Source organism: Botryllus schlosseri, chromosome 3, assembly GCF_051294905.1.
Source record: "Botryllus schlosseri isolate E-star chromosome 3, Bs_hap1, whole genome shotgun sequence".
Classification (NCBI taxonomy): Eukaryota; Metazoa; Chordata; class Ascidiacea; order Stolidobranchia; family Styelidae; genus Botryllus; species Botryllus schlosseri.
In genome coordinates, this window is record NC_137238.1 from 36,035,118 (window position 1) to 36,165,971 (window position 130,854).

The 130,854-nt window shown below is 40.7% G+C and overlaps 10 protein-coding genes, 1 long non-coding RNA gene and 11 other non-coding genes across 22 annotated transcripts; 15 read left to right on the forward strand and 7 right to left on the reverse strand.

The window, feature by feature from the left end:
- Window positions 1-11,783: 11,783 nt before the first annotated feature.
- On the reverse strand, window positions 11,784-13,141 carry LOC145436424 (uncharacterized). The gene is made up of 2 exons (XR_013914311.1): window positions 12,899-13,141; window positions 11,784-12,049 (listed from the first exon to the last, which is right to left on the reverse strand). It is a non-coding gene; the product is annotated as an uncharacterized LOC145436424 (long non-coding RNA).
- A 10,869-nt stretch (window positions 13,142-24,010) lies between these two features.
- Window positions 24,011-29,148, forward strand: LOC145436425 (methionine synthase-like). Its single transcript, XM_080313771.1, has one exon. It carries the CDS (start codon window positions 24,602-24,604, stop codon window positions 28,370-28,372), a length of 3,771 nt encoding a protein of 1,256 aa, XP_080169897.1. The 5' UTR covers window positions 24,011-24,601; the 3' UTR covers window positions 28,373-29,148.
- A 2-nt stretch (window positions 29,149-29,150) lies between these two features.
- On the forward strand, window positions 29,151-31,733 carry LOC145436427 (large ribosomal subunit protein mL41-like). Its single transcript, XM_080313772.1, has 3 exons — window positions 29,151-29,314; window positions 30,519-30,645; window positions 31,476-31,733. Exons 1-3 carry the CDS (start codon window positions 29,176-29,178, stop codon window positions 31,681-31,683), a joined length of 474 nt encoding a protein of 157 aa, XP_080169898.1. The 5' UTR covers window positions 29,151-29,175; the 3' UTR covers window positions 31,684-31,733.
- Window positions 31,734-32,783: 1,050 nt separating this feature from the next.
- LOC145436429 (eEF1A lysine and N-terminal methyltransferase-like) lies at window positions 32,784-59,985 on the forward strand. Its single transcript, XM_080313774.1, has 15 exons — window positions 32,784-33,003; window positions 39,698-39,807; window positions 41,325-41,426; window positions 42,730-42,915; window positions 43,666-43,791; window positions 44,452-44,578; window positions 45,492-45,620; window positions 47,387-47,541; window positions 48,730-48,919; window positions 51,596-51,695; window positions 52,832-52,932; window positions 54,924-55,073; window positions 55,723-55,848; window positions 57,344-57,631; window positions 58,551-59,985. The coding sequence occupies exons 1-15, from the start codon at window positions 32,844-32,846 to the stop codon at window positions 58,775-58,777; spliced, it is 2,277 nt and encodes a 758-aa protein (XP_080169900.1). The 5' UTR covers window positions 32,784-32,843; the 3' UTR covers window positions 58,778-59,985.
- Window positions 59,986-62,660: 2,675 nt separating this feature from the next.
- LOC145436430 (U2 small nuclear ribonucleoprotein A'-like) lies at window positions 62,661-65,111 on the reverse strand. The gene has a single exon (XM_080313776.1). The coding sequence runs from the start codon at window positions 65,109-65,111 to the stop codon at window positions 64,251-64,253; it is 861 nt and encodes a 286-aa protein (XP_080169902.1). The 3' UTR covers window positions 62,661-64,250.
- Window positions 65,071-70,206, reverse strand: LOC145436428 (uncharacterized). The gene has a single exon (XM_080313773.1). The coding sequence runs from the start codon at window positions 69,585-69,587 to the stop codon at window positions 66,108-66,110; it is 3,480 nt and encodes a 1,159-aa protein (XP_080169899.1). The 5' UTR covers window positions 69,588-70,206; the 3' UTR covers window positions 65,071-66,107.
- A 3,600-nt stretch (window positions 70,207-73,806) lies between these two features.
- LOC145436431 (uncharacterized) lies at window positions 73,807-75,586 on the forward strand. The gene has a single exon (XM_080313777.1). It carries the CDS (start codon window positions 73,887-73,889, stop codon window positions 75,336-75,338), a length of 1,452 nt encoding a protein of 483 aa, XP_080169903.1. The 5' UTR covers window positions 73,807-73,886; the 3' UTR covers window positions 75,339-75,586.
- Window positions 75,587-79,327: 3,741 nt separating this feature from the next.
- LOC145435340 (uncharacterized) lies at window positions 79,328-80,859 on the reverse strand. Its single transcript, XM_080312626.1, has one exon. The coding sequence runs from the start codon at window positions 80,642-80,644 to the stop codon at window positions 79,700-79,702; it is 945 nt and encodes a 314-aa protein (XP_080168752.1). The 5' UTR covers window positions 80,645-80,859; the 3' UTR covers window positions 79,328-79,699.
- A 1,316-nt stretch (window positions 80,860-82,175) lies between these two features.
- Window positions 82,176-82,258, forward strand: Trnal-cag (transfer RNA leucine (anticodon CAG)). Its single transcript has one exon. It is a non-coding gene; the product is annotated as a tRNA-Leu (tRNA).
- Window positions 82,259-82,484: 226 nt separating this feature from the next.
- Trnal-cag (transfer RNA leucine (anticodon CAG)) lies at window positions 82,485-82,567 on the forward strand. Its single transcript has one exon. It is a non-coding gene; the product is annotated as a tRNA-Leu (tRNA).
- Window positions 82,568-86,724: 4,157 nt separating this feature from the next.
- Window positions 86,725-86,807, forward strand: Trnal-cag (transfer RNA leucine (anticodon CAG)). Its single transcript has one exon. It is a non-coding gene; the product is annotated as a tRNA-Leu (tRNA).
- Window positions 86,808-96,742: 9,935 nt separating this feature from the next.
- On the forward strand, window positions 96,743-96,825 carry Trnal-cag (transfer RNA leucine (anticodon CAG)). The gene has a single exon. It is a non-coding gene; the product is annotated as a tRNA-Leu (tRNA).
- Window positions 96,826-97,148: 323 nt separating this feature from the next.
- Window positions 97,149-97,231, forward strand: Trnal-cag (transfer RNA leucine (anticodon CAG)). Its single transcript has one exon. It is a non-coding gene; the product is annotated as a tRNA-Leu (tRNA).
- A 5,978-nt stretch (window positions 97,232-103,209) lies between these two features.
- On the forward strand, window positions 103,210-103,292 carry Trnal-cag (transfer RNA leucine (anticodon CAG)). Its single transcript has one exon. It is a non-coding gene; the product is annotated as a tRNA-Leu (tRNA).
- Window positions 103,293-104,288: 996 nt separating this feature from the next.
- On the forward strand, window positions 104,289-104,371 carry Trnal-cag (transfer RNA leucine (anticodon CAG)). The gene has a single exon. It is a non-coding gene; the product is annotated as a tRNA-Leu (tRNA).
- A 693-nt stretch (window positions 104,372-105,064) lies between these two features.
- On the reverse strand, window positions 105,065-108,462 carry LOC145436432 (uncharacterized). Its single transcript, XM_080313778.1, has one exon. It carries the CDS (start codon window positions 107,342-107,344, stop codon window positions 106,127-106,129), a length of 1,218 nt encoding a protein of 405 aa, XP_080169904.1. The 5' UTR covers window positions 107,345-108,462; the 3' UTR covers window positions 105,065-106,126.
- A 641-nt stretch (window positions 108,463-109,103) lies between these two features.
- Window positions 109,104-109,802, reverse strand: LOC145436567 (uncharacterized). Its single transcript, XM_080313930.1, has one exon. The coding sequence runs from the start codon at window positions 109,800-109,802 to the stop codon at window positions 109,104-109,106; it is 699 nt and encodes a 232-aa protein (XP_080170056.1).
- Window positions 109,803-109,807: 5 nt separating this feature from the next.
- Window positions 109,808-114,517, reverse strand: LOC145436568 (uncharacterized). The gene has a single exon (XM_080313931.1). It carries the CDS (start codon window positions 114,515-114,517, stop codon window positions 109,808-109,810), a length of 4,710 nt encoding a protein of 1,569 aa, XP_080170057.1.
- A 6,874-nt stretch (window positions 114,518-121,391) lies between these two features.
- On the forward strand, window positions 121,392-121,474 carry Trnal-cag (transfer RNA leucine (anticodon CAG)). Its single transcript has one exon. It is a non-coding gene; the product is annotated as a tRNA-Leu (tRNA).
- Window positions 121,475-122,003: 529 nt separating this feature from the next.
- Trnal-cag (transfer RNA leucine (anticodon CAG)) lies at window positions 122,004-122,086 on the forward strand. The gene has a single exon. It is a non-coding gene; the product is annotated as a tRNA-Leu (tRNA).
- Window positions 122,087-124,125: 2,039 nt separating this feature from the next.
- On the forward strand, window positions 124,126-124,208 carry Trnal-cag (transfer RNA leucine (anticodon CAG)). Its single transcript has one exon. It is a non-coding gene; the product is annotated as a tRNA-Leu (tRNA).
- Window positions 124,209-127,830: 3,622 nt separating this feature from the next.
- Window positions 127,831-127,913, forward strand: Trnal-cag (transfer RNA leucine (anticodon CAG)). The gene has a single exon. It is a non-coding gene; the product is annotated as a tRNA-Leu (tRNA).
- The last annotated feature ends 2,941 nt before the right edge of the window (window positions 127,914-130,854 follow it).

Here is a 130,854-nt window from a genome sequence, read left to right on the forward strand (position 1 = left end):
TCTTGAAATGGGCGAGGTGCATGCTCGTTTATGGTGCAGAATTTCCATTCATGCTGCCAGCCCCATGCGGAGATTGGTCCGAAGTTGAAATGCAAAGAATTTTAACCAAAGACGTTATAATGACATGTAAAATTGTAATGCATGAAAAACGTTGACTTTGCAAAGCGTACTAAGGTTCGTCTGTGAACGCTAACTGAGAACGAGAACGTGAACCTCACGTTCACCACATCCCTAACTAATACGAATAACAGAAACCAAACCAGCATTTAAAGAGCATCATCATCATTGGTTTATTAGCAATTTTATCAGTTCAATACACCACAAAAATGCGATACAATGAAAAGACATGTTGTAGGTACTGAACTACAAAATGCAATCGAATAGTATTTAGCATATTGAAATGTCACCGAATGTACACGGTAATCGTCGGCAACTAGTAGAGAATTGGAAAGAACATATTATATCAACTTAACATCCGTCTCACTACATCACAGTGATGAGCGGATAGTGCTTTTCGAGACTCCGAATCCCTCCGACAACTTTCGTGTCTGAGGAAAACTCCCTCCGACTCCGAAGAGCTCAATCCCAGACTCCGAGATACTCCGATGAATCTCGTCAAGTATCCGAAACATACTTCACTACAAACAATGCTCAACGAAAATGCCTTGCTAGATCACTAGGTTAAGATAGCTCGTGGCCAATCATACCATTTTAACCATATCATTAGAGTGTCAAGCATGGTACACTTGGTAATGTATTTTACTAAATAAATGTGATAATATGGTTGGCCTCAAATATTATTATCTACTCTCCAGTTCCCAATTGCAGTGCAGTTGGCTGATTTTTATGCACTTGGGAATCATTTTTGCATGTTACCCATCATATTACAACTTTACAAGATGTCAACTGTCTGTGTTTTGGTTTGTTATCATAATCAATAGTGTATTCCTGTTAGAGCTATCCAAAGATCGGAGACAAAAGTTACAATACTCCGAAAAAATATCTGTAGTAAACTCCGACTCCGCTCCGACTATATCACAAAATCGGCAAAACTCCGCTCCGAATCCACTCCGACTCAGCTCCGATGCTCATCACTGCTACATCAGCTGGAACTGTGCCGTCTCTTCTGTAAGTGATTCATTCACAAATCATATACTCAGCGCAATATTACGATGCAATTATATCTCATACATGACGCGCGTTACGATATTGATCAACAGCACGAACAAAACAACCCACACAGTCAGACAGGCACTGTATATTCATGGAATGAATATTCAATGTAAAACCAGCGCGTGAACTGTAGGCCTACTGTACAATCGTACGGTGGTGCGTGTATTGATTAGGAATCAAATCCACCTGTCGTTAGCCTCCGCAATTAGCCTACTGGAGAAATTTGAGTCCATAGACTATTTTAAATTCGAATTTCATCTTTCAGGTGTAATTATCGTGAGTCTAACGTCCAGAGATGGTCAAGGTATTCATCGTTGGTACTTAAGTAGAAGAAGGAGTAGCAATTTCTAGGTATATGTGGACATGGACAAGTAATTATAGGAACAGTTTGGCCTGAAAAATCATAATTCAGTTAAGTAAAAGAGGAGGTATAGTACAAAAACAGAAGCACTTGAGTTTGTGTACTGTAAGAAGGCAAATCCTGCTAGAGTACTCCGAAAGAATAGACGTACCCTGTTAATAATCAGTGACCGCCTCCGCTAACGTTTGACAGGACAACTTTTATCACAAGGCTACTCAAATCTGAGCTTTAGTAAAGAAATATCCTACACTCTCTGGCATTCCATCGGACAAAATCCTACCCTCTCATCTTGAAAAAGACATGCATATCATCATATCCGCCTGCCTGCTTAAAGCTGTCGTAAGACAGAGAAATATGATCTGATATACGCTTTAAGCAATCTGCTAAAGTCACATATCGATTAAACAAAGATTGTCTGATGCGAGAGCAAAAGTGAAACATGACATCATCAGCGAGTGATCACATACATATTCAGTTATTCACAGATCATGCCACTTCACTGCTTCGATAATCTCAACGGCGACTGACTGCAAACTCGTGTCTAATCTGTACTACACCCAGCATCAAGTATTTTGGTTTGACCGACCTGAGACATAGCATGTACCGTACCATACCACAGGCTTTTCACACGCGCTCAGTTGTTATATTATCGCAGTTAATTAGAACATTGTGCGACACTACAGAATGTGTATTTGAAGAGCTGGTTTGATCGCCTGCACGTGAAAGTAAATAAAGCGTGCAAGCTAGCAAGCGCGGTTTTGTGTGAACGGTAGAACAAATTTACAGACATAATGGAAATCATACCGGTTCTACCATTCGAATGGTTGTAAAATGTGGATGATCAATTTGGAGCTGGAAAAGTAATAGATCCACGCGATATTCTACAATTTTTATTTATGCTTGAAGCATGTGTATAGTATGTTTGTCTAGTACAGAGGTGGACAACCCTTTTGCTAATCACGGCCGCATTTCGATTAGTTATGTATAGCCTAGGACGAAAACTACCTGTGGCAAACCGTCCGTGTTAATTTCCGGTGAACTCCTGGCTATTCTAGCTTTCATATCGGCATATTATATACGCACCGAAATCTCGAGTGGTAATATTACGTATAGTTACCAGAGATGAGCATGGATTAGGATTAGGTTTTGAAAAAACAGGATTTGTGAAATTTTGTCGGATTAGGATTGGATTTACCTATTACCTGGGAGATTGAAATGTCGTGTGGCGAATTTTTCTTAATCTAAGGGCGAACGGCGACAAACTTTATTCAGATCAGTTATTAATGTACTTATGGTTACTAAGTTATCTTGAATTAAGTGAATCGTTGGTTGTGAAAGAAAATTTTCGAATCCCTCCATTGCATAAATTAGTATTTTTTCTGAATTTCCAGTTGGAATCGGATTAGGATTGGACATGGACTTGAATAAGAAAAAATGATGGATTAGGATTTGGATTTCAAGGTTCGGATTTGGATTGGATAAGGACATAGAAATTTCAAATCCGCTCATCTCTGATTGTTACTGAGTTTGGTCATGGTCGCGCGAAACGGGAAAATTTCTCAGATTCGAAAATGGATTCGTTCATTAAAGGGGCACTGCACTCAAAAAATGATGTGGGCTCAAATTGAAGGGCAAAACGAAAAAAATGTTGGCCGCAGCCGTTTTCTTCAGAACGCCACCGTAATGGAGCTGCAATTTATTACTATCAAATATTTATCCTTTCTCGGCCCATGTGATCAGATTCATTGGTAGAGTTGGGTAGACAGAGGGAGTGCTTTGGAAAACTTAGAGCAAGTTATAAATGATAATGCATTTATAGTGGGCCAATTGTAATTAGTCACTTTGTTGCATGCTGGTATTTCTTCACCTCTCATCAGGATTGTCGGTACAGTAGAAATATATTGGAATCGCCCAAAAATACCAGAAACAAATTTCTTTCGTGAGGAGCACACGATTCCGACTCCGATTCCGGCTCAGATTGCAAAAGTGAAGTGGCATTGAATCGCGCGGAGCGGCCGTAAACACATAATATATGAATTAAGTGTCGACGGCAGCACAAATTTCCTACCAGGTTCCCCTCCCCCCCCCTGGTCTAGTAATATACGCTGTCAATCCACGTGTGGTAAAATAGGTGTATTTATAAGATTTACACTATCGCGTGGGGTGTAAATCTATAAATCGTACTTCCAGGTACCAAATTATGCCTTCACACCCATTCCAGTAGGCGCATGTGAGTCAGATACACCAATTCTTATGGAAGGGTGTACCGCACCAAAATAACTTAATCGGTGGTGCATGCGAACAGTCCATCCCTGGGATAGATCTTCATGAGGATTGGGGCAGTTAACTCATTTCCACCCATTGGAAAGGGCGTGAAAGCACAATTTGATACCTAAAAGTGTCGTTCATTATATTTACACCCCACGCTATGGTGCAGATCTCAAAAATACAGCTATCTTTCCACCCATGGATTTACAGTGAGGGTGTATTCCAGGATATAGTTCTATAGAATGTCTCTATGGGTGAATCGTATAGCCTCATATAGATTTGGTTCACCGACCGAGATAGCGTAATCGTGATGCGTCGGTTTCTTCATCGGTAGGTCGTGAGTTCAATCCCGGTCCGATCAGACCAAAGACTAGAAAACTGGTATTCGCGGCTATTTGATGCATTTGTGACATTCAATTGCGAATTTTTGTATCTTTCTAGAGGTGTCGCTATTTTATTATTCCGATTGAGGTGCGGAAATCACACATAAACAAAAGAAAATCCGGGCTCCAGCTTTATTCAACCGAATAGGAGATGGATTGTATTTTTGATTGATTCATATTATGGTCTCAAAGAGCGAATGGTGGGACAATATTTTTCGCGTGTTTCTCGTCGAAGGCGCAATTACACTCATAAAATAATTTCGCCATTATTCCAAACCAGACCATTGCCGTTTTCGGTCATAAAATTTGATAAAAGCGAATGATGGTCTGACGATATCGCTCAACTCGTATATGTTTGTCACTCATTGTTATTATTATATTCTTTATTCACAGTAAAACCGGTAAATACACACATAATCCCGGAGCAACCAGCCGCCAAGGGAAAATGGCGAGATTGGAGTAAATATTTCAGTGATACAGTCAAATTGTTATTCCTATGAAGAGGTCAGATTACAGAATTGCGGTAGATGAAGAATTGGCAAGGGAATAGAGAGAGATATGGTATTCTTTTTTCGCCTGCACCATCGAGATGCTTTGACGACGGAGATGCGATACGGCCTTTACAGTAAGGTCATCTAGTCTGCACTAGGGCTGGGCAAAATCGAGTACCTGAGTGATTCGATTCTGAATCACGTAATATGCTTCGAGTCGAGTCGAGTAATCGAGTACCACTCATTATGACGTCATAACAGAATGTAATACGTCAAAGTTCAAATGTGTACCGTTTATGCCACTATAGAGATTATGTATCTCTATAATGCCACCACGAAGAATATAATGCCAGTTATCCATCTCATAAAAGATACTTGGATATTTTTTCGACGCGACCGATTTCATTCCACTTGGTGACAGTTGTGGGATAATCGTGACATCGGAAATGTGCTACGTCCAGTAACCTGCGTAGCTTTGTACCATATGTTTCGTATGCTACGATACCGCCAATTAAGGTTTCAAAGCTTCATCAGTGAAAATTAGTATCGAAAAATATATTTCTCGTTGATAAATTAACTTTCAGTGGAGAGGCGTATAATTTTAGTACTCGAAAAATTCGTCTTTTACTACTCGACTCGAATCATTAAAATAAATACTCGATTCAGATTCGAGTACTCGAATCATTATGCCCAGCCCTAGTCTGCACCCCCGGTTTTTCTCCTCCATGCTATCCGTGATTGCTGAGCGCGTAGCAGTATAGCCGCGGACACCAGTTTTCGAGTCTTTGGTCTGACCCGGCCAGGGATCGAACCCACGACCTACCGACCGAGAAGCCGGACGCACACGGCGTTAAATATTTCTCTTTGATGTTTATGCGGCATATAAACACCGACTACCATGCGTGCATGATACGCATATGCCGCTGGACAAGGAAGGTGCCGAATAGCCTAGTAAGGCTTCCGAAGTGTTGCACCACCCCTCCATGCTGCCCCACAATGCTGTGCTCCAAACTGGTAAGCCACTGTTACCAGAGGTCTGATCAGGTCTTTGTTTCTACTCGGCCCGGGGAATTGAATCCACGACCTACTGGATCAAGAAGCCGTACGCTACATCATTACGCTATCTTGTCGGTATAGTAATAATAATGCAGTGGTTCCCTAACTTTTTTGCTATAGTGGCACACTCGAAAAAGTATGAAACGCTCGCGAAAATTTGCTTCAAAAATTACATTTCGAGCCAACGTATGATGTTATGGTTGCATTTAAAACAAAAATCAATTTAAACCAAACACATTTAAAACAAGGCCCTTAGTTTAAAACATATTTTTATCGTTTTGTTTTTGTTTTGTTTTTCAAGTCGTGACGTCACGAATATTCAATTGGAGTGGCATTGACAATTGAAAATATAGCTCGTTTGACGAAATATATGTACTATTGCTGTTGAACCGGCTATTTTGAGGTGTCCAACCATCCCATATCGATATACGTCTTCTACATCGGATGGTAATTGTCCATAGGCTCACACAACCTGTTTGGATAAGTATTTACACAATTATGGCATAATTTTACAACTTAAAAACTAAAATTATGTTTGTTAAAGGCCTTTGTTCAAAACACTGTTTACAACATGTTTTAAATGGAACCGCATATATTTTTCCTCGTATAAGTTCTTGCCTGATTGACATCAAATGTATTGTAACGAAAGTTTTGCCTCAGTTGTGTTTATTTGGATAATGAATTAGTCACTTAAATAACCTTTGAGATGCAAACGGCCAAGTCATTTTAATGCCGATCGAAGTTGGACCTGGAAGCGGACAGCCACGCTCAACCAATATTATTTTATGGAAGCAATCAGGCATCAAATCAATGAGATGTTATTCTTCTTCTGCAGAAATATCGCTTGATTTTCATCATCATCATCATTGGTTTATTAGCAATTTTATCAGTTCAATACACCACAAAAAAATGCGATACAATGAAAAGAAAGGAAGATGTCGAAGCGACTAGGAGTTGTCTATGGAATCGGACACCCACCTTGGCCTAGGCGCTGTAAAGAGGAGGCATGCACACTGAATGAAAGTAAAGAAGATAGCATAGAAAAAAGAAGCGACAAGAAATAGGGCGGCATGTCATGGGAAACGAGATCGATAGGTCAGTCGTGGTCCAGTAATCTTGAGGATGGACTGTATTTATTTAGTAGTAATTGCTTGTATTTCGACTTGTGCGCCAAAATGAATTAACGACCCATCCGAAGTTGTTAACAACAAATTCTGGGAAGTTATGTTGTAGCGCTCTAGACATTGTGCATGATTTGCGTACCGATACTGTTCGTGAGTTGATTCATTGCGAACTGGAGACGAATCAAAGACTTTCTAGGACGCTTTTGTTTTCCACGGCGTTATATAGCTTTTGGTCCAATGATCGTAATTTGGATGCTGCTGCAATAATATTTTCAGATGAACCTTCGGGACTAAAAGATTTCAAACTGTTCATTATATCGAACAATACAGAATGAAACTGAGTCCAACCACCCGCCAGCTTGACCGCATCCCTTACTCCCTTATCCCTTCTTGTGATCGAGTTTTGACATTATGACGCAACAACTCCAGGAAAAGCGAGAGTGAAACTAAGAAGAAAGAGCCAGACAGCCTTGTATCGTCACAATTCAAAAGTCGATCAAAATCCAAAATTCGAGGCTGGGGGGTTCCAGGACCATGAGCATAATAAAATATATATTTTCGTAATCAGTACAGCAACAGCTGATACCCGTTTAACGAATTTAGCTCTCTGCAAGCCGGTCAAAAATGGCCGTAAATTTGCATTTGACCAACTGTGACGTAGAACAATTTCATTGAGCCGTGACATTTGCTTGTGTCCACACCATATAGGACACTATGGTGTAATGGTGATGCGCGTCCGGCTTCTCGGTCGGTAGGCTGTGGGTTCGATTCCCGACCAGGTGATTACAAAAACTTGAAAACTGGTATCCGCAGCTATCCTGCTAGGCGCTCAGCATCCACGGATAGTATGGAGGAGAAAAACGGGGGTGCAGTGCAGACTAGGTCGTATAGCATCTCCGTCGTCAAGGCATCTCGATGGTGCAGGCGAAAAAGAACGTATCATATCTTTCACTCTATATTTATACAAGTTGTTTTCCAAAATTCCCAAACGATTCGCGGTCCACCATTGATGTGGTAGTATACTGCCACCACGCGACGAACAAAGTCAACTGACGCAGGGCTACGAGCCTACGACTAGGGCTGGCATTCGAGGTAATTTGAATATCTGGCGCTACTCACATACCGCAACACGCCATTGGCTATCGGCTACTCGACGGCAGAATTGAGCATGGGCCGCAAACTAAGAACAAGAGTACCGTGTCATCCAGACGATCTTCTGCCCAAGTCTGTCGACCGAACCGCCGTGAAGAAAGCTGAAGCAGATTACCGACGCAGAGTTACTCGTGATTACAACAAAAGACACAGAGTAGTACCTGGAGATGAGTTCAAGGTGGGAGATCGCGTCTGGATTCCGGACTGCAAATCGCAAGGTGTTGTGGAAAAACTTGACACTGACACTCAACCCAGATCCTTGGTTATCAGAACTGGGCGTGGCACCTTCAGAAGAAATCGCCGAATGGTGCGGAGATACCAGACGGAGAATGCCCCGCAAGAAGGCGTCGACATTACCGCCAGTGAGGCAGCTGAATTCTTCAAATTTCCCGATCAGGGAGGAGATAGCAGTTCGAGCGCTACTAGTGTCGATCGTGATGACCATCATGAGGCGGCGATAGTCCGACGGTCGGATCGGAACAGAACCGCACCTCGCAGATACATCGAGGAGTACTGATGTAGTTATAGGAGTAGTGTGTGTAAATATGTTGTGTTCTTCATTCACCTCTTGCCTGCCAATTGCTTCATACCTTTGTACCGCTAACTGCCTCAATTCGGATTGTTTATTGTCTTCATTCTGTGCTTGCGTTGTATATGTTTGTGCTGCTTATAAGCATTTGTGCTTGTCCCGAGAAGGGAGATGTAGTGGTAGCTCTATGGCGCCACTAGGGTGTGACGACATCGCAGGTGCTTCGGTGCTTGGTCGTCACTGAATACATGGCTGCTTGAGAACTCACGTCTCGTATATTAGACAGACCGTCAGTCACGTTACTACAAGCCCCCCCCCCCAAAAAAAAAAAACTTTGGTCTTGGGCCCCCATAGGGTTATAGATCGAACATCTGGGGGGATTCGCCCCCAGACCCCCATCCGGCGATACACTTTTACCGCTATTCATCATATTCATTGGGAGTTTGTTTAGTGAATCAGCTTTTGTCGCCTAAGCGCGCGAAGCGCGGAAAATTTCTAGAATTCATGATTTCATCGGTCAGTATGATCGGGAATTGCATATATTGTTATCAATTTTTATCTTCTCTCTGCTCACGTAATCAGATTTGCCGATAGAGCTGAGTGAGGTGTGTTTGAAAAGGTACGACCACTCAATAATAATTAAAGATCTTCGGGCGTTTACCCGTTGGCAGGAACGATACAGCACCTTGTCAGGCCCTAAAAAACGTGGGTCTTGGGTTCTCATAGGGTGATAAAACGACCCCCCCCCCCATCACGTTGTTCGCGTTTGTCACGAAATAATCTGTACTGTATTGTGAGCCAGCGCGAAAGAGGACACTTTTTCAATCTTTTCAGACTTGCAAAACCGGAGGAAAATTCTGAAAAAGTGGTAATTTTTTCCCACTCTATGGTCGGTTGACTGAAAAAAAATCAAACCCCGAATTTCAGTTTTACTTTCACACTGTCCGTTGGTTGACTAAAAAAGCTAAGCTTTCCGTCTCGATCAGCTCCCGAAATCGGCGCCGAGGGTTACTTCAGTGTTGATTTACTGTATCTCAGTCGAATTTGACCCTATTTTAACCAAAATTTTCAAAAAAGAGGCAATTAATCTATCAATCAGGTTTATTAATACTTTCATCGTTTCAAAAACATCACAAGACTGCGATACAATGAAAAGATAGGAAGGTGTCGAAACAACTTGGAGTAGCCTTAAAGGTCAACTGCATCTTCAAAATGACTTCACCTTATTTCGTACATTATGAGGTTAGGAATATGAATAAAATAATGAAAATTGAAATTACCTGATAGTTTTCAAGTAATTTGAATTACAAATCGAAATTCCGGAAAACGGAAACGAAATCACCCAGCCGTGAAATGACGTCAAGTAGTTGACACAACAAAAGTCCTTGTTATTTCTGTTGGCTGTTAGGTGGGATTATAGACACTTACGTGACCTTTGACACGAACCAATCAGGTTGCAGCAGGATGTAAACAAAGAACAAGCCCGGGCAAGCTTACTACGAGTTCTTATGGAAAAAGGTTGAAAAATGAAGGTTTTAAGCAAGATTACGTTGAATTGGGGATGACTGGCCCTAATGAATAGTAATAGCGTAGAGCTAGTATGTAGTTGCAGCTTTTAATCTAGGATGAACATGAATGGTGGCAAGTACGCACCAGCGTGCTGTGTCCAAATACACGGGTTTTTGACAACTTTTCGGATTAAGCGACGATTGTTGTATACTATACTATAGGATTGTGGTAATGCATATTTTGACGATTTCATAGGCTCCAGGTCTCGAGCAAAATTTTCAAGCATATCTCATGTTCAGAGATATATATACTATGAAATATAGCTGCTTCCACACATCACAATTTTTGTGTATTTATTATGAAACTTGAAAGCTATGGAGATTCTATCGAATTTATGGATTTGAGTGGAACAGCATCTTCTTCTAACACCGCGGAGAAAGCTTCGAAGTCTTTCATGGAGCGCTACGCACACGATTTAGGGATAAAGATTGAGGAGACAATCCACTCTTTTTGGAAGCAATATTCTAGTGAACAGCCAATGTTATCGCAACTTGCGGAAAAGTGAGATAACACACTCAATGGAAATACACGTTCTCCGAAAATCCATTATTGATTCGTGTTGCACTTGTAAGACAGGGTAAGTAAGGAAAAAGACATTTTTTCAGAGACTCCTGCAATAGATATTTTAACCATGATTTATTTTCATATTAGGTTCTGATATATGCTCTCATGCATATGCATTGATTAAGACAATCCAGCACCTGAAGCTAAAAGGACTACATTGTGATTTGCATCAGCATCAGTGAGCTCCATTGTGATTGACAAGCAATCTCTCCACCGTACTCGCAACCGATCAACTCCTGCCTCAAGGTAGATTTTGGTGTATCTGGTGTCTTCAGTTTTATAACATTCCACCAAACACAAATAATCCTAGAACATTTTCTTCTGGAGAATTGTTCATTCAACAAATTGGGCATCTAAATAAGCTTCAATGCACACCACTGGAATATCTAGACATGCACTGTTGGTACAGACTGACCTTGGCACCGCGCAAATACGATCCGTAGCATGCTATTAGGCATTACGATATTCACAATGGAACTGAATTTGCACAATTGCCGAGTATGTTGCGTCATTCATTTTTAATTTTCAATCTTGAATTAGAGTATGCAATTAGTCCGTATTTGGTTAGTTGTGATACACAATGCTGCATAGTATGACACCGAACAAAATTTTATACTCCTTGATTCTTCCGATCAGCTGTTCAATATGAATACGTTCTCTCGCCATCTTTCTTGTTGTGGAACAGTCTTGCTCAGGCATTTGACGTTGTGTAAATCATGTGCAGGAATATTTAAATCTAGATTCAATTTCTTGATTTCAGACTCAATGGTGAATCCCTTTTCTGCCATGATAGCATTGCCTGGCTCACCATAGCTGAACTCCATCATTTTCTTGCATTTCTTGTCGAATCCACATATTTAACTAATATTTCGATCTGAAATGCTCCCTGTGAACAGTTCCTGCATAAAAGTAAGTGTACCACAATCCATCAATCCTTTCAAAGTTGTATGTGATTTATTGACAGTCAATAATCATTCTAGATTTGAGAAATCATGAATGAATGCAAATGGTGCTTTTTTACGAACCACATATCTACATGGCCAAATCGCGATTTAATGAAGCAGTTACATGTGGCTGAACCAATTGTTTAATAGTATGCTTACAGCAATACCATAAATTTGACGTCAGTAGGATAAGTCGGACAATTCAGAAAGAATTTAATGTAGTCTAGCATAAAATTTCAGCTTCTCCGCATCTTTTGACATTATGATGCTCCTCTGAGAACTGAACTTCACTGGCAATAATTGTCCGTCAATTTGTAATTTTCCTGGACGAGTTCCCTGTTTTGTGCTTCTATACTTCTTCCAGAAATTTGATTTTCTTGCGTTTTATCCATCGACTTCCTCTTTCTGCAGCTTCATAAAAGAAATCCATCAAGCCTGCACAAAATATATAATATGTTTATTTTACAGAGCAATACTGCTGTGCAAGCACGTATCAAGGCGTACTCGTCCGACTCATGCAACGTATCACCGCTACCAATTTCAACCATTCATCTCATTATTGAATATATATTGCTCTCAACAATTTCAATACATTACACACCATCAAGCAACAAGACTGGAGTGGAATAAAACTAGACACACACCAAGTCGATTGTGGCATCAAGTGTGACTGCATTTCAGATTGGACTCATTTTGAAACACAGAATTGTTTCGTCTAGATTATGTCACGATTCAATTTTTGGTACAATAATAGATATTTTATTTTATTAATAAAATGAGAATTCAGATGACTACAAGGAAGTCCACATGCCTTTATCCAGATTTTACATTCTTCCATGCATGTTATTGGCTCTGGGAAAGGTAAAAGCACACACTAGGAACGGTCTGGGTAACCATATCCATATTACACAGGCTATTAGCACAGTGTTTATCCGGCATTTATCCTGATTCAACACACGAGCTAGATTTCAGCTGGGAACGGATCATGTTGCCTAACATATATCATATTAATATGATCATTGAATATACATACAGGTGTCCAGTGTAACAGTAATTTGCTAGATAATGATACAGACTTTAGACTGTACTATACACGAATGTCGATTCCATAAATAGAACGCATATAACGCCAAGCCCACATAATGGATACCACACATATCCTGACTCAAGATTCCTCTAATACATGCTATTCGGTACGACAATCCTATAGTATACGACTAAGGATAATACAGCAATAGTTGCTTCATCCGAAAAGTTGTCAGAAATTCATTCATTTGGACATACCATGCTGATGCGTGCTTGCCACCATTCATGCTTATTGTAGGTTATAACACTGCAAATACATACTAGCTCTACGTTATTACCATTCACCAAAGCCAGCTATTCCCAATTCAATGTGATTTTGCTAAAAACTTATATTTTTCAACCCTTTCCCATAAGAGCTCATAGTAAGCTTGCCCGGGCTTGTTCTTTGTTTACATCCTGCTGCAACCTGATTGGTTCGTGTCAAAGGTCACGTAAGTGTCTATTGCTTAGATTTGCTGTGGATTTGGGTCACCTGTGGCAGCCGTGCTCTATACTGCCCCTTACGTCAGTTGTAGTATTAACGCATCGTGCTTTCACTTCCTCTTTGGCTTCTGACCGCTTCGGCGGACAGACGTACAATAAAGTCTCTGCAGCAGTTGTTGAATCGTGTGTGATCAACTACGGACGGAGGTCTGTTACAATGGCGAGCACGCTAAAACGTTACTTCATTAATTTGGCTGCAATTCTGAAGATTCCTGGACAGTACCGGTATGCTGAAAGATAGGCGGAAATTCAATTACGGCATTGGCTATCTGAACCGATTGAAGAAGCAGTTTTGCATCGATGTGAGAAGTTTAAAGACTTGACTGATGGCTTCACTTCGTAATGACTGTTTCACTGGCGGAACTGATGTGAGCGCGCGTGGAGGGGATGGAGCTTGTGACTCTCCTGGTCCGATGTTATGAAGAAGGGATGGAGCATGTGACTCTCCCGTCGATGTGGCGCGGCGTTGTTAGGGTTTTAGTTTAGGGAATTGTTCATTGATGTTAGTTTAGGGTTAGTGTTCTGCTAATGTGACGCGGTCATGCGGATGCTTGCGATTTTGTTGGTGATTTTGAACTTGTCGGTTTTGATGTTGCTGTTTTTTATTGTAGTTTGTGAGAGTGCTTTTATAGGCACTTCTCAAGTTTGGTGGGGAATAGTGTGGCAGCCGTGCTCTATACTGCCCCTTACGTCAGTTGTAGTATTAACGCATCGTGCTTTCACTTCCTCTTTTCCCTCTGGCCGCTTCGGCGGACAGACGTGTAATAAAGTCTCTGCAGCAGTGGTTGAATCGTGTGTGATAAACTACAGACGGAGGTCTGTTACACACCCACCTTCATCATTGGTTTATTACCTTAGCCTCGGCGAAGTAAATAAGAGGCATGCACACTGAAAGAAAAGTAATGCCGAGAATATAATACGCAAGCGACAAAATGAGGTTGCATGTGGCGGAGGGCGAGGTCGAAGTTAGGTCGTGGTCCGGTAATCCTGAAGACTGGCTAGTAGAGAGAGAGAGAGATATGATATTCTTTTTCGCCTGCACCATCGAGATGCTTTGACGACGGAGTTGCGATACGGCCCCATGAGGTCATCTAGTCTGCGCCCCCGTTTTTTTCTCCTCCATGCTATCCATAATTGCTGAGCGCCTAGCAGGATAGCTGCGGATACCAATTTTCGAGTCTTTGGTATGACCCGGCCGGGGATCTAATCCACGAGAAGCCGGACGCATAACCATTACACTATCTCGCTGCTGGTCTAGTATAGGGTTACCATATTTTTGTGAAGCAAATTCCGGACCTTCTTTAGCGCCCACTAGCGGATTTTAAAATGAGGTGTAACACATTGACCGCCAAAATGACGTCACACTAGCAAAGCATTGGCCATCGACTGTATACACTATACAGAAATGAAGTGGGACATAGGTCATGAATTTGGCCATCTGTAATGTGAGCTCTGATGATTGCTACTTGCTAGGGTTTGCAATAGATTCCTCCACGGGCCGGAAGAAATCATCTGGCGGGCCGTGTCTGGCCTGTCAGTATTGTGTTTGACAGCCCTGCTATACAGTTAGGTCGGTGCGGCTATCTGTTTATGTGTTTTAATCAGATCCGAAACAGTATTTTTTTCCCCTTCCGCCCGTAAAAGCACTGATCTTGGGCCCACCATAGGGTAGTCGATGTAACTTGTTGGGCACTTACTATATGCATTTGGCTGTTAAATTTTATGTAAGAATTCTGTCAGTAAGATTGATTCTTCGATATATTAGGCTACTATAAAATGCACCAGCAGGTTGCACATCCGGTGATTTCCAAACTTTCCAAATCTCATTTCCCACATGAAAATGTTCCGCGGCAAAGCTCAAAACTTGATAAGCTGTTTACTAAAACAATTCAGCTTGCCTACACTTACTCACGGCCTAGGAAGCTGATTACGTCCAACATCATCACGATCCCCAGATAAAGGCGGACGACCCCAAGATTTGGAACCACTGTCTGTGATTGAAGCATCCAATCGGCCTTAACCAACTCTAGGAATATACCGTTAGCTTATAATTGTGATTACAATCAGACTTATTTCAGTAAATGATGGTTATTTATATTTATTTTGATTGCATTTTTGGCGAGGGTGGTGCCTGGTGCCCATACTAATATCATTATACGTTGCATTAACTCGCGCGCGGCGCTAAGAACAATTTTGAATAGCATAAATCTGCTTGAAAATAATATTGTTTACGTTGATTCACGAAAAACTTTTGAGCCTGCTTCCAGCCTTCAAAATTCCGGACATTTACGCATATTTCAGAAATTCCTCCCGGACGCAGATTTTTCAGTGAAATTCCGGACATGTCCGGGAAATTCCGGACGTATGGCAACCCTAGTCTAGTAGGCCTATTCATTTAGAAGAAATCTCAAAAAAGAGGACATTTAGGCGTCCCCCGCCGACACTTTCAAAAAGGTAAAAAAAGAGGACAAATCCTCTTGAAAGAGGACGTATGGTAACCAGACATGGGGTAATCGCGATTAGTAATCGTAATCGATTACGACGATTACAGCATTTTCGAGTAATCGTAATCGCAATCGATTACATTCGAAAAAATCCCGAAGTAATCGTAATCGTAATCGACTACTTCCCATATTTAATCGATTTCTTTGTGAAAGAACGATTACTTTTTATTTGTACAAGGACTGTGACATAAACTGAACACTCGTGAACAAGGAAGAGATATTATACCAGTTATTGAGAGCACAAACGTCTGATTTTCAAATGCCACTGCTCATTATTACGTCAGAGGTAGCCTATTAGCTTTGCTCGTCTTTGCGTAGGAATTGTCCACATATAGTAAATAGATATTCGATGTACATGAGTGTCATTGTAAGAAACCCACCGTGCTGTATATCGGGTTGTCAATACATTTCAGACGCCACTACCTCGCATCAGGATAATTAATCATAATCACCTCTCTGCCTAAGGTAAAATATCAACTTTTGTATTGATGTTTGGTTAGGCTTAGTTAAACTATAGAATGTAATAGTTCTAATTCTAGAGTTAAATGCAGTTTCACCGTTGCTGCTTGGCGAGCAGTAGACCTATATGGTACGAACGTACAGCAGACAAAGGTTTAAAATTTTGTACTCGTCAAATAAAACATTACGGTTTCCACAACGAAGCATTGAAATCAACAGCTGCTGATATATATCATAACTGGGCCGTTGTTTTGCCGTTTCTCGTAATGGCAGCTTGCATTACATTATCTGCATTAAGTTGAAGGCAGAATTTTATGTTCACTTCCTGTTGTTCTCATATTATTCTACTCAAAACGGGCGCCAATCGCTATTTCACAATTCTTTACCGAACATTTGGACTTGCCACCATAGCCATCGGCTTTTATACCATGTTGGCGTGGGTTGTAGCTAGAATCGATGTTCCCTCTAGGCTGCGTACGTGCGCAAATGCGCAGTGCTGACACGGTCTCTGCGCACGGAAAATCTAAGTTGCGGACAAAAAATCCGAAGTGATGACCTTTTTTTAGTCGTTTCGCACTGTTGTCCAATGGTCTGCGCAGTGAATTGGTGAGTGTACGCAGACTCGTTAAAAATTAGAGGGAACGTTGGCTAGAATCAGGATCAAAACAGCAAAAGCGTCCCCCAACCAAACTTTGGTCTTGGGCCCCCATAGGGTAGTCAATTTTCAAGTTGAAGATTTAATTTCATCAATAATATTGGTAATTGCATTATATTGCATTATTAATCCTATCTCAGCGCCCGAAGGTCAGCTTTACCTGAAGAGCGGGAGGCGTAATTCATAATTATAGCATCTGGTATCTTGCAATAATTACTTTAGGGCATGTTGTTAATTCGTGACCTCCGGTCTGTTATATAGCCAAAAGATATTGATTGTAGTGGCCCAAACAGCAGACTAAAAGAAAAATTTGCGTGAGACGCACACACAAATTGTCATGTCTAATGCTCTGTGGGTGCCCAGGTGGCATTTGCATCGTGGGCTCAGATTGGAAGGAAAGGACTGTTAGTCACGCCCACCCAGCGCGGCTATATTAACAATGGACACATACCCTACATTTTGGCCAATGTCTTTCTTTAATACCACACTTCGTGAAGTCTCATGTTGGCCGAAACTGCATATGACTTTTGATGTGTCAAGGAGCGGTATTGACTGGCACCTAAATGCCTATTACTATGAATTATACATGCTTTATTTCTTGGGGGGGGGGGAGACGTATATGCATTTCGAAATCAATCTATCTAGAGACATTTAAATCGCAAAGCTCAAATAGAAATTCCAAGTTAATGAAATCTCTCGAAAAGACTCCATAATTTATGTTGGTTTACAAACTACTTTTGAATCCCCTCCAACCACGCTTCCCACCCTATTGGGGAATTGGGGGTGCGGCAGTTATGAACCTGGCAAGAATGCAATTCATTGGGTGCGATAAACCGTCCTCTATAAAATGGGCAATGGGTACATTATGACGTAACAAGGAAATGGCCCATCTTTTTTTAAAGACAGTTGTTATATCATTGGGCCTTTCCAGCGCAATCCATGTATTGTCTTCTAATATAACTACTACGATGCAAAATAAATGTAATCGTGAGTAATCGTGATTACTTTTCCAATGTAATCGTAATCGTAATCGACTACTTCCCGATTTTGCTGTAATCGTAATCGTAATCGTAATCGCAAGATTCAGAAGTAATCGTAATCGCAATCGATTACATTCATGAAGTAATCACCCCATGTCTGATGGTAACCCTACCCAATGTATCTTGTGGTGTTTCAAAAGTCAACTAATAAATGTATCAATGAGTTGCCGGCACATTTTGATTGCATTTTGCAATGTCCTTGCACGCCTGAATGAGTTTGACTTGAATATAAATACCACTGTGATTCTATTAGAATTTTTGGCGAAAATCGGTGATCGGGTGAATCATGGAAATATACTCGGGTGTCATTACGTTTTGTGCTTTGGAAATTACATCGGTATATTCGGGAACCTCTTGCCATACTATTTTTTGGTGATGTATTCAATGACAAATGCACGTAAACGACTGTTTTCGGGTGTAATTCCAGGTATTATGACGAAAAAACAATTTTAAGAAGACGAATAGATACCTACTACAAAGCCGTTTGACTGAATATTTTGCAGAGAAATCGTCTGAAATGTGTCGATGATAACGCTCAACAGACCAGATCTATCGACATTCCATAGGTATAAATACATTTCGAAGAGTGCGGGAATGGTTTCACACCGGCGGTTGCTACGAAGAATCATCATTTACCCGAATCACGACGAATAGTAGAACACTTTTTTGAAAGATTTAGGCTCCGGACTCTACATATATCTCATCAGAATCGAATTGAAATTGGACATTTTCGAAATTTCGATAATCCGGACACAATTATGGCCCCAGATCGACCCTTGGGACGTCGACTTGAATAATAATTTTTGTATTGATGGAATCGGTTAGACTAGTAGAATCCATTTCAAAAAGAATTACGCTCCGGACTCTACATATATCTCATTAGAATCGAATTGAAATTGGGCATTTCCGAAATTTCGATAATCCGGACACAATTATGGCCCCAGATCGACCCTTGGGACGTCGACTTGAATAATAATTTTGGTCTCGATCGAAGCGACCACACTAGTAGAGTCCATTTCAAAACGAATTAGGCTTCGGACTCTACATATATCTCATTAGAATCAAATTGAAATCGGACATTTTCGAAATTTTGATAATCCGGACACAATTAGGGCCCCAGTTCGACCCTTGGGACATCGACTTGAATAATAATTTTGGTATTGATGGAATCGGCTAGACTAGTAGAATATATTCTGAAACGAATTAGGCTTCGGACTCTAGATATATCTCATTAGAATCGAATTTGAAATCGGACATTTTCGAAATTTTGATAATCCGGACACAAGTATGGTCTCAGTTCGACCCTTGGGACGTCGACTTGAATAATAATTTTGGTCTCGATCGAAGCGACTAGACTAGTAGAATCCATTTCAAAACGAATTAGGCTTCGGACTCTACATATATCTCATTAGAATCGAATTGAAATAGGACATTTTCGAATTTTTGATAATCCGGACACACTTATGGCCCCAGTTCGACCCTTGGGACGTCGACTTGAATAATAATTTTGGTCTCGATCGAAGCGACTAGACTAGTAGAATCCATTTCAAAACGAATTAGGCTTCGGACTCTACATATATCTCATTAGAATCGAATTGAAATCGGACATTTTCGAAATTTTGATAATCCGGACACACTTATGGCCCCAGTTCGACCCTTGGGACGTCGACTTGAATAATAATTTTGGTCTCGATCGAAGCGGCCACACTAGTAGAATCCATTTCAAACCGAATTAGGCTTCGGACTCTACATATATCTCATTAGAATCGAATTGAAATCGGACATTTTCGATATTTTGATAATCCGCACACACTTATGGCCCCAGTTCGACCCTTGGGACGTCGACTTGAATAATAATTTTGGTCTCGATCGAAGCGACTAGACTAGTAGAATCCATTTCAAAACGAATTAGGCTTCGGACTCTACATATATCTCATTAGAATCGAATTGAAATAGGACATTTTCGAATTTTTGATAATCCGGACACACTTATGGCCCCAGTTCGACCCTTGGGACGTCGACTTGAATAATAATTTTGGTATCGATCGAAGCGGCCACACTAGTAGAATCCATTTCAAAACGAATTAGGCTTCGGACTCTACATATATCTCATTAGAATCGAATTGAAATAGGACATTTTCGAATTTTTTATAATCCGGACACACTTATCGCCCAAGTTCCACCCTTGGGACGTCGACTTGAATAATAATTTTGGTATTGATGGAATCGGCTAGACTAGTAGAATCCATTTCAAAACGAATTAGGCTTCGGACTCTACATATATCTCATTAGAATCGAATTGAAATCGGACATTTTCGATATTTTGATAATCCGGACACACTTATGGCCCCAGTTCGACCCTTGGGACGTCGACTTGAATAATAATTTTGGTCTCGATCGAAGCGGCCACACTAGTAGAATCGATTTCAAAACGAATTAGGCTTCGGACTCTACATATATCTCATTAGAATCGAATTGAAATCGGACATTTTCGATATTTTGATAATCCGGACACACTTATGGCCCCAGTTCGACCCTTGGGACGTCGACTTGAATAATAATTTTGGTATTGATGGAATCGGCTAGACTAGTAGAATCCATTTCAAACCGAATTAGGCTTCGGACTCTACATATATCTCATTAGAATCGAATTTGAAATCGGACATTTTCGAAATTTTGATAATCCGGACACACGTATGGCCCCAGTTCGACCCTTGAGACGTCGACTTGAATAATAATTTTGGTCTCGATCGAAGCGGCCACACTAGTAGAGTCCATTTCAAAACGAATTAGGCTTCGGACTCTACATATATCTCATTAGAATCGAATTGAAATCGGACATTTTCGAAATTTTGATAATCCGGACACAATTCGGACCCCAGTTCGACCCTTGGGACGTCGACTTGAATAATAATTTTGGTATTGATGGAATCGGCTAGACTAGTAGAATCCATTTCAAACCGAATTAGGCTTCGGACTCTACATATATCTCATTAGAATCGAATTGAAATCGGACATTTTCGATATTTTGATAATCCGCACACACTTATGGCCCCAGTTCGATCCTTGGGACGTCGACTTGAATAATAATTTTGGTCTCGATCGAAGCGACTAGACTAGTAGAATCCATTTCAAACCGAATTAGGCTTCGGACTCTACATATATTTCATTAGAATCGAATTGAAATAGGACATTTTCGATATTTGGGTACCCGAATTACAATTAGGGCGCCGCTTGACCCGGGGCTTCTCTTCGTCCAGCACTCTGTTGACGAGCAGCTGATATTGTACAGCTAATTTTTGTGTATTAGTAATCTGTAGTAATGTTAGGGTTACAATACCTCCTTTAAAGAGGATTTGTCCCATTTTTTGACTATTTTGAAAGTGTCCCGGGATGACGCCCAAATGTCCTTTTTTTAGATCTTGTCCTATTTATCGGCGAATTATGGTTAAATATAGGGTGAAATTCGACTGAAGTACAGTACATCGGCACCGGAGTAACGTTCCGCAGGACATTCCGCGAGCTGAGCTGAAAAGTCGACATATTTGTCTGTTCGATTCTAATGAGATATATGTAGAGTCCGAAGCCTAATTCGTTTTGAAATGGATTCTACTAGTCTAGCCGATTCCATCAATACCAAAATTATTATTCAAGTCGACGTCCCAAGGGTCGATCTGGGGCCATAATTGTGTCCGGATTATCGAAATTTCGAAAATGTCCAATTTCAATTCGATTCTAATGAGATATATGTAGAGTCCGGAGCGTAATTCTTTTTGAAATGGATTCTACTAGTCTAGCCGATTCTATCGATACCAAAATTATCCTTCTAGCCGACGTCCCAAGGGTCCAACGGGGGCCATCGGCATATATGTGTCCGGGTTATCGAAATTTCGGAAATGCCCAATTTCAATTCGATTCTAATGAGATATATGTAGAGTCCGGAGCGTAATTCTTTTTGAAATGGATTCTACTAGTCTAGCCGATTCTATCGATATCAAAATTATCCTTCTAGCCGACGTCCCAAGGGTCCAACGGGGGCCATCGGCATATATGTGTCCGGATTATCGAAATTTCGGAAATGCCCAATTTCAATTCGATTCTAATGAGATATATGTAGAGTCCGGAGCGTAATTCTTTTTGAAATGGATTCTACTAGTCTAACCGATTCCATCAATACCAAAATTATTATTCAAGTCGACGTCCCAAGGGTCGATCTGGGGCCATAATTGTGTCCGGATTATCGAAATTTCGAAAATGTCCAATTTCAATTCGATTCTAATGAGATATATGTAGAGTCCGGAGCGTAATTCTTTTTGAAATGGATTCTACTAGTCTAGCCGATTCTATCGATATCAAAATTATCCTTCTAGCCGACGTCCCAAGGGTCCAACGGGGGCCATCGGCATATATGTGTCCGGGTTATCGAAATTTCGGAAATGCCCAATTTCAATTCGATTCTAATGAGATATATGTAGAGTCCGGAGCGTAATTCTTTTTGAAATGGATTCTACTAGTCTAGCCGATGCTATCGATACCAAAATTATCCTTCTAGCCGACGTCCCAAGGGTCCAACGGGGGCCATCGGCATATATGTGTCCGGGTTATCGAAATTTCGGAAATGCCCAATTTCAATTCGATTCTAATGAGATATATGTAGAGTCCGAAGCCTAATTCGTTTTGAAATGGATTCTACTAGTCTAACCGATTCCATCAATACCAAAATTATTATTCAAGTCGACGTCCCAAGGGTCGATCTGGGGCCATAATTGTGTCCGGATTATCGAAATTTCGAAAATGTCCAATTTCAATTCGATTCTAATGAGATATATGTAGAGTCCGGAGCGTAATTCTTTTTGAAATGGATTCTACTAGTCTAGCCGATTCTATCGATACCAAAATTATCCTTCTAGCCGACGTCCCAAGGGTCCAACGGGGGCCATCGGCATATATGTGTCCGGATTATCGAAATTTCGGAAATGCCCAATTTCAATTCGATTCTAATGAGATATATGTAGAGTCCGGAGCGTAATTCTTTTTGAAATGGATTCTACTAGTCTAGCCGATTCCATCAATACCAAAATTAATATTCAAGTCGACGTCCCAAGGGTCGATCTGGGGCCATAATTGTGTCCGGATTATCGAAATTTCGAAAATGTCCAATTTCAATTCGATTCTAATGAGATATATGTAGACTCCGGAGCGTAATTCTTTTTGAAATGGATTCTACTAGTCTAGCCGATTCTATCGATACCAAAATTATCCTTCTAGCCGACGTCCCAAGAGTCCAACGGGGGCCATATATGTGTCCTGGGTGCCGAAATTTCGGAAATGCCCAATTTATATCCGATTCTAATGAGATATATGTAGAGTCCGAAGGCTAAATCATTTTAAAAAGTGTTCTACTATTCGTCGAGATCATATATTCAGGAAAATGATGATTCGTTATAGCAGCCGCCGGTGCCAAACCATTCCCGCACTCTTCGAATTATATATTTATACCCCAGGATTGTCGATAGACATGGTGTGTTGAGCGTTATCATCGACACATTTCAGACGATTTCTCTGCAAAATATTCAGTCAAACGGCTTTGTAGTAGGTATCTATTCGTCTTCTTAAAATTGTTTTTTCGTCATAATACCTGGAATTACACCCGAAAACTGTCGTTTACGTGCATTTGTCATTGAATACATCACCAAAAAATAGTATGGCAAGAGGTTCCCGAATATACCGATGTAATTTCCAAAGCACAAAACGTAATGACACCCGAGTATATTTCCATGATTCACCCGATCACCGGTTTTCGTCAAAAATTCTAATAGAATCACAGTGGTATATAAATAGCCAACCGCTGCTCCGTGACTTTATTTGAGCGTGCGGCGGGGCTGGAATAGCTCGTGTGCTAGAGAGTACGTGCATCTTTCTGTGAGGAATAAGACTTGCGTGAAAAGCAATGCATCGGCGCAGTGAAAATATATTATAAGCCGGCAACCCATTGATATTCTTATGAGTCTACTTTCAGACAGCACAATGAGCAAGGGTGTAGACACGACATTATGAAATGTTAACGCACTCTTAACCAGGCAGGCAATTACTGTAGCAAGTAGCTAATTTCTATATATTAGTGTGCGATATATTTAGAGGTGATCAGTTATGAAATACTTCTTATTTGTGAAAGTAGAATTTACCTACTTGATCTATATACATCATCTATCAAAATTTTTATCAAATCGATACACCAGAAGATTGCACTTGCAGTATAACGTATAAGTATAATGAAAACATAGGAGGGTGCCGAAACGACTTGAAGTAGTCTTATTACGTTATTATCAGGCACCCATCTTAGCCTACACTATACAGCATGTAAATAAAAGGCATTTGCACTGGATTTAAGTAAGAACAACACAGAAGGAATAGCAACAAAAATTGCTTGCATGTGTCAGTAGCCGAGGTTGATATGTCAGATTGCGGTCTGGAAATCTTGAGGGCCGACTAGTATTAATTAGTAGAAACTGCTGGTAGTTACCACTACAGGTCCGACATACTTGATAGAGCAATGCGTTTTCTTGTATTCCACCCCGATCATATGGTAGTTGCTCTTCAAAGAGCCGGAGGTGTGTCATCTATCTTTTCATTATAACGCAGTCTTTGTAGTGTTTTGGAATAATGAAATTATCAATGAACTGGTACTGATACTTGGAATCAATCTTCTTTATGCAATGTTCTGCAGATCATTGTCTATTTAATAGCATTGCTTGCAACCATGAAGGGCCGATCTGACCTTCGAGAAAAACTGGAGAATGAAATGAAACGCCGTATCATGATATTCGACGGCGGGATGGGAACTATGATCCAAAAACACAAGTTCGAGGAAGATGATTTTCGTGGGGAACGCTTCAAAAACCACCCTTGTTCCTTAAAAGGAAATAATGATCTTCTAAGCATCACAAAACCGGATGTTATCTACGATATTCACGTAGATTACTACAAGGCAGGAGCAGATTTCGCGGAAACGAATACATTTTCTGGGACTTGCATCGCGCAAAGTGACTACCAACTTGAAGATTACGTTTACGAATTGAATAAAACGTCGGCGGAGCTAGCGAAAAAAGCAGCCAAGCACGTCTCGGCATTGACAGGCTCTGAAAAATACGTGGCAGGAAGTTTAGGTCCCACAAATCGCACTCTATCTTTGTCGCCGTCTGTGGAACGTCCTGATTTTCGTAATGTTCATTTTGACGAGCTAGTAGACGCTTACTGCGAGCAAATACGTGGATTAGTCGATGGCGGAGTTGATATCTTGTTGATCGAAACTATTTTCGACACTGCCAACGCGAAAGCGGCTATTTTCGCTATTGATAAGATTTCGGACAATCCAGATTACAGCCATGTTGCTGATTTACCTGTGTTCATCTCAGGCACTATCGTTGATAAAAGCGGGCGGACTTTATCAGGGCAAACAGTCGAGGCGTTCGCGATTAGCGTATCTCACGGAAATCCGTTGTGTATCGGTTTGAATTGCGCGTTGGGAGCTTCAGAAATGAGACCTTTCGTGGAAGCTTTAAGTAATTTTACAGACGCGTACGTTATTTGCTACCCGAACGCAGGTTTACCGAATACGTTCGGCGGTTACGACGAAACCCCTGAAACGACATCCTCGTTTTTAGCGGAATATGCGACGTCCGGTTTTGTTAACATTGTAGGAGGGTGTTGTGGTACTACACCTGACCACATACAAGCGATCGCGAACGCTGTGTCTACCATACCTCCAAGGAAATTAGCTAAAAACATGGACAGCAACTCGATGTACTTGTGTGGGTTGGAACCAGCGATTATTAACAAGCTCACAAACTTTGTGAACATTGGAGAACGTTGCAATGTTGCTGGATCGCGCCGTTTTGCGCGTTTGATTCAGAAAAATAATTACGAAGACGCAGTCGAGGTCGCTAAGCAACAAGTCGCCATGGGAGCGCAGATATTAGATATCAACATGGATGACGGAATGTTGGATGGTAAACGCGCGATGGCTAGGTTTGTTAACCAACTTAGCGCGGAACCAGAGGTGGCGAAAGTTCCGTTTTGTATAGATTCCTCAAACTTCGAAGTTATCTTATCTGGATTGCGCTGCACGCAAGGGAAATGCATCGTGAACAGCATTAGTCTTAAAGAAGGTGAAGATGATTTCATCTCGAAAGCTACTACCGTAAAACGTTTCGGTGCCGCTGTCGTAGTAATGGCTTTTGACGAACAAGGTCAAGCCACCGAAACATCTGATAAATTCCGCATTTGCGCTAGATCTTACGACATACTCGTAAATCGCGTCAAATTCAACCCGTGCGACATCATTTTCGATCCAAATATCTTAACCATCGCAACAGGCATGACCGAACACAACGATTATGCGATCAATTTCATCGAAGCTATCAAAAAGATTAAGTCTGAATTACCGGGCGCTAGAATCAGTGGTGGATTGTCTAATTTATCGTTCTCATTCCGCGGGATGGATGCAATACGTGAAGCCATGCATTCTGTGTTTTTATTCCATGCTATTACGGCCGGAATGGACATGGGGATTGTAAACGCCGGGAATTTACCGGTGTATGATGATATTGATAAGGAACTGCTACTGTTGTGTGAGAATTTGATTTGGAACAAAGATGATGGGGGCACTGAGAAATTACTGGAATACGCTCAAACGAAAGGAAAAGGCGGTAAAAAAGTCGTTGAAACTGAAGAATGGCGGAATTACGACGTGGAAAAGCGCCTGGAACACGCTCTCATCAAAGGAATTGACAAATTTGTGGTCGAAGACACGGAAGAATGCAGGCAGAACTCGGAGAGATACCCCCGCGTTTTAAACGTCATTGAAGGCCCGTTGATGAAAGGTATGGGCATCGTTGGTGACTTGTTTGGGTCCGGGAAAATGTTTTTGCCGCAAGTAATCAAGTCGGCGAGAGTCATGAAAAAATCGGTGGGCTATTTGCTGCCTTTTATGGAGGCTGAAAAACAGAAAAGGGCCGATGCCGGTGAAGATTGCGATATGGAAGATCAATACAGTGGAACTATTGTGCTTGCTACTGTGAAAGGCGATGTGCATGATATTGGTAAAAATATCGTCGGCGTAGTGTTGGGGTGTAATAATTTCAGAGTTATCGATCTCGGAGTTATGACGCCTTGCAAGAAAATTTTGGACACGGCCATCGACAATAAAGCTGATATAATCGGGCTATCAGGTCTGATTACTCCATCACTGGATGAAATGATTCACGTCGCTAAAGAAATGGAGAGACTGAATTTCAAAATACCTCTGCTGATAGGGGGCGCGACCACATCTCAAGCGCACACGGCAGTGAAAATATCGCCACGATACAGCGAGCCAGCTATTCACGTTTTGGACGCTTCTAAAAGTGTGGTGGTGTGCTCGTCGCTATTGAACACAGATGCAAAAGAGTCTTTTGTGCAGGATATCAAAGAGGAATATGAGGATGTACGTAGTGATCATTACGATAATCTACATGACCGTGTATATGTACCTTTGACTAAATGCCGGGAGAGATGTTTCAAAATCGATTGGAATAAATGCGAAACACCGACAACGCCCGATTTTATCGGGGAGAAAACTTTTGTGAATTTTGACTTGGAGATGATAGTGCCTTACATTGATTGGAAACCGTTTTTCGACGTCTGGCAGCTTCGGGGTAAATACCCGAATCGCTCTTACCCGAAAATATTCAAAGACAAGACGGTGGGAGAGGAGGCGAAAAAGATATTCGAAGACGCCCAAAATTTGCTGCGCAACATCAAAAATCAGAAATTACTGACGGTGAACGCTATGGTCGCTTTTTATCCTGCTTGCTCCGAAGGCGATGATATTCAAGTTTTTACGACTGACGAAATGCCGAGACCTTCAAAACCTACCGCTACCTTCTACGGATTGCGTCAGCAAGCAGAAAAAGAGGAGAGATCGGACCCGCATTTCTGTTTGTCCGATTTTATCGCGCCGCGCGATTCCGGGATCAAAGACTATATCGGAATGTTCGCCGTGGGCTGCTTTGGAGCTGACGAAATGAGCAAAAGCTATGAAAAAAATCACGACGATTACAACAGCATCATGACTAAGGCTTTAGCTGACCGTTTGGCAGAAGCTTTCGCTGAGTATCTCCACCAAGAAGTACGCAAAAACTATTGGGGTTATTGCAAAGGCGAAAACCTTGAGGCTAATGACCTACATCGTATCAAATACTCTGGAATCAGGCCTGCGCCGGGATACCCGAGTCAACCGGATCATACTGAGAAATCCACAATGTGGGATCTCATGAATGCCAGAGAAAAAATCGGGGTCGAACTCACAGAATCGTTGGCTATGAATCCAGCCGCTTCCGTTAGCGGGTTGTATTTCGCGAACGAGAAATCTTCCTATTTTTCTGTCGGAAAAATTATGAAAGATCAGGTCACAGATTACGCGGGTCGGAAAGGAATGTCGGTCGATGATGTGGAAAAATGGCTGGCGCCGATTTTGTCTTACGACGCGTGATTTCATGTTGCTTTTTGTGTGCAATTTGCAGTTGAGCTAGTACTGTTCAAAAATAACTTGCAATTTCGGTATGTTACAAGGCTGTAATGTGGGTAATTCACCTCATCAGACTGGCTTGGCATAATCATTTAATGGTAATTGTTACGGGCTCAGTACTTTGCTATGTGCTAAGTAGATACTCATCACTCCTTTAAAAGTTCAACCCGCAGAAATATCTTGCACATCCACCAGTTGCGATTTGAAATTGTTCCTATCTGTTTTACATATGCAAATCAATTGCCTAAATATATTTCTAGATCTGACTTGAATAATTCTGTACATAAGAACTGTGGAATCTAAATGATAATGTGGACCACGATGTTGTTTCAAGATGTTGAGTTGTATCATTGAATGAACAACAAATTTATCAGACTTACAAATTGGAAATTTTTTAACTTGGATTACCGTACTCGACCTGTCAACTCAAATGTACATAACTCCTGTGTTCTGCTGTGTGTTTTGTATATATTTTTCTGTTTATTATTGTTTTCTGCAACTGCGTGTCAATTTCCGATTCTCTACCTATTCAAAAGCACCAGTTCTATCATGCCGGAAGTTGGTGGATTGTATATCAGATTTTCAGATTCCGATATGTTTGAATTGATTATTTACTATCAATTGTTAATGTTGGTAAGATTGTCAAGACCTGATTTGCGCATTTCCTTAAACTTGTGGTTTCAAATCTTTAAAATTTTGATTTATTATCGCCGCCATTGATGCTACTCTCAATTTCTGCAGATCGATTTTGTAAAACTAACAGTAAAATGCGTCTCACGTCGATGTTGGCGGTGTCCCGTAAGCTACCGCCCTCCAACAGAAGAACTATTCCGAAACCGGCCTTTCGAAGACCAATGCAAGGAAGATATATCGATCGGAAAAGAGAACCAAAGCCGTGGGAGACATGTATGTATTGACCAGGGTTGTAATGACTCGAGTCAAGTTGAGCCATTTTCAATTTATCACCGAATCTGAGTCAGGAAGCAAAGACTCGAGTCCAAGTCATAGGTTCACTGTTCAGTATCTAGTTTGAGTCATGTTCAACTTACTTCTGTGAAATCTCTTTGGGTGATATTGAAGGCCTCAAATGCATAATATACATATTTTCTCACTCTAAACATGTTCATTCAAACAGATGAAAGACAGTTTCTGGGCCTATTTTTCAATTATCGGAGCTAATATACGAGACTTGAATAAATCATATAGAAAGTGTCGAGTCATAATGACTCGAGAACAAGTCGAGTCATAATGACTCGAGAACAAGTCGAGGCAATACACGAATTGACTCGAGTCGAGTCATTTTCCATTTTTAAGAATATGACTCGAGTCATTACAACCCTGCAATTCGGACCAGAAACTGTCTTTTATGTGTTTGAATAAGCCTATTACGAGTAGAGGACCTCTGAGTAGTAATCGTTGGCACTCAAGTAGAAGTAACTACGTAAATTTGGACTCGAGTACAAGTGGAAGTGGTGAGTTCCAAGTATGTGAAAGAGTAAGTATTCTAGGACTAGTTTCGGCAAAAAAATGAATAGAATTAGGTCGATGCCCTCGCGTCATAGTAACGTAGACTTCGGAAGTATGAGCGATTCTGGAGTAGTGTTGTAATCAATCGAGTCATGACTCGGATTAACTTGACTCGAGTAATTTTATTCGGCGCGAAAAATGACTAGACTTGTGCACACCACTAGAGACATCCACAAGTCTTCTATCTCAGACCAATACTTGAAAAGTAGGCCCAGATACTGGCTTAATATCAGTTATGAACATGTGACAAAGAGTGAGAAAAATGAGTTTATTATGAATGCGAGGTATTCCAAATCACCCAAGAGTCTCACAGCAGTGAGTTTAACCTGTCTTGAACTCAATACTGGACAGTGAACTCTATGACTTGAACTCGGGTCTTGACGCTATGACTAGGACTTGACCCATTTCTCCATGACTTGGGCTCGGTGGCGAGTTGAAAATGGCTCAACTTGACCACCAACTTCACCACTATGTAAGCAAGATTGAGTTGTGACTTGGGTAAAACCTTGACCTTGAGTCACAATTGATGACATTACGATCTGTAAGCCATGTCATTCCAATTGTAACGTCGGCTCTTTTTCAGCAATGGGAGAAATAGACGAAGAAATCGTAAATGAATTCGGTGAGAAGGTCCCGATGCGTGAAAAGGTTCCAATCATTGTGGTTCCGGATTTGAAAGATTTCAAACTGAAGCCCTACGTTTCATATAAGTGAGTATCTGACGGTCGCGATTCCCAAAGATAGCTGTTCACTAGGGATGGGCAAATTTGCAGGGCTGTAATGACTCGAGTCATGACTCGACTCGAGTCACGATTTTTTGATGACTCGACTTGACTCGAGTCGTTTTATCAAAATACGGAAATGACTCGACTTGAATCAATCTGTGTGTTGACTCGACTTGGACTCGAGTCATTACGCATGACTCGAACCAAGTCATATGACTTGCGACTCAGACGGCCAAGACCGACATTTCATTATAATTTCGAAGAATAGTGAAGTAACCACACTGTTGGGATTTCGTCTATTGGTACTGGTACTTGAAAATGCGACCAGAAACAGCTAAAAGTGAGGAAAACGAGTATATTATAAATGCGAACCATTCTATATCACTAAACAGAGTTATGTAAATGGGGTTTAACAAGACTTTAACTGAAAACTGAGCAATTAACACAATGACTTGGACTCGGACTCGAGTGATGATACCATGACTCAGACTCCACCCTCTGCTCAATGACTTGGACTCAGACTTGACTCGGTGGTGAACGGAAAATGACTCGACTTGACTCGAGTCAAAACTATAAAAGTGAGATTGACTTGTGACTCGGACACTTGTGACCTGGTTACAGCCCTGGGCTCGACCCTCTACTCCGTGACTTGACTCGGTGGTGAATTAAAATGACTCGAGTCAAAACTATAAAAGTGTGATTGACTTGTTACTAGAACCTTGTAACTTGGTTAACGGGTCATTACAACCTGCCGTTAACTAACTAGATTGATAGCATGTACATTATGAACATGTACAAGTGTGCTTATCTTCCAGGGTCGCAAAGCATCACGAGCCTCCGTTGCAAAGTAAAAACTTATTCGACCTCTTCTACGCACCTCAAATACACGCGGATTTCGCCGGCACCAAGGTGGAAACCGTCCCCGAATCGAAAGACATGCCCGGTATCGCGACACGGTTAAAAAATGTGTTGACAAGGCGATCAAAAAGCAAATCCAGTGACGATATAGAGAAGAAATCATGATATATACACTTGATATTTTTATGTTTAATAAATTTGTGTCTGTTCTTTCAGTTTTGAATTGTTCACTCAGTTTTGAGTTCTAGTAAACTGTGGAGATGATAGTCAAACAGTACATAGTTTATTCTACTAGAAATATAAAGCTTGGCTGTCAAAGAAAAAGTATCAGTAATACATTTTTGAAAAGACAGCATTTAAAAGCAAATTTACCGCGTCAGGAACGTTGGTTTTCATACACTTTGGTCATTGACGATAGGTCGGTTTGCAATATATTCCGATGCAAGTAAATATATAAGGATGACGGTTGGTTCATCGCAACCATACTGGTGAGGCATTTTAGCAGCTCTTCCGATTATATCGAAACTTCACGCGTAAGTTGGCCTCGATATCCAGCATATTGCTATGATTTCAACTCGTCGAAATATATCGGTGTTTTTGCTGGAGATGCAAGCTATCGGTTTCATAGGTATCGAATTAAATATACGATGTCGGTTGGGATCTAGTGACAACCGCTTCGCCGGTTTTGTGCGATGAAACACTCAACGGTTATGCTTATGCAATCTTGTGATGTATTAATTTGATAAAAATTTTAAGAAGTTAATGGTGATGCCCGAGAATCTCAATTCGTAAACCACCTATTTCTCTGAAGAATTATTTGAAAAGTTCCAAACGGTACCACTGATCATCATTACTGCATGAACCGAATGCTAGTCAGTGCTCGAGATCAGGGGACCACGATCTGATATATCGATCTCGCCCTTACTATTTATTCAGAGTTGCCTCCTCTTTGCATCGCCTAGGCCACGGCGGGTGTCTGATTTCAAAGCCTATTCCAAGTCGTTTCGACACCTTCCTATATTTTCATTGTATCGCAATGTCGTGGTTTATTGATCGGATAAAATTGGTAATAATAAACTGAAACCTGTAGGACAGAAATTAGCGATATAACTTTCTGTCGTGGTTGAGTAACTTCAGTCCATCTGTGCTTATGTAACTCAGTGGTTGATGTACACACGCGAACAACAACAATGTGTTTTCTTCAGCAGCGTAGCATCAGTCCGCAATTCCAAGGCATGCGGTATTACGATTTTGTTTTCCATTGTATTGTCCTTTCTATGATTGTTGTTTATTAACAGCTATCCTATATTAATAATAGCGATATCATGAAGCTACCGCGAACAGCTCTGGTGCCTGGCACGCCGTCTGAATTCAGTAAAGCGGACTTTTGGGAGGATTTCTTCAAGTTGAGAAAATCGTCTTTCGAATGGTATGGAACGTACACCGAGATCAGGGACATAATTCAAAGATATGTGAAACCAACAGGTATGGAAATCAATATGGGATATTTATCGGTATTCCACGTAACTTCGTACCTAATCCCTGGGTAATTCCAGCCCAAATCAACGGAATTTTTTTCAAAAGATAACCCTATGGTCATGGATTTTCTTCAAATCGCACACAAAGGGAGACATTGATCGCCTGATCAGAAAAAACTTGATTTTATCAAAATCGGACAAGCCTTCGAGATTTTATCGCAATAAGAAAAATATCACTTTTTGCGTTCGTTGAACCATGTCAAAATGGCATTTCTGAACAACTCATTTTGCAGTTATGTTAACACATAATGGGCTTGAGTTTTTGCGGGTGAATCAATGTTTTTGTGACCTCTGTTAACTGAACTTTAAATGTAAATAATAATTTGCTGGATATTCCAAAAGGTTATGGGTCAAATGAGCAGTGACAGTTAAACCCCCCAAGAAATCAGTCATGCGTGACACAATTTTCCGGGTCGAATTGTGATAAAAGGTACACTCCAAATTTATTGAGCAAGGTATCATATGAAAGCTGAGAATAAATACAATGCAGGGTAATTTCCTGCCAAATCAACAAGGGGGTTGCACCAAGGTTGGAGAATTTGTGTGGAATTTGGCACACTGGTTGATATAGCTTTAGATATGCCAAATCCAAATTTTTTTCAGAAAATTCTGAAAAAGTACCAAGTTATGAGGCTTCAAAGTTTGAACATTTTCCTTGTCACGCTTCATTGAACATTGTCAATTATTTTTTCAATGTCATAATTTTGAAGGTAAAAAGCCGTTGTTGTGGCTGAAATTTGGAGACATGATACTACTGGTCTACAGGAATTCTTAAATTAATGACCCAAACATTTCAGAGTATGTTATCATATAAAAAAATGTCGCATGAGACTCCTACTGCTCGTTTTGGTACCGAAAGTTCAAACTCCCGTAAATAAAAAGGGGAACAATTTTAGAAACCAAAATTCTGAAGTAGTGATCTTGAATATATTGTCTTTCAATTAATAATGATTCAATCCATTAATTTCCAACTACACCAGTAAAAAACTTCAAATGAATGATTGGATTATAATAACAATGGAGATCAGACCTTTAGGTCATTGTTCATTGTGATGTCACAATGCATCCAATGTTGAAGGAGGCTGAATGGAGTTAACTAGCACTGGGAATTACAGTATAGTTGTGGCTGAGCAACTAGTCCAATTTTAGTGAGTGAATGACTTTATTGTCTCAATTGTAGCAGGTAAATAACTTATTTTGTACGTCATAGTTAGAAAGGTGATGTCTCAGCCTGAAAATTGCAGTATTGGAAGAAATTTGCCACAAATTACATTTTAACGTGAAAACCGGCTTGATAAGTGTCCTTGTATGATAGGAAATGGTGGATTGAAATGGTGTTGGACGTAAATAAAGAGCATTGTGATGCCAAAATCAAATTCCTGCATCCTCACGGTCCATCAGGTTCATTTCATTGGCCAGCAAGAGAAGATATATATCTGTTATGTCCCATTTTCTCACATACCCGTACCGCACTTCTTTGCATTGACATGCATTCAAATGCTATAGTGGCAGACAGTAGAAAGTATATGAAGACAATATTTAAAAAAGGAAGATTTTCCATGGATTGGGCAATTGAGATGCTTTTGTATGAAAAACTATTGCATGTTCATTAAAGTATATTACGAGAACATTTTCTATCAATTTCAGTGGTTTTTCAGTTATGTGGTTCATGATACAGAAACTGTAAAATCCAGACCACACGGCATGTGAAATTTGGATTGGATTGCATATATTCATTTACAGTAGTCCTACATAACCATTTTATGCAAATTCCGTTTGTCAAGCTTGTTTGGTTTATGACATCATAATCGAAAATACCTAAAATTCACAGTAATCAGAAATTGGCAAATTTCCACCAGATAACGTGAAAATTAATTGTTCAGATTTTGTAGCAAAGAAGAAGGCATAATGAAAATCACGTTTTCATGAAAATGACCGTAAATTTTTTTTCCCCTTTTCAGTTATACCACATTCAATGTAAGCTGTCGGAAAATGAATAGCTCCTACTAATAAGCCTCAGTAACATGATATAGACTTCAAATGGTTCATCCAGCTCAATTTACATATTAGCCATGCTCATGCAGAGATTCCCACCAAATTTTAGCGTTATTTAACTATCACAGCAAAATATAATGCTGTTTCACTGCAGATTGGATGAAAATCACTGAAGCGTGACATGCAAAAAGCATGATTTTGTGAGGAGTGTAACTTTGTCATCAGGTTGAATTTGAGAAAAAAAATTTTTGATTTTTTAATGATAATGACAGAAGAGTCAATGTGTCAAATTTCATAGCCATCCATTAACCTTGGTGCTCATCTGAAAATAAATTTGCTCATTTGGCAGGAAATTACCCTGCAGATTTTAACACCTGAAGAAGGAGCGGAGCTCCGAAAGCTCGTGTAATAAATAAAATTATTACGTTGCAAGTGGACGCTAAATAGGGTGTGAAAGCAACCAAGATCCTAATATTATCTATATCGTCTGCTATCGGTTCAAAGAATTATCCTGCAGTAAAAGGAATCCCAATAGTGATTTCAAGGATATAAGCAGTTTTATAGCCTGAAAACTATGATCACGCTATTTCCCCTGTGTCTAAAGGTATTTTGGGTGGTATAATTTATACAGCTGCTTGGTTTTCGATAGGTTACGACCATTACTTGATTAAGTATATGTATTAGCTAGTACTATCCATTTCATTGCATGGTGCAAGTGATATCAGACATTTAATCATACTATTATTCAGTCAAAAACATGAATACAGAGACAGCCGACTGAGTGCCTCGTTCTATACTTTACATAACATTTCACTCTGACATCTCTGAGTAACTAATATAGGATAGACAGTAGGGCTGTTCAAAAATAACTTTTTTTTCCTGATTCCAGCCATTCACTGAGTAAATTGTCAGGTTGCCACAACAAAGGCTGCACACCAAATTTGGTTCAATTCGAACATGTCTAAGCGTCCGCAGAGCCAATTAAAATTTTTAATTTACTACGTAAAATTAAAAAAAAAAATTTCAAATTTTTCTCTCAACCCCATGAAAATGTTGAGATGTCTTTAAAGACCATGCAAATGAAATTTGAGTCAATTCCAACCTGTAAAAACGGAGTTATTTGAGTTTTTCGTTGATAATTCTCGGATTATCCACCAATCCAGGATAATTAGAGAATTATCAAGGAAAAACTCCAATAACTCCACTTCTACTAGTCCGAATTGAGTCAAATTTTTTTTACATCGTCTCTGAAGACAGCTCAACAATTTCATTGGGTTGACAGAAAAATTTGAAAATTTTTTTTTTTCAATTTTCCTGTATAAATTAAAAATTTTAATTGGATCCGCGGAGCCCTATATTTGTTAGAATTGAACCAAATTTGGTGTGTAGCGTTTTTAAGGTAACCTGACAATTTAAACACTGAATGGCTGGAATCCGGAAAAAAAAGTTATTTTTGAACAGCCCTAATAGACAGTCATGGTAAAATGATCAGTAAAATGACAACCTTCGTGCTACACTCGGCACTTTTTATGACCTAGTACAGTGGTTCTCAACCTTTGTCTTCGCGGACCCCTTTTGGGCAGTCACAGACCCGGGGACCATCTCAAGTTTTAGTACAAATTTATCTCAATTATCCTGCAACAGTAATCTGTCTTGTGCAAATAACAATTGTACGCTAGTGATAAACACCAACAAAATGACTTGTCCTGAAAACAACATTTTACTATATGTAGAAATTGGGTAGACTTTTATCATTTCAAAGCAAAGTCTGCAGCTGAATTTCTTGAAATACGCGGTCGTGTCTTGAAAATCCGTGCCTTTGATTTGATAAAAAGATAGGAGTTGGCGGAGGTAATATAATTATGTGTAACGCTTCCTACTACACCTTTCGGTATATAATCGCAGCATATATGGCACCAAAGGAAAAAATGGATTTCGTGACGAGGTTTCAATTTTAAACGACTCTTCACTAATTTGCTGCCTGACAACCTCAAATCCAAAATGTTTCGAAACCTGATTGACCCCCCGAATATGCTTCGCGGACCCCCGGTTGAGAACCACTGACCTAGTAGTTGAAGTATTGTTGTCATCACAATATTTGGGGATATTCTCAAAAATATTTTCTCAAGCAGAGAACTGTTCATACACTTACAAAGAATAACTCCGATGAAACCAAATCATATGTGCCTAGTGTAGTTATCAAAATTATATTTTTCAACCATATTATCGCCACAACAATCGGTCAAATCACATACAGGTAAATTACATAGCATACTGGTAGAGCAATCATTCTCTCATTTGGCCAGGCAACACTTGCAAAACATCAAAATTTGGAAATTGATTTCACAGAATTCTGAAAACGCCCAACGAGCAAGTTTACTCAAATCTGTTCACAGATTTTCAATAAAATTCTTTCGGGAACAGCTACATTTCCTGTACAACACCAGGGTTTTAACCAAGTCACAAGCTTCCGAATCACTAGTCACTCTCACTTTTATAGTTTTGACTCGAGTCGAGTCATTTTCAATTCCCACCGTGCCAGGTAGCCCGAGTTTCAAGTCAGTGAGTAGAGGGTTGATGACTCGAGTCCGACTTGAGTTCAATTCGGTTCAACCCACTTTTTGTTCAACACTGTCCGCGTATTATAGAATAGCTCGCATTCATAATATCGTAATTTTCCTCAGTTTTAACAGTTTCTAGCCTTATTTTCCAAGTATCAAGACTGATAGACGAAATACCAATGATGTGGTGAATTTACGATTCTTCAAAGTTACAATGAATTGTCTTTCTTGGCCGTCCTAGTCTCGAGTCATGAATAATGACTCGAATACAAGTCGAGTCAATACACAAATTGACTTGAGTCAGGTCATTTTAAACGTTTAAAAAATGACTCGAGTCAAGTTGAGTGACTATTGTCATTACAACCCTGTACAGCACTTCCGTTGTTACACGAATTCTTAGCTTATCACTTGCAGGTACGCTGATATTTTTTGTTAATTTGAATAGATCACAAGATTTCAGTTGCGGTTTTGTAGCTTTGTGATGATAACATTTGGTTTGTAGTTGATGCTTGTCTCTGTTGATCAAGCTTATAATATATAAAGTACTGCTGCAAATGTAATCCTGACATTCTTCTTTACTACATTATTAGTCAGAATGCCTACACACCAAAAGGATTAAAATATGTAATGATATAGTTCTCATTGAAAAGTTCACATAAGTATTCCATCCTTATGCCGGGTCAGAGTCTTCAAATCCCATGTTTTTAAATCACAGATGTGACATTGAGCTTTCAAGTTTGCAAGATAAATCTTTGCCACTTACAAAGAATAACTCCTATGGAACCAAATCATATGTGCCTGGTGTAGTTATCCAAATTATATTTTTCAACCATGCACAGCTGCTATACCGCCAGACTGTTTGAAGATTTCATTTATAGAAATGATGGTATGTAGCTAAATAATCTATGCACGACTCACTTTATATTCCTGCTTTTTATATTTCATATTTTAGTAAGCCCTGCCCGAACTATTTAATATGCTTAATGAAGCATTAATCAATCATACATGTCAAGAATGTGTATAAAATATATAACCAAAAATACCTTTGGACACATGGAAAATACCTGAATATAGTTTTCTTGCTATAAGGCAGCTTAGATCCTTGAAATCACTAGTGGCATTGCTTTTATTGGACAGTGCTCATTCTTAGCTTTCATATGACACCTTACTCAATAAATTTGAAGTATACCTTTTTTCACAATTCAGCCTGGAAAAATTCATCACGCATGACTGATTTTACTTCTGCCCCACCTTTAGCCCCCCTTTTAACCCCAAGCGGATAGGTTATTATCATATTAAAAATATTCAAAATGAGTGTTAGGCTATGTACTTTCTGAAAATGTACTCCATTCAAAGCCACAGAAAAAGACTAATTTACATTAAAATTCCAAAGTTCATGTTCCAAAAATCATACCTTTTCACGGTTGACTGGGCACAAAAAGTGCTCTTTTTCAAATCCCCATAAATTCTAGACCGCTGAATCGATTTCCACAAAATAACTTTTGTTCAGTTTGAAATATGTCTACGTTGCTGGGGAATTGCATTTGATGTTTATTTTGAAACACGTGGTTATCTGCATCAGTTGATTTGGGCTGGAATTACCCCCCTGCCCTAAACTATAAAGTATAAACCCTGTTCTGTTGGTTACGAATTAGGACGTAATGTATTTCTGTCCTATAGATGTTTTTACAGCTTATGCACCGACTCGTGATATACATACACACGATATGTGCTTGTCCATACCAATACCATGAGTGCATGATGTGCATATGCCGCTGGACAAGGAAGGTGCAAATACAGTCTTGCAATGCAAGACTCTCTTAAGTCTTGCACCAGTTCATACCGCTCCATGCTATCCCAGAAATGCTGAGCGCCAAGCGGGGATTCCATTCCACGGATGCCAGTTTTACTGGTCAGGGGTTGGGTTGGGTTATGTTGTGTAAGGCGGCGGGTTTGGTTAGATTAGGCTTTTAAATGTGTATAGGTATGGTGTTAGATTAGATCGGTATTTCCCCAATACCGATACATGCTACTTCGGTTCCATTGCTTACTTTTTTATATTACCTTCACTTTATTTATTTCGAGATCGGGTCTTAGTTGTCGGATGCGGAAACTCAAAAATGAGCGAAGAAATGTACGATGAAGGATTCCGAAATATCACCAACGTTGACAACAGTCAGATTGTTATTGATCAGGTTTGTTAATGCATGAAGTATTCACAGTAGGGTAACGACTTCTGTACAAGACGCTTCAGGCCTGGGTGGCTCGGATGTGATGACTATTTCATATAGAGCGTCCCGACTATGCCATGCTTATATCAGTATAGGCCATTGGTCGGGAACCTATGGCTCGCGAGCCATATATGGCTTTTTGGGGTATAAGATATGGCTCTTTGCCGAATATATATTTTTGTACTGAATTGATCAATATTGCAGCGACTTGTTGGTAAATTTTCATCACGGCCAATATAATTATTCTCGTGGCAATTAAACATGTCTTTGAGAGGTAAAGACAATGCTGTCTTCAGGGGAGCTCGGGCCCCCTATTTTGAAAATGGTCAAACTTAAGTAGCTGTCACACCGGCGACCAATATCTCTCGTGAGTTCTGTGTACCCGACTCAAAATCGTGAATTGTGGGATAACTTCATTAGTCAAAGAGCATAGCAGAGATGGTGACGCCCATTCCAAAACGCAGTTTTCAAATACAAATTGTTATGCTGATCTACGGCGCGAAATGAACTGTTGTGGATGTGACATTCACAATCACAAACTCGAATTACATACAACACCATAGCTATCCCCACATTCTTGATTGGTAAGTATAGCTCTGTGTAGTGCCTGCGATAAAATGTAAATGTGTAGCGCAACGTTATGTTACCGCCGAATACTTTGAGAATTGAGAAGTCGAAAGTATTTAGATTTTCGGAATCAGTGTGACAGTGACATTCGATTAATATCAGTTGATAATAAATTCTAAGCTACTTATATGATGAATTGTGTTATCAATGGTGAGGCTTGGCCCGTCTGTGCCTTACCTCTCGTTTCGAGCTTTATTTTCGAACAATAAATACCAGTTTTTACAGAGAAAATATGGCGCACATGAGGAATCCCCTGTATAGTGAGTTCGAATTAGTGCTACCATGATGTCACGAATTTTCAATTATGAAGCAACAGTTGATTGTCATGTATGGCTCTTTGGGAATTGAGATGGAAAAAAATATGGCCTTGGGACAAAAAAGGTTCCCGACCACGGGTATAGGCCTTCATTATATTTCACGGAATTGGATTTTGGTTACCGTATGTAGGCCTGTGCTATTTATTTTCACGTTTGACAAAAAATTATTCAGCCTCTCTCTGGCTATGAGGGGAAACATTTCAAAATGTCAGAAGTTAGTGAATTCACTTCCTGGGGTTCAAATTAGTAATATTCCAGCAATTATATTATTAATTAATCCCACAATGATTTAATATGTTTCCTTCAGCCGTCCTAAGGCAGGTGCAATCAGAAAAATCACGGTTACTGCGGCTATACTCGTGCTAACTATAAGGGTTATCAGCGCCGTGGGTTATAAATTCATGTAAGATGGTAAGATTTCCCAAAGATATCATGTCGTTTAGGCCTGCACACTGATTACCCTATCCTTTATTGACTGTAATGTTCCTGAATTTTTCCCTGTGACCTACTCATCGTGACATCGCTGTTTTAAAACAGATGAATGCGAGAAAAGGTGACAGAGACATGATGCATTACTACAATATGGACGCATCAAAGATGGAATTTTACGAAGATGCATTCACTGTGGTTATTGACAAGGTATATTTTAGGTGACTCGACTTGACTCGAGTCATTTTTCTACTGTGTAAAACAGAGGTCTCAAACTCAAATGTGCTCGCGGGCCAGTTTTCCAGTTTTGACGACGCCGCGGGCCTCAGCATTTATAGGGGTATTCTGTCTTTCCAAGTAGGCCATAATTGGCGGGAATGAAATTTTCTTATTGAAAGTGATCCAGCAGACTGACAGTAAACACACATCTTTAAAATGTGATTTACTCTTGTATCAATTTAGGCCTGGCACGAAAAGAATCTTCATATTTATATCTATGTGAATAGAATTGTTATTGTACTTGATATATATTAATTATAAGATATAGACACCATATGGGCGGACAAATGTATGATGCCATCATAAAAGCTATCGGGTTATAATTTTTCAGCTATTATGAATATTTTGAATTCAACAGATTGATAATAGAGACTGATCTGATATCAAAACATTTTTAGGTTGAGCGATGTAATTCCAATCCTGGATTCGGGTATACTTCTGATAAGTAGGCTGTTAATCTCAATGACAAATATCAAATGTAGGAGCAAAAAAAATAAATATAATTTAAATATGTTAATGAATGTGTCCTAGTCATTGAAATGTCGGAACGCCGAACAGCCCATTTTTGTTACGTGGTTGGAGCGTGCCACTACGGTACTCGGTGCATTTAAGTGGCTAGTTATAGAGATATACTAAGCTGCGACCTTCTGATCTATTACTATTCCCCTGATATGCGATTAGTTTGTTGCGTTCATGGCTCTAACAAATTCACGGCATTCCGAGTCCACTCGAGTCATGTTCATTTTGCCATCGAGTTAGCCCGAGTCCGAGTCATTCAAAGAAAGGTCTCGTCCAAGTATAGATAACTAACCTACGGAGTTTAGTTATCTATATAGTCCAAGTCCAACTCACAACTTTCAGTCACGACTCGTCTAAGGGTCAGGTTTTGTCATCATGAATTGGAAATCTGGCGAAATAGTGAATCGTCCACTGCATGGTAGCGTTTGCAATTGATGTGATAGTGTTAGGCTTTCGGAGCAATTTAAGAGGGAATTTTCAATTTATAATCAGAAAAGATATATGTCACACTTTTATGTTGACAAATTATTAAAAATCTAAAATGTCGTCGCGGGCCGCACAAAATGCTCTGGTGGGCCGCATGCGGCCCGCGGGTAGCGTGTTTGAGACCTCTGGTGTAAAATGACTCTACTATCTAGTTGTCCAAGTCCACTGCTAATTAATAACCTACAATCACCAAGGTTAGGCTACCTTTCATGGAAAATTGGTGTTCCAGGGTACTTTGGACGCCGTGATGTCTGACAAATCGTGCACGGAAACTCCAGAAAAGATGTTTTCCGAGTATTTCCGCGTGTTGAAAAACGGCGGTCGCTACATCTGCATCACGCTCTGCCAGGATTTTATCGTTGAGAAAATCCTGCAATATTTTCCCAACAACGGATGGCTAGTGAGAGTGCATAAGGTAGGCAGAATTTAATTATGACTACCATAACGTCACCACATTATGAGTAGGGCTGGTTTTTTTGACATGTCAAAAGTGTAGCGTTAGGTCAAAATTTGTCAAAATTGTTCATTAAGTCAAAATTTTTTTGATGTCTGCTCATTGTGAATCATAAACAGTGAAATGAAACAAATAGGTAGACATGGTGCTACAGTCCATGTACCGCAATATCCTAACTGAAGGAAGACTTCTTGGGCATTGCATCATTCTTATATCAAGAACCGCATAAAATTGTGATGCAGACACTACTGTCAGAATGAAGCAACACGGTTTGTCAGCAGCAGTGTACGCACAACTTGAGTGTTGTCAGCTAACAACTGCTGCTGTTGAATGTCCCTGGGAAGCTTCTTAGTAAGGACACACACTTTCTACTCAAGAATGTAGGCAAGTATCTCTCGTTGTACTATGAAATTTTTTTAATTATCTCTACCATAATACGTATTGTAACCACTGTAATTCTTCATAGGACCTGATTTTGTTAAATTATTGGTTATTTCATGTAAAACGGTGCCTGTTTCTAAGCCTAAAACGTCCTACTTTGTTAGGACAGCCAGTTGCAACCAGATATGAAGATAAGTGGTGCAATTTCATATGAGTTTTAGCACAATGCAACCTTGTGAACTACAGGGGTTTAGTTAGCACTTTACCACAGCTGCTGCTGAACAGTGTCTTGGTAACTTGGTTAATTGTGCAGTGCATTATTCCTTGTAGCTGGGCGTGTTCAACGGCAGTCTTCCCGTGTTTTCGTTTGTGATGACGAAATTCCCGAAGCTACCTCAGAAAATTCTGGAAATTGCGGCCGACGGATCTTCCGCGACAAGGAGGGTCGAGAACGAGGTCTGATGGTATTTTAATCGTCGAAAATTTGACGTGGGCAAAGGTTTCATTCCACTTGGCCCTGTATGAAGCTAAAATTTTGAGTAAAAAGTTTTACCAGGGCTGTAATCAAGTCAGAAGGCTCCGAGTCACAAGTCGATCTCACTTTAATAGTTTTGACTCGAGTCAAGTCGAGTCATTTTCAAATCAGTCCAAGTCAGCGAGCAGAGGGTCGAGTCCGAGTCAAGTTATTATGACTCGAATCCAAGACTGCTCAGTTTCCAGTTAAAGCCTTGTTAAACCCATCGTTTACAACTCTTTTTGGTGATATCGAATGGCTCGAATTTATAATATACTAATTTTCCTCACTTTTAGCGGTTTCTGGTCGCATTTTCAAGTACCAGCTACTTAGCAACAGACGAAATTCCAACAGTGTGGTTACTTTACTATTCTTCGAAATTGCAATGACATGTCGGTCTTGGCCGTCTGAGTCTCGAGTCACATGACTTGGTTTGAGTCATGAGCAACGACTCGCGTCCAAGTCGAGTCAATACACAGACTGACTCGAGTCGAGTCATTAGAAAATCGTGACTCAAGTCATTACAACCCTGGAATATCCTTGTTCAGTTTTCTTTTTCGAATGGCTGTTTTTTAACGGTTTAGGTTTTCTTTACTATTTAGGGCCAGATCAAAGAATTCATTCGGTCTCAGCAAGAATACGCCATGGTGCTGAAGGACATTCGGAAAAAAGTCGATCCCGACCAAAGCAGGCCTCCCATCGAGCTGTTCAGTTCTTCAAGTGACCAAGGTAGTGTAAATTTCTACTCAATTACATGCAGGGTTGTAACCAAGTCACAAGTCGAGTTCACTTTTATAGTTTTGACTCGAGCCGAGTCGAGTCATTTTCAATTCATCACCTAGTCCGAGTCATTATGTTCACAGTTTTCAGTTCAATGAAGTTCAACGCACTTTATTCAACTCTGCTTGAGATATATAGAATGGCTCGCATTAATAATATCGTAATTTTCCTCAGTCTTAACAGTTTCTGACCCTATTTTCCAAGTATCAGGACTGATAGACGAAATTCCACTGATGTGGTGACTTTACTATTCTACGAAGTTACAATTAAATGTCTGTCTTAGCTACAGCCCGACCGATATTGGATTTTCGGGCCGATACCGATAAAGCCGATATCTAGCATCTTCACCGATAACACCGGTATTTTCAGCCGATATTCAAATAAGGGGAAATCTACCTCAAAAGGCGCATTTTCAAAACTTCAGAGCATTTATTTCAACAGCTTTACAGCCACTGTCCTACTTGAACATGAAATATACTAAACGGGATGCATCTGGGCACTTTGAAAGTGTAAGCTATATGATATATAGAAATATTCCCAGTCTAGCGATCAAGAATTTTAATTCACCGACTTCCTACCATCATGTTGTGACGTCACGAAAATAGCCGATACCGATAATTCTCCAATGGCCGATACCGATAATTCTTTCAAAGTGTAATATCGACTCGATATTATCGGCGAACCGATAATCGGTCGGGCTCTAGTCTTAGCCGTCCTAGTCTCGAGTCATATGACTTTGTTTGAGTCATGCACAATGACTCAAGTACAAGTTGAGTCAATACTTAAATTGACTCAAGTCGAAAGTGTATGCAAAGTAGTTACGAAAAGTGTATTCTGTCAAGTTTTCGTTTACTTTTGGAAGGCACGTCGGAATTTCCCAGGTTTGTCATGTACGTGGTGGACCGCGCAATGGCACGGGCCCAGCGTCCGTACGCCGTTTTCATCATACCGAAAGGCAAAGAGACCCTTCGAGCGTTTATGAATCATGAAGGTGAGAGTTATGGCGGAATTACCCGAAATCTAATTGTAATATAATTTTTGAAATGTTTCTACACTATAATTTTAGATCCAATCTAATTTCTGCTTCTGAAAATTCTGCAGAAGAACTGTATAGTGCCGAACGAGCCAAGCTTGCTGTACAGACATTTAGCAGAACTACAATTAGATATTAACGTAACATGATGTATTTTTTCAAGTTCGGAATTTAATTCGATTTCTGAGATTTTGTGAATTCACTGGGTTTAATTTTGATCTTGACTCAGAAAAGAAATAACTGAACTGTAGGTATAATTTTAATTTAATTTGGAAAAAAAGCTGTGTAGCTGTAATTCTAGTTATAATCTAATTTGAGAAGAGCTGTGTAGCTATCATTCTAGTTATAATCTAATTCGGAAGAACAGTAGCTATATTTCTATTTTTAATCTAATTTGGAAAAACCTGTGTTAATATAGTTTTAATTATAATCTAATTCAGAAAAACTGCAGCTGTAATTTAATTCTAACCTAATTGAAAAAAATCTCTAGCAATAATTCTAATTCTTGCGCGAAAAAGAAGCTGTGCAGCTACAATTCTATCCTAATTTGAAAGAAAGTGTAGGTATAATTCTAATCTGATTTGGAAAAACCTGTGTAGCTATAGTTCAAATTATAATCTAGTTCGGAAAAAACAGTAGCTATGAATCTAAGTTGGAGAAAATCTGTATTGCTATAATTCTAATCTAATTTCGGAAAACCTGTGTAACTATAATTCATATTATAATCTAACTTGGAAAAAATCTGTGTAGGTATAATTCTAAAAAAAAATTGAAAAGAAAACTGTACACTGTATAGTTATAAAATTCTAATCTAATTTGGATAAACCTGTAGCTATAATTCTAACTCTAATTTGGAGAAACCTGTGTAGCTATCATTTTGATTCTAATCTAATTTGAACAAACTGTATAGCTATAATTCTAACTCTAATTTGGAGAAACCTGTGTAGCTATAATTTTGATTCTAATCTAATTTGAACAAACTGTATAGCTATAATTCTAACTCTAATTTGGAGAAACCTGTGTTGCTGTGTAGCTATCATTTTGATTCTAATCTAATTCGAGCAAACTGTATAGCTATAATTCTAACTCTAATCTAATTTGGAGAAACCTGTGTGGCTATAATTCTAATGTAATTCGTAAAAATCTGTGTAGCTATATTTCCAATTTTAATCTAATTTTGAAAAAAAACAACCTGTGCAGCTATAATTCCAATCTAATTTGAAAAAAAAACTGTCTAGCTATAATTCTACTTCTACTCTAAGTTGGAATAACTATGTGTAGCTATAATTCTAATCTAATTTGAAGAAAACTTGTGTAGCTATACTTCTTATTATAAACAAATTTGGAAAAAACTGTAGCTATAATTACAATTTAAGTTGGAAAAGCTGAAATTTTCCAATTGTCAAGCTCCGCTCAGCAAGACGCTATATGTAGCATTTCTGTAAAAGTAGAGGTATCCATATCCAAGATATGCTAAAACTACTTCAAGAGTTGGTTGCTTTTAAAATTGCAAGATGTATCTTTGCAACTAACGCAAAATGATTGACGACACTACGATTAGGTGCGATTTTCTAAAATATATTCAGTACTGTGGGGTGTGAGGCATATTTTGCCTAATTATTAAAAATATCCTTTGCTGACATGGAAAATTTTCTTCGGATAGTAGTTTCCTTGACCGGTCCGATAATATGTTACAATTTCATTCACTCTGCCGCGTTGTTTAGCTCGAAAAAAGGTTGCAGCACAGACGCCGTATCAAAGAGTGCTCTTTGTGGTGCTTCACGGAAAACACGAGTACGGCTCGCAAGCGGAAATTCAAGAGGAGTTGAATTCCGTGGTGATGGATTTCGCGCCTCCGGGGGTTGAGGAATCCGGCCAGGTAAGATAGGGGGTTAAAATCGGACTTTGCGAAATCCCAGTAATCTAATTGTGAAATTTTTCTTTGTTCCAATTCTGATTCTAATCTAATTTGTAAAAACTGTGTTGCTATGATTCTAATTCTAACTTTGGGAAAAACTGTAGCTATAATTCTAATTCTAGTCTAATTTTTGGAAAAACTGTGTAGCAATAATTATAATTCCAGTCCAATTTTGAAAAAATGATGTAGCTGTAATTCTAATTTTGATCGGATTTGGAAAAAAAACTGTGTGGCTATAATTCTAATTCTGGTGTAATTTTGAAAAAAAATGATGTAGCTATAATTCTAATTCTAATCTAACTTGTGAAAACTGTGTGGCTATAATTATAATTCTAGTCTAATTTGGGGAAAAACTGTGTAGCTATAATTATAATTGCAGTCCAATTTTGAAAAAATTATGTAGCTGTAATTCTAATTTTGATCGGATTTGGAAAAAAAAACTGTGTGGCTATAATTCTAATTCTGGTGTAATTTTGAAAAAAAATGATGCAGCTATAATTCTAATTCTAATCTAACTTGTGAAAACTGTGTGGCTATAATTATAATTCCAGTCTAATTTGGGGAAAAACTGTGTAGCTATAATTATAATTGCAGTCCAATTTTGAAAAAATTATGTAGCTGTAATTCTAATTCCAATCGAACTTGGAAAAAAACTGTGTGGCCATAATTATAATTTTAGTCTAATTTGGAAAAAAAACTGTGTAGCTATAATTATAATTCCAGTCCAATTTTGAAAAAATTATGTAGCTATAATTCTGATTCTAATCTAACTGGTGAAAACTGTGTGGCTATAATTATAATTCTAGTCTAATTTTGGGAAAAACTATGTAGCTGTAATTCTAATTCCAGTCCAATTTTGAAAAAAATTATGTAGCTGTAATTCTAATTCTAATCGAACTTGGAAAAACACTGTGCGGTTATAATTCTAATTCTAATCAAATTTGGAAGAAAAAACCGCGTGGGTATAATTCTAATTCTAGTCTAATTTGGAAAAAATTATGTAGCTATAATTCCAATTCTAATCTTACTCGTAAAAACTCTGATCTAATTTAGAAAAGCTGAGAAGTTTCTATTTTCTAGTTTATGATTTTTTTTTTAGTTCTAAATTTTCAATTTTATTCTATTAAATCCCCACCTATCTTTGTTCAGGTCCCTTATCTCTCGCTCAGCGCAGAGGACATCGAGACCAGAGAGATTAGGCTGGAAGGCCACAGCGCGATATCGGGCCCGTACGCTGTCGAAGATTTTCGTAACAACTTGGAGCCAGACGCCTGGTACCGACAGCTGGTCATCAAAGGGGAGGAAAGATACGTTTTGAGTGAAGTTCGCTTGAAGAAAGGTCAGTTTGATAACTTTTGCTTAGAGTGTAAAACTGTATCCTGATTTCATCTGTTATTGACTAGCACAGTGGTGGTTGCTCGAAAATAATTTTCCCCTTCCGATTTTTGCGACTGTTAGCCAGCCGAAAAATAAAGGGGGGTTTTGATTTTTATCGAATTTACCAATGTAACATCAATTCATTAGGGTTAAGTACATGCGTGAATGCCGATTATACAATCTCCTGGTGTTGACGATTATACGCGTATGATAAGCTTGTCGACGAGTCCGGAAGTGCTGTCAATTGGCGAGTCCCTGATTTGTCGTGAACAATTGTATTACGCGCTTATCAACGCGTCTTTACGCAGCCTCGGCGATGATTTGCTCAAGTCAAAATGTCCTAGTTTTTATGGAATATATGCTATATTGACGCTGATTTAAGTTGGTTCAAACCTTACCTCTTTTATAACTCAAGCCTTCACGCACATCTTCTGATGGTTACTGTATGTTTAAGTATAAGCATGTACGCACTAGGGTTGGATCATCCGGATAACGGTTAACCGCAGGTTTTTTTATTATCCGATATCCGGATATAATTCTGTTGGTTAACCGGATAAAAAAGTATCGTTAATCATGTGTTTTAAACTTTTAGGAAGCTTCAATAAGTCGTATCAGTGTTTCGCGCGGCCAATTAGCGAGAAGCGTGTCGCCAATTAGCGGGATACGTCAATGCACTGTGTAACGCAACGCAATCTCCCGCTGAGAAGATCGCCAAATTAGGTCATTGATTGCCGCGAATTCGGCTATCGTTGCTGGCCAGATTTTTCGAGTCTTCAACAAGCCTATAGTTCCGCTGGCAGAATCACATCTGCAATAGGCTCTGTGGACATTATACCATCACTGGCCTACATAATCGCATCTGCATTGGCTTGGTGCTCACGATATTATCGCTGGCCTGCGCAATCGCAATAGGCATGGTACGAATGATATCATCGCTGGCGTAACCATAGTCTCGGGCCTGGCATGCGTTGGCTCCTATCTCTTGGTGGCTTGGAGACAATATGCCGCTGAGATTATTATGATCAGCGATTGTGATTAATGAGTGACATTGCGAAACTGAATGACATCGAATGTTCGCATTCCGGAAACATGTTCGTGCGTGCAAGCGTAATTGATTTCCGCTGATACTAAATTCGAAAAAAAATCGAAACCACCTCGTTTTATTTAAAACACCCCCCTTATTTTTCGGCTGGCTACGGGCCTGATCATGTGAATTTCTCATGGAGGAATTAGAGCGAGCTATCATGTCGGCCTCAATTCCGGTATCAGCTACTCGTCCTTCCAGTACTGGACACCTAAACAGAAGAATGGGCAAAAAGGAAGCGCTGCTTACTATATTCAGCCTTGCTTACTATAATTCAGCCCATTTTGTGGAAGCAGAAAGAGCATTTAATACATGTGGACTCTTTGTTACAAAAACTCCGGTCCCGGCTACAGGATGCCACTATTGATGCGGTGTGCTTTATAAGGAGGGAGCTGCAATTACACTGTGTAATGATTTTGCGATTCATTTTTCATGCAGACCTCGTGAAATCGATTATCTCACTTAGGATTCACTATCCGGTTAACCGGTTAGCTAAATTCCAAATATACGGATATATCTGTTATCCGGTTGGTGAAAATTATTGATATCCGAACTAACCCTAGTACGCACGCATCGCACATGTTTGCGGACATTCGATGTCATTCAGTGTCGGGATCTCACTCTTTAATCAAAATCGCTAATCAGCATACACTTAACGGCATTGTCTCAAAGCCATCGGGAGATAGGAGCCAAAGCATGCTCGGCCCGAGACGCGATAGTTAGGCTAGCGATGATATTGTGCGCACCAGACCAATGCAGATGCGATTATTCAAGCCAGCGGAACTAGGCTTGTTGGAGACGATTTAAATCAGGCCAGCAACGATTGCCGAGCGCGCGGCAACCAATCGTCTAATTTCGCGATCATCTCAGCGGGAGACCGCGTCGCGTTATATTGTGCACAGACGAATCTCCCTAATTGGCAACACTCCTCTCGTCAATTGGCCGCGCGACACTGATATCACGACTTACTGAATTGCAGCCGAGTATTAGCGTCAGAACAGTCATTTCAAAAGGACGGGGGTTTCCACCCCCGAAACCCCCCCTGGCTTCGCGCCTGCTGTTAGCTATAATTGTTAGGTTGGCTCCAAATTTGACTGTTCATCCCACGGAATTGCCATTTTCCCTAATAAAACGATGCGCAGAAAATTTGGCCCAATTCCAGCGGGTAGCAGCGAAGTTTAGTTATTGGAGTTGGAAAATCTTGGATTTGAAATAAATAGTATTTACTGTGAGTAATCCAAGAATTATTATGAAAAAACTCGAAAAAATTCACTTCCGCAGGCTGGAATTGAGTCAAATTTGTTTTGCAAAGTTAGGTTTGGTCAAAAACAACTTTTTGGTTCGAATGTTAGTGGCTCTTTGATAAAATTGCTAGGTTGGCTAAAAAGCGCCAAGAACCAAAGTCGGTCAAATTTTTTTGCCAACCCAAGTATTTTACCGAATAGCGAATAAAATTTAAACAAAAAAAATAAGTTATTTTAGAACAGTCCTAATGTACGTACCGTAATATATTAATAATCACATGTACATGTAATCTAAAACAATTTATTGCAGGCGGTCCAAAGCTCAAAAGGGCCAAATGCGACATGGTGCCTGACAATTCGTATCTGCTACCAGGTCATGAAAGGCCGATCGTTGCTGGGCTTTTTTTAAAGTAAGTGCCAAATCTGAATCTAGCAATAATTGTTGTGATTTGAAAGTATATTCAGTCGCCTGGTTGATATAACAATTTCAGACAAAATAGTGATGGAGACCTCCCTAAAAACCATTTCAACTTAATTTGAAATAAACGTAAGCATTTGAGGAATTAGTGCAAGTTGTTGGTAAAACCTACTTGGGTACCTAGCTGCCGGCGACCTCGTTACCAGGGTTGTATCCATGTCACAAGGTTACGAGTCGCAGGTCAATTTGACGTTTATAATTGTGACTCGAGTCAAGTCGAGTCGGGGAGCAACAGGATTGTAATGACTTGAGTCATGACTCGACTCGAGTCACTATTTTCTGATGACTCAAGTCATTTTCTCAAAATACGGAAATGACTCGACTCGAGTCATTGCGCATGACTCGAGACTCAGACGGCCAAGAAAGACATTTCACTGTAATTTCGAAGAATAGTAAAGTAACCACACTATTGGGATTTTGTCTATTGGTACTGGTACTTGAAAATGCGACCAGAAACTGCTAAAAGCGAGGAAAATTAGTATATTGTAAATGCGAACCATTCGACATCACCAAACAGTTATAAAAAGTGGGTTTAACAAGAATTTAACTTGAAACGAGCAGTCAACACAATGACTCGGACTCGACCCTCTTTTCACTGACTTGGACTCGGACTTGACTCGGTGGTGAATTGAAAATGACTCGAATTGACTCGAGTCAAAAAACTATAAAAGTAAGATTGACTTGTGACTCGGAGCCTTGTGACTTGGTTACAACCCTGGGGAGCAACAGGTCAATTGTTTATGGTTGATTATCGAGTTTAAGTCAGATTCAACTCAATTTTTTGAAACTCTTTGGTGATATTGAAGGCCTCGCGTTCATAATATATGCATTTTTCTCACTCTAACCATGTTTATTCAAACAGATGCTGTATAATTTTCTGGGCCTATTTTTTATATTACCGTTCCTGATATACAAGACTTGATTAAAGTCGTACAGAATATCTTGAGTCATGCAAAATGACTCGAGTGCAAGCCGAGTCATTACAACCCTACTCTGTAACCTTGCGACTCGAATACCCGTCTTGTTATGACCGGGACTAGATTTGCGGTAATGTGTTTTTATTTCAAGGTACGACCCTGACGATAAATTCCGTGTTCTTGTGCTGGGCGTGGCGGGCGGGGCCATGTCTGCGTTTATTTTGCACCATTTCAAGAATTGCCACGTTACCGGTAAGCTCCCAGTCCTGTTCACCCAACCATATCCAAATTTTATCAGTAAATTGTACATTTTTGGACTTGAGCCCAATGAGATTACGCAAAGTATAGTTTCATTGTTAAGCTCCATACGTTTGTATTCACTGATGATGGATCCCTTCTGAAACGGGGAATTCGTTCACCACTCGCGTTAGCGCCTTTGCTTTCCCTCGATAAAAACACGGCACGTAGGCTACAGCCGTTTCCTTCACAATAAAGCAGTCATGCTGTAAAAGTTTTGCAAAGCAGCTGTTGTTTGTTGGTCATGCATTTCGTACCTCGACATGTCCCGAATTAATCTTAAATCATCATCTGCCAACCTACCGACAACGCGCTTTCAGAATCCCCGCCGGTAGCAGACTCCTTGGACACCTAACCGGCAAGCTGCCGCTGTCGTGATCATTGAAGCATAGCCGTGGTTATGTGATTACTAGTCTTCTCGCCGTTCTATGGTCCGTGGCACGCCCGTTCTTGGGCAGCTGCTTTCAAACGCTTTGAGTGAAATCTTAACGGCTTTCCTGTGAGCTTCTTTCTGGTTCATCGTTGTTTTCTATCAATAATCTATAGAATGAGACACAATCACGGAGTATTTTCAAGGTTTTCCAAATTTCAGACAACCCTAATGAGCAGTGCTGGACAACTAGGAAAATCTGAACTTTTCCAAATTGGATTAAATTTAAATTATAGCTACACAGTTTGTTCCGAGTTATATTATAATTAGAGTTATAGCTGCAAGTTTTTTTTTCAAATTAGGTTATAATTAGAATTACGGAATTTGCAGATACTCGGAAATTGAAGTTAATTCCTAATTGGAAAGATATACCTCAAAATTCATGATCAGGTACTATGGAATCTAAATTCACTGCCGTAAGCGTGAGAAAGGCAAATGTGTGTAATTAGATTACCGGCATTTCCTCTAATTAGTTTAATTAGACTAATTAGATCAGGGGTTCTCAGTCATTTTTCGGCTGTGGCCCATTTTCCGGTTTGAAAATGCTCTGTGGCCCACCTCTTTTCAGGGCATTGTGCACTTCAATGTGTGGTAGGCTAATCGCCGCCGATATGGCTATTTTCTCTATAATATATGCATTTTTATTGCATTGCTGTTCAGTGTTCATATTTAAATGTCGATCTGAGGGAACATGGTATCGCGCCAAGCGCGACGAAAAATTTCAAGGTGAATAAATCTCAAACAGACAACCAACGAAATAATTATTAGCAACTTAGAGCTCTCCCAATTGTGGGTTGGGGGTGCGAAAGTTACAGGCCTGCAATATCGTATAACTCTTACGTACATCCTCTGTTCCACTTAAGTCGCGAAACCCAATGATCTGATCCCCTCATTCACTGTGTGATTGGGGGTTTAATTTCAGTCTGGTGGGGAATACTATACCCATTCTGGGCTCGCTTCAAACAATTATTTGATCATTGGGATACTAAAGAGAAATTCAGTTATTATATAACCGAAATTATTTTCGTTGCTGTTGGCCGGAGGTTGTCATAGCTGAGGGTACAAAAGCCGCCAAATCCCTGCCCATTTCGACTTGTACATTCGTGAATCCATGCGTACCACTATCCATACGTACCACTAAGTCTCATCAGAGTCGGATGATAAGCTTTATGTAGCATACGTATAATTTGATTGCATCAATATATTTTTTTAATATATGAACACAAGAAAAATGCATTTTTAATATATGAACACAAGAAAAATGCAACTAAACTTCACGAATCCTACAATTTTCCAAATACCCCTGTGGCCCACCCAAATTACTCCTGTGGCCCACTAGTGGGCCATGGCCCACCCTTTGAGAACCCCTGAATTAGATGAACTAGAAGTATCTTGTTGTCAAAGTCTGTCCTGTACCATCATCAGGACAACCAGAAACTAGATTAGAATTAAAATTAGAGCATAGAAATGTTTCACAAATCGGATTAGAATTGTCTCAATATTTCTTGTGTCACAGGCATTGAGCTTGACCCGGACCTGGTAGAGCTAGCCCGTACTTGGTTCGGACTGTCCCGGGGCGAGACGAGATGCCAGATTATCACGGACGACGCCATCAAGTACGTGACGCAGCTATGCGAAAAAGTGAAAACTACTGGAGATGATCAAGGTGCGTGCTCTTCTGTTTATGTCCGAGTTAATGTTTGCTATGTCAAACGTCTGCCCTAAATACTCCCCCGACCCCTTCGGCAAAACTATATAAAAAGAACATCGATATAACTTTATATGAAGAGCTTCTTGGAGGTACAGAACTTCAATATGCAATTGGTTAGAATATTCATCTTGAAACGAACCCGAATAGTTTCAAAAGTACGATTGTTGATATACGGTACCATGTTCTTTCCGATTCACTAGTAGATGATTACCCCTGACGAGTGTCAGCCGAAAATATTCTGGTTTATTTCAATATCAATATACTATTCAACTTTATATGAAGGTGAGTGTACTTCTGTAATATTGTTTTTCAAGAGAAACATCTGTCCCAGGGGTTCCCAGCGTGGGCGATTTTAATAAGCAGGCGGCGAAAACACCCAAGGAGCGATTGGGGGGGGCCGAAAATGTTAGAACTTCCAGTGAGATTTGGCATATTGATTTAACACGGCCGCAAGTAGAGCTGTACTGCCGCAGTTATGCATTTTATGTATCACGGTGGAACTTTAACCTTTTCTTGGATAACTGCTTGTTCAGTTTGATGGTAGGATGCCGGTATTGAATTTTGGACTCATATTTTTGTTTCGCATTTGAAAATTTCATTTCAGATCTGAAATACGACATCATAATCGCCGATTTCGGCATGAACACGGTAAGCGGACTCGCCTGTCCTATACCGCAAGCGCTGGAAATCAAGTACTTGGAATCTTTGCAAGGAGTTATGAAGCCTGAAGGTAATGTTATTCGTGCGTAATCGTGTATTCATAAATGTGGCTTCGCCCATATGAGTACAATTTGAAGACTTTTAATATACAATTGAATAGTACATTAGTACCGTAAACCCGGGTAACTTTGGACTTATGGTAACTTTGGACACTAAGCAGTAAAAGATTTAAATGATTATTGATGGAATAGGGTTGCCGCTGGATGTCCAATTCTTTTTCATGAGGCAACAGTACCACAAGTAGTCTCAACAAAAGGTGGATTCATTTCACTACCAGATAAACTTGACCCAACATTGATAAATTAATGGCTGGGGTCAATTTCATCAAAATTGATGGCCAATAACTTCTTACAACCAAACATAGATAGCATGTGATTCATAGATTCAAAACTTGGCAGCAGATACCTCTAAGTAGTCTTAAGCCATCGCAAAAATCTCAGTGGGCTCACCCTTAGATCAATACAAAAAAATGTGATGTCCAAAGTTACCCCGTCAAATATTATCAGAACGGGGTAACTTTGGACAGTGGAAAATTTGATATTTAGAGCTCTGGAAAGTGGCTGCTTCATCTGGGTCAAAGTGTAACGTCAACTATATTCCCTATTACCGGCCTGATGGCTTTTTAATATGAACTGAGAAGGTTAATGAATTAAGAGTTTGACAAAATATGAAAAAATGGGTAGGCAATGAGCTGAGAGATTGTAATCGGGTGTAAGCTACTTCAAAAACTTATCACATACTCCTAAAGATGCACTTGCTGAATATGGGATATCGTAAATTACGACAAATATATCCATCAGAGAACATAGGAAAGGGAAAATGTATCTTTTAACGAACAGTAATATATTTGAAATCGGCAATAAATCACGGTAACATGCTCAATGTTTGCTGTCGATTGCTGACACTGCCAGTGGGATACCCCTTATTACCATAAGTTATTTATAAGTCCCAATTGGTGAAGGCATGAGGGAAATTTGAGATTAGGGATGAATAAGGAGGCATTAGCCTCCATAAACTACCTACTTATATTTTTTTTTGGGGGGGGGGAATTAGGTAAAAATCATGCAATAGGCTAGACATATACTATTTTGTTTCAGTTTTAGCCACTGCTCTCATCAACTCTTACGAAATAAGCCTCATCTACGAGGTTTCATAAACAACAGAGTGTGAAGAGATACAAAAAATTACATTGTCCAAAGTTACCCCACTTGCAGGGGTAGCTTTAGACACGGATAATTTACAAAAATAAGGTACTTATTTATGACCATGAAGATTTTGGATTAGTAAATTCTAATCTTTGCTCCATGACCCACGAAAAATACAAAACTTGCCTCCCCTACACCCATTTCCAAGATACAAAGCGGAATTGTTGAAAATTGTCCAAAGTTACCCCGGTTTACGGGTATTGAAATGAACCCAAATATATTATTGTTTACTTCAATATGAATATACTATCCAATTGTGTATTGAACCGCTGTGCAACCGTGATTCTGTTCTATTTCTAGGTGTTCTGATGATAAATCTCCTCTGTTTTACCGAAGAAATACGGGCCCGGGCCATGTACAACGTGCGCAGGATTTTCAAGGTGGTCGCCAAGACCAAGTGTCGCGATTTCCACAACGAGATTTTGTACTGTTTCCCGGAAAAACCGACTTTTGTCAAACGCCAGCCGCAGAAAATCGGGAATAAGCGAAACAAGAAACGTAAATCTAAAAAATCTGAGGATGACAATTCGGTTTCGCATTGTGACAAAATAGGTCTCGGTCGGCCCAATGGCGAACGTGATATCAAAGGTATGGATAGGTAGTATCACAACTACAATTATCTAGTTGTCCAAGTAATTCTAATTTTAATAATAATTCTAATTGTCTAATCAGTCTATTTAATGCGAAATGCCGTTAATCTAATTCTGATCCAATTTGTGAAACGTTTCTATTCTCTAATTTTAATTCTAATCTAATATAGAATTTACTAGTTTTCCAAGTGATTCTAGTATTATAATAATTCTAGTTGTGTAATTAGAGCGAAATGTGGGTAATCCAATTTGTGAAAAGTTTTTATGCTCCAATTTTTCTGCTAATCTAATCTAGGATTAACTAGCCTACTTGCCCAACTAATTCTAGTTAGTAATTCTAATCCAATTTGGGGAATGTTTCTATGATTCAATTTCAAGTCTAATCTAATTAACCAGTTTCAAGTAATTACAGTTATGCTGATAATTCTAGTTAAGTAATTACTCTAATTAGAGCGGAATGCCTGTAACCCCATTTGAATGTAATTCGCGAAATGTTTTTATGCTCATTGTAATCCTAATCCGTCTAGAATCAACTAGTTGTCTAAGTAAATCTAGTTATTGTAAGGATTCTAGTTGTGTAATTGATCTAATCAGAGTGAAATGCCGGTAATGTCATTGTAATTTAATTTGTGAAATGTTTCTATGCTCTCATGTTGATTCGAATCTGATTTGTGGTTTTCCTGAAAATGCCACAGGTGAACTGTATAGTGCAAAACAAGCCAAGCCTGCTGTACAGACATTTGCTATTCTCGTGCTTACTAGAATCAATTTTGATATGATATGAACTGAACTTGAGTTTTTTTTATTCGCAATTCGGAATTGAATATCCAAGTTTGTAGCTATGATTCAAATTCTAGTCTAATTTGGAAAGGCGGAAACTTTTCTACTTGTGTAACTCCAAATTAAATTTACTCCAGCCAACGACAAAACCGCAGACGACCATAAAGACCTTGATGCGATGACCAATGCAGACCTGCCGATTCCAAAGGCAAAGCTGCCCATGCGGCTGGACAAATACGACTCTGACTGGGCGATGGTCTGGAGGGAGCGGGTTTCGGGGTGGAACAAAATTTCTAACGATGTCGATTTTCGGGAATTCGTATCGTCTGCCACGGTCGAGAGAGAAGTGGATTATTACAAGTAGTGCTGGCCATTATAATTCGAGACGAGTATTGACAGAGGGTTTTCCGATCGCTGAAATCATAAGCTCCTCGCCAATAAGTTAAACAACGAGAATTATAGTTGCGTTACTATTTTCCACTGTGGGAGGCCGAAAACCTCGATTGGTAGTATCGCAGCATACGAAGCCTGTAGTGTAGAGCTCCGCGCGTTACTGGGAATGACGCATCTGTGAAATCGTGACCAGCCCACAACACTGCCACAAAGTGCATTGAAATAAGTGTGTCGTCTTCAATGTGATGAAGGACATTATGACATTACATTCTTTGTGGTCGCTTCAAAAGGTACATATTTGACCTACCCACATCATTTATTCTTTTGGATTACTCCACGCCTATTCACTAAATTCAGAATCGAATCACTCGGGTGGGTGAAATTCTGCGAATGAGATGAGCCCGTTTAATAAGGGTCACCGTACATCCTTTTTTCAGAAAATTGTACATTGTACAAGCACGGCTAACAAACGCTACAAATGACGCGAAATTTGGAACTGGTCGTTCGAGCGGCTCTTTCGGCAGTCGAGTTGTAACAATTACCTTTTTTTATTTTTTTAGTCAACACAACAGTATCCCATTTTGAAGATTTTCGAATTACCCATTTTCTTGTCCGATATTTTTCAGGTTGTCAGTGATAAATTTTTGATGTACACCTATCTGTTGTGCTCACCCAATCATGGCCTGCTACTTCTGACCAGTTCCGTTATGTTCTAATGCTTTTGAGAGTTGAGTTCAGGACTGCAATTGACAAGATCACCGATTAAATGTGTAAATAGCAGTGCTACTGCTAATGTCCTTCAAAACGGATATGTTGCTGCCTTTCAAGACACCCATCAACGGCCCTACAGTCAGACTTCGTCTAGATAATTCTAGTTATTTCATAAGACTATATTTCTATGCTCCAATTTTAATTCTTATCGAATCGTTTTTCTGTAAATGCTGCAGGAGAACTGTGTAGTGCGGAACGAGCCAAGCCTGCCGTGCCTACATTCGCCATTCTCGTGCTTATGAGCATGAACTCTAATTGGATATGAACTGAATTTGATTTTTTTTGTATTTCTTTCTAACCTGGAATTAAATTTCCAAGTTATTGCGAATTAAGCGATTCTAGTCTGATTTGAACATTTTTCAGGTTTTCCAACTCTGTTTACAGCTGCAATAAATATTCAATGTCAAACATTTGTGTTCTTTGATTTCGTACTCGTAGAAGCAATCCCTTTGGAAATTGGTAAGCAGTGCTAAAAGGGTTGTGCACCCATGATGATGTAGTAGACGGATGTCAGACTCATCGTTGCGATGACTGGAGTAATTTTCTTACTCTTACTTGTGCGTAAGTCAACTCTAGTCGTGTATATCAGGACCGATAAACAAATAGGCCCAAATGTCTTTCTCATCCGATGAATGTTTAGAACAGGGGTAGCCAACTGAAAACGGGTCGCGGGCCACTTTTCAGATTTCGTAGCGGCCACGGGCCGCATGAATTCAATATCGATATTAAGTGGGCATCAACCACGTTTGAAAACTTACGTCAGTACGACGCCGTGCTACCTATCATAGGCGATGAGCATAATGACCAGAAAAGAAGTAGTATTTTATTAAAGGGATATAAATACAACAAAAAATCACTATCTTCAATTTCATTTTATTATTTATACTCTGAGCTGTGCACGATACCTAGAAACGCTTTTCAGCGACTACGGAATCGATCTTGGTGCTAGCGAGACACGTTACTAGCTGAAAGACCATCTCCACGTAAAGCTTGATCTTGTGGGGAAGCCCTAAGCCAGTGGTTCTCAATATTTTTAGACGCACCCCCTTTATGATACTAAAAAAATTTCGCTGCCCCCTTATCGTCATATCACAAAATGCAACCAGCAGGCTTGCAATCCCAGCGGATAGTTTGATGGCATGGAAGGTTATGACTGTTGATGAGAGCATTCGATAATATGAATTCCGAACTAGACATAAAATTAGAATTCGATGTAAATAGCGCATGGCGCGAAAAATTTTCAGTTGGCCGCAACTCTGCGACCCCTTCAGATGCTATCACGCCCCGACAAGGAGAGGCGCGCCCTTCAGTTCGAGAACCACTGCTCTATGTCGTTTTCTAAGCGTCTCGTTTTGGCAGTGTTTGGGCCATTACACGTCAACGCAATATGCTCAGCCCATTCATATCAGCTGATTATTCTTCCTCGATGGAATGCTGTTGCCATCGCCAAAGCCGTTTTAGCTAGTGACGTTGGTCGCAGGAGAATAGCTTATTTTGAAACAACATCAATATGTTGAAACCGTAGTCAATTTCAGAATTTCAAATTGGTTTTCTTAGCTTTCTTTCGAAATCTCAAATCAAGTGGCGGGCCGCAAAACATGACCCCGCGGGCCGCGTGTTGGTGACCCGTAGTTTGGAATGAGAAAAATGAGTGTATTATGAATACAGAAGTGAGTTGAACCTGACTTAAACTACATACTGAATAGTAAATCACTATGACTCGAACCGTTGCCCCCGACTTGGAATTGACTCGGTGGTGAACTGAAGATGACTTGAGTCGAAACTATAAAGCAGGGGTTCTCAACCCGCGGCCCGCGGGCCGCATGCGGCCCACAGACGATTATTTTGCGGCCCGCGACATCTTTCATTGTGAACGCAATAACTATTGACACGGTATTATTATGGAAGACCGATGTGTCACATTTGTCGACGAACAGTTGTTGTAACGAAGCGTAGAAGCTTGAAATGACAGCGCGATAGTTTCTTCTGGAGTTATATATATCGCCTGATCGCAGAGAAAACGTTGCTAGCTAGGTTTCAAGCCCAGCAATCCATATTTCGAGGCATTTTTACAATTGCCGATGACGTGACAGACGCATTGTTCAAAATTGCTAGGAATATAGGCTAGCTAAACCCAAGAATCTGATAGAGGAGGTGTGACTTCAATAAAACTTTAACGTACTGTGCGAATATTCGCTGTTTCCGGAACTTAGCAGCAAGTCCAACATTAGATGACAAACTTTGAAGCTACAGTTGTCTGATTCAACAGTCACCAAAAGAATAACTGCGATCTCAGTCGATCTTTTATCGCATGTTCTGAAACACGTTGCCACGTAGACTACTTCAGCCTTGCATTGGACGAATCCATCGACTGCACACAGATTGCATAGCTAATTATCCAGGTGCGTTTCATTAGAGTGGACATATTTCAGAGGAAATGTTGATGGGGCAAACGTGGGAAGGGGACCAGTGAAAAGCATCAACTTGACAAATCTGACTTCTGTGACTATTAGTGTAGGGCTCCAGCCAAGGAAGGAAAGGAGAAGAGTTGATTGGTTTGCTTTGGTTTGGTTTGTTGATTGTTTTGACCTCTATGACGAAAAAGTTACCGTAATTATATACTTGCTCGCTCACACATTGAAACAGAGAGCTCGGTTCTCTGGTGGGAGGAATTGAAGGGTGCATAACTGCATACACCGACTTGGCAACGAAAGCAATGTACGCTCCATGAAGGGATTTACTTGCGCCACTTGCAGATAGATATTCTCACACAAAAAAGAAAACTGCAAACTTACGAACGCTCTCCATTAATGCATAACAATGTACTAAATGCCCGTATAAGACTGGTAAATAGGCTACAGTAGCCTGAATTTAATAGTAGCCCACAAATACATGGCGATAATGTTCTGCGGCCCGCAGCGTCTTTTGGTGTTAAAATGCGGCCCGTTATACGAGGGAAGTTGAGAACCCCTGCTATAAAGTAAGATTGACTGTGACTTGGTTACAACCCTGTGTCAAACACAAATTCCAGTACGCAGAGCAATAGACAGCTGTCAGACTTGCTACAATACCATCAAATCAACTCGATTGCAAATCTCATTTATTATAAGAAATACAACATAGTTTGGCGGACAGATCGCGAAACACAAGCAGCATCAGATAGCACTCCAGCAAACAAGCGTATCTTGCACCTAGAGACGTCAGATAGTACTATTTCATCCCGCAGTTACTCAAACGAATGAGACAGCAACCGATAGATTATGCTTAACGAGACCTATTCGCTTGCAATCCTTATCAAAAGAAGGTAAAAAGTATCAAAAAAATTTTCATCTACGAATTCTAGGGCTCAAGAGATTTCAAAGTCGGGCAGGGGTGTTCTTTTACGTCAAATAAGTGGAGATGGTTAAAGCAGGGTCTGGGCAAAGGATTTGAGTACTCATTCTATTGACTCGAGTCTGGGTGAGAGTTGATTCTTCCGAGTACTGAAATTATGAACTCCATGAGTTAATTCACCAACAAAAATCATAGTTTCAATACTATATTCCACTGTGGTACCCTTGAAACCTCAATTTGTCGTATGACAGCGTAAGATCATATAGACAATGCTCCGCACGTTACTGGAAATTTTATACCTGTGAAGTCGCGACGCAACGAAATAGGAATGGTCGAAAAACACAAGACTATGTTTAATGTAATGTAGCACTGGCATATTTTTAGCGGTGGTCTAAAAGCAAATTTCGTCACCGTGAGATCCAAGTAGCTTATGCCCATTTTTTCAAATTTCGAGGTCCAATCGTCAATCGAGTTTATGTATAATTTTTAATTTTTTCTTAGCCATGTTTATCAAATTGCGCGAAAGTTAATCGTGGCCAAGATACTAGGGTTACCATATTTCGGAAATCTGAGGAGAGGACTCTTTTTCAAAATTTTGAGACTTCCAAAACCGGAGGTAAATCCTGAAAAAATGGTACGTTTTCAACACTTCATGGTCGGTCGACTAAAAAAAAAGGCAACTTTCCGGCTCAGCACCCGAAATACAGCTTTTCTTTCACACTATCTGTTGGTTGACTAAAAATGAAAAAAAAACTGCGGCTCAGCTCTCAAAATATCCAGTCGAAGTATCTCGGTCGAATTTTGCGCTATATTTAACCAAAATTCTCAAAAAAGAGGACATTTGAGCGCTTTCAAAAAGAGGACAAATCGTCTTAAAAGATCACGCATGGTAACCCTATAAGATATGACCAAAAGAAAATGAAAACTTTCCATAAGTTTTCTTAAAATGTGATGAATGGAAATAACCTACGTGATAATGAATGGTACTCAAACACTCCCCTAGAAGCCAAATACTTGATTCGCGATTTTGCCCAGCACCACAGACCATCTCTGCAAATAAGTAATCCTGTCGCCCCGAAGTCGCTAAAGCCTGACAGTTAACAAGCCACAGTCGAGGAGGCGCCTCGAACGGGGCACCCATGATTTACTGATAAAACTTAGCAGTGACAAATAGGCGCGAAGGTACAGTAAAAATAATTGCAAACCGAACCCTACGCGTCACATTCTCAAGGACAGTAACCGAAGCGGTTGCCTCAAAATAGTTATGTACAAATCCCAGATACGCGGCACGTATCGGCCCTCCAACTGATACCGGACTCTTTACTCTTGTTGCGCGAAATTCAGGACACGTCCATTTCTTCCGTCTCCTCCTCTTGGTTTCCGTTCGTAATCCCGTTCTTTTTACCGGGGACTTTACCTTCCTGTAACATAATTTTAAGCTGCTCAATCTCCTCCAAAGACTTCGCCTTCAAGATTGCTTCTTTGATGGCCAGTTTCTCTTTGTACGTAGCCGCAGACATGATGGAATCGGGTGCTTTTTTGGTCGGTTTTCCGGGCGTGAAAGTCTTTGCTTTCTTTTTGGCTTGCTCTAGTATTTCCTCGCCTTGTTTAGACCCGAACAGGCGTTTCGCTTCGTCTCGTTCGCGCTGTTTCACTTTACGAAAATCCAACACACGAACGTGTGGCATTCTGTGGATGACGTACAACCTGTATTCTTTAAGATGCGTCACCGGATTGCGCAGCAGGCTTAAAAACTCTAGCTTATTGAAACCGACTAAATTATCTAAATCGGCAAGCTCCGCGATTTCGTTATTGGTCATGTACAACTCCTGTATGTTCGGTATGTTCTTGTGAATGTTTTCTTCGATACGTACTATCCTGTTGTTGTTAAACAGTAGCGATTTCAGTCGGTTCATGATTGGAAAACCTTCGAATTTACGCAAGTCGTTGTCGGAGAAATCAATCGTATCAAACTGATCCATGGCGGCCCCCAAATTTTCGATGACAGGTATTTTATACCCGCGCAAAATCAATTCCCTGTCCCTTATGGGATTGACATACTGGACGGCTTGCTCGATTAAATCCGAGGTTAACTTCACCATGATTACGATCCAATCACAATTCAACGCTGACTCGAATATATCATCACAGCTAATTCGATCTGCAAATAAAAATAGACGACGATTACAGGGTAAGGACATGACCGGGCCGAAACTCACGTAACAAACATTTGAAAAGCGAAAATTTCACGACAGAACATCAAAAATATCGTATCAGGCATGAAAAATTAGCTTTTTCGATCACAAAACGTTTTCAATTATACTTTTTCGCCCCGCTTGCACAATAAAATTCGTCATAATGTGGACAACAAATCTACAATCAGTGGCTGACATCACGATATTTTAAATGATTTCTTCACATAACGAAAACTACAACAGTAGAAAAGCGTGCTCACAAATGCTCCTTATTTGGAGTGCATACTTCTTTGGCGCGTCGCACGGAATCACATACTCGCTTCGAGAGAAAATCGACACCAACTGACATGATTATCTTAACGGAATTATTTTCAGATCGAGCAGTTCCCAAACTTTTGCCGAGTTATAGTCCGCTCATTAGGACCAACATATCTTTATCGCCTCGCCAAAAGCTAGCAATAATTAGTAGGCTAAAAAATACTTGTACATTCCTCTAGTGCTCAAGTAGGCTTTGTCAACTTCTTTCACTTATCCAAGTATTTATGTTCATATACCGCTTAAACTTGAACAGTTTTTTTTTGTGAAATACTAGTGTTTCGCCAAGTTTATATCGTAAAGAAATTGGTAGTTATTGGACACATATTATCATATTATCATTAGAATTAATACTCGGTCCAGATTCGAGCACTCAAAACAAGCTCTACTTGTCAGTGAAGATGCTAGTTATCAGTTTTATCAGCATCGTCTCAAAATAAAAACCGGACAGCCTGTTGCATAAAATTTTCACCCCAGTGGGGCAAAATCAACCAGTTTGGAAACCACCGGGTCTAACCATGAAAAATCGAAACCAATTTTTGACATCGCATCGATATATCAAACGGCTTCACGCAGCTGAAAATTCACCAAATAGTTTGATCGTATCAAAACGTTCTCCAATCTCACAAATCAGTCGAATGCGACTGTACAATCACGATTTTTAGGTTTAACATTGAAAATCACTCTCTAATCCACCCCGGGCGGTCTTTCCTCGTTAAAGATGTCCTGCCCGCGATACGAGTCCGTGCCAGCAGCGCCACCCTGCCCAGCACTACCACGATCATCCTTAACCTCTGTATTTTTAGCCTGCCCCGGCGATTTCACATCTCTCTGCGGCGGGGGTGACTTACTACGCGGCCCCGGGCTCCTGCTGTGCCTCCTCGGCGTCCTACTCCTGCTCCTGCTCGAACTGCGGCTTCTGGACCTGGACCTGTCCCGGGGGTAATAATCCGACCGGAACCTTTGCTGGGGCTGTCCGCCGTAATTCTGATTCCTGTTGTTCCAGCCCTGGTTGTTCCAATTGTTCCACCTGCCCCGGTAGCCCCCGCGGTTGTTGTTATTATAATAACCACGATTGTTGTTGTTATGGTACCAGCCCCTGCCCCGGTTGGGGGGGTAAAAACCTCTACCACGGTTTTGGTTGTAATAATATCCGCTGTTGTTATACTGGTTTCGGTTGTAGTACGCCGGGCGGCGATCTCTGCCCCTGTCCTCCCCAGAACTAGACCCGGACCGGCTGTACCTCCTATGGTCGTCACGGTGGTATTTGTGTCCCGGCGCTTTATCGTCGTCGTAAGCGGCAGGGAGAGAACAAGACCTGGACCTGGACCTCGAGCTCGACCTGGTCGACGACCTGCTTCTTTTTTTCTTCTTTTTTTTCGCTTTTTTAGGCGGGGCACTAGACGCGGTGCTCGACGCGGACCTAGACCTGGAACGGGACACTGAAATTTTTTCCGAAGAAATTTTCGGACCTTCCGAATCCTCGGTCTCGATTTTCATTTTTTTCACCCGTTCAGTTAAGGGCGTCCCGGTCATGTGTTCCACGACGCGTCTGGTCTGGACGCGGACCTTAAACTTTCTGACCGCTTTTTTAGTCAAATCGATTCTCTCCTCCGTTTCCTGGGCGGGTTCCGCCGAACTGCTCCCGAATAGCGACACAAATCTGTCTTCGTACGAAGCAGACGATGCCAAATCATCGGTAACAATGTGAGAAAATATATTTTTAAACACAGCGCCACCATCTCGAGGCACAATCGACCTCACGTGCGAAATCGGCAAATTTTCGTCAATATCTCTCATCAAATGATCAGGTTTGGCTTTCTTATTCAGCTCCTCATAAGCTTTCAAGTCTTTTTTAGACTTGATGCTATCGTATTCCAACGGGACGGCCACAATTTTTTCCACAGACTTCTCCTTTTGCTTTTTCTTCTTCTTCCTGCCTCCCTCGTCCTCTTTCTGTTTCTTTTTGCTCTTTTTCTTCTTCTTCTTCTCCCTCTTGCGCTTCGGATTTTCAGCGTCTGAATCATCGCTGGTTAAAGCCGCAGGATTTTTCCTATCGGTTCCCGAAGATTCCGGTTCCTTACTCACTGATTTGCTCGGTTTATTGTCATCTCGTATTGTTTTCGCATTGTTGTCTGCGGTTGTTATCGTCTTGTTGTCTTGCATTGTTGTTATCGTCATTTTGTCGGCGTCTCTGCTTATTGTCATCTTAGTTTGATCTCTTTTCTCAGTAAATCCAGCAAATTTTCGAGTTTCCACACCTTTTTCAACCTTGCGTTCCGAAAATCCGGCCTGACGCCCCAAATCTGCACTGTCCTGGTCCCAACCCAAAAGCGGATCGGCCCTCTTAGGCTCCAAAACCATCCTGACAGGTTTAGTCCCGGTAACGGTCGTGATTCTCTGCTCATTAAACTGGTCCTTGTTTCTAGACATTTTACCGGAAGGGTCCACCAAATTCGGGATGGACCTGCCTTTGATTTCCAGCTCTTTCACCGGGGCAGGCGCCTCCGGCGGGTCAGGCGTTTTCTTTTTAGGCACGCCCCAAGACCCGGCAGGTTTCGGCTTGAACCTGGTCTTCAAAACCTCCTGCTTCTGCGTCTGCTTTGGCTGGGACTCCATTTTTTTCAGGTTGTCCGTGTGGTCTGCCGCCGAAAAGGGCCAGTCGTTCGGGTCGGCTCGCGAAACTGCCCCGCCAACATTATCATCAGTTGGACCAGATTTCAAACCCAAATTTTGAGTGCCCGCGCTTTTCATATACTGATGAGGAGGTGGGTATGCCGTTGACGGTACAGGCGGCTCAACTGGTATCGGCGGGTCTACTGATTTCGGCGGGGCAACCTGGTCCAACACAGGTTGAAGTTGCATAACTTGTATCAAATTACCGTCAGGTCCTGGAATAGACACGGGGACTAAACGCATCGGTCTACCATCCGGACCCAATACTTGCATCTCCCCAATCGCGGGTAAAGCCGGGGCAGGTGGTGGGACCGGGGCTGGTTTTGGGGGTGGTGTCACTGTGGTAGACTGATACTGCCCGAGTGGGTATTGCACGGTCTCGATTGGGTCCATTTTTTTAGCGGGGTTACGATATGGCTCACTGGGTTTGGGTGGGGAAACACCCATTTCCACACTTTGATTATCATCATCATCATAATCGGGGGGTAAGTACTTTTCGTCACCCTCTGTCTTTTTGGGTCTGCTCGGGGCTTTATGTATGGGGCTGAACGATGAATCGGTGGACGGATCACGCGAAGAGCTGCGTCTCGCCGATTTTTTGTGGCGAACGTCGCTTTTCGATTTTTTCTTCTTCTTTTTCACCGATTTTTCCTCCGAATAATCGGACGATTTTCTTTGCTCCTTCCGCAATTTTTTTCCTTTCGACTTCAGCAAATATTCGCGCAACTTGTCATCGTCCCAACGATCGAAGACCTCGTCCTCTTTAAGCTGAGTTTCGATGCTGCCGCGGTGACCCGGGGACCCGTCCGGGGTCTCCCACCGACTGCGTGTAAATGCGGATGTCTGCGCAAAATGAATTTGTTTTTCATCCTCCTCAACGTCTTCCTCCGCCTGGGCCGGTTCGGTGACCATTTCAGTCGTGCTAGGAACTGTCACAGACGATTTCGAGTCATCATTTTTCGCTACAGTCTTTTTATCTGCAATTTTTACACTTTCAGATACTTTCGCAGGCGATCTGGACTTGGTCTTACGTTCGCTACGATTTGGGGCGTTACTGCGTTTTTTGTCGCGACTCTTGCTTCTAGACCGCGATCGATCAGATGATGATGCCGAATCACGGCTGTCATAAGATTTCGATCTCGATCTTGTTCTAGACCTGTCACTTCTAGAGCTGTACCTTCTCCGATCATTCCACTGATTACGGTGGTTATTATACGGACCGCGCCAATTCCCGCGTCCGCGATTCCACCTCGGGTAATAACCCCGATTATTATAATACCCTCGTTGATTGTTGTTATATCCATAATTCCGATATCCGTAGTTATTATTGTTGTTGTACGGGCGATTCGTGTTGTTGTAGTTCTTCGGGGTACGCAGGTTAGCACCGCTTGCAGTCCGTATAGGACTTATGGAATCATCTCTAGCGCCACGGCGGCTGTATTTCGGACTGCGGCTAGCAGACCGAGACCTCGAGCGGGACTTTGAAGACATTTCAAGAGTCCGGCGCTCAAGCTTCACAGTCTATCATGTTAAAACTGCATTAAGTGTGAGGAATAAGACAATATTTTAGGAGATTTCTTGAAGGAAAAGAACTTCAATACACAATTGATTGATATATTCATATTTAAATGAACCTGAATATTTTAGGCTGACGCTGGTCAGGGGTAAGCGACAGCAACTAGAGAATTGGAAGGAACATTGCATATCAACAATCGTATCATAGGATATGACGTCATCACGTAATCTCAATATACTATTTTTAGATGGCACAGACTCTTCCTATTTTGTGATACGATTGTTGATATACAATGTTGTTTCCAGTTCTCAACCATGTAGCAATATAAACTAATCAGTACAGCGAGAATACTGTATCAGCATTTCTTACGCCTGCTTAGCTGATCCGAAATCAGGCTAGAGCGTAACAATGCTTTTTCAGTCAGCCTGTAACCCTTCGATATGTCACTGCGTGCAATAGTCGTCAAATTATAGATCACTAACCTATGGATAGATGTGCCGGCTAAAAGCTGCATAGTTGGAAGCCATATAACTGGCGACCTTAGCACTCAAATGTAATAAAACTGGTCTTAATCGAAAGCTAAAGCCGCACTGATTCCAAATTTGCATATTACAGTCGGGTCAGGGCAATGAAACAACTCTGAAGTATCTGTCAAAGCTGATTGTTCCGAAAATTGGAGCACCAGAACACAATGACCCGAACAATTGTCAATTTCATCGACCGGTTATTCGGAACAATGCCGATTTTCAGACTTTGACGGTTATTTCTGGGTGGTACCATTGCCCTGACCAGATTTCGATTTGCATTTTCGGAATCAGTGCCACACTAGCTTTCGATAAAGGCTAGTATTATTAAATATGAGCCAGCCCCGACAGAGTTGCACGTCTCTGCGTAAAGGTGAGCAGTCTATGGTCAGGTCAGCTCGATAGCACGCACAAAGACAATAATTCTATTAGCAATATTAACCGCCTAACAAATTTCTATAAATCAACTTTGATATTTACAATTTCTTGGTTTTAAACCAATCAATGGATTGGTTAATATATTTGACCGCGTCTTGAAATAAGCTGCCAAATATAATATGTACGCGCCTTGAACAGAGCAAAATATTATAATTTACATTCAAATATTCAAACTCTATTGATTTCGAAATGACAGTATTTTTTTGATAAGTTTGTTGTCTCTTGCCCTTTGCTATAACATCTTGCCTGATACATTATATCTGCTGGGAGCCCTTTGCCTAAGATTACAAGACATTTCATCAGGACATTTCAACAGGAATTTAACTGACTTGTACAAATTATACAGTCAGTGTGAAACGATGAAGCATTAATACATTCACACATCCAATCGAGGTTTTATACCAACTACGGTAATAGTTCTAAACTGTAATTGGGGTACATATACTTTGTGAATGTCGGCAATGTCGCGCAATGTCCGCAACGTAGGTAGTAGGTACAATATACGAACTTATACCGTGCAATATACTTATATACAAATAATTATAACTGATATTATACTTGACCGATAGCAATGTCGACGATGCTGCCGCAATGTCGATAATACCAGCCCAATGTCGACAATGCTGGCGCAATGTCGATAATTCAGCGCAATGTCAGCAATGTCGCCACAATATAGGTACAATATACGAACTTATACCGTGCAATATACTTATATATACAAATAATTATATCTGATATTATACTTGATCGATAGCAATGTCTATGATGTTGCCGCAATGCTGATAATACCAGCGCAATGTCGACAATGCCGACATTGCGCCGAATTATCGACATTGTCGACATTGCGCTGGTATTATCAGCATTGCGGCAACATCATAGACATTGCTATCGATCAAGTATAATATCAGATATAATTATTTGTATATAAGTATATTGCACGGTATAAGTTCGTATATTGTACCTATATTGCGGCGACATTACTGACATTGCGCAGGTATTATCGAAATTGCGGCAACATCATCGACATTGCTATCGATCAAGTTTAATGACATATAATTATTTGTATATAATTATATTGCACGTTATAAGTTCGTATATTGTACCTACTACCTATACATTGCAGACATTGCCGACATTGCGCGACATTGCCGACATTCACAAAGTATATGTACCCCTGTAATTGCCTTGCAAAGAAGTATAATAGTAGCGTTCCTTCAACAACCATTATAGAAAAACGCAAGCATTGAAGTGACAATGTCAATGTGAAATGACCGAACTATAAGATATAGTTCTATACACTCAAACGTAAAATGCCTTAGTATGTTCTCAATCACACTCATCAGTCTACACAGTATTTGATCACAGTTTGCCAAGCCGATTCGTATAGCCGCGAAATTCGGATCGATATACCGTATACGTCGATACCTGAACGATAATCTTTTCCGCTACGCGATATACGATGGTTCGTGAAAGTCATTATTCACTATTGAGACATTACCGATATAATTATTATCAACCTCGTCCTTCAGATAATTCTTCCCACAATCCCACTAACTGAAATTTAACTAGTCAATATGGGCATATTTTCAGAAACAAATCATACTACTAATGAAGTAATAGACCAACCACGCTCTTAATTTTCCGAAGTTTTCATCCTGACATTTCCGAGTAGCGCGCGATCCAATTTTGCAAACCACGTCCAGCGCTGTCATTTTACAACGTCGGGTTGCGAATTTATGGCTCGTAACCATTTCCTTGTCAAATTCAAGTATCAGCCTCAGCTCATTAATTAATTTCATCATTTCTACACGCCACAAGACTGCAATACAATCAAAAGATGGAAAGAGTCGAAACGACTTGGTGTAGTCTTTGAAATGAGGCACCCACTTGAGCCTAAGCCCTGTAAAAAGGCATGCAAAGTTTGCACATCGGATGGGAAGAAATAAAGGGATAACATTGAACGTAAAAACGATATTATGTTATTTTCAAACCTTAAAAAAGTATTAAATGCTTTTATTAGTTATTATTACGAGATTTTGGATGAAAAGGTTCATAAGATGCTTCAGTCTATCGAGCCAACCGCTAATCAGTGCTAAGGAACAGATGAAATATTCACACAGTTTTCCGTGTTGGTTCTAATTTTGCATTGGTGTCCGATTTTGTAATTTTCGTCTAGAGTCCTGCATAAGATAATTTCAAATCATGGTAGATCAGTCCAGAGGGCGAATCAAATAGAATAATTCAGTCGACCAATAAAAAGAACCTGGCATGACGTTTCGTGTCATGAAATAGATTTTTGTTAGACCGCGAAATCTCCAATGTTTGAACGAAAGTGTTGGCGGCGGATTTATTTCTCTATTTGATGCCCGACTGAAGACGGTATAAGCGTTTGAGATTCGAGGTTGTTCTGGCGATAAAGTGTTATTCCGGTACCCAGGAACATATTTTAGATTATTTATAGAGAGTAATACCATTGAATCATGTACTGACATCAAAAAACTCAAAGTTTCCTCAGGTTCTCTCAGAGATGGAAATCCGTAGGCTACCGTACCGGCGTACCCCCCAGTTTTAAGTTAACAACCTTCTTTTTACTTCTTTTCACTGTATACACAGGCTGTAGTTTACTTGATGATTTCGTATCCCTTCACTGCAGCTTGGGTCAAGGTTTTTTCATGTAATGATATGATATGATCGAATTATTAATAATTTCATTAAAATGAAACTGATACTGTTGCCATTTATCAGTATGGCTTACTGTGCAAATGCGTCATAATGCATTATTTCGCGCCATGCCGAGCAATATACCACTAGCCTATACCATTTGTAGATTTTATTTTTATAATGATAATTTATCATTTGCTGTTACTTCTTGTAATGTGCTGATCTGTAGATGCTGAATCAGTATATTAAGTGTAACTCGTATATGGCCTCTATTCCGATAATTCCTTTTATTGTACAGTGTAAACTTGCGACACATCTAGCATATAGATGTCATTGCATATCACCTGGCCTATTATGGCATCACAATTAAATGTGATAATGCGCTACACTCCAGAGTGGAACGTCAATCCCAATTTTCCAATGAATTACTTGATTACTTTATGCAAGAAACCTTTTGTCTCGCACAACTCGCCGAAAATAACCACTACCAGTAGTCTGAACAACACCCACCAAGTAATAAAAATGGAAATTTCAGTTTAGCAGTGTTTTTTATTTATTTTAATTCTGCAGATTCTTATCTGAGTAGCTAAAAGCAAAGAATTAACAGAGAAATTCTTCGTTTTATCAAGTACTTGCCTGTAACTGAAAAAAATGGTGCGGCACACGTCCGGAGAAATTTCATCCGGACATAAAAAGTCTCTCCTAAAAGCTCGTTTGATACAGAAAAGGACGGCTGCATCGAAGGACGCTACCCTCAAATTAGATTCTTCCCTGTTCAACCAATCGTTTTTAATGCGCAAAGCGAATTCCATGAAGAAACAGAACCAGCGTATCATTCAAGAACTGGTGCAGTCGAGGCAATACACTACGAAAGTGGAGAATATGAATCACATGTTCCGCAAGCAGCAGGCAGACCTTTTAATAAAGTTGGTGCATTCGGAAGAAGCGGCAAAAAGACTGTTGGCCGAAAATAACACGCTGAAAAATATGCTGAAACAATACGGTCACAACTTTGCCACGCAGAGTTTGGATGCATCTGATTGTGCTGTCAGTCCTGATAAGAATACTTCACTCGTAGGCTACAACAGCTTGCACCGTGGAAATGATGACACATTTCCGTCGTATGTTTGTATGTCTGTGTTAGACAACACAAGTTCCGACCCAAAACCATCACCACAACGCCAAGAGAAGGTCAACTCTGAAATAAAAGATTTGGAACGTTCGCAATCTCCTAAACCACCACCATGTTCTAGCGATGAAGATTCACACAATACTGCCGTTAACGAAGCCTTTGACGATAGCATGATGTCTTTGAAATTATCTGGAAGTTCAGAATCGTCATTTTTAAGCAACTGCTCGTCAATTGACGACAATTATTCGCACGATGATAAATCCAAAGAAACAACATCGTTAGAACAACCTGTCATCGTAAAAGAGCAAAATAAGGTGATACCTGGCCAAAAACGGAACTCAAAAACTAGAAATGATGCGAATAATAGCCTAGCACCATCCAATTTCTCGAATATTTTACAGACAGATGATCAGGACAAAGAAAATAAGACCCCAAAACCAAAAAGACCGAGGAATTCCAATAAAGAGCAGGATAAATCCGAATCTATGATTTTACCGACAGAGGGTCAGGACCAAGGAAATATGGCCTCAAAACCAAAAAGACCAAAGAATTCCAATAAAAAACGGGTGCAATCTGATTCCTTCACGGTTTTACCGGCGGATTGTCAGAACCAAGAGAGTATAGTCTCAAAACCAAAAAGATTGAATGATTCCAGCAAAAAGCAGGCGCGGGGCAAAGAAAATATTACCTCGAGACCCAAAAAAGGGAAGATTTCGAATAAAAATCTGGACGAATCCGCGTACGACTTGTTCAGCATTTCAAAAGACAGCTTTATCGTGGATGATGACAAGAGAGTGAAGTTACCGTTGGCAGAACGCAACGGAGAACCAAGGCGTGCGTCAAGGGCTCGAAAGACTGTTTCTTACGCAGAACCGTCGTTGCACGCAAAACTGAGACGTGGAGATAAATTTACGGACGGCTCGATATGCAAGTCGTTTTCGCCCCAAAAATCAAAGCGAAAAACTTGCTGAGAAATATAGGTTTGGTGACAATATTGAATCGATAACACACTTTGAAAAAATTTGGTGTCGTTCGTTAAAAAATTTCGGTAATATTTGTGATGTAACAACATGGCAGTGGGGTAGTCAGAGAACTTTTAACCTTCAACTGCTAGACTTGGAATATTAATATATTTCTTATAGCTTACAGCCAGATGCAGCCTTTCTAGTTTATTCCATGCTGTAAAGTTTTTCAAATAAATGTTCTGGAAGTTTTGTAATTTTGCGCTGAACAAGGTTGTAACCAAGTCGCAAGGTTCCTAGTCGCAAGTCAATCTCACCGTCATAGTTTGTCTCGAGCAAAGTAGAGTCATTCTCAATTCACCACTGAGGAAAGGACGTAGTTTATTTTTGTCATTGATGTTTTTTGCGGCATATACACCGACTCATGATACACATACACACGATCAACGCATATGCATACCATGAGTGCGTGATGTGCATATGCCGCTGGACAGGGAAGTGCAGATATAGCCTTTACGGCTTTCTAAGTCATGCACCACCCCTCCATGCTATCCCAGTAATTCATGAGCGCCAAGCAGCGATGTCATGGATACCAGTGTTACTAATCAGGTCTTTGGTCTGACCCGGCCGGGGATCGAACCCACGACCTGCCGATCAAGAAGCCGGACGCTTCACCATTACGCTATCTTGTCGGTCAAGTCCAAGTTAGCTAGTAGAGGTCCAGTCCGAGTCAAAGTGTTGTGACTCAAGTCCAAGACATTGTGTTCACTCTTCAGTTTTGAGAGCAATCCGTTTCAACCCACTTCTTGCAACTCTGCTCGAGTGATAGAGAATGGCTCGCATTCATAATATCGTAATTTTCCTCAGTGTCAACAGTTTCTGGCCTTATTTTCCAAGTATCAGTCCTGGTAGACGAAATACCAACAATGTGGTAACTTTACTATTCTTTGAAGTTACAATGAAATGTCTGTCTTGACTGTCCTAGTGTCGCGTCATATGACTTGGCTCGAGTCATGCGCAAATAAAAGAATGGACTCCAGTCTACTCATTTTACGCATTTGAAGAAATGACTTGAGTCAACAACAAATCGTGACTCGAGTCATCACAACCCTGTTGTCACCCAATGCTTGAATGAATATAGCAAGTTCAAAATGTTTAGCATCTGTCAGACTTGGACAACTGGTTAATTTTAGGTGTCTAATGAGACTGATGGAAGGAAAATGCCGGAAATTGTCATTTAATTTCTGCTTTTCTTGAAAATCCTACGGGACAACTGCATTGTGCGAAGCCGGCCGAGCTAGCTGCGCACATGCTCAGACATTTGTGCTTCTCATACTACTGCGAAGGAATTTTCATTTGATATGAACTTAACTTGATGTTTGTTACATTTCTTTCTAATGGGCTACTGAATTTATTGCAATTTCCAAGGTTGGCAAATTCCGCAATTCTAATCTAATGTGAAAAAAGACTAGCTTTATTTCTAATTCAGATTCAGTTGTTGTTTGTTTCTATAAATAGGTACAGTCGATTTCTCTATATAAATGCTAAAAGGAGGGGTATTAATTATGTTTAAAGCCGTCCAAGGCCGCTTCTGAAAACCTGGAAAGAGAATTCTTGCAGACTAGCGTCAAACGCATGGATGAATACCCGTCAGACAAGGATATTTATCTTGAATTCTGCTGGTCAAAGCAGTGTAGGGATCAAGTCACTACCTTCGAGTCACGAGTCATTGGACATATTGACTCGAGTCAAGTCAATCGGTTTTCGAAGGCGACTCGAGTCAATTCAAGTCAAGTTGCCTTTACGAAGTATGAGGCATCGTAACGTCATTGTATTTTGCTAGCTGTCTAAAATGCAGATTGAGTGTTCATTGATTTTGAACCGATGAACGGATATAGAGTTAATGTACACGCAAGTAGGCGCTGTATCACTCACATATACGTAAAACTGCATAGCCTCAGTTCATAGATACCAGACAAAATAGAGAATAGAGAAACGGATTGATGAGATACAATACATTACCCATTTACAAATTGATTTGACATAATTCGAGCCTGTGCCAATGGTTGAGGACTTTATATAAACTATATTCGAATTCAATTTCAATAAAACAAGAGGTTTGGCTAATGTAAGACCAGAGAACAGAAATATTTATAAATTACTTTACTATACTAGTTTGCGACAACGTAAGCTGTAATCACTTCGTTTGCGGTCGATTTATTTGTGAGAGAACAATGGAGGCTCGGTAACTCGCACGATCATTAAATGATTGATGGTCGCTTTCACGGGTTACACCAGCGTTTCGCGAACAATCCTAGCATGAGCAAAATACAATGATATTTATCGACACCCATTACTTGATGACTTGAAATTGACTCGTGAATTTTGCTCCGAGTCAATCCTCATTTCTGATACGCCGAGTCAAGTCAAGTCATTTTAGCAAAGTGACTCGAGTCATACCAAAAATGTGACTCGAGTCATCCCAACACTGGGTCAAAGACCTTTATATATCGTCTCTGTGAAGAGTAAATTTCAACACAATTTTACTAACATCGAAACAATGGCCCATATAGTCAAGTATAACTAAATCCAATATTTCTTGGCGTGTAGGCTAATCCTCCGCAAACTTGTGCATTAAGTGCTGAAATGTATGCAGACTGAAGAGATATCACATAACGATATAATAATTGGTTGTAGTTATGTATCTATTAAGTTTTTCTCAATGTATAGCACTCGCCAATCTGCGCCTATCAATACAAAAATAACCTATATAGAATCTATAGAAGTCTTTGTGTATACTTTTGAATTACCTGGATGGTAAGATCCAGAGGTAGGCAAGCCACCTTTAAATTTTCGTTATAAGTCGCCTACGTGTTTTCGTGCGGTCGCATACATCCTCTCATGTTTGATATGCGGCCCCGGCATCCAAAAAGGTTCGGAATCAATGGTCTAAGCTAGGGCTTGGCAAAATCGAGTACCTGAGTGATTCGATTCTGAATCACGGAAAATCCTTCGAGTCGAGTCGAGTAATCGAGTATCACTCATTATAACGTCATAGCAGAATATTATTTGTCAACGTTCAAATATGTACCTTTTAAGCGACCACAAAGAATATAATGCTTGTTATCCATCATATTAAAGATACTTTGTTATTTTTTCGACCATACCGATTTCATTGCACTTGGAGACAATATTATGGGATGATCATGACTTCAGAAATGTGCTATTTCCAGTAACGTAACTTTGTAGGCTACTTCATTTTTCGTATGCTGCGATACGGCCAATCGAGGTTTCAAGGCTTCAACAGTGAAATTAGCATAAACTCGTTGATCGTTGATAAACTCCTTGTTGATAAATCAACTTTCAGTGGTGAGGAGCGTATAATTTCAGTACTCGAAAAAAATCTTATTTTACTACCTGACTCGAATCATTAAAATTAATACTCGATTCAGATTCGAGTACTCGAATCATTGTGCCCAGCCCTAGTCTAAGCTATAACCATTTCAGTGATCAGTGCAGGTAAGAAAATCCTACTTGGGCACCCCTAAAAAGTAGAAGTTTTTCGTTACAGACCACCTCTGCATGACTTGTGTATATGATTATAATTATCACAAAGGGGGAAAGGGCTTATTTCGCCATCTCCATATTTCACCACAGCTATTGAAAGTCGGCGGAGGATAGTACGGCGTCTGTATAGAGCCTGTCACAATTGATCTGGACGCCGGCGTCGCTTCGCGTCCAGTAGTCAAATCTCATCCCTGTTCTCGTGGCTTGATCATACCTTCATGCAGGATCCAGATACTCATCTATACCTGTTATTCGTTGTAAATTACCACAGTGGTTCATACATTTTTGAAATTTATTGCCGCAACCAGAGCCTACGTATTTTTACTAGGCCTAGCACCAACATAGAACAAAAAAATCGTTTAATCCTACAACGAACAATCGAACATAAACCTATCATTTCAGTTTAATCATGTCAAAGAACCGAAAACTCGCAATATCATAAAAAGATAAGACACTCACCTTAGCTTAGATGTTAAAACATGTAAATAAAGGCATGCACATTGCACACTGGACCAGAAGTAACAGCATATAGCATAAACAGTACAAGAGATGAAAATGAATTATGCTGTCGATAGGGCGCAGTTGATATGTCACGTCGTGATTTGGTAATTTCGAGCACAGTCTCAGATAAAAGCATTAGCATGGGCACTTTTCAAACTAAAAAACATCTAAGCAACATATCAAACATTCATATTTAACACCATTAGTCAAGGACCCAATTACTGCGCCACGATGACCGGTAATTGGAACGAATGTTGCGTTATTAGGGGACACGAAATCAACAACTATCATCAACCAGATTATTATTCATCGGCATTATCTTTTCTCCACTTGATTCTTCTGTTCTGGAACCATACTTTCACGACCGTCTCCGAAAGATTCAATTCATCAGCAATCTTCGTGCGATCCGCTCCCACAGCGTGATGCTGCTTTTGGAATTCCTTCTCCAGTCTTTCCAGCTGCGTCTCAGTAAACACAGTGCGGTGCCTTTTCGATTTAGTATCGCCTTTCAGAGGCAAAGAGGCCGGTGTATCTTGTCCGTAGTTAGAAATAGGCACGGGCCAAGGTACCGGTGACACGACCGGCGGATACCATTGCAACTGAGGGGCGTGAGATGGCATCAAAACCCATTTATACGGAGCGTGCTGATAGTTCGTTGTTTCACCCCAGGGATATAATCCATAAGGATCTCCAGCTGTAGGAATCCCACTATGCACAGGATGACCATAAAATCCAGAATTTACTGCTTCAAACTGCTGCTGACAGCCATAAGTTGCAGCAAGGGACCGGTGTTCTTGATTTTTCGAATCGATTGAATCAGATGATATGTCGCCGTGATACTCTGGAGTTGTAGGTGAGGCTGTTCTTTCGTCTTCACTTCGATCCTCGATGTTTCTAAGCCCCGCATTTAGTACCTCACTTTCACTGGCTATCCCCGAGTCTCGTGAATCGGGCTTAGTAGGCCGGGCAATATCGCATTTCGAAGATGCCACATTTTCCGAATCGCATTCTCCAATCTTTGCCTCGTTTGGTATCGTATCGCTGCCTGGATCCTGTTCTGTTTTTGGCACGCCAAGAACGAGCGTGGAAGACACGAGCCTTCCGTTTTCAATGTAAGTCGGGTCTTCAGATTCTTTCGGAGCAGTATAGTTGTCGTACGGGCCAAACCCAAATAGCACGCTTCTTCGTTGGTGCAATATCTCTTGACTTTCCCAAAAAGGCTGTAACGCGTTTCGGTACGGAATCATTGTCGCAGATATACAATGCTTCTCTCTAGCTCTTCTCAATGAAATAACAGAACTGCTACATTTTCACTGGCTTATATATTCTGGATATTTCGGAATATCCATCCTTTCATGTAGGTTATGTACAGGGTTGATATCGTCAAAGGCACCGGTGGCATTATTAGTTCAAAGCACTTGCTTAATTACCGTGTAATATCATCGCTCGAGCGATTGAACATCTTTGACGGTATAGTTTGTGTATAGTACGGGTATCTTATTTGATGGGGTTTAATCCCTGGTGTCATTAATCGCGTTCGTCTGATGTACTCGGCTAATGATGATAACTAATTCCATCACCTTATCGCATGCATGTAGTCGATGCATGACCACCGCCCAGACCCAACCGCATACTATGTGCGGCAGTGTGACTTGGATTAGATATTCAATTGTTCCTGGATCCATGCGTCGTTGATTCCAAAGCAGCCAGAACAAAAGACTGCTTGCGCGTGACCTATTCAAGTTGCAGGGATCTTTGCTTTTAACAGAACAGCCGACAGTCAGGTTATTGATTCCACGCAATCGAAAACAATTACAGATTCATCTTTGATTGTGATTGGAACTCATTTTGCGTACCTACTTGATCCGATATCTGTCGTTTAGATCAGTGGTTCTCGACCGCCGGTCCCGGTCCGTCAAATATATCAGATTAATATCACAATTCCTAATTACAAGAAGTTGTACCCTTTTCTAGAGAGAAATAAAGCATCAGATTTCAAAGTGATTCAGAAATTTGGAACGCACTTTTTGCATGGTATCGTAATATCGGCCTAAAATTGACAGTCTGCTTTGGACGTAGCGCACGTCACAATGCTGCAAGTAGGAATCTGTTTAAAAGTAGTCAATCCTATATGACTAATGCGTTTTAACTAATTTCGGTAAAACTTGACGTTACGAATTACCGACATTTTGCAGTAGAGTAGAGGCTAGGGAACAGCTAACTCGCATATCTTTCAAGCGAAACCAGACAATGCAACTGAAGTTAGTGGTTTCAGCAGCACTTCGTCTTGCAGAAACTTCAATAACCTATATAAATCCTTCATACCTCACACGACAAATAACAAGAAGAAGCATACAATGAAGTTTCCAATATTTACTATAGTTGCATACATCTGTCGTAATTGTAATTTGGGTGGATTTTGATAATTATTGAAGGCTTGCCAGTCAGCAGCACTTATTTTGAGGTTTTACCGATCCGTGAGGTCGAAAAGGTTGAAAACCACTGGTTTAGATTATCGCGGTTAATGTTACTGAAAGTAAAATCTATGAAATTTAGGAAAATACCAGTATTCTTTGCTCAATTTTATGCTTAAAACTTGGGGTGATTGTCTCTATCGGAAGGCCTGTATCGTCCGCAAGGCAATGCTGGCTCAAAAATGGGATTTGAAATATGGACGAGATCGGAAGTTCGCAAGCTTTTTGACCACGCGCACAGGTAAAAGCTCAAAATAAATATTGCGGATCCACCAAGTTTGAAAAGTCAAAATGAACCCGTACGGGCAGAATGGCCGAGCGGTCTAAGGCGCTGCGTTCAGGTCGCAGTCTCCCCTAGAGGCGTGGGTTCGAATCCCACTTCTGTCATGTAATTTATTCGAACATCACCAATACTTAATTTTGTTGGATCGCCAGATATCGCGGTTGTACCCGCACGGGCAGAATGGCCGAGTGGTCTAAGGCGCTGCGTTCATGGCGCAGTCTCCCGTGGAGGTGTGGGTTCGAATCACACTTCTGTCATGTATTTTTATTCGAACATGACCAATACCTAATGTTGCTGGATCCCCAGATGTCGCGATTCTATACCCACACGGGCAGAATGGCCGAGTGGTCTAAGGCGCTGCGTTCAGGTCGCAGTCTCCCCTGGAGGCGTGGGCTCGAATCCCACTTCTGTCATATGTTTTTATTCGAACATCGATTGCCAGATTTCGCGGTTCGAGAATCAATGTTTGACTGGTAGCGGGCATTGGCGCCATCTTGAATTCAACAGATCGTAGTCATTCTGATACACACAATGCGACTATATGTCAGGATGTCACACTTTCGTGGTTTTTAAAACACATATTCAGTTATTCACGTGTCGTCAGGAGAAGTTGATAAAGTTGCGACTCAAATAGAAGTGGAGCCAGAAGGAAATACTCAAGTTTCTACTCATTGACAAGTAGCAATTTCCATGACATGCTCAATTCAGTTTATTATGAACAATTTTATCAGAATATTACACTACTAGATAGCAATACACTGAGAAACGAATTGGAGTAGTCTTTGAAACCAGATATGTCAAAATTGCATCACGTAGAAGGGGTCTCTTTACAATTTTACTCAGAAAGTGCTGCAAATTTACATATTGAAGTAACCTTCTAAATTTCCTTATCAAAAGTGTAAAAAGTTAGTAATTTCGTCTAAAAACCGTTCAAGTATAAGTGGAACTATAGTCAAAAACAGGGGCTCCCAACGTGGAATAAAATGTTAGAATCTTCCGTCAGATATATGTTTAATTACCCAGCAACTGGACACCGGCATAGAGTACACGTGAAACATGGGTTAGCCTACTCCGAAACTGCCGCGAAAGTTGATTAAAAATATTTTTAAAAAGTAAGCGCGCCTCAATCTACCCTCAGATACAAGGATTTCAGGAATCGCCGCGAAAGTTGATATTTTTTAGTCAATTTACCAGCGATCAGAGTTAGCGGTTTACATTTCCCGTTTATAAGCCCTCTTTCTCGAATCCGAAAATATGGGAAGCGATAAATATATGTCGAGCGTGATAAGGGGGCCATACAGGTAGGCAAGAATCGGCAGTGGCCAAATTATTCATCATCAGTACTCTCAAATAGAAGTACAATTAACGCCGTCAATTTCTACTCAAGCAGATTAGCGAATTCCAAGTAAGTAAAAAATGAAATATTCTCACTCAAGTTTTGCATAAAAATCTTGAAACTGTGAAGTAGAAGTTGATGTTGTCTAAAATCATAGCTATATACTTGAAGAGACGTTTCGGAGTGCAGAACTTTATGATATAGCTACTAATTATATATATGAGTTAACAATAGTCGGGTATTTATTATATTTTTATATATTAAATATACTATACTTGAGGAAGTTGTGCCAGTAGGCAAAATCCACTTGAGTACTTGGTTTCTCAGCAGAAGTGCTCAGTTTCTGACCATCTCAGTTTAGATATATAAAATCCTATTAGTGTGCGTGGTCGCAATTTGTTGATATCATCTTCAAAGACTCCAGTGAGATTATTTATAGTTGAAGGTTCTTACTTAATTACCGCGTAATATCATCAGTCAAGCATTAAAATATGTTCGGTGCTTGGATCTGCATGGTATCTTATTTGATGGGGTTTAATCCCTGCTGTAATTAATCAAGTTCGTCTGATGTACTAGGCTAATGATTATAACTAATTATCGCATATGCAGTCGATGCATGACCAGACCCAACCGCATTCTTTGATATGTGCGGCAGTGTGACCATAGATGAGATGTTCTTCGATTTATTCGTCTTTGATTCCGAGGTAGCCATAGCTAGACACAATATAATACTTATATGCGTGACAGTTTGAAATGGTAGCGATCTTTGCTTTGAACAGAACAAGCGTGCTGTGATATGACGCCATCAGTGCCAACTATGCGGAGAAATCTTTGAGACGAAAATCCGTAAAGAATTGCGTCTTGTGTATCGCGCTGTAGTGTGTATCTTGAGCGAATAAAACGAATAGAACCGCCGATTATTATGATTTGCACGCTCAACTTGGACAACTATAGATAATTCCAGTTGTCTAATTAGAGCAGGCGTGGCCAACTTTTACGAACCATGGCGCGGGCCACTTTCATGTTGATGACATTTTTAGTCGTCCGATAGGACCGAACCGAATTATAGGTAATGTTTAAAATAAGACTTATTTTACTACGCTTTAAAATTGATAACAATTATGTCATGAAAACTCGGTGTCGACTTTGCAGTGTGGCTCATTTGGCAAGGGCAGGATTATTCTGCGTTTAGACATAGCAATATTGAAGGTTTCGGTGAACATGCCTCTCTCATTTTGTGCACATGTTTCATCGCCGACGATCTCGCTGCTAGCGCACATGCGAAGTCGCATGTTGGGCGACACGTTATCACCTATTTGCGAATATAGTTAGACTCAAGTCTCTAAATTACGCGTAATTATAATTTTTATAACTAGGGTAATTTTTTTTACCTACAAAATGGAAGATTTTTACCTGGGAAATCTAAATTTGGACTCTTTTACCTAAAAAACTGAATTTTGACTAACTTGTGACCTCACGTATGCAAATTAAATGTTTTCGTACATGATGTCAAAATTGTACCACATATCTGTCATGTCAAAAAAATCGCCCTATAGTCATAACTCATTTCGAGAATTAACTCGCGGGCCACACAAAACCTTTTCGCGGGTCACATTTGGCCCGCGGGCCACGGGTTGGCTGCACCTGAATTGGAGTAAAACGTGATGCATGTGGTTTAACTCGTAATTTACGGGTATCTGTGGATCGCAACTGATAAATGAGGTAGCGGTCGGCAAGGAATGAACATGTCACACGTACGCACACGACTACGCATATTTAGACTGAGACAACTAGTTTTAGTTGTCTAATTACACGGATTAGAGCGAAATACAGGTAATCTAATTTGTTCAATCGTATTTGTTCTGATTATAATTTTAGTGAAAGCTGTGAAATGTTTCTACGCTAGTATTTTAAGTCTAATCTAATTTCCGGGTTTCTTGAAAACGCTACAGGGGAACTGTATAGTGCGAAACGAGCCTAGCTTGTTGTACAGATATTAGACATTCTCGTGCTTAAGAGAATGAGCTCCGGTTTGATATGAACTGAACTTCATTCAATTTCCAAGTTTTCGCGAATTCAGTAATTTTAATTCTAGTTTGGGAAACTTTATTGCTTCAATACGTTCGCTTTAACTAACACCCGATGAAGGAGCGGCGCTCCGTAAGCTCGTGTAACCGATGAAGTTATATTCATTCGCAAGCGGACGTTAAATTGAGTGTGAAAGCTACCAAGGTCTTATACGTCTAATTCTAATGTGATTTGGAAAGATTTGTGTAGCTATAATTCAAATTCACATCTAATTTGGAGAAGCTGAAAATGTTCTATAATTGTCCGGGTCCGATAAGTCTGGTACACACGGGAGGACGACGTCCGTGATTGGAGATAATTTTGCCGACTTATCTGGTCCGAATCCCGTTATTTTTTTATTACCACGCTCAATTACACTGATATTAAAATCTTAGGGACGGGTAAAACATGAGTCTTCGTCGGTGAATCTTAGACTGACCGTCAATTTGGCCGATTGCGTCTGTCGAGAGGTCTGTATCGTCCGCATTTCTATTTTGTGTAATTGTAAATGTTATTTGATAGCATATTGGCCTAATTACAATTTCAATTACAGCACATTGTTGTATGTAGAGGACGTTTGTAAATCACAACATATTATGAGGTAGAAGTAGTGAAAAGCTAGTTATGATTGAGTAAGTACTCGAGGTAGAGTAAAACTACTTGAGTACTTCAAAAAATAGAAGTACTTCGTTACTTAACACGTCTGTGTTTTGCCGAACCGTGAGGTCAAGAAGGTTGGGAACCACTGGTTTAGATTGTCGCGATTAATTTTACTGAAATGAAAATCTGTGGAATTAGGCAAATATTCGTTTTTTTGCTAAATTTTAGGCAGACAGTCAATTTGGGTAGATTGTTTCTATCGGAAGCCTTGTATCGTCCGCAAGGTCAGGAGGTCATCAATAATGGACTACGAAATATTGACCAGAACGGCGGTTCGCAACCTTTTTGACCACGCGAGATGGTAAATGCTCAAAACAAATATTGCGGACCGGTGAACTTTCAAAAATCAGAATGATCCTGACGAATCACTCTGCAACCAGTAGATATTCTTCAACTCGTGCATTAATCTGCATCTGTATCACTGTGGATTGGGTTCGAACAACAATTTCGCTGATTTGAAACTAATACTTGTTTTGAATTGAATTTGGGGTCACTCTGTAGCCCATCGGCAGCATGGCCGAGTGGTCTAAGGCGCTGCGTTCAGGTCGCAGTCTCCCCTGGAGGCGTGGGTTCGAATCCCACTGCTGTCACGATTTTATTGGAACGTCGAAGTTGACTTGTTCATTACAGCGAAATGCCGGTAATCTCATTCTAATTTAATTTTGTAATGTTTCGTCGATCTCGTTATAATTGTAATCTAATTCCTGATTTTGCTGACCATGCTACAGGAGAACCATATAGTACGAAACGAGCCGAGCTTGCTGCATTTGCTATTTTCGTCCTGGTGAGTTAACTGGACTTAATTTTTATTGTATTTCTTTCAAGAGCGGAATTTAATTCAATTTTTAAGTTTTTGCGTATTCAATATTTCCAATTCTAATCCAATTATTATGAAAAGCTGAAAATTTTCTAGTTGTCTACCTGTGTCATGAAGGGTAATTGATGTGGGATCCGCGTTTCCGACTTCTTCGTAGACATTGGTCAATTTTCGACCGCTATCGAGAATTTTGAATTCGCCATTCTCTAATTTAGCATCAAAATAGGCACTTAATTGCGGCAGCCTCCCAGTTTCAAAATTTGACGAGCACCTAAAAGGGGCATGCGCATTTCACTTTGCATATAATCGTGACTTGGTTTGTCGGTTTTAGTAAATTTCAGAGACTTTTTTTCCCCGTTAAGTGGTTGCGACATAGTCTTAAAAATAGCCGCTTGTAAATAACTAAAAATTTATGGTATTACTTCATAGGTGGCCAAAGCAAACAGAGTTGCTACTCGAGTAATGCCATCCATTTGTACTCAATTACAGGTAGAATTAGCAATTTCAAAGACATTTCCAAACTACTTTGGGTGATGTGAAGTAGGAAATGAACGGCTGAAAATTACTCAAGTAAGTTGGTCTGGTCGAGGGGTCTCATACTTTTACTAGGGTTACCATTCGTCCTCCTTCTGAAAATGTGTCCTTCTCTTTAGCCTATAATATGAAAAAGACCATATGCGCGATATGTAGACCGAATTGACGAGAGGCTGGTATTTCGGGAGTCGAGTGGAAAAAATTATACCAATGACATCAGCTGTCTAAATGGGAGAATCGCCCGTTTTCTCGTCCACTATAGTAACTTTTGCAGCCTGTGAAATGTGTCCTCCTTCACGAAAATGACGAAAGGAAGAGGTACGATCTTTGGAAATATAGATTCTACTACCATGATGCAGGGTCTGTTTCATGTCATTATAATGGGAAGTTCACTCTAAAAGCAATGAAAACTTATCCCAAAACTGCTTTCTACTTTTCAAAATTCAAATGGTAAAAGTTAGCAGTTTCAACTAAAAATGTTCAATTGAAAGTAGTATAAAAAATTGACTGATTAGGGAAAGTAGGCAAGTACGAGTAACCCTTAAAAGTAGAAGTACTTCGTTACAGACCACCTCTCCATGATTTGTGTATATGATTATCATCGATGAAAGTTTGACCAATAACCATCTTTGAATTTCATCAAACCTATTGAAAGTCGCTGGGGGACCGTTCAACACGTTCAACACAAAAATCATATAATCCAACAAGGAACATACACCAATCACTTCAAAACACGAAAAAATCGCGATAACATGAAATTATGAACACTCACCTCGGGTAAGAAGTTGGAACATGTAAATAAGACGAATACACATTGCACACAGGACCAGAATTAAAAGTAGATAGCATAAAGACAAGAAGCGATGAAAATGAATTATATAGGTCTGTGCGTCTGTGAATAGGCGGAGTAGATTTGTTGTCACGACCTGGTAATCTCAAGCACAGACTGGTATCTCGGATGAAGGTATTAATAGAGGTACTTTCAAACAAAGAGATTCAACATTCAGATTTAACACACAGATTACTCAAGGACTCAATTACTGCGCCACGAGGACCGGTAATTGGAACATATGTTACGATATTAGGGGTCACCAAATCAACAGCTATCATCAACCGGATTTTTCTGCGTCGGCATTATCTTTTCTCAATTTGATTCTTCTGTTCTGAAACCATACTTTCACGACCGTCTCCGAAAGATTCAGTTCATCAGCAATCTTCGTGCGATCCTCTCCCACAGCGTGATGCTGCTTTTGGAATTCTTTCTCCAGTCTTTCCAGCTGCGTCTCAGTAAACACAGTGCGGTGCCTTTTCGATTTATTATCGCCTTTCAGAGGCAAAGAGCCCGATGTATCTTGTCCGTAGTTAGGAATAGCCACGGTCCAAGGGAGCGGTGACACGACCGGCGGATACCATTGCACCTGAGGGGCGTGAGATGGCATCAAAACCCATTTATACGGAGCGTGCTGATAGTTCGTTGTTTCACCCCAGGGATATAATCCATAAGGATTTCCAGTTGTAGGAATCCCACTATGCACAAGATGACCATACAACCCAGAATTTACTGATTCAAACTGCTGCTGACAGCTATAATTTGCAGCAAGAGACCGGTGTTCTTGATTTTTCGAATCGATGGAATCAGATGATATGTCGCCGTGATACTCTGGAGTTGTAGGTGACGCTGTTCTTTCGTCTTCACTTCGATCCTCGATGTTTCTTAGCCCCGAATTTGGTACCTCACTTTCACTGGCTATCCCCGAGTCTCGTGAATCGGGCTTAGTAGGCCTGGCAATATCGCATTTCGAAGATGCCACATTTTCCGAATCGCATTCTCCAATCGTTGCCTCGTTTTGTAGCGAATCGCTGCTGTGGCCTGCATCCTGTTCTGTTTTTGGCACGCCAAGAACGAGCGTCGAAGACACGAGCGTTCCGTTTTCAATGTAAGTCGGTTCTTCAGTATCTCTCGGAGCAGTATAGTTGTCGTACGGGCGAAACCCAAAAAGCACGCTTCTTCGTTGGTCCAATATCTCCTGACTTTCATAAAAAGGTTGTAACGCGTTTCTGTACGGAATCATTGTCGCGGACATACAATGCTTCTCTCTAGCTCTTCTCAATGAAATAACAGAACTGCTACATTTTTCACCGTCTTATATATTCTAGATATTTCGGTATATCCATCCTTTCATGTAGGTCATGTACAGAGTTGATATCTTCAAAGGCACCGGTGGCATTATGAGCTCAAGGTGCTTGCTTAATTACCGCGTAATATCATCGCTCGAGCGATAGATCATCTTTGGAGGTATAGTTTGTGTATAGTACGGGTATTTTATTTGATGGGGTTTAATCCCTGGTGTCATTAATCGAGTTCGTCTGATGTACTCGGTAATGATGATAACTAATTCCATCTCCTTATCGCATGCGTGTAGACGATGCATGACCAGACCGCATACTATGTTCGGCAGCGTGACTTAGATTAGATGTTCAATTGTTCATGGATCTATTCGTCTTTGATTCCAAAGCAGCCAGAACAAAGAGCTGCTTGCGCGCGTGGCCTATTCAAGTTGCAGGGATCTTTGCTTTGAACAGAACAGCCGACAGTCAGGTTATTGATTCCGCGTAGTCGAAACCAATTACAGTCATCTTTGATTGTGATTGGAACTCATTTTGCGTACCTACTTGATCCGATATTCGTCGTTGAGATCAGCGGTTCTCGGCCGCCGGTCCCGGTCCGTCAAATATTTCAGATAGCCTAAGCCTATACATCACAATTCCTAAACACAAGAAGTTGTACGCTTCTCTAGAGAGATATAAAGCATCCAATTTCAAAGTGATTCAGAAATTTGGAACGCACTTTTTGTATGGTCAATCAATCAATCAATCAGGTTTATTAATATTTTCATCGTTTCAAAACATCATAAGACTGCGATACAATGAAAAGATGGAAGGCGAAAAGAAGGTGTCGAAACAACTTGGAGTAGATTTTAAGATCAGACACCCACCTTAGCCTAGACCAGGGGTTCTCAACCTGGGGGGCGCGGGAGGCTCTCAGGGGGGGCGCGAGAAATTGACGAAGTCAGTAGAGGGGGGGGCGCGAAAAAATTGACAAAGTCAGTATAAATTGTATGTGTCTGAACATGTGTTTCACATCCATTATGAGAAGACGATTAATGAAGATGAAATTTATTCCATATTCAAGAAAGCTTGCAAAATACAAACTCTAGCAACCGCGCTCAACGGAGTATAGTCTGATTTCAACTTCATTTGAGCAAATTTTTGAAATTCTCTGGAGATATAGAGAGCAATTCCCACGTGTAAGTCATTCATTGCTTCATAGCTTTTACAGTAGCCTAAAGCTTGTCGCGCTGGGCATCTCTTGTTAGGAGCTTGCGAACTGCACTGCCTAAGACAGACTTAGATGCAACATAGGTTGCCCGGTTTCGCCCTCAATTAGGCTATAAATCAACACAATTTAATTAATTTCCAAAACTGATCAAATTTAGCCTGACAGGACAGAACGACGCCTTGCTCTCTGTACTCACTACCAGCATCAGGATTAGTCTCAGGGTGACCTACCTTGAAATTAATTAATGGATGTCTTGTTCAATGTTTTTTTGTTATTTTCAAACAAAGTTTGGAGAAATTTGTCAGCAATGTAAAAGACTCAACAACCGGAATGCAGATTCAATATTGGCGTAAGATATACCTTATGTATACTATTAGAATTGGGGTGGGTAGCCTGCGGTCGTAGAAGGGAATTTGAGCGGCCGTCGACGCCTAATTCAATTAGTATGTGTTGGCGGCCGTAGACATGCAAATTGCAATTACGAATTCACTCCCGCATTTTCGAGAGATTTTAATTAATCTTGAAATTTTCTTCGCCCTCCGCGCAATTCAACAAGACTTCATTTTTCGATTTTAATGCAGTAGCGCCCTTCTTAATCTGAGCCGGAATGGGAATTGGCAAGAAATAACAATTCGTTCGCGGCCCCAAAAAATTTTCGCGCTCCGCGCGACAATATGCACCTCCTGTAAACTATTCATAACATTGCCACTCGCGATTTCGGTGCGTACAATAGGCCATTGCGAAAAGTAGAATAGTCTGGAGTTCACCGGAAATGGATATGGACAGTTTACCATAGGAATTTTGCGTCCAGATCGTTCATTGCGGCTATGCCCTGGAATGCGGCCTTAGGCTACATAAGTAATCGAAATGCGGCCATGATTATCAAAAACGTTGCCCACCTCTGTATTAGATGATGTGCTCTTTTTGACATGACGATAAATGCAAGGGGGGTCAGGGGGCGCGATTTTTTTGACCATCTCCAAGGGGGGCGCGTGTCAAAAAAGGTTGAGAGCCACTGGCCTAGACGAAGTAAGTAAGAGGCATGCACACTGAATGAAAAGTAATGTAGAGAAGAATATAAGACGCAAGCGACAAAAGGAGGTGGAATGTGGCGAAGGTCGAGGTCGATGTTAGGTAGTGGTCCTGTAATCCTGAAAAATGGCTAGTATTGATTTAAATGAAAATGCTTGTATTTCGACTTGAATGCGGACATGCTATGACATGACATGCATGGCATGGTATCGTAATATCGGCCTAAACTTGATAGTCTGCTTTGGACGTAGCGCACGTCACAATGCTGCAAGTACAAAACAGTTTCAAAGTAGTCAATGCTATATGATTAATACGTTCTAACTAATGAAGTTACGAAATAGCGACATTATGCAGTAGAGTAGAGGCTATAAGAAACAGCAAGCTTGCATATTTTTCAAGCGGAACCGGACAATACAGCTGAAGTTAGTGGTTTCAACTAGAGATGGTGTGAACGTGAGATTCGCGTTCGCGTTCTGTGTGCTGTGAACCTCAAAAATTTAGAGGTTCACGTTCACAAACGAACCTTGATAGGTTCTGGACTCTGAACCGTTTTCAATATATTACAGTTTTCACTTCATTATAACATCTTTGGTCGAAATTTATTGCATTTATACTGCGGGCCGCTATATGCATGGCGCTGGCAGCATAAAAAAAATTAACACTAAACGAGCATGCACCTTGACAATCTCAAAAATTGAACTTGCTTTGTTACAAAAATTTGCTCGAATACTTCGTGACTCTCTGCTGCGAGCTTGATTCGCAATCAAACAACCTCAAGAGCGAAATACACTATAGGCCTACATGTAGGTACAGTCAGCGAATGATGCTTATTCAACCAATCAATGAAATTGATAGCGTCGTCCTGATGTAAAAAATCTAGCAGGCGAACGGAGTCAATCTTGATTTCATTATTGTAGCATAAAACCAAATTCCTGCGATTGGGGTGTTAGCTACTGCTGTATAACTTGTTAATGGGGTAATATCTACTCTACACTCTACTCGATATCAACGTATAGCAAATGGCAATACTCAGACGCAGAATATACATTGTCCCGTCTAGCCTGGACCGTTAAGGCGTAAGCTTATTGCCTAGCAAGTCCTCGACGAGATTGTTGGTAAAGCGACGCAAGATGTTGATTTTATGGGATAAATTGATATAAAATTTGATTGCCCCAGTTCATACATTTAGCGACATTTAAACCGTCAATATGTACTTCAGCATTGTGGTATTATGACGCCCTAGTCGTCGCTCGGTATCGTATATACGTACAGTAATATAGGCTATCACTTCACTGAAATGTAGGGTTGGAATTAGCAATATGAAGTCACGTGACGACATGAGGTTCACGCTCACATTCACACAGAACCTTTCAAAAAGGTTCGCGTTCTCATGAACATGAACCTTTCAGAGGTTCACACCATCCCTAGTTTCAACAGCACTTCGCCTTGCACAAACTTCAATAACCTACATCCATCATATCTCACACGACAAATATCAAAAAGCAGCATACAATGAAGTTTCCAATATTCACAATAGTTTGCAGTGGCAATTTGGGGGAATTTTGATTATTGTTCATGGGTTGCCGGTCCGCGGCACTTATTTTGAAGTTTTACTCATCCATGAGGCCGAAAAGGTTGAAAACCACTATAGCTCAGATTATCGCGCTTAATGTTACCGAAATGAAAATCAATGAAATTAGGAAAATATTAGTTTTCTTTGCTAAATGTCAGGCAGCTAATTTGGGGGGATAGTCTCTGTCGGAACTCGTAAACCGTAAAGGACTGCCCTTATGCTGACCGAAAACTTCGTTATATATACAAAATACTTATAGGCTTAATTATCCATATAGGCGCCTAAATGACTGGCGCCGAATGTTCTTGTCTTGGCAATCTTAACCTCACAAAACAAATACCATCCTGCAGGAACAAATTCTATGCAAGTGAAGAAATACCAATCAGAAATCGTGTGATCTTCCAGTTTAGTACGTTTGGGCGATTCGAAGTCATATGACTCGAGACTCCGACGGCCAATACCGACATTTCATTGTAATTTCGAAGAGAAGTAAAGTAACCACACTCTTGGGATTTCGTCTATTGGTACTGGTCTTGAAAATGCGACCAGATACTGTTAAAATTGAGGAAAATTAATATATTATAATTTCGAACCATTCGATATCACCAAACAGAGTTATAAAAAGTGGGTTTAACAAAACTTTAACTGGAGACTGATAAGTCAACACAATGACTTGGACTCGGACTCGAGTCATATTACCATGACTCGGACTCGACCCGCTGCTCGATGACTTGGACTCGGACTTGAGTCGATGGTGAAGTGACAATGACTCGACTTGACTCGAGTCAAAACCAGGGCTGTGGAGTCGGAGTCGGAGTCGGTGGAGTCGGAGTCGGAGTCGGGGTGATTTTCGCTTGATGGAGTCGGAGTCGGAGTCGTGAAAACTATAATAGCTGGAGTCGGAGTCGGAGTCGGAGTCGGTGGGAAAATACTGACTGGAGTCGGAGTCGGAGTTTGGGAGAATGACACTGACTTCGACTCCGACTCCGACTCCAACTTCTCTATCATGAAAACATTCGCTTTCAAAGAATTTTCAATATAATTTTTACGTACCACCAATCACTGTTATTAATAACCATACAGATCAGGTGCGGCCAGCCCGTGGCACGCACGCCAAATTTGGCACAGGAGAAGGTTAGGCGTGGCCTGCGAGGTAATTCTCGAAATTATTTATGACATCAGGTACAATTGCAAGGCCAACCAAAATTTGATTAGCATGACCGCGAAATTTGATGATGACTAAAACAACAGTTCTGACGCATTGACGTATCCAGGAGTCAGCCACATTTATCCCAGATCTTCGTATATGACCATAAAGTAGATCAATTCATAGCAGATTTATTTGACTTGAAATTTTCCTCGGTACTTCGCATGATTCATTGTCACTAGATTTCTTGCATTCAGTATTTGAGCCCCCTTCTGAAAATTATAAATACATATTATTCACAGAATTGAGTCTAACTATTCGCAATTAGGAGATAACGTGTCGTTCAACATGCGGCTTCGCTTGTGCACTCGCAGCAAGATCGTCGACAAAACATTTGCACAAAATGATAGAGGCATGTTCACTGATACCGTCGATTTTGCTATGTCTAAACGTCGAATAATCCTGTCCTTACCAAATGAGCCCAGTAGTACACAGATGCGACCCCCAATGTATGTTAGCGACATATTTATTGATATAGCCTAATTCAGTCGCACTGCACTGCACTGTACTGCACTGCACTGTTGCATGACATATTGTTATCAATTTAGAGCGTAATAATATAAGTCCTGTGTGCAATGTAACCTAATTCGGTTCGCTCCTATCGACGACAAAAAAAGGTTATCAACATTCCAGTTGCCCGCGCAATGGTTCGTAAATCTCAGGTGTCCCTTTCGCCGAAAAAGTTGCCCACCCCTGATATGGATAAAATTAGACATCACTTGCAAATTACAACTCAGTTGCAGAGGGGAAGAAAATCGCAAGATGAGTTTTCGCGATGCAGTCAAAATTGATGCAATTTTTGGAATTATACCATGATACTGTGACTGAGCAAATGCATCGGCTGGTTTTGTAAAATTGTAAAAATGATGTAACTATGACCAAACCATGCTTCCCACTTGACAAAATTGAAAATGTTTGTTGTGTAGCTGAGCTGTTTGGGTCGAATAAATGATTAAGAAAGACTGCAAGTCCCAATCCTTGAATACTTGATGTACATGTAGACTAGACATAGGCTATGGTCTTTGACTACTTAACTAAATTCCATTTATGACCAATGTCTATTAGTAGTAAGAGTGTGTGTGCTTGTAATCAGGATAGTGTGCAATGACAAAATTAGTAAGTTCAATCTCTTTATTAGATGCTGACTCATACACAAGAGGTACACTTGGATTTTTTATCTACATTTTTATTATACAGGATTGGATAGCTGCCATATTTGAATGATTCATACATTTCAGGATATTAGATAGTCCATGTTATAAAAACTTGAAAAAGGAAGGATATTTAGCAAATTTTTCTTTCATGTTAATTGCATAGTGGATAATTCGAGCTGTGCCACAATGAAACAATTTAGCATGCCACCGATAATCATATGTTTGCATTTAATGGTTGTATGATAGTCATTCAACCGACAATGTGGCATATAATTTTCGAAGTAAATTGGTAATAATGCTGGAGTCGGAGTCGGGAGTCGGATTCGGAGTCGGTACGTTTAAAGACTCAGGAGTCGGAGTCGGAGTCGGTATATTAAAAATGTGTGGAGTCGGAGTCGGAGCCGGAGTCGGTGGTAAAATTGACCGACTCCACAGCCCTGGTCAAAACTATAAAAGTGAGATTGACTTGTGACTCGGAGCCATGTGACTTGGTTACAACCAATGTTCCCACTAAGCTGCGCAGTGAGCACGTGCGGAAATGCGCAGTGCTGACAAGGTCTCTGCGCACAGAAAATCCAAGTTGCGCACAAAAAATCCGAAGTGATGATATTTTTCTTTAGTCGTTACGAACTGTTGTCCAAGGGCCTGCGCAGTAAGTTGGTGAGTGTGCGCAGACTCTCCCTAAATTAGAGGGAACACTGGTCGGAAGGCCTGTATCGTCCGCAAGTTCATGGGGGCATTAATAATGGACTAGATATGAAATATGGACTCGATCGGTAGTTCGCACGCTTTTTGACCACGCGGACCGGTAAAAGCTGAAAACAAATGTAACCGGTACATGAAGTTTGAAAAGTCCTGAAGCCGTCCAGGCAGAATGGCCGAGTGGTCTAAGGCGCTGCGTTCAGGTCGCAGTCTCCCCTGGAGGCGTGGGTTCGAATCCCACTTCTGTCATATATTTTGGTTCGACCAATATCAATACTTAATGTTGTTCGATTGCCAGATTTCGCGGTTCGAGAATCAATGTTTGACTGATAGGGGGCACTGGCACCCTCTTGAATTCAGCAGATTTGTGTTAATTCTGCTACAATCGTGGTCGTTTTGATACGCCCGATGCGCACCGGTGAACTTGAAATAATCAAAATGAACCCGACGAATCACTCTGCAACCAGAAGATATTCCGTAACTCCTGTATTAATTTGTTTTGAAGAACAATTTGGCTGATTTGAAACTAATATTTCTCTCGCATTGGATTCGGGGTCACCCCATAACTCGTCGGCAGCATGGCCGAGTGGTCTAAGGCGCTGCGTTCAGGTCGCAGTCTCCCCTGAAGGCGTGGGTTCGAATCCCACTTCTGTCATATATTTTGATTCGAACATCATACACAATGTTGTTCGATTGCCCGATTTCTCGGAGAATCAATATTTGACTGATAGCAAACATTGGCGCCATCTTGAATTCAACAGAATTCGTGGTCATTCCGCTACACTCGTGGTCATTTTGATGCACCCCATGCGACTATGTCAGGAGGTCACTATTTCGTGGTTGTTAAAAGGCATATTCAGTTATTCACGTGTCATCATGAGAAGTAGACAAAGTTGCGACTTAAAAAGAAGTGGAACCAGCAGAAAATCCTAAAGATTCTACTCATTGACAACTAGAAGTAGCAATCTCCAATAAAACATGCTCAGTTCCGTTTATTATGAACAAGTTTATCAGAATAATACACTACAAGATGGCAATACACCGAGAAGGTGCCGAAACGAATTGGAGTAGTCTTTGAAACCAGATATGTCAAAATTGCATCAATAGAAGTTGAAAATGAAGATCTGTAAAGTGCTCGCGTAAATAGTTTCGAAAGTAGATTTGAGGGAGGAGTCGCATGCTCTTACCAGTTCTTAAGAGGTGGCTACCCACGAAAAATGATGGGAGATTACAAATAGTCGCAATGTGTGAATATATATTGAGTATTTCGCGTGGTTTTCTTGACAATTTTACTCGGAAAGTGATGCAAATTTACATATTGAGGCAACCTTCTAAATTTCATAATCAAAAGTGTAAAAAGTTACTAGTTTTGTCTAAAAACCTTCCAAGTAGAAGTAGAACTGATATAAAACAGTGGTTCCCAACGTGGGCTAAAATGTTAGAATGTTCAGTCAGATATATGTTTAATTACACGGCAATCGGACACCGGCACAAAAATATACGTGACACATGCTGGGTTATTCTGGAACTGCCGCGAATGTGGACTAAAAATATTTTCAAAATGTCAGCCCGTCACAATCTATCCGCTGATACCAGGGTTTTTAGAAATCGCCGCGAAAGCTGAACCTTTTTTAGCCAATTTACCAGCGATCAGAGTTAGCTGTTTAAATTTCTCGTTTATAAGCCTCTTTCTCGAATCCGAAAATATGGGGAGCGATAACTATATGTCGAGCGGTATAAGGGGGCTATTAGTCGAAAGAGGTTGGGAACCACGGCCTCATGATGACGTGGCCACTTCGGTAAATATCAGAGGTAGGCAAGAGCCGGCAGTGGTCAAAGTAGTCACCGTCAGTACTCTGAAGTAGAAGTAGAAGTAACGCCGTCAATTTCTACTCAAGTAGAGTAGCGAGCTCCAAGTAAGTAAAAAATGAAATATTTCCAGTCTAGTTTTGCATAAAAATATTGAAACTGTGAAGTAGAAGTAGATGATGTCTAAAATCATAGCTAGATACTTGAAGAGACTTTTTGGGGTGCAGAACATTATGATAGCTACTCATTATATATATGAATTACCAATAGTCGGGTATTTATTATATTTTTATATATTGAATATACTTTTTGGGGTGCAGAACATTATGATAGCTACTCATTATATATATGAATTAACAATAGTCGGGTATTTATTATATTTTTGTATATTGAATATACTTAAGGAAGTTGTGCGAGTATAGGCAAAATCTACTTGAGTACTTGGTTTCTAAGCAGAAGTACTTAGTTTCTGGCCATCTCAGTTTGAATATATAGAATCCTATTAGTGTGCGTGGTCGCAATTTGTTGATATCATCTTCAAAGACTCCAGTGACATTATTTATAGCTAAAGGTTCTTAATTAATTACCGAGTAATATCATCAGTCAGGCATTTAAATATGTTTGGTTCTCGTATCTGCATGGAATCTGATTTGATGGAGTTTAATCCCTGTTGTAATTCATCCAGTTCGTCTGGTGTACTAGGCTAATGATGATAACTAATTATCGCATGTGCAGTCGATGCATGACCAGACCCGACCGCATGCTCTGATGTGTGCGGCAATGTGACCATAGATTAGATGTTCATGGATATATTCGTCTTTGATTTGATTCCGAGGTAGCCATATCCAGTCCAGACACAACAGAACGCCTACGCGTGACCGTTTCAAATTGCAGCGATCTTTGCTTTGAACAGAACAAGCGTGATGTGATTTCACGCCATCAGTGTCAACTGCAGAGTAACCTTTGAGACGAACATCCGTAAAGAATTGAGTCTTGTATATCGCGCGACAGTGTGTGTCTTGAGCAAATAGAACCGCCAATTATTATGATTTGCACGCCTGACTTGAACAACTAGATAATTCAAGTTGTCTAATTAGAGTAAAGATTGATGCAGGTGGTTTAATTCGTATTTTTGCGGGTATCTGTGGATCTCAACTGGTGAATGAGGTATAGCGGTCGGTAAGGAATGAACATGAACAGTTGAACACGTACGCACACGCCTACGCATAGTTAGACTGAGAAAACTAGTTTTAGTTGTCTCATTATGCTGATTATAGCGAAATACGTGTAAATCTAATTTGCTAAATCGTATTTGTTCTAATTATAATTTTAGTGAAACTTGTGAAATGTTTCTACCGCTCTAATTTAAACTCTAATACAATTTCTGGTTTTCTTGAAAACGCTACAGGAGAACTGTATAGTGCGAAACGAGCCAAGCTTGTTGTACAGATATTTGACATTCTCGTGATTAAGAGAATGGGCTCTAATTTGATATGAACTGAACTCGATTCAATTTCCAAGTTTTAACGAATTCAGTAATTTTAATCCTAGTTTGCAAAACTGTACTGCTTCAATACTTCCGCTTTAACTAACACCCGATGAAGGAGCGGAGATAATTTTGCCGACTTATCTGATCCGAATCCCGTTATTTTTTTGCCACGCTTAATTACACTGATATTAAAATGTTAGGGACGGGGAAAACATGAGTTTTTGTCGATGATTCTTGGACTGACAGTCAATTTGGCCGATCGCGTCTGTCGAGAGGTCTGTATCGTCCGCAAGGTGGCGGCATGGCGCCATCTCGTCATCGGCATGATTGCATCCAAAATATTGTGTGCATTGAAATATGGACTTGAAACTCGGTCTGCAATAGATATTGGATAGACATCCCAACTTTATACTGGTAAGATCTCAGGCTTTGTTCAGATTCCCGTTACGTCTACGGATGCTGCCTCATTTATTATTACTCCAAATGTGAACCCTGTTAAAAGACAGTTTATTCCGCCTAATTCGGACACCGGATACCCCAGAAAACCGCTTTATTCGACTGAAATGCTCTGGAACAAAGAGAAAAATCTCATGTAAAAAATACGGTTTATTCGGACATTGGCTCGTAATCCCTATCGGTAGGTTATGGTACAATAAACAGTAGGCCTACTTCGTTCGTTTTAAAACAAGATGAGAGATTATAATGAAACAATGACGAGCCATACAGTAACAGTAAGGTTACTACAGGGTTGTAACCAAGTCACGAAGCTCCGAGGCTCAAGTCAATCTCACTTTTATAGTTTTGACTCGTGTCAAGTCGAGTCATTTTCAAGTCATCACCGGGTCAAGTCCGAGTCCAAGTCAGCTAGCAGAGGGTCGAGTCCGAGTCATGGTATTATGATTTGAGTCCGAGTCCAAGTCATTCTGTTGACTGCTCAGTTTCATGTTAAAGTCTTGTTAAACCCACATTTTATAGCTCTGTTTGGTGATATCGACTGGTTCTGGTTCGCATTTATAATATACTAATTTTTTTCACTTTTAGCAGTTTCTGGCCGCATATTCAAATACCAGTACCAATAGACGAAATCCCAATAGTGTGCTTACTTTACTATTCTTCGAAATTACAATGAAATGTCTGTCTTGGCCGTCTGAGTCTCGACTTGGTTCGAGTCATGCGCAATGACTCGAGTCCAAGACGAGTCAATACACAGATTGACTCGAGTCGAGTCATTTCCGTTTTTTGAGAAAATGACTCGAGTCATTGCAACCCTGGGCTACTATACGTTCTCTTTTTAGAGGATTTGTCCTTCTTTTTGGAGAAATCTCCTTCCTTGGTCTAAATGTCCTTCTTTTTGACAATTTGTCCTCCGTTTTACCCTAAAATGGCCCAAAAGACCACGAAAGACGTTCGGTTTCGTTCTGAGAGACAGGCGACCGGTTACCCGGTAAACAAATCTGAAAAGTGACCTATTTTTAGTAAATACCACAAAAGTATCGTAAAAAAGGGGGTAATTCTGTAATTCGGGAGTCGAGCCAGAGTGGTGGTATAACATAAGTATATAGTAACGCTAAGTAACAGTCGACAACGAACTCAGGTTATGCCGTGCCAGCTTCATATAGTCACATTTAAGAGAGAGAGAGAGAGAGAGAGAGAGAAAGTTCTTTTATTCGTCAACCATGAAATATAGTAACGGCAATGTCCACAAACATTCACGTTCAATAGTATACATTTTTTAAATTTTCCTAACTATAAATTACACGGTATAGACTGGGAGACCCGATATGACCGAAGTCTTCTAGGCCGGAGTCACCCAAGCATATTGGCAGTATTAATTATAATATGGATCAATTTCTTCTCTCAGTCAAGTAGCACCGCAAAGAGTAACGAAATAAACAAAAGTAAATAAAAGACAGCAACACTAGTGAAGGACGGTTACCATAGTTAACAGTGTGATCAGAAAATAACAATTTGACCCATGTACACAGTGGTAATATTATTGTAGCATATTAAATGAATCAAAACAACAAACAACATCACTGTGGTCATGAGATATGTTCTTCTTAGTACTTGGATAATATAAATTTGCAATAGCGAGCTTTAAATGTATGATAAGGAAGAGTACGGTACAAAGTTGGTACATTCTTCCAAAATTTCACACCTATATAAGATAGGGAATTTCTTGACAGTCTTGATGAATTCAATTTAACAAATAGGGACTGATTCTGTGAGAATCTTGTGTTATAATGGTGAATTGAATTGGGGCATTGAAAAAAGTTGTCGAAATATTCAGGTAATGTTCTTTCATTATATTGTTTCATGATTTTTACAATTTCAAATTCATACAAATCCGAGACCTTGAGAATGCCCAATTTTCTAAATTCAGGACTGACCCTGCTACGTGCAGGTATATTAGATATAATCCTAATGGCTTTGTTTTGTAATACCTGGAGCTTTTTGATATGCTTCTTGTAAGAGCAGCCCCACACTGTTATTCCATATGTAAGATGGCAGTGGACGAGCGCATGATAAACAGGTAGGAGAAGTGATATTGGAACCAGCTTCTTCAGGCGATAGAGTGCACCAATGCCACGAGATATTTAGCTTGCTATGTAGTTGATGTGATGGTCCCATACTAGATTATCATCAATAATAATACCTAGATACTTGACAGATTGACTGGTTTTAATCAAAGAGTCCTTTAGTTTGAATTCTGCGATCACATTGTTGAGAGATCCTTTAGAGTCAAATACTAGAATTTTGGTTTTGAGGGGATTGATATGTAATTTATTCGAAGACACCGAATTTGGTACGGTTGCGTGCATCTTGTAGAGCAGATTGGTACTGAGAAATTTAGCAGAACAAGTGAAATTGTTCACCAAAGTATTCGTTGAATGGTTTGGTATCGAAAATATTGTACAATATAACTAACCTAAGGTATATGACCGGGGCCTACGATACTTATATATCGTAGGCCCCGGTATGACTAATGTTCGTTTTATGCAATCTGTGACAATCAGGCTACTGCAGTACAGCACAGCTGTAATTAATTTACCACGCAGCAATATCTTATTTTGAATGCGTTGTATGTTCTAATGTGCCGGTACGAACGACTTCCCCTTCCCCATAACTTCCCCTAAACTTGGACAAAGCGTACAATACCAACCGCCTCCTATGTGTTACCGCGAATTTGGTATCAGCAGTCAGTGGATTCAGTAACCCCCTGCATTATGTTACTTCTGAATCACTGGTTGGTACGAAGAACAGTTTCGCTGATTTGAAACTTATACTTTTTGTGCATTAGATTAGGCTCACCCGGTGTTAGCCGGAGCTGGACAGGCAGAATGGCCGAGTGGTCTAAGGCGCTGCGTTCAGGTCGCAGTCTCCCTTGGAGGCGTGGGTTCGAATCCCACTTCTGTCAATTCATTTTTGCTCGCACTTCACGAAACAGACTTGGATAACTTATAATTCTAGTTGTCTAACACAATGATTACAGCGAAATGCCGATAATCTAATTGCTGAAATCGTTCTATGCTGTCATATCGATTCTTATCTCATTATGGCTACCCTGAACATGGATAACTGTATACAGCGCGAAACGAACCAAGCTTGCTGTGAAGAAATTTGCAATTTTCATGCGTATAAGATTGAACTCTGATTGATATGACCCGGAGTTGGATCATTTGTAATTTTTAATTAAGCTTAATGTAATTCATCACATTTTTCATGTAATTGTAATTTAAGCATTTCTATTTTGTGTAATTGTAAATGTTATTTGATAACATATTGGCCTAATTACAATTTCAATTACAGCATATTGTTGTATGTAGAGGACGTTTGTAAATCACAACATATTATGAGGTAGAAGTAGTGTAAAGTTAGTTATAATTGAGTAAGTACTCGAAGTAGGGTAAAACTACTTGAGTACTTCAAAAAATAGAAGTACTTCGTTACTTAACACGTCTGTGTTTTGCCGAACCGTGAGGTGAAGAAGGTTGGGAACCACTGGTTTAGATTGTCGCGCTTAATTTTACTGAAATGAAAATCTGCGGAATTAGGCAAATATCAGTTTTCTTTGCTAAATTTTAGGCAGACAGTCAATTTGGGCAGATTGTTTCAATCGGAAGCCTTGTTTCGTCCGCAAGGTCATGCTGTGATCAATAATGGACCATGGAATATTGACTATAGATCTGTGGTTCGAAACCGTTATGACCACGCGAGATGGTAAATGCTCAAAACAAATATTGCGGACCGGTGAACTTTCAAAATTCTGAATGATCCCGACGAATCGCTCTGCAACCAGTACAGTGTATTAATTTGAATCAGAATCACTGCGGATTTGGTTCATAGAACAATTTCGCTGATTTGAAACTAATACTTGTTTTGAATCGAATTTGGGGTCACTCTGGAGCCCACCGGCAGCATGGCCGAGTGGTCTAAGGCGCTGCGTCCAGGTCGCAGTCCCCCCTGGAGGCGTGGGTTCGAATCCCACTGCTGTCATATTTTTATTGGAACGTCGAAGTAGACTTATTCATTACAGCGAAATGCCGGTGATCTAATGCTAATTTAATTTTGTAATGTTTCGGCGATCTCGTTTTAATTCTAATCTAATTTCTGATTTTACCGACCATGCTACAGAAGAACTGTATAGTATGAAACGAGCCGAGCTTGCTGCAAAGACATTTGCTATTCTCGTGCTTATGAGGGAACTGGACTTGATTTTATTGTATTTCTTTCAAGTGCGGAATATAATTAAATTTTCAAGTTTTTGCGTATTCAGTATTTCCAATTCTAATATAATTATTAGGAAGAGCTGAAAATTTTCTAGTTGTGTAACTGTGTCGCGAAGGGTAATCGGTGTGGGATCCGCGTTCCCTAATTCTTCGTTGAAACTGATCAATGCTCGACGGCTATCGAGAATTTTGAATTCGCCATCTTTAATTTAGCAAGAAAATAGGCACTTAATTGAGGCAGCCTCCCAGTTTTAAAACTCCACGAGTAACAAAAAGGGGCATGCACATTTCACATTGGATGTAATCGTGACTTGGTTAGTTAGTTTTAGTAAATTTCAGAGGCTCTGTTTTCCGTTAAGTGGTTGCGACATGTCTTGAAAATAACTGCTTGTAAATAAACTAAAAATTTATGGTATTACTTCAGAGGTGGCCAAAGTAGTCAGAGTTGCTACTCAAGTAACGCCATTAATTTCAACTCAATTTCAAAGACATGTCCAAACTACTTTGAGTGATGTGAAGTAGGATATGAACGGACCGAAGAGTACTCAAGTAGGTTGGTCTGGTCGCTCTAAAACTAATGAAAACTTATCCCGAAACTGTTTTGCACTTTTCAAAATTAAAATGTTAAAAGTGAATAGTTTCAACTAAAACTGTTCAATTGAGAATAGTATAAAATTGTACTGAGTAGGGAAAGTAGGCAATTACGAGTATCCCTAGAACGTAGAAGTAGCCTACTTCGTTACAGACCACCTCTGCATGATTTGTGTGTATGATTATCATCAGTGATAATTTGACCATCTTTGAATTTCACCACACCTGTTGAAAGACCAGGAGCAGCGACGTACTTCAAAGGTACGCCAGCCAATGTAGGTTGTATAGAACCTGTCGATATTGATCTGATCGCCGTCGTCGCTTCGCATCCAGCAATCTTACCTTAGCCCTGTTACCATGGCCTGATCATACCCCGATGTGGGATGCTCATTCTTATCTATTCCTGTTGTTCGTTGTAAATTACCACAGCATAGTTCATGCATGTTTTGAAATTTTAGACCTTACGTATTACTAGAGGCCCCGCACCAACATGCTGAACACTAAAATCATTTAATCCAACACACACATACACCTATCAGTTCAAAACACGAAAGAGTCGCGATAACATGAAATTATAAACACCCGCCTTGGCTATGAAGTTAGAACATGTAAATAGGACGCATGCACATGGCACACAGGACCAAAATTTACAGTAGATATCATAAGGACGGTAAGCGATGAAAATGAATTATAGGTATATGCGTCTGTGAATAGGGGAAGTAGATTTGTCGCACCGCAACCCAGTAAGTTCAAGTACATACTAGTATCTCAGATACAGGCACTAGTAGAGGCACTTTACAAACTAAAAAACACCTAAGCAACAGATCCAACATTCAGATTTAACACACAGATTAGTCAAGGACCCGATTACTGCGCCACGACAACCGGTTATTGGAACGAATGTCACGATATTAGCCTAGGGGCCTTGAAATCAACAACTATATCTATCAGATTCTTTCTCATCAGCATTATCTTTTCTCCACTTGATCCGTCTGTTCTGAAACCACACTTTCACGGCCGTCTCCGACACATCCAGCTCGCTTGCAATCTTTGTGCGATCCGCATCTACAACGTAATACTGCTTTCGGAATTCTTTCTCTAGACGTTCCAGCTGCATCTCAGTAAACATGGTGCGGTGCCGTTTCAATTTTTCATCTTTTTTCTGAGGCAAAGTTTCTGACACGTCGTGACCGCATCTTGGAATATCAGTGGGCACCCTTACCGGCGACACTACCGGCGGACACCATTGCAACGGAGGGGCGTGCGAGGGTATCAAAGCCCACGGATTGCACTGGTAGTTGTGTAGTAGTAGTGTTGCTTCACTCCAGTGATGAAATCCGATGCCATTACCAAGCGTAGGAGCCACACTATCCAAGGTAGGACCATGGTCCCCAGAGTTTATTGCTTCAAACTCCTGCGGGCAGTCATAAGTTGCTTTAACATACCAGTAGTCTTGTTTTGTCGAATCCATTGAGGCAGAAGATATGTCGCCGTGATACTCTGGAGTTGTAGGCGTGACTGTTCTTACGTCTTCACTTTGATCATCGTTGTTTATCGTCTCCGAATTTAGTATCTCACTTTCACTGGCTATCCCCGAGTTGCGTGAATCGGGCTTAGCAGGCCGCGCAATATCGCACGTCGAAGATGCCACATTTTCCGAATCCCATTCTCCAATCTTTGCCTTGTCTGGTAACAAGTCGATGCTGTTGCTTGGATTCTGTTCTGTTTTTGAGACGCTAAAATGTAGCGGCGAAGACACGAGCCTTCCGTTTTCCATGTAAGTCGGTTCCTCGGTATCTTTTGGAGCAGTATGAATTTCGTGTGGACGAAACCCATTATGTACGCTTCCTCGTTGATCCAATGCCATATCGCATGTCGAAGATGCCACATTTTCCGAATCGCATTCTCCAATCTTTTTCTCGTCTGGTAACAAGTGGATGCTGTGGCTTGGATTCTGTTCTGTTTCTGGCACACTAAAAAGTAGCGTCGAAGACACGAGCCTTCCGTCTTCTATGTAAGTCGGTTCCCCGGTATCGTTCGGAGCAGTAAAGATTTCGTGCGGGCGTAACCCAAAAAGCACGTTTCTCCGTTGATCCAATATCTCTTGACACTCCAAAAAAGGTCGAGACGCGTTTCTGTACGGAATCATAGTCACAGATATTAAATGCTTCCCTCTAGCTCTCCGCAATTCAATAACAGAACTGCAACATTTTCACCGTCTTATATACTCTAGATATTTCGGAATATCCATCCTTTCATGTAGGTCATGTACAGCGTTGATATCGTCAAAAGCGCTGGTGACATTATTAGTTCAGGGTGCTTGCTTAATTACCGCGTATCATCTTTGTTCGAGCGATAGAGCATCTTGTGAAGGTATAGTTTGTGTATAGTTCGGGTATCTTACTTGATGGGGTTTAATTCCCGGTGTCATTAATTGAGTTCGTCTGATGTATACTAGGCTAATGATGCTGACTAATTACATCTCCTTATCGCATGCGCAGTCGATGCATAACCAGACCTAGCCGCATACTTTGATATGCGGCAGCGTGACTTGAATTAGATGTTGTTCATGGATATATTCGTCTTTGTTTCCGAGGTAGCCAGAAACAATAGACTGCTTACGCGAGACCCATTCAAGATGCAGGGATCTTGGCTTTGAACGGAACAGACTGTAGTCAGGTGTTTCATTTTCCGCAATCCAAACGAATTGCAGTGTAAGCCTGATCTTTGATTGTGATTGGGACTCATTTTGCGTAGCTACTTGATCCGATATCCGTCGTTTAGATCAGTGGTTCTCGACCGTCGGTCCCGGCCCCAAAATAGATCAGGTTTTTATATCGCAATTCCTAAATACAAGAAGTTGTGCACTGTTCTATAGAGAAATAAAGCATTGATAGGAAACCGACCGATACAGCTGAAGTTAGTTGTTTCAACAGTCCTTCGTCTTGCAGAAACTTCAATACATCCGCGTATACCTCACACGCATAATATCGAAAGCAGCACAAAATCAGGTTTCCAATATTCACAATAGTGGCATATCTTTGTCGTAATGGCAATTTGGGTGAATTTTGACAATTAATGTAGGCTTGCCGGTCCGCGGCACTTATTTTGACGTTTTACCGATCCTTGAGGTCAAAACGGTTGAGTAACGATGGTTTAGATCAGGGGTGTCAAACATACGGCCAGCCAGACGATTTCATCCGGCCCGTGAAGCAATTCTGAGTAGATTGAAAAAAAATCTATTTTGTTACAACAGTTATTTGTTACAACTGTAACTGCTCCCAACGTAAGGAGAGTTATTGAAACCACTTTTTGAATTGAACTCAAATTCCACGACCGATCCAGACAAATGATGATCCGTAGATGAAGGTAGAAATGATATGTATTGCAATAATTGATGTAACGAAGGAATGTCCAAATACAGCAAATGAAACTGGGTCGTGAAATTAGGTTTTAAAATAGTGGTCGCCTGCGGTTAGAGTTATAATAATGGAGACAAGCCTGCACGAAATAGAATACAAGTTGAGGACCATAGCGACCACACATAACGTAAGCAACAACGTACATTCAGCTAACCGAATAAACTAAAGAGGCGACGCCGTAACAACATATAAAGGACGAAACACGCGGCGCCTAATCAACTAATGATAATAATCACTAAACTAAACACTGCAGATTACTGCAGTAACATGGCTCCTCCGAAACTGCAATTTGATGAAATTGTGGTTTTGCAAACAAATTAATTCGAAGGCTCCCATCGTCGGGGATCGACCCACAAATACATACTACACGAAGAGCTAAAGACACGTATACGTACGGACAATAAGCATACAGAATTCACAAATATTCAACCATCGCCGTCATATTAATTAAAGGTGAGACAGATCCATGCAGAGTGTAAATAGCGGCTACTGTTCTGTTTTTATCGACCAAGAGGCTGACTCAACCAGTAGTATCAGTTTGTGTATTGGCCTTTCGAGATACGTAGGTTTTCCGTTGGAGTCTCTTCGCCCAACGAGTATCCTTGCTTTCCGCACCAACCCATCATCTGAAGGATAAACGGAGTCGATTCTTCCCAGTTTCCAGCGATTTCGTGGCAGATTTTCTTCCGACAGCAAGACGACATCACCGACTTTCAGATTCCGCACGACGCGTGTCCACTTTTGTCGCCGTTGCAGAGATTGAACGTACTCTTTTCTCCACCGATTCCAAAATTCGTTGGCCATGTACTGTACTCGGCGCCACCTGCGTCTCAAATAAAAATCATCTTTTTGAAACACACCAGGTGGAGGCAGAACTATTTTCGATTTCAAAGTTAATATGTGATTCGGAGTCAAAGGTTCCGGAGCTGAAGGGTCATTAATGCTTGAAACATCTAATGGTCGCGAGTTAACGATACATTCAACTTCACAAAGGAAAGTTCTGAAGGACTCGTCACAGAGCATGTGACCGAAGTTATTCAGCAATGGGTCAAGGGCCGATTTTATCGTTCTAATTTGACGTTCGACATATCCAGACATGTGGCTGGCATGCGGTATCGTAAACTTGAACTCGAAATAATCACAATTTTTCGACAACAGAAATTCACTTATTCTTTGCTGATTCATCGTCTTCAATTCTCTTTCAAGCTCGTTACTCGCGCCGACAAGTTGGTTCCACAGTCACAGCGCAATTGCTTGATTACTCCTCTCGGACAGATGAACCTTCTCAAAGCATTTATGAACGAATCCGTGGTTAAAGTATTTAGCGGTTCCAGATGAACTGCTCTCGAAGACATACAAGTGAACACGACACAATACCTTTTCACCCTCGACCTCCGTTCTTTGATGTAGTATGTTCCGAAGACATCACAGCCGGAGAAGGTGAATGGTGCCTCTTCGTTTAGTCGATCTGGCGGGAGGTCGGCCATCTGTTGGTTCTGCATCTTTGCCCGGAGCTTTTTACAAATCACGCAATTATGTATCACCTCCGATACAACTGACGGACCTCGAACGATCCAAAAGCCATGTTGTCTAATTGAGTTCAAGGTTGTGTACCTACCCATGTGATTCACACCTTCATGAAAATGACGAACCAGCCGTCGTGTCAGAAAGGACTTGCTTGGAATTATCACAGGATGTTTCACATCGAAATCTTGACTCGAGTTTCCAATACGGCCACCCACACGTAGTATCCCGTCTGCGTCGAGGAAGGGATTCAAGCTTGCCAAACTGCCACCTGTAGATTTCTTTCCGCTCGAACGATTTTCAGCGCCATGTTCTTTCAAGGCATTGATCTCCTGTGAAAACACTTCTCTCTGGAGAGAACGGATTATTATTTTTTCAGAAATCATCATCGACTCTCTGGATAAATTGGAGGGTTGTTTTCTCAATACGTTCATGTACCTGAGGCAGTTGGCTACCGCTTTCACCATTCTTTTCCATTCCGAAATGGACTCCAACCGATTAATATCGATGAATTGGAGACCACTAACTTCCGCATCCGTTTTGACCTGAAACGCAGTCGCTTTTCGCATTTCAGCATTGACTTCCAATGCATCTCGTTCGGTTGGCTTGTAGTCGTGACCACTAGCAACAACGAATGGTCCTGCTTTCCACAAAAATTCAGGGCCCTTCAGCCAACGACAATCATCTGTGAGGTCTTTGCCATCGATACCACGACTCGCATCGTCGCTGGGGTTCATCGCCGAGCTGATATGATACCACGAGCTAGGTTCGGTGAGGTCATGAATAGTTTGCACCCTGTTAGCAACAAACACATTGAAACGTTTCGACTCATTCCGGATATAGCCCAAAACAACCATGCTGTCAACCCAGAAATACTCCTTTATCGTTTCGAACTTCAATTCATTTCTCAGGAACTTACTCATCCGAGCAGAAACAACAGCAGCATTCAACTCCAAACGCGGAATAGATATCTGTCGCTTCAGAGGGGCAACTCTGGCCTTGCCGATTACCAACGAAACATGGACATTTCCTGTTTCGTTGACCAAACGTACGTAAGAGCATTGACCATAAGCATACGAGCTGCTGTCCGAAAAATGGTGATATTCAACAAGCACAATCTTACCAAAACTCGGCGGCTTGAAACAGCGGTCAATGCGCAAAGACTCGATCGATGATAACGTTGAACACCACGCAACCCATCGGCGCTTCAGCTCGTCTGGTACTTCATCATCCCAGTCCGTCCCAGCTTTGCAAAGAGATTGCAGAATGAGTTTCCCTTCCAGCACCACTGGCGATATGAAACCCAACGGATCATATACGGAGTTGACAAAGGATAAGATGGAACGCCTGTTCACCGCACGATCGGACAATTTGATGTTGAATCTGAAACAATCATTCTTAACATCCCAAATTAGCCCCAATGTTCGAGTGTTAGGCACGATATCATCACATAGGTTTATTTCGCGATACCCAGTCGCTCTATCTTCCGTTGGAATAGAATTCATTACCTCTGCACTATTGGAAACGAATTTGCAAAGTCGCAACTTGAAACTAGCGCACAGTGCTTTGCTGCTTTTAACCAAACTCACGATTTCTTCAACAGAGTCCTTCGACGTAATACCGTCGTCCATGTAGAAGTCGTCGCGTATAAAATTAGCCGCGTCGGGACCAAACTGACCTTCTCCGTCATCAGCCGCCCGCTTCAATCCAAAGTTAGCACAGCCTGGTGAGCTTTTTGCTCCAAACAAATGAACCTTCATCCGGTATTCCACCAGAGGTCCATTCCTGATGTCGTGATCTTGGAACCACAGGAATCTTAGAAAATCACGATACGGCTGCGATACAATAAACTGATGGAACATAGCTTCTATATCTGTGCACAACGCCACGTGTCCTTTCCGAAACCTGCAAAGAACTCCCAGCATCTCATTCAGCAGTAGGCCTATTGGGCCAGATAACAAAACATCATTCAGGGAAATTGAGCAATATGGAGCAGAACAATCGAACACGACTCTGATTTTATCCGGTTTATGCGGGTGATAAACTCCCAAATGTGGTATGTAATTCACTTTGCCATTTGCGATATTTCTGTCAGTCTCAGGTACTACCTCAGCCCAATTGTGAATGACATTTTCCATGAAGGTCACATAGTCTGCGGAATACTTCTCATCTTTCAGAAGGCGCTTTCTAAGTTGACCGATTCGCTTTGCTGCTAGCGGCTTGTTATTTGGTAACGTTGCCGTACTGCTTTTCAAGGGTAAAGGCATTTCCAAATGACCATCACATCTTTGAAATGTGCCTTCTTTGAGAATTTCGACGAACCTACGGTCTTCTATTGACATTGGAATATGCTTACCATTGTGCTCCGCAAATTCAATCTCAAACATGGTTCCTACTGATTGAGGTGTTATTACTTCTTTACATTTCGAACCGAACACAAGCTTGTCATCTAGGGCCGTAGGTCGAATTAACGTTTTGTGACAAATGACTGAATCCTTAGCAACGTCCAGACACATTGGACCTACAACTCCCCAACCTAATATGGTACGCACGCCATATGGTTCATTGTCCCCTCCAGCCACGACGTCTCTCGGCCGCAATGCTTTTGGTACATCTGTGCCGAGCAATACTGAAACATCCAACTTAGAGTCGTACGGGACAAGCTGATCACATACCTCTGTGAGATGTACCCACTCCTTGCAGATTTTACGGTTGGGAATCTGGGTGCGACAGACTGGAATCTCCTTTTCCGTGAAAAGTGTCGCCACATCAACTATTTCTTTTTTGTCATAGCTCAAGATCTCCAAATCCTTGACTTTCTTGCAAGGCGTGTTGATGTCTCTCCCGGCAAGAGTTGTCAACGATATCGCAGTATCCTTTCCATCTAGGTCAAGCTTATCAAACAGTTCATCTGAGATAAAACTGGAGTTGGAATGGTCGTCAAGGACGCAATAACAAAGTACTTCACATCTCGCATTATGTTTTGATTTAACCCAAACAGGTACAATGAGCGCGCTGCTTATTCCTCTACCATTTGAATCGCATATCTGCGTACATAGAGAAGTTGAGGTGCTAACTTCCTTTTCATGATCTGTGTCAAGATGAAGGCATGTAGGATGCCTTTTGTCACATTTGGAGCATTTTGCTCGCTTGGTACAGGATCTTGAAATGTGAGTTTTACCAGTTTTGTTGCCACAGCCGAAACACAGATAAAGAGCATAAAATACCTTCTTACGCTCCGCCATGGTTTTACCTTGCAATTCAAAGCAGTCAGCAATGTGATGATCTCCTTCACAATGCAAACAACTTGCTTTCTCTACTTTGAACGCGAAAGAAGTTGTTTTCGGTTTCGGTTTGCTCTCGATGTTTCCGCTGTCCTGCACTTCAAATTCAGGCTGATTCTTGATATCGGATTGGTCCTTAACAAATCTGACAATGTTAACAAATGGCGGGTAACTGTCGTCGTTACCAGTAAACCGCTTGTATTTGTGAACTTCATCCATCCACCGGTTCTTCAGATACAATGGTAGTTTGTTGACCACAGCCGGTATTTGACAAGACGCATAGTCGAGCGTTTTCAAGTCCGTATTTCGTTCCTTGTTGGCTGAAACTTGCAACAGGAAATCAGAAAATTCGCGAAGGTCATGCTTACTTTCGACGGGCTTCCACGCTTTCAGTTCATTGATGAAGGCGCTTCCAATCGACGTGCTGCCACCGTATCTGAGCTTCAGCTCTCTCTTTGCAGCGAAGTACGATTCCTCGGTATTATTCAGAAAGTAACCATCGACAACCTTCAAGGGACCGTCACCTAAATATTGCCGTAACAAATTCATTTTTTCGTTAGTATTTTGAACTCTGGACTCTACCAACGCCTCAAACGATGCTTCCCATTTCGGAAAATCCAAAGGGTTACCAGTAAACTTCCACAGTCGAATGCTTGGAAGTCTTTGAGCAGATATCATCTCCCTCATCATTGATAGTAGCACCTCCTCGTTGCGTTGGAGACCATCGAGAGTACCGCGTACATTCAAGTTCGATGCTGTGATCTTTGGAGCTGCACCGGATCTACTCACGGGATCACGCGGAATCTGTGCATTATCTGCAAACATTGGAACAAAGTTACCGGAATAGACGTTAAGCCTATTAGTTACTGGTGGTGCAGACGGTGCTTGAGAGATGTGTCCTGCGATCGTATTGATTGAAGGTTCGACGGGAGAATAATCAGCCACGCGAGAGTCATTGGCCACAACGCGAGAACTAAATTGTGGTCGGTCACGAACATCAACTGGATCTTCAACAGGATTTCTCGCTGGTGGAATTTGGTTAACGGCGATTTCTGTTGTTTGATCTTGACGTGAAATCGCTGGTGGCTCCATGTATGAAGACGGCTCACGCGATAGATCCTCCCAACTCTTCCATCAGACCGAACGGATTCTCCACTTTCTCCACTTCCCTGCACTCCTTTACGATCGCTTCTTGCGCTGCGATCTGCATTTTCGTTTTGAGTGCATCACGCTCCAGCTTAACTTTGTTTTCAAGCAACACCTTTTGCGTCTCAAGCGAAGCTATCTTTTCAGCGAGTTCTGTTTCGAGTTCTGTTTCTTTTTGCTTGAACGCTAAACCCGCTTTCAGCACGGCTGCCTTTTCCTTCGCCTTTCGCATCTTTTGGATATGGGATTTGACACTGCCGGCTTTCGAAGAACTTCCGGACGACTTGGTTCGACGCGAACGTCTATCGCTTCTAATATCCCCAAGACGCTTCGACACTTGTATCTTGATCTCCGTTATTTCAGCTTCCAAACGTTTGAAGTCTTCTTCACATGGGCCATACTCTTCGTCCGGAAGAACATCTTTCATTACTTTCAGAAGATTTCTCAAACTGTCTCTATGTTGTAGCATCAGTTTCAAGGACTCTCCTACTTCAGTTTCATCACTCGAGATTATTGCGTTCTCTGAGCATTTTTCCATTCTCCGGCTCAAATGTTCAGTACTTTCTGAATATCTTGCCTTTATTTCTTTGTTTTTACTACGTGTCGCTGCTGGCCGCTTCTTCACTACATCAGACGGTCCTTCACCGTCGTGTTCGCCTGCATTGCGGTCGTTGTGCGGTACATTAGCGTCATCAGCGGACGTTGCGCCCACATGCGCGTTTCCATGGGCTTTATCGGAAGCCTTTGCATCAGCGGACGTTACATCCACATACGCGGTGTCATCGGATACCTTTGCATCAGCGGACATTACATCCCCATGCGTGATGGTTCCATGGGCTTCATCGGATGCCTTTACATCATGATCACCCATCTCTTGATTGGTTGGCGTATTTTCTTTCGAAGCCATCTTCGAATTGCCTCAGTCTCCCGTTCTTGTGACAAGCGTATATTTTAAAACTGTAACTGCTCCCAACGTAAGGAGAGTTATTGAAACCACTTTTTGAATTGAACTCAAATTCCACGACCGATCCAGACAAATGATGATCCGTAGATGAAGGTAGAAATGATATGTATTGCAATAATTGATGTAACGAAGGAATGTCCAAATACAGCAAATGAAACTGGGTCGTGAAATTAGGTTTTAAAATAGTGGTCGCCTGCGGTTAGAGTTATAATAATGGAGACAAGCCTGCACGAAATAGAATACAAGTTGAGGACTATAGCGACCACACATAACGTAAGCAACAACGTACATTCAGCTAACCGAATAAACTAAAGAGGCGACGCCGTAACAACATATAAAGGACGAAACACGCGGCGCCTAATCAACTAATGATAATAATCACTAAACTAAACACTGCAGATTACTGCAGTAACAACAACTGTCGCGATTTTTTGCAGGAAATACTTCCATGTTCATTCACTGGCGTAGCAGCATCTGTTGCCGCCCCTGGCTCTCGATTAAAATGCCGCCCCCTAAGTAGACCGCAGCAAATTTCGACATAGATTCCTGTTCAAGCAATCTTGTCAATAAAGATAATTACAAATAATACGCCGCGTTTCAGCGTCACCGTCTCAACGTTAATAAGGCAAAAAATAATAAAGACAAGAAATAGCGAACGAATGTATTGTGCACATGGGGGAGGCGACGAGTGACGCAGTGTGTAAATCAACTGCGCTGCGGCACCAATGATGGTTAGTCCGAACCCATGTTCAAGCTAGTTTCTATGTGTCGGAGGTTTATCTGGGCTCTTCATCGCTGATCCCGCTGTACTAACAGTACTGTCTTGAAAAGACCCAGAAACACAATAAGCCACGCTGCACAAAGTCGGCATGCGAGACCAGAAGTTGAATGCATGGGGGAGTGAAATGAAGAGTGAATAGTGAAATGAAAGTGAACGATCGCGAAGCGCTTGAAGAAAGACGCAAATATCAACGATACTTAAAAAGACAATGACACTGAATTGTATAATTTCCATGTCGTGATGCGCAAGGCCTAACAAGCGTCATTGAAGTGCCTTGAATTCATACTAATAATAAAAATATTGTGCAAATAGAAAATCAATAGCCGCCTCAAAACATAACATTTCGGGCTTTCGCCGAAACAAAATCAGCGATAATATCCTCAAATTCAAGTTTTTGAACGTAGTCTCTTTCAATAGACAGATTGGATAGAGCTGATAGGCGATCATCATTCATGGCAGAACTTAAATACGACCTAATCAGTTTGAGCTTTGAGAAGCTCCTCTCACAGCTCGCAATTGAAACATCAATGGTCAGATAAAGTTACAGACACGAGCATAAATACGGTGTCGAATCAAGTAGCTTTTCATTAACTAACCACTGTAAAACATCAAACGCTGTTGCACTATACGATCAAACGTGTTGTCACTGCTCCGCACCAGCGTCTTAAATCTGTCAATTTCCGCAGCTAACTCCAATAAGTCCACCTCGTCGTCATGAGTGCTTTTAAAAGCGCTGGTGAATAAATTGGGACTTTCGCTTTGCAGCAGCGCCTGGGGATTAAAAATCCAAACGTATTCAAGTGGTGTATGCCGGTAAACCTAGTTTCAGCTTCAAGTTTAAATCTGCTTCTGTATTTCTGCTTGTCTTGCTTTCTTCTTCTTTCTAAAGAAAGCTCCACTCTCTTGACACGTTTTATTTTCGAGTCTTAATTAACACTTGTATAAATTTAAGCACAATCTGTCAATCTGACATTTATTACCAACTTAAGCAATTCCTAGGACTGGTTTACCGTCACAGCTATCTCGGTCTGCTGTACCAAATCGTAACTCAGAGTATAGACCACTAACCTACGAATAGATGCGCAACTTAGTTCTCACACTTGAATACGCAGACAAGCCTACTGCTGAGCCTGCTAAAAGCAGCATAATCGGTCTTAGTCATCCTATAGTTGGCAAGGCCCTCCGAGTGCTCAAATTTAACAATACTGATCTTCATCGAAAGCTATTGGTGGCCTGATTCCGGAAATACAATTTAAATGCTAGTCTGAAAATCCGCGTAGTTCCGAATAATCGCTCGATATAATTTCCATTATCATGGCCAATTGGTCATTGTGTTGCGATTGTTAGGAGCAACCGGACATGACGGCTATTTCGGAGTGGTTCCATTGCCATGTTAACTTATTAATTCGTGTTTACGGAATCAGCGCAACACTAGCTTTCGATTGAGACCAGTTTGAATAAATTCAACTCGCAGGACGCCAGCTATAGGACTACCAATAACGCTGCTTTTAGCCGGCTGGTGCAGCCTCATTTTGCCGCCCCCTTCGAGCCTGCCGCCCCTGGCGCAGAGCCAGAACCGCCAGGTGGCTGCTACGCCAGTGTGTTCATTGGCTCAATTATAACCGCGTGACTGCAGCGCTGTGGTTCCACTCTAGTTACCACTAGCAACAGGTCGGAGAAATTTACATCCAATTTCGAGAAGGCCAAAGGTGCACACTAAGTTCGTAGTTTTATACAAATATGGACCAAAACGTAGTTAGTCATTGAAGCGAAAACGCCAATGCGGAACCGTTATATACAGCAGTTTACTTGGAAAATTTATTAGTTGCGCAAATATATAATTGAAATATCTGTGGTCGCACTGTTGTGACACTTTTGACCCAATTGATCCCCAGATATGAGAGGAACTGGACTCACGATTTAATAATAATAAACCAAATTCCAACGTCCGCGTTTCCAATCAAATATCTAGTATTCCTCACAGCGCATATACAGAGCTAACGCCAGATTACGACTAAATCAAAGGGAGCATAGAATATGCAAACTTATATATCGTCGTTAACGTCACTGTGTTAGCGGTTCTTAACTGCTGTATTCAACCGGACAATCATCGTATTCTTGCCAATTCCATTGTTCGCGAATCAAGGTGTTGCGGCTTGCTCCTTCAAAAACGCTATGATCCGTGCATCATCTATATATGCTATTACCAGTGGCGGCTCGTGACAATATCGGGTGGTGGGGCAAGGGCTGCGAGCGACTTTTATCAACATGACGTCACAATGGCGTTTTCCAACGTAAAAAAGTAACTTTATGATGGTCACATGAATTTCCCGACAACAGTGATTTTAACGTAGGTGCCGCGAGAGGTTTGCCGGTGAGCCGTGACTTGAAGTGTGGTAACAAATGTTTTATTCATTTATTTTTAATCAAAGGATTATTTTACAAAATGTACGTGAACTAAGAATCGTCCCTATGCCACGAATCAAGTATCAGGTCATCCTTAGTAGCATGCGTTTTGATTTCATGGTAGTGTTATAGATTACGCAAATCGATAGACCCTAAAATCCGACCGTCACCCCAAATTCGAAATCCGGATCCAGTCCGGCCAGGTAAAAAAACATTGAAATCCTGCTCCGGCTCCTGAACCGGACTGTGGCCATCTCTGGTTACGACCAGGTGATAATAGGCAACCAAAGCGGAGGCACCCAGCGTACGATTGGATCAATAGACTGGACAACTTCTAGACCTCTCATTTTCGCTCTAAAGGCAACTGCGTAAACTACGTACGGAATAAAGATTCAATACGATTCATGTTCGCACTTGACTTGACCTGACTAATTCCAATGACTAGAACTCGAGAGATTGCGTACCGTAAGCCTAACTGGAAAGGTCAACGAGTTCGGACACATACGCAATTGTTATCTCATAGATTGGGCCTGTCATATTGAATCCAGAACATCAATTTGAATGGTCTTTGAAGAACTAAGGACAGCAGCCTCGGAACTTCGGTAGCGGAACAACGTAGGACATTTTGGCCTTGAAACTGGAGACTGTGACACAACACATACGGCTTACTGTCTATAAGTCTGCTGCGAAATCGCCGTTGGAAAATATATTAATATATAAATACATGAATAAAAGCCGTAACTTAGTATACTGTTACAAGAAATCATCGAGAAGTAGCATACGCAATCTCATAACCCATTCCGGTATGGTACACTGTCAAAATCAATGCAAACAGACGAACACCGAACTTTGAGTAAAATAGATCGAGGAATAGGCTGATCGAATGATCAGCTGTTAGCCGACATCGAAAATGAAATAGCTATCGCAATTGACAGGGGATTGTAAGCAAATGGTTTGAAGGCCACAATTTCACAGTGAAATGGACATTGGCGAACATGAAATTATATGAATATTTGAATGCAAACCGAGAATCTTGGTTAGCTGTTTCATGCGATCATCGAGATATACCATTGGAAATATCATCACCGATCTCGTTATGGAACGCAGACTATAGATTAGCACAGACCGACACCGGCTTTTGCGTGAGATCCGCAATGACGTAGGTAGGCTAAGTATCAGATCAGCGCGCATCTCTACCATACTCGACCTCGAAAACGAAATAACTGCCTCAATCATTGAGTGTCAACTTTAAGACTTGGCACCGCGTTCGATACTAAAATCAAGACATACCGTGTGAAAGCTCAATGACAGATCTAGGTATGGAACATCGTTAAAATCAATAGAGACCAATAACGGCTTTTGCGTAAATTTGTTGGCGATAAATGAAGAGTCAGCTCTTACTCGACTTTGGAAACGAAATTACCACCCATGCACATAGTTCAGTGACAAACTTAAAACTTGTTTCAGCGTGCCAAATGTCATGACCGATCTCGGTATAGAACATCGTCAAAATCAATGGAGACCAATACCGGCTTTTGAGTAAAATCTGTTTGCTGTACTATGTACATGATAGATCAGCACACACTGAACTTCCGAAACGGAATTACTACCATTATCTTTAAGTAGCAAGCCTGAAACTTGGAGCAGTGTTAAATACTACCTTCACGACATATCATACCAAGTTTCAAGAATTATCATGGTGCGAAACACCGTCAAAATCGACCTATACCAGCAAAGGTCGACTCAACGCATATTACGGTAACCGAGTTCAGATATAGATACGATTGTTACATCACACCTTAAGGGCGAGTAGGCATATTTGCCCCGGTTGCTCGGCCATTTTACCAATAGGAGAGAGTAAATCACCGTTTCTTTATTGTGCGCGGCTTTGAGAGAATAGATAGTGAAAGCTTGTTATGAGCGCTACCGGGGCAAGCCCCGGCTAGGCATTCACAAAGCGAAAACACAGAAGAGAACTCGATTTTCGCAGAGACTTCGCTATGTATGGGCGTTTGCAAGCGAAAGCACATGAAGAACGCGGGTTTCGCTGTGATCTCGGTATATATTGATTGCTGTGCGTCTATAAATGGTTGAATTGTTATTGAACAGAATTTTAGGTGGGGCAATGCCCCAGTTGCCCTATAGGACGAGCCGCCACTGGCTATTACGGTATTCAAGGGAGAAGCTGCAAGCGAACTAGGTAACATTTTGGACTCAGTTGTCTATGGTCTGGCCCGCGAGTGATTTGAAGGCTTGAATCCGGCCCGCGACGCAATTTGACTTTGACATCCCTGGTTCAGATTATCGCGCTTAATGTCACTGAAATGAAAATCTGTGGAATTAGGAAAATGTTAGTTTTCTTAACTAAATTTTAGGCAGACAGTCAATTCGGCCCGATTCTCTCTATCAGAAGGCCTGTATCGTCCGTAAGGTCATGCTGGCATCAGTGATATTGTTTCCATCGAAATATGAACTAGACTAGTATAGTTCTCAACGTTTTTGACAACGCGGACCGGTGAACTTCAAATATTCAAAATGAACCCAACGAATCAATCTGCAACCAGAAGATATTCCGTAACTCCTGTATTAATTTGTTTCGAAGAACAATTTGGCTGATTTGAAACTAATATTTCTCTTGGATTGGATTCGGGGTCACCCCATAATTCGCCGGCAGCATGGCCGAGTGGTCTAAGGCGCTGCGTTCAGGTCGCAGTCTCCCATGGAGGCGTGGGTTCGAATCCCACTGCTGTCATGTTTTTGTTCGAACGTCGAAGTAGACAGCGAAATACCGATAATCTACTTCGAATCTAATTTTGAAATGTTTCGATGATCTCATTTTAATTCTATCCAAATTTCTGGTTTTCCTGGCCATGCTACAAGAGAGCTGCGTGGTGCGAAACGAGCCAAGCTTTCTGCACAGACATTTGTCGTTCTCGTGCTTATGTAAGAACAGGACTTGATGTTTGGTATATTTCTTTCAAATCCAGAATAAATTTCAATTTTCAAGATTTTGTGAATTCAGTATTTCCAATTCTAATCTAATTTAGAACAGCTGAAAATTGTATAGTCATTCAACTGTGTCACGAAAGGTAACTGGGGTCGAATCCGCGTTTCTGAATTGTTCGGTTCGAGTAACAACCTTCAAAATTCGAAAATGATCAATGTTCGACCGCTACCGAGAAATTTGAACTCGCGCTGTTATAGCTAGTAGAACAGGCACTGAAGTAAGAGAACCGCAAAGTTTTGAAAATTTTCGAGCACCAAAACCGATCCTTCGGAGTGGCAGAATGGCCGAGTGGTCTAAGGCGCTGCGTTCAGGTCGCAGTCTCTCCTGGAGGCGTGGGTTCGAATCCCACTTCTGTCATAATGTTTTTATACGAACATCACAAATACTTAATGGTGCTGTACCTTTCCGAATTCCGCACTTCCAGTAACAACATTTATCATTAAAAATTGTTCAATGTTTGACTGATAGCAGGGTTGTCGTCATGTTAAATTCAGAACTGTAAAGCTGCCGCAATCGTGGTGATATAGTTACACCCAATGCAGCCAGAGTTGAACAATTAGTAATTTTTCAGCTTTTCCAATTTACATGACAATTAGAATTACAGCTACACAGCTTACTTTAAATTACACCAGAAGTAGAATTATAACCACTCCAAATTATACCAGAATTAGAATTAGGCCTACTGAATTGGCAAACACCTGGTAATTCAATCAAGTTGAGTTCATATCGAATCAGAGTTCATCCTCAGTTTATCTTAAATTATTCTGGAAGTAAATTATAGATGCAGTAAATCATAATTGGAATTAATGAATTCGCTAAAATCAGTTCGGTTCATATCAAATAAGTGTTAATTCGGATAATCATGAGAAATATAAATGTATGTACATCAAGCTTGGCTCGTTTCGTGCTACACACTTGCAGTATGTTCAGAAAAAAGCAGAAATTAGATTGGAATTAGAGCATAGAAATTAAAGCAGTACAAGGAGGCAGAAACTACTTGAGTACTTAGTTTTCAAGTAGAAGTACTTAGTTTCTGGCCTTCGCTGTACATAGAAGCCTATTAGCGTGCGTGGTCGCAATTTGTTGATATCTTCAAAGAGTCCTGTGATATTATTAGTTAAAGGTTATTATTTAAATACAGCTTAATTTCATCGGTCCAGCGATGAATTATGTTTAATGCTGTACTTTGTGTAGTACGGGTATCTTATTTGAAGGGGCTTAATCCCCGGTGTCATTTAATCGTGTTCGTCTGATGTACTTGGTTAATGAAGATAACTAATTATCGCATGTGCAGTCGATGCATGACCAGACCCAACCGCATGCTTTAATATGTACGGCAGTGTGACTATAGATCATTCGCCTTTGATTCCGAGGTAGCCAGAAACACTGGACTGCTTACGCGTGACCGTTTCAAGTTGCAGCAACCTTTGCTTCGAACAGATCTAGCGTGCAACGTATTTCACGCAATCAGTGCCAACTACAGAGTAATTTTCGAGACGGATATCCGTTAGAAATGCCGTCTTGTGTATCGCATTGTAGATTGTAAGTCTTGAGCGACAAAAAAGAATAGAACCATTTATGGTTTTCCTGTAAATTATACAGGATAACTGTATCGTACGGAAAGAGCCAAGCTTGATGCTGTACATCAGGGGCGGTCAGCCCGTGGCGCACGAGAAGGTTTTAAGTGGCCCGCGGGGTAAGCCTCGAAATGAGTCATATTCTCGAAAAAATAATTTACCAAAATCAAATAACTCAAATGAGATGAGCTTGATCGCGAAATTTGTGATTTTGATGACTGAAATATCAGTTCCGAAGCATTGGCGTAGCCAGGGGCCAGCTAAATTTTTCGTAGATCGTCGTTTATGACCATAAAGTACAATATTTCGCATATTATCCAGAATCATTGATATTTATATAAGTACAAGCGCCGAGTAACCCTATCCTTCACTGGCGACTGGCGAGTTAAGCCGCTTGCGTCTTTCGAGAGGCCTGTATTATCCGCATGGTGGCGCCATCACGTAATGCTGGCATCAATAACATTGTGTCCATCGATCTGGAATGTACAATTCGAACCCTATAAGTGCGTGTTACACGGTAATACAGCATACAGTATTTATTGAATGGTTTCGTATCGAAAATAATGTACGATATACAACCAACCTGAAGATATAACTAACGACCAGCTGCGGTCTCTTTATCTGGGATCCCCCTTGTTATGTAATCTGTGTAAGTCGCGCATATGCTACGAATCACCCTTTGCAGCTAGTGGATTCAGCATTCATCAGCTACCCCCTGTGTTATGTTACTGCTAAATCACTGGTGGATACGAAGAACAATTTCGCTTATTTGAAACTAATACTTTTGTACATTACATCAAGATGTTAACGGGTTTTACCGGCAGAATGGCCGAGTGGTCTAAGGCGCTGCGTTCAGGTCGCAGTCTCCCCTGGAGGCGTGGGTTCGAATCCCACTTCTGTCATGTTACTTACATATTATTTTTATTCGTGAGAACGAGCGTCAAGAATGGTTAATGGTTCTGGATTAGTCCTTCCTGAATCCATAATTTGAGCAAACGCACTTAATAATGACCAATCCATCAACATAGTGAATACAGTAAAATTTGAAGAAAAACTTCTAATTTTTTAGAAATTTCAGAATTTTTCAACTTTAATAACTTCACTTCTAGTAGTCAAAATCGAATCAAATTTGGTGTGCAAGGTTTTTGTTAACCAACCAATCAATTTTAGCTAATAGACGCGAAAATCTGAAAAGAGGCTATTTCTGTACAACTCTACTGTATCTTAATCTTTTGATGCTTTGTAATGAATATGAATATTATTAAATGACTGATCACCTGACGATTTCATTGCCACGACAACCACCATGTCGCGTATCATCGGCCATTTGCGATAAACAAATGTAATACCAGTGGCGGCTCGTGACAATATCGGGTGGTGGGGCAAGGGCTGCAAGCGACTTTTTATCAAGATGACGTCAGAATGGCGTTTTCCAACGTAAACAAGTAACTTAATGATGGTACGGTAACATGAATTTCCCGGCAACAGTGATTTTAACGTATGTGCCACGAGAGGTCCGCTGGTGAGCTGTGACTTGAAGCGTGGTAACTGCGTAAACGGCGTACGGAACAAAGATTCAACACGGTTCATGTTCGCATTAGACCTGACTAATTATCTGCAGAAATGGAAATGACTATAACTCGAGAGATTGCGTAAGCCTAATTGGAAAGGTCAACGAATTCCGACAGATACGCAATTGTTATCTCATAGATTGGGCCTGTCCTATTGAATCCAAAACATCATTGTAAAGGACTAAGAATAGCAGCCTCGGAAATTTGGTCTCGGTACAGCATAAGAGATTTTGGGCTTGAAACTGGAGACTGTAACACGACACATACGTTTTTATTACTGTCTTATAGGTCTGCTGCGAAATCGCCTTTGAAAAATATATTACCGAATAAATACGTGGGTGAAAGCCCTAAACTTGGTACACTGTTACATGACATTATCGAGAAGTGGCCTCATGGCCCTTTTCGGTATGGTACACTGTCAAAATTAATGCGAACAGACCAACACCGAATTTTGCGTAAAATTTACTGAGGAATAGGCTGATCAAGTGACGGGGGGTTGTACGCAAATGACTTGAAGGCCACAATTTCACGGTGAAATTGACATTGGAGAATATACGATCAAAGTAAATATTTGAATGCAAACTGAGAATGATATCATCATCTCACTTAACGTTACCGCAGATACACCGGCTTTTGCGTGTAATCCGCAATGTGTTGTAGGCTAAAGTGTCAGATCGGAGCACATCTTTACCATACTCGACCTTGATAACGAAATTACTGCCCTAATCATTGAGTGTCATCCTTGAGACTTGGCACAGCGTTCGATACTAAAATCAAGACATACCGTGCAAAAGCTTATGACGGATCTAGGTAAGGAGCATCGTTAAAATCAATAGAGACCAATACCGGCTTTGCGTATAATCTGTTAGCGATAAATGACGAGTCAGCTCTCACTCGAATTAGGAAACGAAATTACCACTAGCCCCGGCTAGGCATTCGCAAAGCGAAAACACAGAAGAGAATTCGATTTTTGCATAGACTTCGCTATATATGGGCATTTACAAGCGAAAGGACAAGAAGTATACGATTTTCGCTGTGATTTCGGTTTATATAGATAGGTGTGCGTCTATAAATGGTAAAGAATTGTTATTGAACAGAATTTTAGGTGGGGCAATGCCCCAGTTGCCCTATAGGACGAGCCGCCACTGTGTAATACTGTATATAGAGCGAAGGGTAGATTTGTTTTAGCGACTGATACGGTTTCGTGTGTACGAAGCCCTCGAAATTTCGCAATTAAGAGTAAAATTCACGTAGCACCATTTCATCGATATACCAATTCAAATTAGCACACCCTCGACAGATCAAAACTGAATCTGAAATCCCAATTCTGCCAACGCTTCAGTTCTCTCGTTTTCCTAACTTTGTATATCTTCTGTGTGACGTCATAATTAGCGATATGTATTGTTGCTGAACATAGTTATTCGAATCCTCGCATTATTGCTGACGATATTCCCCTGACGAGGGTCAGCCGAAAAGCTTCGGGAATAAATATGAATATTTTATTCAAATGTGTTATGAAGTTCTGTACTCCTAAGCGTCTCTTAATCCCAATTCTATCTTCACTATTTACGATGACGCTTTTCAAGGAGAATCCTCGCATTTCTGAGCTGGTATCTAAAAGGGAAACAGCAGGGAAGTCAGACTTATCCGCAATAAATAGGCCTACCCATCATCATGTTTTCGATTGGCGAATATCGTAGGCCCCGGTTACGACTGTGGATGAGAGATTTTTAGATATGAAATTCAGACTAAATACAGAGCAATTGTATTAGAATTGGGTGTAAACCGCGCAGAGTGCGAAAATTTTTAACATTTGAGCTCAGGTTCGCCCCCCTTCAGATGATTTCACGCCCTCAAGGGAGACACGCCGCCCAGTTTGAGAACCACTGCCTTAGAATTATCATGGTGAAATATACTAAGAAAAAGTTTAATTAGTCCCTGCATTAATTCGATATTTAGTACGCATTTTAACAATATTTCTAATAAGTTAATAAGACTCTCGTGGGCCGCACAGAACGATGCTGCGGGCCGCATGCAGCCCGCAGGCCGTAGTTTGCCCACCCCTGGTGTAGTAGATCGGTCTGGAGGTGCCTGGGGCTCTTATGGTGCGGTGGCGATTCGTATTGAAAACCCGGGGTGGCGAGTGGGGTTTTCTTCAGACCCCTACCCCCCCCCCCCAATCGCTCACATGGTGACCTTTTCAGGTATAGGCTGCGACGGCGATTCGTATTTTCATGCATAGGCGGCGGCAGTGATTCGTGATTTCAGATATAGGTTGTGTTGATGATATGTCATGGATTCTTATGGGTATAGTGGCGATTAGTGATTTCAGGTATATGCCTCGCCGACATGGTGTTGTATATGTAGCAAGTATAGAAAATAGTCACGTGATTAGTGATCGGAGATGGCTATACCTGAAACAACACCTCATCACCACGCCCTATATACATGAAAGGGTCACCATGCCACAGATGCCTATACCTGAAACAACTCCATGTCAACACGGTTTTTCGCGGTACCGCGCGAGCGATCGCTATACCTGAAAGGGTTACCATGTGAGGGATGCCTATACTATCCCAGGCACCATGGGAGCGATCGGGGGTCTAAAAGGGTCACGGTGCCAACACGAGTTTTCGAGGCACCGTGCGAGAGGGTCCATAAGAGCCCCAGGCACCCCCATACCGATCTACTATACACTACTGGCGTCAAATCATATAATGGTTTTGGTCTTTTAATCCTCTGTATAGATGAACAGTTTATTTTGTTAAACTGTAATCTATAGTAATTTATTAGATGTATACTTTGATACATTTTGGCGTTTATGATTCAGAGAAGATTTGGGGTTCCGTGACGGGCTGCAGATCAACGTTAGGTGTTCCTTAGGTTAAAAATAATTACGGACGAAACTGTCGCATTTAATTTGAAATCCTGGCACACTCGGCGAATCGCCGGTGGCAGAATGGCCGAGCGGTCTAAGGCGCTGCGTTCAGGTCGCAGTCTCCCCTGGAGGCGTGGGTTCGAATCCCACTTCTTTCAGTATTTTTCCAAGTTTTACTAAACTCGACTTATTTCGAAGTCTCTATTAAATTCGCGAATTAGTAAATAGAATAGGATTCATAATTTGTTCCTTTCCGATCATATGTTTCATATTTTTATGGTGAGGCTGTTTTTCTTTAGAGCTGCTCAAGGTAGTTTTCACTTAGGCAGTGATGACACTACATAGGCCTATAAATTGATTCTTAAAATATATATTCAGCTATATCAGGGTTGTAATGACTCGACTTGACTCGGGTTACTTTCTTAAAATTGAAAATGACTCGATTCGACGTGAGTCGATTGTGTATTGAGTGGACTTGTACTCGAGTAATTAGGTGGAGAGATAGCTTAGTGGTTTAATCCACACTTTCCTCAGCTACAACGCCAATGGGCTATGGATTCGAGTCCGACTGCAGTCGACTCCAGAATTCCTATTTAAGTGCTGGAGGTTTATCTAGGCTCCTCCTTGCCATCTCATACGCGTCAGCGGTGTCCTAAAAAGGTCGTTATGTTATGCATGTGTGGTGTGTACAGGTCGTGCGTATGTGTATCACGGCTTTGCCACATTCGGTGTCGATTCTCAGACATAAATTTCTCGACAGCGCCGTCCAAGTATATAGGCTCAAGTTAGATTCTTGGCATTGGCCATTCTCGGTGGCGTCCATTCTCGGCAATGACCACTCTCGGTAATGTCTCTGTAATGGTTTTCTCCGCATTTGTATAACCCCTGAAACTGTATTTTATCTGTTCGAATAAACATGTGTAGAATGAGAAAAGTGGGTGTATTATGAATCCAAGGCCTTAGATATCACTGAAGAGTTTCACAGAAGCGATTTGAACTTGACTTTCGAACTCGATAAGGAACAGTGACTGAAATGACTTGGACTCGGACTTGACTCGGTTGTGAATTGAAAATGACTTGAGTCAAAACCATAGCCTAATAGTAAAATTGACTTGTGACTCGGAACCTTGTGATATAGTTATGACCGTATACTATATGCCGTGATACGGGGCTATTTTACATGGTTCTCATGAAAGTTTCGCACATAAAAGTATATGACAACTTATACGCAAAAGATACTTTATAATCGTTTTGCCTGAAATCTGTACAAGCAAAAGTGGGAGAAGTCAATATAACAACATTACCACGTGAGTCAGTAGTGAAAGTACGCAAAACCTACTTTATTATTCCTCAAAACTAGAAGCAATAAGTTATTGACAAACTCTGTTGTTGAAGAGTTCTATTCGCGTGCGGTCTCGCAATTTTTATCCCTAGAACACAAAGACACGTCACTTTACGTTTCGATACAGTCTCAATTTTCCACACTCGAGCGCGGTATCGTAACCGATATCTCGGATCAGAGACTTAATTTGCTTTGTCGAGTTTGCTCTAAATAAGTAGGGCTTGACCCTAAACCCTGTTCAGTGTCGCAAACGCAGTGCCGTAAAAATAGCGAAAAGTATCTTCCGGTAATTTGATAGAACGGGCTGGTTAGTTGCCAAAACAAGAAGGCTTTGTAAGATTTAAGCGCGAAATCGCGCGATTCACGGTGAATTCAATGCCACACACGATATCCCGGTTCAAAACCAATCTGTTTGTTGATCTGATTGTTTTTTGGTGCGTACGGCACGTACGGTTTCAAACAAGTCGACTGAATAACAATCAACAAAGACAAGCGATATACATCTGATTCGGACATACGTGATCAGTAAGGAATTACTTCTATTAATGGCGGAAGTTACACAACAGCGTTGTACTGACTTGAGTTATGATTCTTGAATATCGAAAATGACTGGACTCGACTTGTGTCAATTTGTGTATCGACTCGAGCTATACTGGAGTCATTATGCGTCTCGCGAGACTAGGACGGCCAAGACAGTCATTTCATTGCAACTTCAAAGAATATTAAGTTACCAAATTTTTGATGTTGTTTGTAAAATAGGGCCAGAAAATGTTAAGAGCGAGGAAAATTACTATATTGTGAATGCGGGCATTCCATACTAACCAAAACAGAGTTGTAAAAAAGTGAGTTTAACCGGATTTGAGCTCTAAACTGGAAAGTAAACACAATTGACTTTGACTCGACGTTTTGCGCCCCGACTTGCACTCAGACCAGACTTGGGGTTGAATTTAAAATGATTCTACATGACTCCAGTCAAAAGTATAAAAGCGAGATTGACTTTTGACTCGGGATCTTATGACTTGGTTGTTGTGTCGTGTTTTGTGGCGTTCATGGTGTTTGTCGACTACTATGGTCATTTACACCAGGCCAATTTTCTTCATGTTTATTCCGTAGTGATTTGGTTACAACCCTGGTATACACACGCAGGTTTTATCTGCTGTTGTTCTACTTCCTGGAACGTATATTAGTTGAGGCGGGACTTAAATATCGTAATTTCCACTATAATTGCGTATAAGTTCACGACATTATGTAGTTGTTGATATTCAATGTTTTTTCCAATTCTCTACTAGTTGCTGACAATTACCCATGACGAGTTCATTTCAACATGAATAAATCCATCAATTGCGTATTGAAGTTCTGTACTGGCTACTTTAACAGCCTCCGTTCGAAATGCACATCCCTTGTTAGCGGCGTAATTACAGAATTGTTTGAAAACGGTGTTGCACTATTATTGTTATCTACGAGACGCAAACTATCAGATTTCAAGAGAGATTCGCCTCGTGGTCAAAAATTTCAACTTCTGATTCCATTCGTGCGACGCACGACTTTGAGTCATCGTGTAATGGATTGTTACGTCACCCCGTCGTCAGAAAATAGGTTTAGCTCTTATAATCCAAGGTAGGTGGGCAACAGACTTGGACACTGTCTAATTAGACTAATCAAAGCTAAATGCTGGTAATATAATGCTAATCTAATTTGTGAACTGTTTCTACGCTCTAATTTCGATTCTAATTCAATTTCTGATTTTCCTGAAAACG

Excerpts from the sequence above, each read along its gene's own strand:
- LOC145436425 (XM_080313771.1), top strand. The coding sequence starts at position 24,602 with ATGAAGGGCCGATCTGACCTTCGAGAAAAACTGGAGAATGAAATGAAA.
- LOC145436427 (XM_080313772.1), top strand. The coding sequence starts at position 29,176 with ATGCGTCTCACGTCGATGTTGGCGGTGTCCCGTAAGCTACCGCCCTCC. Across the intron at positions 29,315-30,518 it reads ACCAAAGCCGTGGGAGACAT|CAATGGGAGAAATAGACGAA; the intron begins GTATGTATTGAC and ends GCTCTTTTTCAG. Across the intron at positions 30,646-31,475 it reads AAGCCCTACGTTTCATATAA|GGTCGCAAAGCATCACGAGC; the intron begins GTGAGTATCTGA and ends CTTATCTTCCAG.
- LOC145436429 (XM_080313774.1), top strand. The coding sequence starts at position 32,844 with ATGAAGCTACCGCGAACAGCTCTGGTGCCTGGCACGCCGTCTGAATTC. Across the intron at positions 47,542-48,729 it reads GGGTTGAGGAATCCGGCCAG|GTCCCTTATCTCTCGCTCAG; the intron begins GTAAGATAGGGG and ends ATCTTTGTTCAG. Across the intron at positions 48,920-51,595 it reads TGAAGTTCGCTTGAAGAAAG|GCGGTCCAAAGCTCAAAAGG; the intron begins GTCAGTTTGATA and ends AATTTATTGCAG.
- LOC145436430 (XM_080313776.1), bottom strand. The coding sequence starts at position 65,111 with ATGTCCTTACCCTGTAATCGTCGTCTATTTTTATTTGCAGATCGAATT.
- LOC145436428 (XM_080313773.1), bottom strand. The coding sequence starts at position 69,587 with ATGTCTTCAAAGTCCCGCTCGAGGTCTCGGTCTGCTAGCCGCAGTCCG.
- LOC145436431 (XM_080313777.1), top strand. The coding sequence starts at position 73,887 with ATGGTGCGGCACACGTCCGGAGAAATTTCATCCGGACATAAAAAGTCT.
- LOC145435340 (XM_080312626.1), bottom strand. The coding sequence starts at position 80,644 with ATGATTCCGTACCGAAACGCGTTACAGCCTTTTTGGGAAAGTCAAGAG.
- LOC145436432 (XM_080313778.1), bottom strand. The coding sequence starts at position 107,344 with ATGATTCCGTACAGAAACGCGTCTCGACCTTTTTTGGAGTGTCAAGAG.
- LOC145436567 (XM_080313930.1), bottom strand. The coding sequence starts at position 109,802 with ATGAATCAGCAAAGAATAAGTGAATTTCTGTTGTCGAAAAATTGTGAT.
- LOC145436568 (XM_080313931.1), bottom strand. The coding sequence starts at position 114,517 with ATGGAGCCACCAGCGATTTCACGTCAAGATCAAACAACAGAAATCGCC.